The 132,939-nt window shown below is 56.5% G+C and overlaps 4 protein-coding genes, 1 long non-coding RNA gene and 2 other non-coding genes across 21 annotated transcripts, besides 38 other annotated features; 5 read left to right on the top strand and 2 right to left on the bottom strand.

The window, feature by feature from the left end:
- Positions 17,577–18,151: an enhancer, noted in NCBI's record as "OCT4-NANOG hESC enhancer chr11:2244593-2245167 (GRCh37/hg19 assembly coordinates)". NCBI's record gives its function as "activates a minimal SCP1, AML or CMV promoter by ChIP-STARR-seq in naive H9 embryonic stem cells {active_cell/tissue: H9 hESC(naive)}" and the evidence as "EXISTENCE:reporter gene assay evidence [ECO:0000049][PMID:30033119]".
- Positions 26,249–26,809: an enhancer, noted in NCBI's record as "H3K27ac-H3K4me1 hESC enhancer chr11:2235935-2236495 (GRCh37/hg19 assembly coordinates)". NCBI's record gives its function as "activates a minimal SCP1, AML or CMV promoter by ChIP-STARR-seq in naive H9 embryonic stem cells {active_cell/tissue: H9 hESC(naive)}" and the evidence as "EXISTENCE:reporter gene assay evidence [ECO:0000049][PMID:30033119]".
- Positions 28,531–29,101: an enhancer, noted in NCBI's record as "H3K4me1 hESC enhancer chr11:2233643-2234213 (GRCh37/hg19 assembly coordinates)". NCBI's record gives its function as "activates a minimal SCP1, AML or CMV promoter by ChIP-STARR-seq in naive and primed H9 embryonic stem cells {active_cell/tissue: H9 hESC(naive and primed)}" and the evidence as "EXISTENCE:reporter gene assay evidence [ECO:0000049][PMID:30033119]".
- Positions 36,241–36,839: an enhancer, noted in NCBI's record as "H3K4me1 hESC enhancer chr11:2225905-2226503 (GRCh37/hg19 assembly coordinates)". NCBI's record gives its function as "activates a minimal SCP1, AML or CMV promoter by ChIP-STARR-seq in naive H9 embryonic stem cells {active_cell/tissue: H9 hESC(naive)}" and the evidence as "EXISTENCE:reporter gene assay evidence [ECO:0000049][PMID:30033119]".
- Positions 63,832–64,678: an enhancer, noted in NCBI's record as "H3K4me1 hESC enhancer chr11:2198066-2198912 (GRCh37/hg19 assembly coordinates)". NCBI's record gives its function as "activates a minimal SCP1, AML or CMV promoter by ChIP-STARR-seq in naive H9 embryonic stem cells {active_cell/tissue: H9 hESC(naive)}" and the evidence as "EXISTENCE:reporter gene assay evidence [ECO:0000049][PMID:30033119]".
- Positions 68,376–68,451, bottom strand: MIR4686 (microRNA 4686). Its single transcript, NR_039834.1, has one exon. It is a non-coding gene; the product is annotated as a microRNA 4686 (primary transcript).
- TH (tyrosine hydroxylase) lies at positions 69,699–77,585 on the top strand. 6 transcript variants are annotated; one of them, NM_199293.3, is made up of 14 exons: positions 69,699–69,817; positions 70,744–70,824; positions 71,643–71,864; positions 72,849–73,023; positions 73,335–73,423; positions 73,581–73,648; positions 74,029–74,079; positions 74,482–74,627; positions 74,746–74,881; positions 74,965–75,034; positions 75,456–75,512; positions 75,751–75,846; positions 76,149–76,282; positions 77,122–77,585. In NM_199293.3, the coding sequence occupies exons 1-14, from the start codon at positions 69,728–69,730 to the stop codon at positions 77,279–77,281; spliced, it is 1,575 nt and encodes a 524-aa protein (NP_954987.2). In that variant the 5' UTR covers positions 69,699–69,727; the 3' UTR covers positions 77,282–77,585. The 6 variants fall into 6 exon arrangements, with proteins under 6 accessions (NP_954987.2, NP_954986.2, NP_000351.2 ...); NM_199292.3 differs by having other exon boundaries at positions 69,699–69,829; NM_000360.4 differs by lacking the exon at positions 70,744–70,824.
- Positions 79,543–79,557: a nucleotide motif, noted in NCBI's record as "nucleotide motif; B-type repeat motif". NCBI's record gives the evidence for it as "COORDINATES:manual assertion [ECO:0000218][PMID:7035959]".
- Positions 79,543–79,940: a repeat instability region, noted in NCBI's record as "repeat instability region; instability of the VNTR region has been observed in some germline and somatic cells". NCBI's record gives the evidence for it as "EXISTENCE:polymerase chain reaction evidence [ECO:0000082][PMID:10749978]".
- Positions 79,558–79,571: a nucleotide motif, noted in NCBI's record as "nucleotide motif; A-type repeat motif". NCBI's record gives the evidence for it as "COORDINATES:manual assertion [ECO:0000218][PMID:7035959]".
- Positions 79,572–79,586: a nucleotide motif, noted in NCBI's record as "nucleotide motif; B-type repeat motif". NCBI's record gives the evidence for it as "COORDINATES:manual assertion [ECO:0000218][PMID:7035959]".
- Positions 79,587–79,600: a nucleotide motif, noted in NCBI's record as "nucleotide motif; C-type repeat motif". NCBI's record gives the evidence for it as "COORDINATES:manual assertion [ECO:0000218][PMID:7035959]".
- Positions 79,601–79,615: a nucleotide motif, noted in NCBI's record as "nucleotide motif; B-type repeat motif". NCBI's record gives the evidence for it as "COORDINATES:manual assertion [ECO:0000218][PMID:7035959]".
- Positions 79,616–79,629: a nucleotide motif, noted in NCBI's record as "nucleotide motif; A-type repeat motif". NCBI's record gives the evidence for it as "COORDINATES:manual assertion [ECO:0000218][PMID:7035959]".
- Positions 79,630–79,643: a nucleotide motif, noted in NCBI's record as "nucleotide motif; A-type repeat motif". NCBI's record gives the evidence for it as "COORDINATES:manual assertion [ECO:0000218][PMID:7035959]".
- Positions 79,644–79,657: a nucleotide motif, noted in NCBI's record as "nucleotide motif; A-type repeat motif". NCBI's record gives the evidence for it as "COORDINATES:manual assertion [ECO:0000218][PMID:7035959]".
- Positions 79,658–79,672: a nucleotide motif, noted in NCBI's record as "nucleotide motif; B-type repeat motif". NCBI's record gives the evidence for it as "COORDINATES:manual assertion [ECO:0000218][PMID:7035959]".
- Positions 79,673–79,686: a nucleotide motif, noted in NCBI's record as "nucleotide motif; C-type repeat motif". NCBI's record gives the evidence for it as "COORDINATES:manual assertion [ECO:0000218][PMID:7035959]".
- Positions 79,687–79,700: a nucleotide motif, noted in NCBI's record as "nucleotide motif; G-type repeat motif". NCBI's record gives the evidence for it as "COORDINATES:manual assertion [ECO:0000218][PMID:7035959]".
- Positions 79,701–79,714: a nucleotide motif, noted in NCBI's record as "nucleotide motif; A-type repeat motif". NCBI's record gives the evidence for it as "COORDINATES:manual assertion [ECO:0000218][PMID:7035959]".
- Positions 79,715–79,728: a nucleotide motif, noted in NCBI's record as "nucleotide motif; A-type repeat motif". NCBI's record gives the evidence for it as "COORDINATES:manual assertion [ECO:0000218][PMID:7035959]".
- Positions 79,729–79,742: a nucleotide motif, noted in NCBI's record as "nucleotide motif; A-type repeat motif". NCBI's record gives the evidence for it as "COORDINATES:manual assertion [ECO:0000218][PMID:7035959]".
- Positions 79,743–79,756: a nucleotide motif, noted in NCBI's record as "nucleotide motif; A-type repeat motif". NCBI's record gives the evidence for it as "COORDINATES:manual assertion [ECO:0000218][PMID:7035959]".
- Positions 79,757–79,770: a nucleotide motif, noted in NCBI's record as "nucleotide motif; C-type repeat motif". NCBI's record gives the evidence for it as "COORDINATES:manual assertion [ECO:0000218][PMID:7035959]".
- Positions 79,771–79,784: a nucleotide motif, noted in NCBI's record as "nucleotide motif; D-type repeat motif". NCBI's record gives the evidence for it as "COORDINATES:manual assertion [ECO:0000218][PMID:7035959]".
- Positions 79,786–79,799: a nucleotide motif, noted in NCBI's record as "nucleotide motif; A-type repeat motif". NCBI's record gives the evidence for it as "COORDINATES:manual assertion [ECO:0000218][PMID:7035959]".
- Positions 79,800–79,813: a nucleotide motif, noted in NCBI's record as "nucleotide motif; A-type repeat motif". NCBI's record gives the evidence for it as "COORDINATES:manual assertion [ECO:0000218][PMID:7035959]".
- Positions 79,814–79,827: a nucleotide motif, noted in NCBI's record as "nucleotide motif; A-type repeat motif". NCBI's record gives the evidence for it as "COORDINATES:manual assertion [ECO:0000218][PMID:7035959]".
- Positions 79,828–79,841: a nucleotide motif, noted in NCBI's record as "nucleotide motif; C-type repeat motif". NCBI's record gives the evidence for it as "COORDINATES:manual assertion [ECO:0000218][PMID:7035959]".
- Positions 79,842–79,855: a nucleotide motif, noted in NCBI's record as "nucleotide motif; A-type repeat motif". NCBI's record gives the evidence for it as "COORDINATES:manual assertion [ECO:0000218][PMID:7035959]".
- Positions 79,856–79,870: a nucleotide motif, noted in NCBI's record as "nucleotide motif; B-type repeat motif". NCBI's record gives the evidence for it as "COORDINATES:manual assertion [ECO:0000218][PMID:7035959]".
- Positions 79,871–79,884: a nucleotide motif, noted in NCBI's record as "nucleotide motif; A-type repeat motif". NCBI's record gives the evidence for it as "COORDINATES:manual assertion [ECO:0000218][PMID:7035959]".
- Positions 79,885–79,898: a nucleotide motif, noted in NCBI's record as "nucleotide motif; E-type repeat motif". NCBI's record gives the evidence for it as "COORDINATES:manual assertion [ECO:0000218][PMID:7035959]".
- Positions 79,899–79,912: a nucleotide motif, noted in NCBI's record as "nucleotide motif; A-type repeat motif". NCBI's record gives the evidence for it as "COORDINATES:manual assertion [ECO:0000218][PMID:7035959]".
- Positions 79,913–79,926: a nucleotide motif, noted in NCBI's record as "nucleotide motif; A-type repeat motif". NCBI's record gives the evidence for it as "COORDINATES:manual assertion [ECO:0000218][PMID:7035959]".
- Positions 79,927–79,940: a nucleotide motif, noted in NCBI's record as "nucleotide motif; C-type repeat motif". NCBI's record gives the evidence for it as "COORDINATES:manual assertion [ECO:0000218][PMID:7035959]".
- Positions 80,305–81,735, top strand: INS (insulin). Of its 4 annotated transcripts, none has more exons than NM_000207.3 (3): positions 80,305–80,346; positions 80,526–80,729; positions 81,517–81,735. In NM_000207.3, the coding sequence occupies exons 2-3, from the start codon at positions 80,543–80,545 to the stop codon at positions 81,660–81,662; spliced, it is 333 nt and encodes a 110-aa protein (NP_000198.1). In that variant the 5' UTR covers positions 80,305–80,346; positions 80,526–80,542; the 3' UTR covers positions 81,663–81,735. The 4 variants fall into 4 exon arrangements, with proteins under 4 accessions (NP_000198.1, NP_001172026.1, NP_001278826.1 ...); NM_001185097.2 differs by having other exon boundaries at positions 80,305–80,372; NM_001291897.2 differs by having other exon boundaries at positions 80,305–80,406.
- On the top strand, positions 80,305–112,397 carry INS-IGF2 (INS-IGF2 readthrough). 2 transcript variants are annotated; one of them, NR_003512.4, is made up of 7 exons: positions 80,305–80,346; positions 80,526–80,729; positions 92,169–92,388; positions 93,707–93,948; positions 105,985–106,147; positions 107,849–107,997; positions 108,291–112,397. NR_003512.4 is itself a non-coding variant. In NM_001042376.3 (5 exons), exons 2-4 carry the CDS (start codon positions 80,543–80,545, stop codon positions 93,900–93,902), a joined length of 603 nt encoding a protein of 200 aa, NP_001035835.1. In that variant the 5' UTR covers positions 80,305–80,346; positions 80,526–80,542; the 3' UTR covers positions 93,903–93,948; positions 94,769–94,891. The 2 variants fall into 2 exon arrangements, 1 of the variants encoding a protein (NP_001035835.1); NM_001042376.3 differs by lacking the exons at positions 105,985–106,147; positions 107,849–107,997; positions 108,291–112,397 and adding an exon at positions 94,769–94,891.
- Positions 91,948–112,397, top strand: IGF2 (insulin like growth factor 2). 5 transcript variants are annotated; one of them, NM_001007139.6, is made up of 5 exons: positions 91,948–92,388; positions 93,707–93,948; positions 105,985–106,147; positions 107,849–107,997; positions 108,291–112,397. In NM_001007139.6, the coding sequence occupies exons 3-5, from the start codon at positions 105,991–105,993 to the stop codon at positions 108,525–108,527; spliced, it is 543 nt and encodes a 180-aa protein (NP_001007140.2). In that variant the 5' UTR covers positions 91,948–92,388; positions 93,707–93,948; positions 105,985–105,990; the 3' UTR covers positions 108,528–112,397. The 5 variants fall into 5 exon arrangements, with proteins under 5 accessions (NP_001007140.2, NP_001121070.1, NP_001278791.1 ...); NM_001127598.3 differs by lacking the exons at positions 91,948–92,388; positions 93,707–93,948 and adding exons at positions 100,571–100,657; positions 101,215–101,379; NM_001291862.3 differs by lacking the exons at positions 91,948–92,388; positions 93,707–93,948 and adding an exon at positions 100,571–100,657.
- IGF2-AS (IGF2 antisense RNA) lies at positions 92,848–101,002 on the bottom strand. 2 transcript variants are annotated; one of them, NR_028043.2, is made up of 3 exons: positions 100,567–101,002; positions 94,987–95,269; positions 92,848–94,196 (listed from the first exon to the last, which is right to left on the bottom strand). It is a non-coding gene; the product is annotated as an IGF2 antisense RNA (long non-coding RNA). The 2 variants fall into 2 exon arrangements; NR_133657.1 differs by having other exon boundaries at positions 94,987–95,158.
- Positions 103,710–104,331: an enhancer, noted in NCBI's record as "H3K4me1 hESC enhancer chr11:2158413-2159034 (GRCh37/hg19 assembly coordinates)". NCBI's record gives its function as "activates a minimal SCP1, AML or CMV promoter by ChIP-STARR-seq in naive H9 embryonic stem cells {active_cell/tissue: H9 hESC(naive)}" and the evidence as "EXISTENCE:reporter gene assay evidence [ECO:0000049][PMID:30033119]".
- Positions 106,565–107,151: an enhancer, noted in NCBI's record as "H3K4me1 hESC enhancer chr11:2155593-2156179 (GRCh37/hg19 assembly coordinates)". NCBI's record gives its function as "activates a minimal SCP1, AML or CMV promoter by ChIP-STARR-seq in primed H9 embryonic stem cells {active_cell/tissue: H9 hESC(primed)}" and the evidence as "EXISTENCE:reporter gene assay evidence [ECO:0000049][PMID:30033119]".
- Positions 107,305–107,380, top strand: MIR483 (microRNA 483). Its single transcript, NR_030158.1, has one exon. It is a non-coding gene; the product is annotated as a microRNA 483 (primary transcript).
- Positions 113,424–114,248: an enhancer, noted in NCBI's record as "H3K4me1 hESC enhancer chr11:2148496-2149320 (GRCh37/hg19 assembly coordinates)". NCBI's record gives its function as "activates a minimal SCP1, AML or CMV promoter by ChIP-STARR-seq in naive H9 embryonic stem cells {active_cell/tissue: H9 hESC(naive)}" and the evidence as "EXISTENCE:reporter gene assay evidence [ECO:0000049][PMID:30033119]".
- Positions 126,876–127,146: a silencer, noted in NCBI's record as "fragment chr11:2135598-2135868 (GRCh37/hg19 assembly coordinates)". NCBI's record gives its function as "represses an EF-1alpha promoter that drives an FKBP-Casp9 reporter gene in an ReSE screen in phorbol 12-myristate 13-acetate-treated (for megakaryocytic differentiation) K562 erythroleukemia cells {active_cell/tissue: K562(+PMA)}" and the evidence as "EXISTENCE:reporter gene assay evidence [ECO:0000049][PMID:32094911]".

Here is a 132,939-nt window from a genome sequence, read left to right as displayed (position 1 = left end):
TTTTAATACTGATTTTGAGAAATTTGATTATTATCTTCCCTAGTGTAATTTTCTTAGTGATAGTGATTCTTATGCTGGGACTCATTAAAATTTTTAGATTTGTGTGTTTATAGGTTTTCTCAAATTTGGATTTTTTTGCCTATTATGACAGTTTCAATAAAGTTTTACATTTTAGAACAGTTTTAGATTTACAGAATTGTTGCAAAGATAGTACAGGGAATTCCCATAAACCCCACACCCAGTTTGTCCTATTATCACCATCTTACATTGGTATGGAACATTATCATGGTTAATGAACCAATATGTATACATTATTATTAAGTAAAGTCTATAGTTTTTTTCAGATTCCTTCAGTTTTCCCCTAATGTTGCAGGATTCCCATCCGGGATACCATGTTACATTTAGCAGTCATGTTTCCATAGCTTCCTCCTGCTGGTGACGTTTTCTCAGACTTTGCTTTCTTTTGATGACCTTGACAGTTTTTGAGAAATACTAGTCAGGTGTTTTGTAGCATTTTCCTCAATTGGGATTTGTCTGATTTCTCAGGATTAATTTGGGATTATGGGTTTGAGTAAGATGACAGAGGTAATGCCATTCGCATCATATTAAGGCTCTATATTATCAACATGGCTTATTGCTCTTGATGTTGACTTTTATCACCTGGCCCAGGTGCTGTGATATGGTTTGCATCTACATCCTCACCCAAATCTTATGTTGAAACATAATCCCCAGTGTTGGAGGTGGGGTCTGTTGGGAGTTGATTGGCTCCTGCGGGTGTATTTCTCATGAATGGTTTAGCACCGTCCTCTTGGTGCTATCCTTGTGCTAGTGAGTGAATTCTTGCAAGGTCTGGTTGTTTAAAAAAGACCCTCCCTGTCTCTCTTGCTCCTGCTTTTACCATATCATGTACCCACTCCCCCTTCACCTTCCGCCATGATTGGATTGTAAGCTTCCTGAGGACTCCCCAGAAGCTGAGCAGATGTCAGCACCATTTCCTGTAAAACTTGCCAAACCATGAGCCAATTAAACCTCTTTTCTTTATAAATTACTCACCCTCAGGTATTTCATTATAGCAATGCAATAACGGCCTAACACATGCTGTTTGTCAGGTTTCTCCACCATTAAGTGACTCTTTTCTCCCCTTTTAATACTGTCCTCTTTGGAAGGATGTCACTAGCACAGCCCACATTTAAGGAGTGGGGAGTTATGCTCCACCTTGTTAAGGGTGAAGTAGCTACATAAATTGTTTGAAATTCTTCTGCATGGTAGATTTGTCTGTTGTCTTCCATATATTTATTTATTCAATCATTGATTTGTATCAGATTGCACTCCAGAATATTTATTTTATAATTTGGGTTATAATCCATTACTACTTCATTTATTTTGTTTTATTCAAATTGTTCCAGCTTTGGCCACTGGAAGCTCTTTCAGTTGGCTCCTGTATCCCTTTGGCATATCCCCATAATTGTAGGTATTGTCTGCAGTGCTTTCTTACTTTTTGGTACTACAAGATGCTCTAACGTGGTCTTTTTCTTTTCTTTTAACTTTTATTTTAAGTTCAGGGGTACATGTGCAGGATGTGCAGGTTTGTTACATAGGTAAACATGTGTTATGGGGGCTTGTTGTACAGATTATTTCATCAGCCAGGTAATTAAGCCTAGTATCCACCAGTTATTTTTCCTGATCCTCTCCCTCCTCCCCGCCTCCACCCCCTAGTAGGCCCAGTGTGTGTTTCCCCCCCAACCATGTGTCAACGTGTTCTCATCATTCAGCTCCCATTTTTGAGTAAGAACATGCAGTATTTGGTTTTCTGTTCCTGCATTAGTTTGCTAAGGATAATGGCCTCCTCCATCCACATCTCTGCAGAGGACAGGATCTCATTCTTTTTTGTGGCTGTGTCGTACTCCATGGTATGTGTATCTATATATACCACATCTTCTTTTTCTTTTTTTTCTTTTTTTTTTTGAGATGGAGTTTCATTCTGTCACCCAGGCTGGAGTGCAGTGAAGCGATCTTGGCTCACTGCAACCTCCGCCTTCTGGGTTCAAGCGATTCTCCTGCCTCAGCCTCCCGACTAGCTAGGACTACAGGCGTGTGCCACCACGCCCAGCTAATTTTTTGTATTTTCACTAGAGACGGGGTTTCACCGTGTTAGCCAGGCTGGTCCATGTTTTCTTTATCCAGTTTATCACTGATGGGCGTTTAGGCTAATTCCATGTCTTTGCTATTGTGAATAGTGCTGCACTGAACTTACGTGTACATGTGTCATTATGGTAGAACGATTTATATTCCTTTGGGTATATACCTAGTAATGGGATTGCTGAGTCAAATGGTATTTCTGTCTCTAGGTCTTTGAGGAATCACCACACTGTCTTCCACAATTGTTGAAATAATTTACATTCCTACCAACAGTGTAAAAGCATCTAGGGCCATCGTATATATTTCCTGTGCTATTCCTAGAATCAGCTATTTTTTCCAAGATTTCTTTTACTGGAGAGTGGTATTTGATACCAAGATCTGGTGCTCATTGCTACTGGGATTTCTTTGCTTTTAGGCCCTCTCAGCGGACAGAGAAAGGAAATATATGTGTATACATTAGCATGTGTATATGCACACATCATAGTATTTCTAAATGTAACCATCTGTGTCTATATTACGCTAACCATCGGTTGATACTGATGTCTCTAACTGTACTCCTGCCCCACATGGATTTTTCTAGTCTCTCCTTGCTCATCTGTAACCTTCTACTGCAACCATAAGACACTCGGTTCCCACCATTTTACTTCCACTTACTTAACTGTCCAATTCCAGAATACGTATTCTGGAATGATATCTGATATCAGGATGATATCAGAATTGTTAACCCATACAAGCATAAGCAACAACCTTACCAACTAGGGTACAGTGTTTATGTATAGTTATTTTTGCATTGAGTCTTACAGACTCCACTCATTTCCAAAGTTACTTAGGCCAGCACTTTATTCCCAGCTCCCTCAGTGAGGTTGTTTCATACGTAGATAGCACAGTAAGATGACTGCATCGCATTCTGCTTTCCATCCTGGGATCTCCTGACCTGGTAAATTATTATTTTTTAAAATTTGCATGCATTAAGGTTTACTCTTTGTGCTGTAAAGTTTTATAGCTTTTGAGACATGCTTATGCCTTGTAGCCACCACTACAGTACCTTTTAAGGTAGTAAGAATAGTTCTACTGCCCTAAAAAAAAAACCTCCTGTGCTTCACCTACCTCTCTCCTCTACCAGCCCCCTGGCAATGACTGATGCGTCTACTGTCTCTCTCGTTTTGCCTTTTCCAGTGTAGCAGGAGTGGGGACCACGGGCATTTGGGCCACTTCTTCATGTAACTTACTTGTGTCTTCAGGATGTGCTCAGGCCGGATCATGTATATACCTCTCTGTTGGATGACGGAGCACTGCTGTGCATGCCCAACTTTATGGCTACGTGGGTCAGATAATTCCCCAGTTCATGGTGGGCAGCTCAGATCACAGGGTAACTTGGTGGCCCATGGTCAAACATTCAGTTTCTACTAAGGCACGGCAGCAGGCCAAGCCCTGTCTCTCCAAAGGAGAGTGGTTATCTGTGGATGGTGGCAGGGCCTCGCCGCAAAGTCCTAAAGGCCCGTGCTGTGATCCACCTCCGGCACCCCTATCTAACACCACACGCCAGTCACTATTCACCTCCGGCACCCCTATCTAACACCAACCAGTCGCCATTCACCTACGGCACCCCATCTAACACCAACCAGTCACCATTCACCTACGGCACCCCATCTAACACCACATCCCAGACGCCACTGCATCTGCTGGGTCACATGGCCCACAGGGCAGAGCAGCTTGCACGGCAGCCTGGATCTGCCATAGAGCCTTCTCCTGCTCTGGTTTCTACTCAAAACTGGCAGCTTTTCAGGGCACTTGGGCCAGATTAACTACATGAGAAATGTGTTGCTCTAAATTCAAAGAGGGCCGGCGTGGCGGCTCACGCCTGGAATCCCAGCACTGTGGGAGGCTGAGGCAGGTGGATCACCTGAGGTCAGGAGTTCGAGACCAGCCTGGCCAACACGGTGAAATCCCGTCTCTACTAAAAATACAAAAATTAGCTGGGCATGGTGGCGTGCACCTGTAATCCCAGCTACTCGGGAGGCTGAGGCAGGAGAATCGCTTGAACCTTGGGGGGTGGCAGAGGTTGCAGTGAGCTGAGATTGCACCACTGTACACCAGCCTGGGTGACAGAGTGAGACTTTGTCTCAAAAAAAAAAAAAAAAATTCGAAGAGGCCCCATTCAGCATTGTCTCTTAGTTATGACTAAGAAGGGGCAGATGCAACTGCTTATCCTTCCCCTTAGAACGGGTAACTCCACAGGCCACACGCCATTGGACCCCTAGACGTTTCCCTGAGGTAGAAGGCTCTGAATTCCAGTTGGGTTTATTCCCCACCCTCCGACACCAACAAGTCTAGGATGGAGGCTACTTCTTGTGCCTTACGTCCCGTCAGCATGATGTCACCAGTGTAATGGGCCAGTGTGACATCCTGGGGAAGGGAGCGGTGATCGAGACTCCTGAGAATTACCTCTGACACGGGCTGGAGAGGCGAGAGGCCCCTGAGGTGGGGCGGCGAGGGGGCATTGCTGGCCTGGCTTCTGCTGGGCCCTGTGGACAGGGGTGGAGGAGAACGCATTTGCCGGATCAAGAGCTTCGCACCAGGGAGCAGGAGATGTGCTAATTTGCTCAAGCGATGGAACCTCGTCTGGCCCAGCAGCTGCAGCTGGAGTCAAACTTAGGACAGTCCCCTGTCATTCTCCAGGACCCGCCTGTCTCTCCTACGGGCCAAATAGGCGGGTGGAATCGGCTGTGGTGGGGATCACCGCCCCTGCACCTCTCAAGTCCTTGGTGGTGGCACTGATGTCTGCAGTCCCTTCAGGGATGTGGGATGGCTTTTGACTGACGGTTCTAGGTAGAGGCCTTTCTAATGGCTTCCACTTGTCCTTTCCCCCCATAGCAGACACCACACCCCAGGTCAGGGGACGCATGTGGGGACTCTGCTGGCTGCTGAGTGTGTCTGTTCCACTTACACATCTGGAGCTGGGAAGATGACCACAGGATGGGCTGGGTACCCACTGGACCCACAGAGTCAGATCTGAGCTAAAACTCCATTGATCACCTGGATCCCTAAGCCCCTCCCTAACTGGAGGGCCACAGTGTCCTTCCAGCGTCTCCTAGAATCAATGTCAGGACAGAGCCAGTGTCCAATCGTCCCGAAATGTTGCAGTATTTTCTTTTCTCCAATACACAGTCTCTTTCAGGAAGACTGCGGAAAAGATTATCAGGATAAATTCTGGGGACTATACAGGCCCGTGCTGCTGGGGGCGGGGAGGCTGCTTCCACTGGGGCAGGGACGCTGCTGCCTCTGGGGCTGGGAATGACACTTATGCTGGTTGTGGGGAGACTTTTTCTCAAGGGTACCCGCCTTTCTTGCATTCGAGGGTTCTGGGTCCGTAGACTGTCTCAAGTCTGTGAATGACCAAGGCCATGATTCTCTGTGTTTTTATGACTGAACTTAGACTTTTGTCCACTTGGCCTGGAAGTTTACTGCTTGTATCCAGTAGGAATTGAGCAGATTTCCTGTTTATTTCACTGCTAGGAACATGATAAGCAGCCAGTGCCATAGGTCTGCATGGGTCAGACCAGTGACCCAGGTCTGATTGCTGCTTCGCTTCTGCTGTCCATCATGGTAACCACACCCACTTTTTCTTTGGCCCCTGCTACCCCAGGATCCGATTATTCCCCGTTGCATGTAAAGTTTCGCAGTTGATTGACTGCAATTCCCACTGTGAGTCTGGCCTACAGAGAAGAACAATTGCAGAGCTCTTCAAGGAGACTGGGCTCCCTCACAGATCTATGTCTCAGTGTTGTGAGAGGCCTGCATCCTGGGCCCTCCCAGGGTGGGTGAGGAGGTTTTCATTGTCACATTCCCATCTCCCTGAGCCTTTGAACCCCTTCCTCTATGTTAAGCCAAGGGAGCTTGGGTACCTCCAGCTCGCTCACTGCGGGCATCCTTTGATCCATGTTTCAACCGACCAGCCAGTTAGAGCTTTTCCAAGTCCCCTAGCTGCAGCCTGGAGTGCGGCCTCTGCTTGGTGGACACGTCTGCACACCCGGCCCCTCCACCTCCGTGTTCCTCCCCCAGTGCCCACACCCAGTGTCTGCTCCCACTGATGCCCCTGGGTGTCTGTCTGTGTAAATCAGAGAGGTCAAGTGGCTCTTCTGGGGTGTGGCTCGCCTCCTCCTGTGTCACACTGTGGGCCTCACCTTCAGGGGCCTCCTGGGCTGCGAGTCTTGTTATAGGTCCAGAAGCAAAGGGAGGTGGTGGGGGAAGGACCGGAGGAGAATCAGCACTGACTTGCCTGGCAACCGCCTTAGGGGAAGTCCTTACCCTTTCCTCAGGCAACGCAGGTTAATGCCCCAGAGGAGGTGGAAAGGCCAGAGCTGCTGGGGGCGGGGAGGCTGCTTCCACTGGGCCAGGGACGCTGCTGCCTGTGGGGCTGGGAATGTCACTTATGCTGGTTGTGGAGAGACTTTTTCCGTGGTAAAAGAAGGCTCAGTATTTCAGGGTGCAATGTCCCCAGCTTCATCAAGGCCCCCCTCCCAGGTCCCCATTCCAACATATCAATTCTTTCTCAACCAATGCCTTCCCTTTTTTTTTTAAATATCAATTTAATTGGTTTTATTCATTTCAGGCAACTAATTTTACAACAGAAGTAAAGCTTTTAAATACAATTTCTGATATATATCAAGTATGAGAAATTTGGCTAACCAAACTTTAATGCTTTATAAACATGTAAGCAAAACCAAATGTGAGATCAATCCCATTAGGATGTAAATTTATCAACATTTCTAGACAAAATTCCACAGTTAAGAATCACCGTCTTTCCAGTAAATGCCATTTACACACAATGTGAATTTTTAGCTGAATATTCTAAAATTTCTAGATTCTTATTTTGTATTTCTGTGCACAATACAGGATAATCAGAGTTTCTTTTATTTCTCTGTGCTTTCTTTTTTTTTTTTTTTTAATAGAGGAGTTGTTTAAAACACAACATCAGCAACATAAACAACAAAAACCTTTCCTGGGGCTGTGATAAAAACGTTGCATTTATCTGAGCCTACCACAGACACCCAGCAAGGCCGAGAACTGCGTGATGAGGGCTTGCATTTGACTTGCAGCAATTCCGACCCTGTGGCTATAGGACCTAGGTTCTCCCTAGGGACACACCTAGCCGCTGTTAGGTCATTTATGCGGTGCTTGAGCTGAGAATCCAAATACCTGATCTCATTCTTTTCCTTCATCACTTTGTCCTGGAACATTAGGAGTAACCAACAGTTCATTCATTCCTTCGTTTTCCACAAATGCTCCAAAGTATCATATACAGAGCCTCTAAGTTCCTTGCCTCTTAAAAGTGGCTGCTCACTTTGGGAGGCCGAGGTGGGAGGATCGCTTGAGCTCAGGAGTTCGAGACCAGCCTTGGCAAGATAGTGAGACCTCATCTCTACAAAAAATAAAATAAAATAAAATAAAATAATAAAATAAAATAAAATAAAATATAAAATAAAATAAAATATAAAATAAAATAAAATAAAATAAAATAAAATAAAATAAAATAAAATAAAATAAGAAAGGATCACTTGAGCCCAGGAGGTTGAGGCTACAGTGAGCTGTGATTGTGCCACTGTACTCCCACCTGGGTGACAGAGAGAGCCCCTGCCACAATAAAAAATAAATAAATAAGGAAAAAAAATTAAAAAGTGGTTGCTTAGGAGTACTTAATGCATGTATTTTGCGTATCTTTATAAACAATTTATGGAATGACTATCGGTACTCTTGGTACTATTGGAAGTAGAGTCCTTAGCATTTTTAAGTCTAATCAGACTAAAGACCCAATTCCAGAAACTCTAAAACCAATTTAGGGAACTCACTCTTAAAATTCTGTCCCCACTAGAACCATTCCTGGTACGTAGTATGAGTTACCCAGAGAGACAAAACCAGTAGGATGCAGATAGATACAGATATAGATGTAGATATCAAAATTGATAGAGCTATATGAGACAGGATTTATTATGGGAATTGGCTCATGCAATTATGGAGGCTGAGAAGTCCCACAATGTGTTTCCTGCAAGACGGAAAACCAGGGAAGCCAAGAGCATGGCTCAGTCCAAGTGTGCAGGACTCAGGACCAGGAAAGCTGGTGGTGTAACTCAGTCTGCAGATGATGGCCTGAGAACCCGGGGGACACTGGTGCAAGTCCTGGAGTCCAAGGGCTGAAGAACCAGGGGTTCCAATGTCCAAGGGCAGTGGAAGATGGGTGTCTCAGCTCCAGGAAAGATAGGTAGGTAGATAAATAGAGAGAGACTGAGCAAGTAGACCATTGACCTTTCTGCTCTATCTGGGCCCTCAGACAATTAGATAGTGCCCACCCACATCAGGTGAAGATAGATCTTCCTTATTCAGTCCACGGATTCAAACGCCAATCTCTTCTGGAAATGCCCTCACAGGGACACCCATAGATAATGCTTTACCAGTTATCTGGGTATCCCTTCAAGTTGACAACCAAAATTAACCTTTACAAGGTGTTATATATATTTTGTTAAATTTATTCTTAAGAATTATGTTTTTGGGGGTTCTATTGTAAATGGTATCTTTTTTTTTTTATCATTTCAGACTTCAGTTGCTCATTGCTAGTATATAGGAAAGTGATAGACTTTGGTGTATTAATGTGTATCCTGGGTCCTTGCCATAGTTGCTTTTTAGTTCCAGGAGTATTTTGTTGATTTCTTAGAGATTCTCTAGATGTAAAATCATGGCATCTGCAAATATAAACAGTTTTATTTCTCTCTTTCCAATCTATATACCTTTTATTTCACTCTCTTGTCTTATTGAAATAGCCAGGACTTTGAGTCCTGGTGAATCAGGAAGTGTGATGCCTCCACTTCGGTCCACTTGCTCAACATTGCTTTAGCTATTTGGGGTCTTTCATGGTTCTGTAAAAATTTTAGCATTGCTTTTTCTGTTTCTGTGCAAAATGCCACTGCAATTTTGATAGAGTTCGCATTGACTTTTAGATCACTTTGGGTAGTGTGGAAATTTTGACAACATTAATTCCTCTGATCTGTGAACACAGGACATCCTTCCATTTGTTTGTTTTCATCAATTTCTTTCATCCAAGTTTTAGTTTTCAGTGTACATATCTTTCACTTCCTTGATTAAATTTATTCCTCAGTATTTTATCCTTTTTGATGCTATTGTAAGTAAATTGTTTTCTTAATTTCTTTTTTGGATAGTTCATTGTTAGTACATCAATATGCAACCAATTTTTGTATATTGATTTTGTGTCCTAAAAATTTACTAAATTGATTAGTTCTAACTTTTTTTCATGGAGTCATTAGGGTTTTCTATGTATGTAATCATGTCATTGGCAAACAGAGATAATTTTACTTCTTCTTTTCTGATTTGGATGCTTTCTTTTTTTTGCTTTTTTTTCTTACCTAATTTCTCTGGCTAGGACTTCCAGTATTATGTATAACAGAACTGGCAAAAGTGGACATCCTTTTTGTTGTTCCTGATCTTAGGGAGAAAGCTTTTCACTTTTTATTTTTGAGTATGTTGTTAGAGGTGAGATGTCATATATGACCTTTATTGTGTTGAGGTACATTCCTTCTATACCAAATTTATTGATACTTTTTTATCATGAAATGGTATTGAATTTTGACAAATGATTTTTCTGTATCTATTGAGATAATCATATAATTTTTATGTTTTATTCTGTTAATGTGATGTATCACTTTTTTGAGTTGCTTATGTTGAACTATCTTTGCGTCTGAGGGATAAATCCCATTTGATCTTGGCGTGTCACTCTTCTAATATGCTTTTGAATTTGGTTTGCTGCTAGTATTCTGTTGAGGATTTTTGCATTTATGTTTATCAGGGATATTGGTTTGTATTCTTTTCTTGTAGTGTCCTTGTCTTTCACATCAGAGTAATACTTGTTTTATAATATGAATTTGGAAGTATTCCAAAAATTTAGTTTTTTGGAAGAGTTTGAGAACAGTTGTTATTAGTTCTTCTCAAAACGTTTGGTAGAATTTACTAGTGAAGCCGTGAGGTCCTGGGCTTTTCTTTGATATGTGATTTTGATTAGTTATTCAATCTCCTTACTTGGTCTGTTCAGATTTTCTATTTTTTTATGATGCATTCTTAGTTAATTTTATGCTTATAGGAATATATCTGTTTCTTCTAGATTATCCAGTTTGTTAACATATAATTGCTCATAGTGGTCTATTATGATCCTTTGTATTTCTGTAGTATCAGTTGAATGTCTCCTTTTTCATTTTTATTTATTTTAGCTTATCTCTTTTTTTCTTCATCTAGCTAAATGTTTATCAATTTTGGTTATCTTTTCAAAAAACAACTCTTAATTTCATTAATCTTTTCCACCTCTGCTTGTTGTTATTTTCTTCCTTCTGCTAACTTTCAGCTTAGCTTGCTCTTCTTTTTCTAGTTCTTTGAGGTATAAAGTTAAGCTGCTTATTTGAGATCTTTCCTTTTTCTTCATGCAGGCGTTTATCACTATAAAGTTCTCTCTTAGAACTGCTTTTGTGGTATCACATACATTTTGGTATGTTGTGTTTCCATTTTCATTTGTCTGAGATATTTTTGGTGTCCCTTTTGATTTCTTCTTTGACCCATTGGTTGTTCAGGTGTGTGTTGTTTAATTTACATATATTTGTGGATTTTTCTGTTTTTTTCTGTTATTGATTTCTAGTTTGATACCAAACTAGAAATTGGAAATGGTTGGAAAAGACGCTTGATATAATTTCAGTCATTTTAAATTTGGTAAAACTTGTTTTGTGGCCTAACATATGATCTATCCTAGAGAATATTCTGTGAATACTTGAGAAGAATGTATATTCTGCTGCTGTTGAATGGAATGTTCTGTGTATGTCTGTTAGGTCCATTGGTCTAAAGTGTAGTTCAAGTCCAGTGCTTGTTTCCATATTGATTTTTCTGTCTGGGTGATCTATCCATTGTTGAAAGTGGGGTGTTGAGGTCTTCTATTATTATCATTGCATTGCTGTCTATTTCTCCCTTTAGTTAGTTATATATTTAGGTGCTTCAATGTTGGGTGCATATATGTTGAATATTGTTATATTCTCTTGGTAAATTGATCACTTTATCATTATGTAATAATCTTTTTCTCTTGTTAGTTTTTGATATAAAGTCTATTTTGTCTGATATAAGTACAGCTACCCCTGCTCTCTTTTGGTTTCCATTTGTATGAACTATCATTTTTCTTCCCATCACTTTCAGTCTATGTGTATCCTCAAAGTTGAAGTGAATCTCATGTAGGCAGCATATACTTGGGTCATGCTTTTTAAATGCATTCAGCCATTGTGTTTTGTTTTTTAATTTAAAAGATGAGATCTCACTATGTTTCCCAAACTGGACTTGAACTCTTGGGCTCAGTAATCCTCCTGCCTTAGCCTCCTCAGTAGCTGGGACTACAGGAGTGCACCACACTTTGGCTATTCTGTGTCTTTTGATTGTAGAATTTGATCCATTTACATTTAAAGTAATTATTAATAGGTAAAGACTTACTATTGCTGTTTTGTTCATTGTTTTCTGGATATTTTATACACCCTTTGTCGCTTTCTTCCTTTCTTATTGTCTTTCTTCGTGATCTGATGATTTTCTGTAATTGTATGTTTTGATTTTGTGTACCTACTATAGGTTTTTGATTTGTGGTTACCAGGAGAATTGCATTAAACATCATATAACAGTCTATTTTAAGCTGATAATAGCTTAAGTCCCATACAAAAACTACTTCACTCCTCTTCCTTCCCCACATTATATGTTTATGATGAAGTCTGCAGATAAATTAGTAGGGTCTATGGCCTTTCTCACCTTCTCTCAGTTTCTTGCAACCACTTAGCTGTGCCGACCACCTCAGTGTTCTCAGTGGGGTGAGAAACAGTGGGCCTCTTGGGCAGTTTGCCATATGGCTGGGGGAGCCTGGTGCTCACTCACTTTCCTCTGTGGAAAGGTCATGGACCTAATAGATTTATTTTGGCATTGAGCTATGCTGCCTTGAAAAAGGGGTGATGTGGATAAAGTCAAACGGTTCTTTTACCCTCTTCAATGCATTTATTATTAGATTTTTTGCTATAACTGTGCTAGAACTTCTCCACTGGACTCCTGGACTTCCACAAAGATACTGTCATCTATAGGTAGTTGAAACATCAATGCTTTTGTGGAGGGATGATGGTGGAAATCTCCTATTCTGCCATCTTACTGACTTCACTCTTTTTAACTCCAGCTGTTGGTCATAAGATACTTTGGACAAGATCACTAAAATCTTGTCACAGAAACTGGATATACCTATGGTGGCTGCAGCCACTTCTTACATACTTGGAGAGCTAATGTCTTCCCCCTTCAGAAAAGTGGAGTAGAGGAGAAGAGGAGTAGTAGAGGAGTAGTGGAGAAGAGGAAGACAGGGAAGGGGAAGAAGAGAAAGAGCAGAAAGAAGCCAAAGAGAGAAAAATGTTAAATAAATTTTCTGCTTCATTTGATATGGTTATATATTGTTTTCTTTAGTCTGTTGATGTGTGGATTACAGAGATTGCTTTTTGAATGCTGAACCCATCTTGCATATCTAGAATAAATCCCATTTGGATTGTACTTCATAATTCTTTTTATTTATTATTCGATTCACTTTGCTAATTTTAAGAAGGTCTTTGCATTTATATTCATGAGAGATATTGGTCTATAGTTTTCCTTTCCCATAATATCTTTACCTGAGTTTTGTTATTACAGTAATGCTGTCGTCATAGAATGAGTTAGAAAGTGTGTCTGTCACCTTGATTTTTTGGAAGAGATTTTTTGGTGGAGAATTTGGTATGACTTCTTCCTTAAATTTTTAATAGAATTCACTGCTAAAACCATTTGGGCCTGGTAATTTCTTTTTAGGAAGGCTACTATTATTAATTCAATTAATTCAATTTCTTTAATAGATACAGGGATATCCAGGTTATTTATTTCACCTTGTGTAAGTTTTGGTAATTTGTGTCTTTCCAGAAATTGGTCTATTTCATCCATGTGAAATGTGTGGGTATAGAGTTAATTATAGAATTTCTTTATTATGCTTTCACAGTCCATGGGATTAACAGTGATGATACTTTTTCATTTCTGATATTGATTATTTGTGTCTTTTCTTTTTTTCTTGCCTAACCTAGCTAGAGGTTTATGAATTTTATTAATATTTTCAAAGCACCAGCTGTTATTTCTGTTGATTTTTTTCTGTTTTGAATTTCATTCATTTATCCTCTAATTTTTATTAAATTTTTCTTCTGCTTGTTTTAGGCCTAAGGTGGGAGCTTAGGTTACTGATTGCCTTTCTAATTATAGTCAGTTAATGCTATATTCAGCATTGCTTTTGCTGAGTCCTACAAATTTTGATATACTGTATTTTCATTTTCATTTAGTTAAAAATATTTTTTAAATTTCTCTTGAGACTTCTTTTCAGCTTGGATTATTTAGAGGTGTATTGCTTGATTTCTAAATATTTGAGGATTTTCCTGCCAGCTTTTTGTTTTTTATTTCTAGTTTAATTCCACTATGGTCTGGGAACACTTTATATAATTTCTATTATTTTCAATTAAAGTATGTTTTATTCTAGAATGTGGTCTATCACGATGAATGTTCCACATGAGCTAGAGATTAATGTGTATTATTCTGTTGTTGGATGAGGTAGTCTAAAATGTGAATTAGATCAAGTTGGGCTATAACTGCTGTTCAGGTCAACTTTATCCTTGTCTATTTTCTGTCTTCTTGACCTATCAGTTACTGGCCGTAGGGTCTTGAAGTCTCCAGCTGTAACAGTAAATTTGTCTATTTCTCCTTGCAGGTCTATCAGCTTTTGCTGCATGTGTATTGGTGCTCTGTTGTTAGGTACATACACATTAAGGATTGTTGTATCTTCTTGGAAGTCTGGTTCCTTTATCATTATATAGTGACTTTTTAATATAATTTCAATTTTATTTTGGATTTAGGGGTTGCCTGTGCAGGTTTGTTACATGGGTATGTTGCATGAACCTGAGGTTCAAATGGTCTCATCACCTATGTAGCGAGCATAATATCCAATAGGTAGTTTTTAAGGCCTTGCCCCCTTCCTTCTCTCCTTTCTTGGGTAGTCCTCAGTGTCTGTTGTTCCCATCTTTATGTCCATGTGTATCCAATGCGTAGCTCCCACTTATAAGTGAGAACATGCAGTATTTGGTTTTCTGTTAATTCACTTAGGATAATGGCCTCCAGCTGCATCCATGCTGCAAAGGACATGATTTTGTTCTTTTTTATGGCTGTGTAGTATTCCATAGTGTATATGTACCGCATTTTCTTTATCTAATCTACCCTTGATGGGCACTTAGGTTGATTCCATGTCTTTGCTATTGTGAATCATGCTACAGTGAACATATGAATGCGTGTGACTTTTTGGTAGAATGATTAGTTTTTCTTTGGGTATATAACCAGTAATGGGACTGTTGCCTGGGATGGTAGTTCTGTTTTAAGTTATTTAAGAAATCTTCAAACTGCTTTCCACAGTGGCTGAACTAATTTACATTTTGATCAACAGTATATAAGTGTTCCTTTTCTTTGCAGCCTTGCCGTTATCTGTTATTTTTTGACTTTTTAATAATAGCCATTCTGACTGATGTGAGATGGTATCTTATTATGGTTTTGATTTACATTTCTCTGGTAATTAGTGATGGTGAGCATTTTTTCATGTTTCTTGGCCATTTGTATGTCTTCTTTTGAGATGTATTTGTTATTGAATTTTGCCCATTTTTTTTTTTTTTTGAGACGGAGTCTTACTCTGTTGCCCAGGCTGGACTGCAGTGGTGCAATCTCCGCTCACGGCAAGCTCCGCCTCCCGGGTTCATGCCATTCTCCTGCCTCAGCCTCCTGAGTAGCTGGGACTACAGGCGCCTGCCACCATGCCCGGCTAATTTTTTGTATTTTTAGTAGAGATGGGGTTTCACCGTGTTAGCCAGGATGGTCTCGATCTGCTGACCTCGTGATCTGCCCACCTCGGCCTCCCAAATCCTCATGCTAGGATTACAGGCATGAGCCACCGCGCCCAGCCAATTTTGCCCATTTTTTAATGGGGTTATTTGTTTTTCACTCATCAAATTGTTTAAGTTCCTTATAGATTCTGGACATTAGACTTTTGTCAGATACATAGTTTGAGAATATCTCCCCCATTCTGTAGGTTTTCTGTTTATTCTGTTGATAAACAGATAAACAGTGATTACCTTAGCATTTACAATATACATTTTAAATTTACCTAAGTCCATCTCCAAATAACACCATTTCACTTCATTAGTAGCACAGATAAGTCCTGTGTTAGTCCATTTGGCATTGCTATAAAGGAATGCCTGAAACTGGGTAATTGATAAAGTAAAGAGGTTTAATAGTTCTGCAGGCTGTATAAGAAGCATGATGTCATCATCTGCTTCTGGTGAGGCCTCAGGAAGGTTTTACCCTTGGCAGAAGGCAAAGAGGGAGCAGGCATGTCACATGGCAAGAGAGGAAGCAAGAGAGGTGCCAGACCCTTTTAAATAAACAGCTTTCACATAAACTTACTGCTGCAGAGAGGGCACCAAGCCATTGATGAGGGATCCACTCCCATGACCAAAACACCTATCACTGGGCCCAACTTCCAACATTGAGGATCACATTTCAACATGAAATTTGGAGGGAACAAATACCAAACTATATAAAGTCCCGATTCCTCCTCCCATCCCTTATAATGCTTGTCATTTATTTTACTTACCCATATGCTGTAATAACCCAATGCATTCTTACTAATATTATTTGAAACAAATAGTTATCATTACATTGATTTAGAATAAGAAAAGATCTTACTTTTACCTTCATTTATTCCTTCTCTGATGCTCCTTTTCTCTTTATGCAGATTCAAGTTTCTGACCTATAATTTTCCTCTGTCTAAAAAAGAATCTTAACATTTCATTCGGGTGTGGTGGCTCACACCTGTAATCCCAGCATTTCTTGTAGGGCAGATCTGGTGATAAATTCCTTCCATTTTTGTTTGTCTGCAAAAGTCTTTACTTTCTCTTCACCCAGCCTATCACTGTATATAGGCTGGGTGCAATGGCTAACACCCATAATCCCAGCACTTTGGGAGGCAGAGGCAGGAGGATCACTTCATCCCCAGAGTTCAAGACTAGCCAGGGCAACATAGTGAGACCTCATCTCTACAGAAATAAAAAATAAAAACATTGTCAGGTGTGGTGCAGCACATCTATAGTCCTAGCTACTTGGGAGGCTGAAGCAGGAGGATTTCAAAGTCCAGGAGGTCAAGGCTGCAGTGAGCTATGATCACACCACTGCACTCCAGCCTGGGCAACAGAGTGAGACTGATGCTGAAAAAAAATTTTTTTTAATGATAGCCTAAGAGCTGTGAGAATTAATGTGAATTGCAGGACACATGTATCATCAACACTTTGAACATACTTGTGGCCCTTGTTCCTCTCAGGGCTTTAAAAATCATTTTTATATAATTTAAAAATTATATGTAAATATATATGCACACATACACACACATATACACATGTGTATATATACATATATGTGCATATACATACATGTATGTATATACACACACACACATATATATAAAACTGGATATAGAATTCTAGGTTGGTAGTATATGTCTTTCAACACTTTAATTATTTCATCTGATTGTCTTCTTGCTTGCAGTTTTCGGACAAGAGGTCATTGTAATTCTTATCCATATTTCTCTCTAGGTAATGCGGTATTTTTCCTTTTGTGTCTTTCAAGAATTCTTGTTGTCTTAGGTCTTCTCAGATTAAATATAATATGTCTATGTGTAGTTGAGGGTTTTTTAATGTTTAAAAAATTCTGCTTGGTGTTCTCTGAGCTTCCTGGATCTGTGGTTTGATGTCTATCATTAATTTTGCCAAGTTCTAAGCCATTATAACTGCAAACATCTCTTCTGCTCCATTCCTTTTTTCTTCTCTTTCTGGTATTCCAACTACAAGTATGTTACATTTTTTAAATTTCCCTCAGTTTTTGGTTGCTCTGTTCTGGTTTTGTTTTGTTTTTTTCAATTCCTCTTTTTTCCTTTGCATTTCAGTTTGGAAAGTGTCTGTTGATCTGTCTTCAAGCTCCTCAATTCTTTCCTTAGACTTGCTTAGCCTATTGATAATCCCATTGAAGGCGGTCCCTGTTTCTGCTAAAATGTTTTTTATTTCTAGCATTTCCTTTTGATTCTTTCCCAGGATTATCATATCTCCGCTCGATTACCCATCTTTTCTTAGCATTTTGTCGATTTTTTTCATTAGAGCTCTTAGCATGTTAATCATAGTTATATTAAATTATCTATGTGATAATTCTGACATCTGTGTCATATCTCAGTCTGGTTCTGTCACTTGTTTTGTCTTTTGAAGCTGTGCCTTTTCTTATCCTTTGGTGTGCCTTGTAAATTTTTTGTTTATCAGGTAATAGAAACTGAGGTAAAGAGCCCTCTACTGTGAGGGTTTATGTTATTCTGACAGGGAGTCAGGTATGAGGGGGAGAATAGTGTTCTATATTCTCCCAATTAAATGCCTTACAGTGAGCCTGTGCCTCGGGCTGAAACCTTCACAAGTATTTCCCAGTGTCATAGCTTTTGCAACTTGGGAGTGACAGGAGAGCTAGAAGGGGCTGGAGTTGGGGAAATGCCCTTCACCCAGGTGGGATAAGGCTCTGGAAACATCTTTCCCCAGAAGAGTAGTACTTTGTTATGGAAATTGCTCCACAATTACTCTTCACCCCTGCCCCCTACCTGCCTCCTACCAGGCTCTTCTGCGCTCTTCACAGTGAGAAACTGGTTCCTGGAGGTAAAGTCCATGAAAGCGTGGAGCCCCCAAGACTGCACACCCCCAGGATCTCTTACTCTCAGGGTAGCCTGTCTCAGCAGTTGATCAGAACTACCATTTAAACATCTGTGTCTGTTTGTGTCTCCCGTGGCTTCTACTCCAGTAAGCCAGTCTTGGCCACAACTCTCTGGACTTCCCCATTTCCCTGATTTCAGGAGAGTGATTTGCTCTACAATCTCAAGTCTCTGATGGGTCTGAGAAAGTTAGTGATTTTCAGGTTGTTCTGCTTTTTCCGGTGGAAGGATGGGAGCTCTTTACATGTTGAGGGTGAAAATAAAAATCCATTCTTTTTTCAGAATGTTTTTGTCCCTCCCTATTCTTTCCTTCAGGCCCTCTAATTACTTGTATACTAGGCCACCTGAAATTGTCCCATAGCTCAATGATACTCTTATCATTTTAAAACAATTCTTGTTTTTTCATTTCATTTGGAATATTTTCTATTGGTATATCTTTAAGTAATCTCATCCAGTGTATTTTTTATCTCAGACATTGCTGTGTTCATACTGACAGCTCAATTTGGTTCATTCTTACATTTTTCACATCTCTCCACATCTCTGTTTAGCTCTTTGTACATAGGGAATGCAGTTACAATAACTGTTTTAATGTCCTTGCCTGCCAATTCTAACATTCATGTCTGTTCTGGGTTTGTTACAATGGGTTGATTTTTCTCCCCATTATGGGTGTATTTTCTTGCTTCCTTGCAGATCCCACAATTTTTTATTGGTTGCAGATGTTGTGAATTTTGCCGTGTTGGATACTGGATACGTCTGCATTCCTATGAACACGGCTGAGCTTTGTTCTGGGATGCAGTTAAGATACTTTGGAACAACTTGTTCCTTTCATATCTTGCTTTTATGGCTTGTCAGGCAGGCCTGGGACATTACTCCATCCAGGGCTAATTATTCCCCACTGCTGGGGCAAGACCCTTTTATTGGTACACTACCCAATGCCCTGTGAATCATGACATTTTCCAGTCTGGCTGGTGGGAACTGGTTCTTCTCCCAGTTCTGCATAGGTACTGGGTCTTGCAGCCCCGAACCCTTTCAGTTGGTCCTTCCAGGCTTGGGTCATTCCCTCCCAGGCCTGTGATGAATGTATCCTGCTGAATATTTTAGGGGGAACCTTCTGGAGATCTCCAGGGTTCACTCTTTGTACCACTCTCTTCTCTGCCCTGCAAACTCTAGCCACCTTGGTCTCCCCAAACCCCCAATTCTGTTACCTCAACTTGGATTCATTGGGCTCTGCCTCAATTTTCCTCCCTGTATTGCAGTCCAAAAACTCTCTCAGGGCAGCAAGACAAGGCAATTGTAGGGCTCACTTTGTTTTTCTTCTCTTGGGGATCACTGTCCTTCTTTGCCCAATATCCTTTCTTGAAAACCAGTGTTTCTTTTTTTTTTTCTTCTTCAATCTTTTTGCTTATTATTTCAGCTGAGAGGGGAAACCCAGTTCCTGTTACTTCGTCTTTGCCAGAAGTGGGTGAAAAGCCTTGGAGAGTGTCATCAGTTTTGACTTATTTTCTGGCTTTGGAGTAAAGGCAGGTTCAGGGACTTCTACTTGTTCTTTCCTGCCATAATAGGTCTTACCACAAAGGTCAAGGAGCTGATGAAGGAGTCTGCCTGCTTATGGGTCCATGTTGATTATTTGTGTAGGAACTGGGGGCGTAATCTTCAAATGGGTTCATGAACATAGCCCACCCCATGAGATAGACCTGGGCCAGATTTCCACTTATTATCTAACTCCCCTATGCTGCTTCTTTAATGGGGGGCCCATGATGGCACTTGGGTCCCCTAGTACCAGTGTTATGAGTGTTATGCAGACTCCATATGCAACAGCCCTGCAAAGATAGTTGTGTCCCTCAGTTATCAGCTGTGATGATCTGATTCAGTGGCTGTAGGTCCCTTGGGGAAAGGACTGAGGACATACCACAGGTTGCATTTGGTATGCTGTTTCAGGGTCCTGCCTCATGGGGACCCAGCTTCTCTTTCCATTGGTGAGTCTGGGTCTGAGAACTGGCTGAGGTCTGGAAATGGTCAAGGGGTCAGGATTGCATTTGAGAGAATGATCTCAGCCTCAGGCATCCAGTCTTGATCCCTTGTTTCTATATTAAAGGGTCACCTGGTTGGTTGCCCACCTGTCCCCTCTAGGAGCATCATGCTCTATTATCCTTCTCAAAGACCCCTGTGGGTAAGGCCAACTGGTGCCATTTCCTCTTTGCTGCCCGAATTCACTTTCTGTGGCTGCCATAACTAAGTACCATAGACTGGGGGACTTAATAACCAGAAGTTTATCCTCCTCAGTCCTGAAGGCTGGAATCCAAGATCAAGGTGTCACAGGGCTGGTTCCTCCTGAGGCTTCTCCCCTTGGCTGGCAGATGGCTGCCTTCTAGCTGTGTCCTCACAGGGTCCTCCCCCTGTGTGTGTCTGGGTTCTAATCTCCTCTTCTCACAAGTATATCAGTCAGGTTGGATTAAAGCTGCTAGAATTTGGATGTTTGTCCACTCCAAACCTCATGTGGAAATTTGATCCAATGTTGAAAGTGGAGGCCTAATGGGAGGTGTTTGGGTCATGGGAGTAGATCCCTCATGAACAGGTTAATGCCCTCCCTGGTAGAGCGGGGCAAATGAGGTCTCACTTTATTAGTTCCCTCAAGAGCAGGTTGTTAAAAAGAGGCTAGCACCTCCCTCCCATCTCTCTGGCTTGCTCTCTTGCCATACGGTCTCTGCACACACTGGCTCCCCCTCACCTCCACCATGAGTGGAAGCAGCCTGAGGCCCTCACCAGCAGCAGATGCAGGCCCCGTGCTTCCTGTACAGCCTGCAGAACCATGAACCAAATAAACCTCTTTTCTTTATAAATTACCCAGTCTCAGGTGTGCTTTTATAGTAACACAAGTGGACTGAGAAAATTGGTACTGAGAGTGGGGTGTTGCTATAAAGATACCTGAAAATGTGGAAGTGGCTTTGGAACTGAGTAATGGGCAGAGGTTGAATGAGTTTGGAGGGCTCAGAAGAAGACAAGAAGATGAGGGAAAGTTTTAAACTTCTTGGAGACTAGTTAAGTGGTTGTGACTAAAATGCTGATAGACATGCAGGCAATAGAGGCCATGCTGATGAGGTCTCTGATAGAAATGAGGAACTTACTGGGGACTGGAGCGAAGATCACCCTTGTTAACCCCTAGCAAAGGTTGCAACTGCATTGTGTCCGTGCTTTAAGGCTTTGTAGAAGGCTAACCTTAAGAGTGATGACCCAGAATGTTTAGTGGAAGAAATTTCTAAGCAGCAGAGTGTTCCAGAAGTACCATGGCTACTTTTAACAACTTACAATCACTACAACAGCAAAGGAATGATCTAAAGGTAGAATTTCTAATAAAAAGGGAAGTAGAGCATACAAATTTAGACAATTTTCAGCCTGGCCTGTGGTAGAGAAGCAAAGAATGTTTTCAGGAGAGGAATTCAAGGTCCTTTGTGACACCGGTTGCTAGAGGGGTTGGCATGACTGAAAGAGGGTATAATGCTAACAGTCAAAACAATGGGGAAAGGGCCCTGAAGGTATTTTGAAGGACTTTGAGGCCACCCTGCCCATCACAGGCCCAGAGGCCTAGCAGAACAGAGTGGCTTGGAGGGTCAGGTCCAGGGTGCCACTGCTGTGGACCACCTTGGGATGCTGCTTCCCACATCCCAGCCACCCCAGATCCAGCCATGGTCCCAATGGCCTCAGATACCGCTTGGACAGCTGCCCTGCAGAGCACGAGGCATGGGACTTGCTGGCTTCCATGTATTGTTAAGTCTGCAGGAATCCAGAATGCAAAAGTGCTGGAGGTTTGGCCACTTCCATTTAGATTTCAAAGGGTGTATTGGAAAGCCTGGGTGCCCAGGCAGAACCCTGCTGCAGGGATAGAGCCCTTCGGAGATATTCTTCTACTGGAGCTGTGGGAATGGGGCTGCCAGGGGGACCCCAGAATTACAGAGACACCAGCAGTGTGCAATCGCAGCCTGGAAAAGCCCCAGGCATTGGACTCCAACCTGTGAGAGTAGCCACGTGGGCTGGGCTCAGCAAAGCCATGGGGGCAGGGCTGTCCAGAGTCCTGGGAGCCCACCCTTCCTTCCAGCGTGGGATGTGGGACATGGAGTCAAAAGAGATTTGGGAGCTTTAAGATTTAATGTCTGTTCTGCTGGGTTTCAAGCTTGTGTGGGACCTGTCCTGCCTTTCTTTTGGTCAATTTCTTCCTTTTGGAATGGGAATGTTTACCCAATGTCTGTCCCACCATTGTACCTTGGAAGTAAATGACTTGATTTTGATTTTACAGGCTCATACCTGAAAGAAACTTGCCTTGAGTCTTAGATGAGACTTTGCACTTTGGACTTTTAAATGGATGCAGGAAGAAGCTAAAACTTTAGGGGACTCCTGAGATGGGATGATTGTATTTTGCATGTGAGAAGGACATAAATTTGGGGGGACTGGGGAGGAATGCTATAGTTTGGATGTTTGTCCCCCAACCTCATGTTGAAATTTGATGCCCAGTGTTGGAGGTGGGGGCCTGATGTGAGCCGTTGGGGTCATGAGGATGGATTCCTCATGAGTGGATTAATGCCCTCCCTGGAGGAGGGTGAGAACTAAGTTCTTACTTTGAGTTCCCATGAGCACTGATTGTTAAGAAGAGCCCAGCACCTTCCCTCTCTCTTGGTTCCTCTCTCACCATGTGGTCTCTGCACACCGGCTCTCACCCTCCCGCCATGAGTGGATGCAGGCTGAGGCCCCCCCCAGCAGCAGATGCAGGTGCCATGCTTCCTGTACAGCCTGCAGAACCATGAGCCAAATAAATCTCATTTCTTTATCAATTACCCAGTCTCAGGTATTCCTTTATAGCAACACAAACAGAGTAAGACAAAAGCCCACACCCATGACCTCGTTAGGACTCTCACACTGGATCTTGGATTGTGAATTTATAGATCTGAACTTGGGGTTTTCTTCCTTCAGGACCTTCATGGCTCTCAGCAAAAGCTGCCCGTTCCACAGCTCTTTGCTTAAGGTTTCCCCATAGTTCTCAAGTGCTGGGGACATGGCACCAGGTGGTCTGTGATCCCACAGTGTTCTGCTCTAGCCTGCCAGGGGCTCTATCCACTCCTCCCCTGCTCACCCCCATGAGGGGCTCCTCCTTGCCCTGGTCAGTGAGAGAGCTGATCACAGAGCCCACACCTGGGCTCAGCTTCCCAGTGCCATGCCTGGCACCAACTGTCTCAGGCCTGTTCCCCTGAAGAAGAATCTGCAGTGGGGTTTCTCATGCATGGGATTTGTTGGGGGAGGGGTGCCCTCCCAGGAAGAGAAGAGGCTGAGAACACAGGCAAGCAAGAGGGGGTCTCGGCAGCAGACAGCCTCAGGGAGCTCTGGGGCATAAATTGTACTATAGTAGGCTGGGCTTTGAGGTAAGGGGACTGGGTTTCATATTCCTGGGTGGTCACTCCTAGCGTGGGCTGCCCCTGGGCTGGGGCATAGCCTCCTGTTTGCCTGAGAACGAGTCACTGAGGAGGGGCAGCTGTGAGTACTTGCAGCCAACCTCTGTGGCTGGGAATGGTTGCAGAGCCAGTGTAGGAGTCAGGTGGAGCCGAGGGTGTAAGGGCCAGGCGGAGCAGAGGCTGGTATAGGGACCCAGTGGGCACAGGGCATGAGGACCCAGTGAGGCGCTGGCAGCATGCTGCAGGCTGGACAGCTCCAGGCACCTTTCTCATTACCACGTGTCCTCCTCGCACCGGGCATTGTGAAGCTTCCAAGGCTGGGTCCACAGGGCGTTGGAACAGGGGGAGCCCACAGAGAGCCTGCCAGGCATGGGGGCTGTCCTGGGAAGCTGCTCTGGCCCCAAGAGGTGCCTTGGGAAGGCTTGGCCTGGCCACAGTCCTGCAGCACCCCCTGGGCATGGGACGGGGGTGCCCAGCTCAGCCAGGCTCAGAGGTCCTGGCCCCCTACAGCAGGCAGCGGGCAGCATCCACACCTGTAGGTCTCCTTGTCCCAGCAGGTGGGACTCCAGGCACACTCGCTGCAGCAGCGGTGTCTGTCTGAGCCTGCCGGCCTGGGTGGGCACCGCTGAGGACGTTTTTTGGGCGTTGGTGCCAGGGTGTCGGTGCTGGGCGTTGGTAGTGGTGTCCCTGTGGGCAGGCAGCTGTGCTGGGAGGGCGGGTGTTGCTGGGTGCCCATGGGTGTGGCTGTGGCTGTGGGTACGTGTGGCTGTGAGAGGATGGGCACGTCTCTGCGTGCCTGTGTGTGCCCCTGTTTTGTGTGTCTGTGTGTGCCCATACGTCTCTGTGCACCTGCATGTGTCTGAGCATACCTGTGTGTGTCCGTGTGTGGCTGTGCGTCCCTGTTGTTTGTGCATGATGGTGTGTATTTGTGTTTATCTGTGTGTGGCTCTGTGTGTCTGTGTTTTGTCTGTTCATGTCTGTGTGGCTATGTGTACTGTGTGTGGCTGTGTGTATTTGTGTTTATCTGGGTATGGCTATGTGTGCCCATGTGTGGCTGTGTGTGTCTGTGTGTACCTTTGTGTGCCCATGTGTGGCTGTGTGTGCTGTGCATGGCTGTGTATATTTGTGTTTATCTGTGTGTGGCTGTGCAAGTCTCTGTGTGTCTGTGTGTCTGTGTGTGTCTGTGTGGCTGTGTGTCTGTGCGTGTCCGTGTGTGTCTTTGTGGCTGTGTGTCTGTGTGTGTCTTTGTGGCTGTGTGGCTGTGTGTGCTGTGCATAGCTGTGTGTGTTTGTGTTTATCTGTGTGTGGCTGTGCATGTCTGTGCGTGTCTGTGTGTGTGCCTTGCGTGTTTGTGTGTGTACCTGTGTGTGCCTGGTGCCCTCCAGGAGAAAGGGGGCAGGGAGCCCATTGCAAGGATGGGCGGTGTACGACCTGTCTCCCTGAGGATTTCTGAGGGTGTGAGGGTGGGGTAGCCACAAGTGTGTCTATGCCGGGCTCCCTGCTGTTTAGAGGGTGGGGTGATAGGCAGCTGAGAAAGGAGAAGGGAAGAAGCAGCTCTGAGCTCCCTCCTGACCTCAGGAGACCCTGCACCCATTGCTGACCGCCCACGGCACCCTGCTCTCCCAGGGGCCTGGGAGCAGCCCTGGGGCCTGGCTGTGAGCGGGGCCTGAGAGGTGGGGCGCGGCCCTCGGGGCTGCCCATCTGGCCCAGGTTACACCTGGCTGGTGCCTACTTTCCTCAGGTGAGGACCTGCGCATCCCAGGCTCAGGGTCCTCTCTGTGAAGGGGGCACGATGGTGAGACCACCCTGAGCATCCGGTGCGCCCAGTGCATCCCGCAGGGAGGCCCCATCCTCAGCTCCTCTGGGGGTCTGTCCGGAGTGCCTCTTGGTCCAGCTGCATCCATCCAGTCTGCTGGCACTGACTGAGCACCTACTGGACACACTGGGATATAGTGGGGGGATCTGGGCCGGGCAGGGACCCCCACAGGGCTTGTGGGTCAGGGCAGGAGAAGGCCCGGGGCAGTGGGGGCAAGCAGAAGCCAGGCTCCGCGGCCTCTGACACTGAGGGCCCCAGGTGGGCCTCCTGGGTGGCTGCTCTCCTGCACCCTCTGCAGACAGCTACCTCACCCTCACGTCTCCCCAAGCCCTGGTCACACACTTGGCCTGTCCACTTGAGGGCCTCGCGGGCTTCTGAAAACTCACTTGTCTGGGACTTGCTCCCGGTCCCCCCTCACCTACCCCACAGTGGCCGTCCTGGTCCCCCTTCCCCTATCCCCCAGCGCCCGTCCCGGTCCCCCCTCACCTACCCCCCCAGCACCCGTCCCAGTCCCCTTCACCTACTCCCCAGCGGCCTTCCGGGTCCCCTCTCACCTACCCCCGCAGCGCCTGTCCCAGTCCTCCCTCATGTACCCTCCAGCACCCGTCCCGGTCCCCCGTCACCTACCCCTCAGCGCCCGTCCCGGTCCTCCCTCACGTACCCCCCAGTGGCTGTCTCAGTCACCCTCACCTACCCCCCAGCACCCGTGCTCCCTCTGGCTACTCCTGGCTTCCATTCCATGGAATTTAGCACCTCGAGCTTCTGTGTGCTCAGTGACACCTCTGATCTCTGCTTCCTTTCCCCCAGGGTGGATGCTTTGCGGGTTCTAGGACTGGGTCTGTTTTGCTCCTGGCTGTGACCCAGTGCCCAGAGTGGAGCCTGGCTTGTGTATGAAGGGGACAAATGTGTACCCCTGAACGAGGACTGGGGTGTGTGGCCTGGCTGGGGAGGCTGCGGAGCCTTCCTCACAGGAGAGGGTCCAGTAGAGTTAATTTGGGCAAAATGCAGGTGTGCAAAGGCCCTGCGGCTAGTCAGGCATGGACCTGCAGAGGCTGGGGTGGGTGGGCACCACCCAAAGCCTGGGGAGGCAGGTGGGCCGGCCTAGTCCTAGCACAAAGGCTCTGTGTGGGTTCTGCCTGTGACTTTACCAAAGGCCGACGGATAGCCCTGGGGGCCTCTAAGCACGGAGACGTGCCCACTGATGCCCATGTTTGCAGAGGTCAGGCTGACTCCCCAGAGGAGGATGAGCAGAGGCAGAGTGGCAGAGCAGGAGGGTAAAGGGAGACCACGGAGATGTCACTGCCCTCCCGATGGCGTGTCTGAAGGACAGAATGTGGGGGCAGGAAGGAGCAGCTGCCAGCGGGGCAGGTGGCAGGGCAGGTGGCAGGGCAGTAGTACCCAGCATCAAGGTCCGGCCTGGCGAGGAGGCCCAGGCGGTGAGGAGCCCCGGGGCTCGGGCCTGGGGCAGCTGGACCCGTGCTGCCGTCTGTCGTCTGAGAGTGACAGAGGGCAGCTGGCTTCTGGGTTGGAGCACAGGGGAGAGGGAGGCGGCCTAGCGGGAGACGGACTGTGGCCTGCGTGTAGCCGGCAACTGTGGCAGGAAGATGAGAGGAGGCCGTCTGGAGCAGCTCCGGACCCAGTGGAAGAGGCCGTCCCGCAAGGACCTGGGGAGGAGCAGCAGAGCGGGGAAGAAACAGATGAGGGGCTGGGAAGGCAGGAGGAGGTCTCCAGGGCTGGAGGCCAAAGCACTGGGCCCCTTGGCAGTGCGGGAGCTGACTGACCTGGACTGTGGTTAGAAGAGAGGTGGCATGAGGTGACAGGGAAAGGGAGTGGACAGGCCTTCTCTCTTTCCAGACATTTAATGTGAAGTAAAGAGGTTGGCACGAGCTGTGTGGCAGTCTGTGGACTCAAGGGATGAGTATTTAAGATGGGAGAGAACTGAGCCTGTCTAGAAGCCCGTGGAAGAAATGAGTTACAGGCCACAAAAAGACAGGGAGAAACCGCTAACTCGACATGTGGAAGAGGCCAGGCTGCAAAGGATTGTAGGATCCTGTAGGGTTCTACCCTTAGGACATTCTGGAAACAGCAAAACCATGAAGACAAACGTCAGCGGCTGCCAGGGGTTAGGGAGGCAGGAGGAACAAACAGGTGGAGCATGGAGGATTTCGGGGCCGTGGAACCCCTCTATGGGGTGCTGTAACAGTGGATACAGGGTAGTATTAGTCCAAACCCATAGAACTTATAACACCGAGCTCCAAGCCTCATGTAAACTATGGCCTTTGCATAATAATTAAGTATTGATGTATTTCAAAACAACGTGTAGTGCAGGATAAATATATGCATTGTTATTTGTCAATTACATAAACAGAAATGTTTTTTAAAAAGCATCAGCGTGGATAAGCAAAGTGCGATCTTCTCATACGGTGGGGGATCCGGACCCACGCTGTCACGGGGTGGACCTGAGGCAGGGGCTCAGCGGGAAAAGCCAAACACGGAAGGACGGACGCTGTGTGCTGCCACTCACATGAGGCTCCTACAGTCATCAAATCCGCAGAGACGGGAAGTAGAACAGTGGGTGTCAGGGGCTGGGGGAGGGGTGGGGAGTTTGCTTTGAATGGGGACAGAGTCTCATCTCGGGAAGATGAAAGGGTTCCGGAGATGGATGGCAGTGAGGGCTGCACACCAGTGTGAGTGTCCCTAATGCCCCTGAACTGTGCATTGAAAAACAGTGTACATTTAGGACAGTACATTGATGTGATGTGTTTTTTGCCCCAATAAAAAGTATGCGACTTTAAAAAATGTCCAATGGGTTCCTGGCCACAGCGATGCAAGAGGCCAGTAACGGGGAGACTGCAGGCATGGGGGAGGGCTGGGCAGGGGGTAGAGCATCAGGGAACTTTCTGTACTTTCTGCTCCATTTTCTATAAACCTTAAAGTGTGTTCTTTAAAAAAAAAAAAAAAAAAAAAAAAAAGGCTACCAGTTACAAAACAGAAAAAGCCCAGAGGCCAATGAGGGCACCCGGCATAGCCTGCAGGCCAGTTGGCCGGAGGGGCTGGAGGAGGTTGGGATGGGGCTGGCCCCTGCTGCATGCCCTGCCTGCACCCCTCTCCAGGCTGCAGGTGGGGGTCTCCTGGGGTTTGCCTGTTGCCCCTGGGGCTGTGTGCTCCATGCTAGCAGGAGCCAGGGCAGCCTGCCCACTCCTGCGTTCCCCCAGCAGGGCCAGCTTCTGCTGCCTAGCAGGTCTTCAGGACATTGTGAGAAAGAGTGGATGGACTGGACAAACGTGCTCGGAGGAGTGTGTGTGTGGCCACAGTGGCTCCCAGGGAGGGCCATGCTCAACAGGAGCTGGGATGGTGCCACGGGAGGCTCAGGGCCACAAACCTGGAGATCAAGGCACAGATCAAGGCCGTGGCCAGCCCCAGGCAGAGCTGGGAGTGAGCCAGGCCGCCCGACTGGGGTCTGTGGCCTGGCCTCGGCCCCAGCCCGTCTTGGTTTCCCACACTCAGGGACCCACTGTTTGTGTGTCTGTCTCAGTGGGCTGTCATTTTTAAAAGGAGGTGAAGTTCACATACCCAGAATTAGCTATTTTCAGTGCACAATCCAGCGTATCCAGCACGATCTCAGTGCTGTGCGACCCTCACCTCGGTCTAGCTCTGGAGCACGTGCATCCCCCAGGCGGAAACCCTGTCACTGAGCGGTCACTCCCCGTCTCCACCACCCCCCTCCCTGGGCGGCCACCCATCTATTTTTGTCCCTATGGATTTGCCTATTCTGGACATTTCATATAAAGGGAGTCCATCACCACGCGGCGTTGTGTGCCCGGCCTCTTCCACCGAATGTGGCGTTGGTGAGGCCTGTCCATGCTGCAGCCTGCATCTGTCCATCATTCCTCGCATGGCCCAATAATGTTCCATTGTACAGGCAGACCACAGTGGGCTCGTCTTTTTTTTTTTTTTGAGACGGAGTGTCACTCTGTCGCCCAGGCTAGAGTGCAGTGGTGCGATCTCTGCTCACTGCAAGCTCCGCCTCCCGGGTTCACGCCATTCTCCTGCCTCAGCCTCCCCAGTAGCTGGGACTACAGGCGCCTGCCATCGCGCCTGGCTAATTTTTTGTATTTTTAGTAGAGACGGGGTTTCACCGTGTTAGCCAGGATGGTCTCGATCTCCTGACCTCGTGATCCACCCGCCTCGGCCTCCCAAAGTGCTGGGATTATAGGCGTGAGACACCATGCCCGGCCTGGGCTCGTCGTTTTCGTGGTTGGTGCATGCCGGGGTCGTTTCCACCTGTTGCCTCTGGTGAGTGATGCTGCCGGGAACATGGGTGTGCACGTGTCTGCCTGAGTCCCTGCTTTCACTTCTGGGGATAGACCTGGGGTGGGATTGCTGGTCACACGGTAGTGCTGGGGGTAACCGGCCTGCGTGGACCGGCCAGGGCATTTCCCATGGCAGCTGTGCTGCTGACGTCCCACAGCTGTGTGAGGCTTGCTCACGGGGCTCTAACTGCATGCCCACTCCTGGCCCGTGGGTCTGGAGTACACAGAGAGTGGCCGGCTCTCAAGCGTCTGAGCAGCTCCCACAGCCTGGGCGCCTGCCTGGTGTGGAGGGGTCGGGGCAGGTGTCTTGCTGGGGACTCCAGCAGCTTCCTCTGGACTTGTCTCCCGGCTCCAGGGTTGCTGGGAGGCTAGTTCTAAAACAGGGGAGAAGCCGTGTGCTCTCTCTGCCCACTGGGAGCCCCAGTGTAGGACGACTGTGCCCTTGTGGGGTGGGGGGAGCTGGTGCCCACACCACGCCAGGCAGCTCCCCCACCCTGGCCTCAGGCAGAGCTGCCATCCTTCTCCCCTTGGTTTAACCATTAACTGGTCGCCTGCGGTGCACCCGGAGACAATGGCGTGTTTGTTCAGCGCAGTCCGCAGGGGCCTGTGCAGGGTCTGGCACAGTCATCAAAGCTTTGCGATTAAGACTATTAGGGACGGGATTTGTGCAAACAAAGGGACAGGTGCAGGGGCCAGGCCAGCTGCTGGGGCCGGGTGCTCTGCTGGGAGGCCATAAACCTCCCTGGGCCATGGGGCCTCCCTTGCCTGCAGCCCGCTCACTGAGGCTTTGCTGTTTGCCCAGGCACAGAGGCCGGGCTGCACAGGGCAGTGTGTCCCCAGGGCATCCTGCTCCCCCCACCCCTTGGCTCCTGGGCTGCCTGGAACCTGGTTGGCTCAGGAGCTTTTTATCTACAGCTCCTCTGTCTATGTCCCCTTGGCAGGTCCTTTTTAACATGAGTCCTCCTCCAGTGAAGGAAAGGGTCATGCCAGGGCCTGCACCTAGGGCCTCCGTTCTCCAGTGGGTGTCTTTGCATGAAACGGCCTGGGCCCTGGCACTTGCCCCACCAGCGCTGCCTGCAACCTTGTCCCTGTACCTCGGGCCTCCACCACATCCCTGGACCTGCACGAAGGAGCCCTGAGCATGGAAGTCAGGGGAAGGGAGGTCTCGACATGAGCCCAGCCATGGCCAGAGTACTGAGCCCAGGGCCAGCAGCCTCGGCTGGCAGTGCAGGGTGATGGGTCTGTGGGCCGGGCTGCCCAGGGACCTCGGCCCTGGGGTCTGAGGGGCACCAATGCCTTTTGCAGGCCACCATTTCCCTTTCCACTTTCCAAATGTGATTGGACACAGGTGGATGCACCTGCCTGCCCAGCAGACAGCCCGGTTCTGACCCGTGTGGAGCTGCGTGGACTGGGCTCACCTGTGCCTTCTTGCATCAACCAGGTGTGGACCCTGACAAGGTGCCAGCCACTGTCCTCCAGGAGCTACCTCAGGGACACGCAGGGAGGGACTGGACAGACAGATGGAGCGCAGTCCTTGCTGCCCGGCCAAGCCCTTGTGGGCAGGGCAGACTCCTTCAAGATCATCAAATGAAAGCAGGCAAAAACCACGTCCTTTTGTGACCTAAGCTTGGAAGCAATGTTGTCACTTCTGCCTCATCCTATTGGTTAGAAGTGAGCCAGGAGGTCCTGTCCACATCCAAGGTGGGAGTCCCCGCAGGACGGGGCCTGGGAGGTGGGCCCATGGGCTCCAGAGGGGCTGGACCACAGCAAGAAGAACGAGGCCAACCTCCATGGGTAGCGCAGACCGGCTCAGGCCCTGCCCTTCCCGCCGGGGTCCCCTGTGACAGGACGCAAGGGCACAGCTGCGGAGCAGGGTGGGCTGTTAGAGCTGGGCAGAGGCCACAGTGGCCAGAGGGCTGGTGAGAGTGGCTCTCCTGCTGCCCTAGCCACTGGCTGAAGATCTGCCTGGGGAGGAGTGGGTTTGGGCGGCCGGGCCTAGGACCCCTTCATAGCTACCACTAATACTCATTCTCTGCTCCTGAGAAACCTCCTCCAGGGGCCTCTGGGGTCTTGGAGATGAGACAGAGGGACCTCAGGCAGGACAGACAAGAGACCCTGGTCTCGGGTGTCCACAGAGCGGGAGCCAGGCAGGCTGGGCGGAAGTCCTAGGCTTGGACCCTGTTACGGGACTTTCCCTGTCAGAATGGGCTCAGGAGGGAGTGAGTGCGTGGTCCTCAGGTGTGCAAGTGCCAAGGCTGGAGCCCACCCCCTGGGAAGCAGGGCCAGGGTGGCTGGGGCGGACTTGATCCCTGGAGAGGAGCGTGGGCAGCCAGGGCAGGGAGGAGGGCAGGCAGGAGGGAGGTCCAGGCCTGTGGGCCGACAGGGGGTGAGGAGGCAGTCTGGGGACCTGAGAGAAGGCCGAGTGGCTGTGGGGTGGGTGACCTGGGGCCCTGACTCTGCCTTACCCTTGGCCATGGGGCCACATTCATGCTCGGCCCCCGCCCAGCCTGGGCTGGGAAGGCATCAGCCTGGCCATGAGGCAAGGGGCCGGCCATGCCTGGGGCCAGAGGGGGTCCCCCAGCCCTTCGCCTTCTCTCCATCTCCTGAGTAGGGCCCCTGCCCTGCTCTGACAGGGTGGTCACCTTGCCCCGCTCCGTGCCCAGTCCTGAGCTGGCAGTGTCTCCAGCCTTTGCAGCGTGGCCCTGTCTGCCTCTGTGTGTGTCTGGGCTCCTCTCATTTGGCCGCCCTGCCCGTCTACACTGGTGCCCCCCCACCTGCACTGTCCACCGGGCCAGGCTCTGTCTCTGCCACCTGTTGGGTGCTTGCCAGACTCCGCCATCCTCTCCGCTCCCAGCTTGCGGCTTCTGCCTCCACTGGCCTGGGCCTGCCCTGCCGCCGCCTCCTTGTGCCCTGGCTGTCTGCTGCCCCCTCTGCTGCCCATTGGCCAGCCGCTGAGCTCCCTACCAGGAAGAAAAAGGGCCAGGCCATGCCGGACCAGGACTGGGCACAGCCTCCAGCACTCCAGGTGGACAGGCTGAGAAGCGCGGCGAGCGAGGCAGCCTGGGACGGGTGATTTCTGGAACATGGGGCCAGCCAGCCTTGGCGTGAGGTGTGGACAGCTGCCAGCTTCTTCTCAGGGCTGCTCACAGGCAGCGGGGGAGTGACCCCGTTTTCTGCTTGGCACCTGGCTTGCCATCCCGCTCTACCCCAGGGCACTCAGACCTCAAACTCCTCAGCTGCCTGGAACACCAGGGAAGCCCAGGCTATGTGAGCCTGTGCCCAGCAGGCCAGGGGGCACCAGGACATCCCCCTCTTCTCTGATATTCCAAACCTTCCTGCCTTTGAGGAATGCCTCCCGGTCCTTCTGGTTTTCTAGGCCATGGGCTCACCCTGGTCTGCCAGCTCTGGAGCTCTGAGAATATTCCTGCAAAATGCACATCCCAGGCCTGGCCGCAGACTGTGAGTCACAGGTAGGGCCTGGGATCAGCATTTTCATGGATTCTGCAGGCACTGCTGAGAGCAGCTGCCCGGGGTCAAGCCAGGGCGTGGGCTGTCCTCATCAGGCTCCCCTTCTCAGAGGCCGCCCTTCTGGCCTGGCCTGCACCTTTCCCCACTCACTGCCCACCAGCTGCAGACACACTCACTCCTGCCTCAGGGCCTCTGCACGGTGCAGACATTCCTCCCACAGCTTCCCAGGGAGGCTGAAGAGCAAGGAACCTGCCTCTCCTCACGGAGCCCTCTGCTCCCGCCACACGGCTGGATTTTTCTTGGATGCCAGCGTTTGACATCTCTATGTGAGATCTGCTTCTTCCCTGATCGTGACATTCCCTCCACCAGCAGGCAGCCGCATGAGGACCAGCGCCTGCTCACCGCTGTGTCCCTCCTACGTGCGGGGCAGGCACCCAGCAGCAGGTGTTCGGTGCCCACTGGGAGCGTGCCTGGGCCCCTGCTCCTGCTCCTCAGAGGGAACAAACAACTGACCTGCTGATGGAGGCTGTGAACCCACACGGGTTGTCTGCAGACGTAACGGGGCATCTCCTATGACGCTTCTGGAGAGGGCAAGGCTCCACGGCTGAGGGCTTTCTTTGGGTGACAACCATGTGAAATGCCATGACCTTGTGCCACCCCGTGGCAGATGACTCTCTCAGAAGGTGGTGCGTACCCTTTCCCCATTATGGTGTGGACACGCAGATGTGGGGCCTCTCCCACCTCTTACAACTGGGGCAGGCTGACAACCACAGTAGAAGGGACACCCTGGAACTCCCAGACCACATCATAAGAGGCCACGCAGCTTCCTCCTGGAGCTCTCGGGCAGCTGCCCTTGGAGCCTGACTGCCATGCTGTGAGGAAGCCCAGGTGCCACCGAGGCGGCACATGCAGATGTGCAGCCAATGGCCCTGGCAGAACCTGACAAAGTCAGCACCAGCCACCAGACCTGCCAGCAAGGATGCTCTGAGCCGACGTCCACTCCAGCTGTCGTCTGACTGCCCACGAGACACCCTGAGTGAGCACTGCCCAGCTAAGACCCGTCAACTCCAGAACTGTGAGAGGCGATGGTTCCACGACTTCCTGGCTGTAGTCACTGCTGTTGGGCAGCTGTGGGTGACCCTGAAGGGACACTCTGATAAGGGACATCTGCCTGCATGTGTGACCTGAGTCCCAGCCTCAGCTTTCTCATGTGAAAAATCAGGACCACGGTAGACCCTACCTTATAAGGCAGCTGCAAGAGTGAAATACAATGGAAAATGTACACAAGATAGGGTGGCTGTTCGACGCCCTCTTGGTTCTTCAAATCTAAGGCCCATGTCAAGTTTTACCATCATTTTGCCATCATGATGAGAAAAGAAATGAGACCAGCCTGACCAACATGGAGAAACCCCATCTCTACTAAAAATACAAAATTAGCTGGGCATGGTGGCACTCGCCTGTAATCCCAGCTACTGGGGAGGCTGAGGCAGGAGAATCACTCGAACTCAGGAGGTGGAGGTTGCAGTGAGCCGAGATCGCACCATTGCACTCTGGCCTGGGCAACAAGAATGAAACTCTGTCTCACAAAAAAAAAAAAAAAAAAAAAAAAAGAAATGGAACTTAAACAAGGAAATAGTGTTTTCCTTGTTTTGTTTCTTGCTTATTGAAAGCACCTTGCCTGATGGGTTGAGGGAGGGATTTTCATAAATCACTGTTGTATACACACGTAGAGAGAAAATACCAGCAAGTAAGGGTTACTGTCCCCACATTTGAGTCCACTTCCTCCGGGTCAATTTTGTCTAGAGTCATTGCACCGAGGCTGTCCCTCATACACTCTTCCTTTGGGCCATGTACAGGGCTGGGGGACACCCGTTCCCCAAGAGGGGCCTCCACGATTGACCCGGGAACTTTTGCTTGCTCTGCCGGTATCTAGATCTTACCAGCAGGTGCCAGCAAATGATCTCTGGACGGCGCCCCAGACTCACTGTCCTTCCCTAGATGGGCCCTTGAGGCTTGGGATGGAAGTGTAGAGGGGTCACTGCCAGGTGATACAGTCAGGTTCATCCGTGTTGAGCTGGGGCCACCATGTCATGAACCTGGCTGTTGGCAGCATTCACATGAAACCTGCTTTCAGAGACAATAAGTGTAAACAAATGTCTTAGGATCAGTGCATTGTGTCCCGGATAAGCCCCTTCTCCCAATGTCCCTCCACAACACTCACACGAGGAAAGGAGGCTGGGAGGTGGGGAGGCTGGGAGGTGGGGAGGCTGACAGGCTGGGAGGTGGGGAGGCTGAGAGGTAGGGAGGTGGGGAGGCTGGAAGGTAGGGGCGTGGGGAGGCTGGGAGGTAGGGAGGTGAGGAGGCTGGGAGGTAGGGAGGCTGGGAAGTAGGGAGATGGGGAGGCTGGGAGGTAGGGAGGTAAGGAGGCTGGGAGGCAGGGAGGCTGGGAAGTAGGGAGATGGGGAGGCTGGGAGGTAGGGAGGTGGGGAGGCTGAAAGGTGGCAGGCTGGGAAGTGAGGATGCTGGGAGGTGGGGAGGCTGAGAGGTAGGGAGGTGAGGAGGCTGGGAGGTAGGGAGACTGAGAGGTAGGGAGGTGGGGAGGCTGGGAGGTAAGGAGGCAGGGAGGCTGGGAAGTAGGGAGGTGGGGAGGCTGGGAGGTGGGGAGGCTGAGAGGTAGGGAGGTGGGGAGGCTGGGAGGTGGGGAGGCTGAGAGGTAGGGAGGTGGGGAGGCTTGGAGGTAGAAAGGTGGGCAGGCTGGGAGGTGGGGAGGCTGGGAGTTGGGGAGGTTGGAAGGCAGAGGGGCTAGGAAGTGGGGAGGCTGGAAGACTGGGCTGTTGGGAGGTAGGGAGGCTGGAGGCTGGGCAGTAGGGAGGTGGAGAGGCTGGGAGGTGGGGAGGCTGAGAGGTGGGGAGGTGGGGAGGCTTGGAGGTAGAAGGTGGGCAGGCTGGGAGGTGGGGAGCCTGGGAGGTGGGGAGGCTGGAAGGCTGGGAAGTAGGGAGGTTGGAAGGCAGAGGGGCTGGGAAGTGGGGAGGCTGGAAGGCTGGGCTGCTGGGAGGTAGGGAGGCTGGAGGCTGGGAGGGAGGGAGGTGGGGAGGCTGGAGGCTGGGAGGGAGGGAGGTGGGGAGGATGGCTGGCTGGGATGTGAGGAGGTGTGGAGGCTGAGCCTTGGCAGAATGTGGGCTTTTTTCAGCGAATCACTAGCCCCTGAAGACAGCCCAGGTCAGGTGCAGCACCGCCCCAGAGGCCAATTAGTGATTTGTCACCCTCTGCCTTGGGGAACAAGGCTGCCAGGAGTCCTGCCCCCAGCCACAGCATCCAGCTATGCTCCCTGCCCTCTGGCAGGAGGTAGGGAAACCTCTGCTTTCACATCTGTGGGGAGGCCCCCATACTTGGCCCCTGCCCTTCAGGCCCAACCCACCCTGTCATGGAATCCTCTAGAGTCCTTGAAGGGGCAGAGTCCCACCCCCACCAGGAATTCCATCGGTGATCCTAGGAACGGAGTCCCGGAAGGCCTGCTCCTACGGCCCTGGGGGCAGGAATTGAAGCAGGCGCTCCCTTTAGGCAGCGGGACAGGATGGTGCCGTACAGACACTCCAAGTCCCTCTCCGTGTGACTGGATGTCACCACCTTCTGACCCTCAGGCTCCGGAGGGTCCTAGGAGAGGATCCCCGCCCAGGGTTGTGGAGAGGAGCGAACCGGATCCTGGGGTCAGGCTGCGTCCTGGCACCTGGCACACAGTAGGGCTGCCATCAGGCATGTCCACCCATGCTGTGGACCTTTGCTACTGCCAGGGCAGTGGAAGGGGGCACCTAGGCTGTAGCAGGGGAGCTCTCAAGGGCCCCCCCTCTGTGCAGTTCAGCCGAGGCCAGGCCTGTCCCATCAGGGTGAGGCTTCCCTTGGGGTGAGGGGTCCTCCTCACCTCCTGATCGTAAAGGCCCAGGGCTGGGCTAGGGACCCCGGTGTTAAAAGGGCCAGAAAATGCCGTCCAGGCAGATAGTCCCAGGGAGAGGGCCCAGAGCACCTGCCGCCAGGCTAGGGACGCACGAGGGGGCCATGGTGTCACCCAGCACCCAGCACCCCCCAGAAGCTCCTGGATCCCCGTTAAAACTGGGTGATCATTAAGTGGAGTGCGGTTGTGTCACAGCCCCCAGAAGCCCCACCCACCACTCCCCAGCCACCCCTGGGAGCAAGGCCCTCACCCAGAGAGGTGGGGTGTCACCGGCCTGGCCAGAACCTCAGGGTGAGGCAGGGGCCTCGGGTCACTGCAGGGGGCCTCCAGTGGACCCAGGGGTGGGGCTGACCCCAGCCGCTCCCTCTGGAGATAGAGTTCTGGATGTTTCTACCCTTGCTCCGACTGCCAGCCGCCCCTTGGGTGGGGCCCTTTGATGTCCCCGAACTCACAGGTGGGCGGGGCCCCGAGGCCTCCCCTGGCCCTTTGAAGCTGGGAACTCTTGTGGCCCAGTCCCAGCAGACACAGGCTAACACCGCGTTCACCCTGGAGTCCACCGGCTCCCCCAGCCCAGCCCCAGGATCCCAGGCCTGCTCTCCTCAGGGGTCCCTGGAGGGCCAGTTCCCAGCCTGTGGTCCAACATCCTCACCTCCCTGAACCTCCATAGCAATAGCTGCTGGTTTGGCCCCTGGCTGAGCTGTCTCCTGGTCTCCCTTGTCTCCATTAGCACCCTGTTCTTTAGGTAAGGAAACTGAGGCACAGGGGCTTGGGAAGGCAGAAGCCCCACCCACGGGAGTCATCAGGCAGAGGGAGGGAGGTGGGATGGGAGAAATAGGAGGCCACGGGCTTGCAGGGGTCTGTATCCCAGAGTCCCCCTAACCTGAGGGTACCTGCCCCCCAGGCCTCCCGGTGACCTGGCGGAGGGGCCGGCGGCCAGGTCCCAGGCTTGCTGTGCCGGCACCCCACAGAGGCACAGGGGCAGGGACCAGGCCTTATCAGAGCGGCCGCCCGCCACCCGCCTGCAGCTGACAGAGGGATGGGGAGACCAGCCGTAAACCCGTCTGTTCCCCTAAAGGAGAGAGGGAACAAAGGCATAGGCTAATAAAACTCAGATCAAAGCTGACTTATCTCTTCATTTTGCTATTAAAATTTAGAATCAAAAGGGAAGGCGGCCCCTTTATGGTTCAGGATTACAGAGATTTCTGTGCCTGTGGGGCCCTGCAGGGCCCCCGCTGCCCATCCCAGCTTCAGAGCCCTAGCCTCGGGCTGCAAGGGTTCCTGGAGTTGACCTTCCCAAGGGCACTCCTGGGACATGGGCTCCAGGTCCCTCCTGGGCCTCGGGGGGCCACAAGGAGGGAGTGAACAGCTCTACCTAAGGCCCCCTTGAGACACCAAGACACCCCGTGGCTGACCTCCCCACACCGATGGCTCTGCAGGTGAAGGGGTTTCCTGGCCTGCGCCCTGCGCCCTCTTGTCTCTGCAGAAGACCTCCCTCGGTCCCCAGTTCCTGAAACTCCTAGACCCCTCTAGGAGGGAGACAGCCAGAGGGGCAGGGCCTCTGCCAGCTGCACCCAAGTCAAGCCTGGAGGCCACAGGGCTGGGTGGGTGGGTTCCTCTCCTCCATTTCTCGGCTGTCCCAGGTCTCTGGGGTGGGGGGCACCACTCAGCACCGGATGGAGTGGAACCCCTGGAATCTTGGGCAGCCAGGCAGTCACTCCGGCAGGCCCTGCGTCCGCAGCAGAGGCCCCTGTGCACTGCGCAGGTGACACGCGCGGACCTGTCTGCACCTACCCAGGCTTGCTGTGACACACGGTCCAGTCCCGTGTGTGAGCACGTGCCCAAGCTCCCGTCGGCCGGCGCCCCTCCCCCATGCCCAGGGGGGCCCCGCACGCTTCCTGTGCACGCTTCACCTCTTCTCTAACCAACGCCTGAGCTCCCTGCTCCCTGGTAGGAAGCTGGCGGCCCTTCCCTTCCAAACAGGCCTGACAGGTTATGACACTGAAGATTACAAACCTCCCCCAGGGTGGGTGGGGGAGGGGCGAGGAGGGAAGGTAGACTTCGGGGCAGGGGCTTTGAATGGCCTTCAGCCCCTACCCCAGATGTCCCGGTGCCCAGAGGCTGGACCCCGTAACCTTCATCTCCACACTCCAGGGGTGCAGGACATTCCTGGGTGGAGTGTAGGCCCAGGGCCAGGTGAAGGAGCCTTCCCTAGGTGGCTCTTGCAGGCACGGGCCAGGGCGGGGCAGGCGGGGCAGGCAGGGCAGTCCTGCCATGCCCCAGGTGCCCAGGGCTACCCTCTCCACCATGCTCTGAGCCCTGGCATGAGCTGGGTTTGGAGGGAGGGGTTGCCACGTGGATGCAGGTTCCAGGCATGGATGAGGGTGGGGTCTGGCCTCAGCCTCCTTGCTGCCCAGACATTGCATTTTTGGGCAGGGCCTGGCAGACACCTGGGATGAACCAAGCACTAGAGGACCATGTGGTCTAGAACTCATGGGGGTCTTAATGGCCCCCATGGGGGAGGGAGAGGAGGAAGGGTTGAGGGATCCCCTCTGTTTCAGAGGAGTAGAGGACCTTTCTGCTGGGCCTAGAAGACAAGAGTGACTGGACAGCACACAGCTCCTAGCATCCCCTCAGCGGGGTCCTGAGATTCCCCTACAGGGAGACATTGTACAGATGTGTGCACCCATTTATCTACTAAATCTTAATGTGGTATACTGATGCTTGGCAGAGGACTTAGAAGGTACCCAGTTAGCAGTGGGCAGCCCCCCTACCATGGCTAAGCCCCAGGTGGGCCAGGGTTTCAGGGTTACGTTAACTAGCTACCAAGTCTGACATTGGTAAGGATTGGGGTTTCAGAGAACTGGAGGTCTGTTAGGTCTGTTTACAAGAGGGTCAACCCAGGCAAATGTCCAAGCTGGCAGGGACCAGAGTTGAGTCTTTAGACTAAGGATATGGTGTTTGGAATACAGCAAAGGTCTTTCTTCTCAGTTTCCATCCACCCATTTATCCATCATCCCACTTATCCATCTATCCATCTATTCATCCATCCATCCATCCATCCATCCATCCATCCATCCATCCATCCACCTCATCCATCCATCCATCCATCCATCCATCCATCCATCCATCCATCTATCCATCCATCCATCCACCTCATCCATCCATCCATCCATCCATCCATCCACCCATCCACTTATCCATCCATCCATTTTGCCATCCATTCATTCATCCCTTTACCCATCTCTCCCTCTCTTCCTCCCGTCATCCTTTGATCTGTCTGTGCATCTATCTTTAGGCACCTATCTACACATTTATGTATCTATTCATCCATCTATCCATTAACTCTCACCACTTTTATGAGCAGATGGGCATGGGTTAAATCACAACTTATCTCTTATTAGCTTAAGAGCTTTTGGGGTCCAGAGAGTACATGTCTCAGTGTGCCCATAATCATATGGGAGGGGTCCCAGAAGTTCTTTCATGAATAAATCTTCCTAAAGCAGTTGGACTGTTTTATTAATTCAGTTGCTTTGAAAATATCTCTTTTTCACCTTCATAGAGAATTGACCTTTGGTTGTTGGTCGACTCTGAGTCCAGGTTTGTTCTGCAGTTGGGTGGTCCCCGTCCTCTCTTGTGGGGGCTGCTCGAGGGTGAAAAAAGGAACTGGCAGATGACAGGACACCCCCGGGAAGGTGGACAGATGTGGGTGGGCGGCTGGGAGGAAGGGCTGTTGGAATAGGCTGTCTGGGGCCAGGAGGCAGGCAACAAGCCCAGACGCCAGGGCAGTCCTTCCCCAGCTGATGGCCTTGCCCATGCGTCCACCTCTGCAGCCTCCGTGTCTCCTTGGTGAAGTCTGGGAGTGTCTGCTTTGTGGGAAGAGGGTGAGGATCCAACAGGACCGTGGCCCATCGTGGGGGTTCTGTAAAGGGCGTAGGTGTGGCCTTGGTGGAGGTAGTCAAGGCTAAATGAGGGCACAAGTGTGGGCTCTGACCCCATACAGTGAGTATCCTTATAAGAAGAGACCCCACAGCACTTGCTTGCTGTCCATGTGAGCCTGGGGAGGCCCCGACGGGGAGCCAAGAAGCGGGTTCTCACCAGCAACCGCATCTGCTGGCCCCTTGATCTGGGCCGCCCAGACCCCAGAGCTATGGGAAATGAATGCGTAGGGTTTAAGCCCCCAGTCTGTGGCCCTTTGTTCTGGCTGCCTGAGTTGACTGAGCTCTCAGGATAGCGAGCGTCTTTAGTCCCGGAGGCCGCCCACCAGGGCAAGATTGTGCAGGCCACTGCTTTCTCTGCCCTGGCCTGTCCAGAGCCCTGGTCGTTCTGTGCCCGCTCCCTGTCCAGCCCCTGCCTCTGTCTTGCCCTCACCTCCACACCCTGTCTGTCCTGCTCAGCACAGGGGACATTTTCTCCAGGTGGAACGGCCATCCAGTGCTCACCGGTGTGCCCGGGTAGGTGCCAGGGTGGAGGATGGGCTGGGACACGGGTGGGGAGGGGGATCTGGCCTGCCTTAGGATGCAGACTTAGGCCTCTCGGAGGAGCCCCGGTCCTATCCAGCTCAGGAAGGGGGCTGCTGGGCTGAAACAAGCAACTGGGGAGTCTGGGGACCCAGAAACACCTTGGGGCTCTGGGCTCACACCCTGCTAGCTGCAGGGCTGGCCCCGTGAGCCATCAGAGGAGCCAACAGCGCACCTGCGCTGAACGCTGCACCATGAGCTGACCCCGGGCCCCTGCCACCCTGCCGGCCATACCACATTCAGAGTGGGGCAGCATGCAGTAGGCGCTTATAAAGGCCTCGGCCAGAGTGGCCCAGCAACAAGTCTGCAGCAGGGCAGTCATGGGATGGGCCCCAGCTGTGGCCTGGGGGTTCTGTCCAGGGCCCACTGCAGCAACGGGCTGCTCCTGGAGGTGGGGCATTCTCTGTGCTCAGCCTCAGAGGTCCCTGGTGGATGCCAGGTCACCTGACTGTCCAAAAGTTCCAGCAAAAGGGCCCCTGTCTTGGGAAGGCCCAGGCTGAGGAGGGGAGGATGGCCCGACCTTAGGGGACATAGTCAGAGACTATGCTTTCAAGCCTCCATGGCCTCCCTTGCACGGCAGAGAAGTGGGTATAGAAAGTATGGTCAGGGAGCCCAGTGGAGACGGAGCTGGCCAGCCAGGAAGGACCTAGGTATTCTGGGCAGGAGGGTGAGAAGGGCTCCCTCCTCCAGGCCTGCCCAGGCCGCCTCCTGCTCCAGGCTCCGCTAGCTGCCCCGGGCTCCGCTAGCTGCCCTGTTCCCCGCACCACCACGTCCCCTCACGCCTGCGGCAGGGAAACAGGAGATGCTGTGGTTTTGTGACGTCTGCCCTCATGTCCCCAGCTGGAGGCCCTCTGCGGGTCAGCCTGTCTGACTCTCACCCACTCCTGGTTGTCCCTGTCTGCAGGTGCTGGCTGTGCTGGACAAAGGGCTGTGCCTTGGCTGGCAGTCCTCTAGGCCATTGGTCTGTGGCTGTCTGTCTGTGGTGGTCAACCTGCCCAGGGCAGACAGTGAGCTATGCCAGCCAGGCCCTGGCTCCCACTGCTCAGCTCAGAAGGTCCGGGGCTAGGTATGTCTGTGAGGGCTGTGCTGTGCCGACTTCGGACACCCAGGCGCGAGACCCTGCAGGCACAGGTGACTTTTGGTGCTGGAACAGTTGTATTCCCAGCCAGTAGCCAGGCCTAGCGCTAGTTAAAGGAGGGATGCTGGCCCTGTGGAGGCGAGAGGCCCAGCACCAGGTGGCCTCGTCTTGCTGTCCACCAGAACTGGGACGACATGGGGCTGGGCTGGCCTGTGAATGACCACATGGCAGGCCCAGCTCCTAGTTCTGTGGAGCAGGGGCCACGACCCCTTCCCTGCCAGTGGCTGTGAGGACAGGATCCTGGAGGGGGAAGGGATGCACCCGACATCCCTGGGGTGGGTTTTGAGGAGGAGCCCTCCTGATCCCAGGTGAAGATACTGGCCAGGCCTGGTCCCTGGACAGCCCCTAGAAAGGTGCCGCCTGCCAGGTCTCTGGGTCCTTGAGGTGGGCTCAAGGCCACCTCAGCAGACGACTCATGCCATGTCCCCACCCCGACGTGCATGCCAAGTCCAGTGACTGTGGGGACTCCAGGGGCCCCCACTGGCCCCCTCCTCTGTCCCCTGAGCTGGGCTTTGCCCTGGGAGAAAGGAAGCAGCGAGGTCCTGAGTGGGATGGCACAGGGCACGTGGGGTGTGGGTGATGGAGGACGTTGAGCTGGGTGGGGAGGGGTGGGGCATGTGTGCGGCCTGGCCATGTGGATCCTCCCAGGGGAGCTGAAGCCCAGGGGCCAAGATGCCCCGGCAGTTGGTGCCTGGTTAGGGAGCTGGGGTTGCGGACCGGCCCCCGTTTGTCACTTGCTGGCCTCTCCCCTGCTACCCTGCAGGCTGGGCTGTGGTGCCACACGGTGGTCTCTTTCTGGGCTGGGGTGTGATTCTTTCCTTTCTCCTGTGGTGTAAGAGTGCACAGCTGTGCAGGAGGCCGCCGAGGGCGTGTGTGTGACTGTGTGTGCTGCGCGTAGGGCCGTGTGTGCTGGCATCTGCGCACGCGTGTTTGCAGGGCCCGCAAGTGTGTGTGTGCATGTGTGGTGTGTGGCATGCGACGTGCCTGTAGAGAAAGTGTGTCTGGGGGCCCCACGTCCTCAGGCCTGGCGCCCATTGACCCCCGTTAAGCCCAAGCCCCATGGCTAGATTGTAGGCGGGACTGAGTTGCTTCGGAGACCTCTGCACTCGACTGTGGGAGTCTTATGGGGGCCTCCTGGGACGTGAGCAACCCCTGCCCTGCCTGGCAGTGTCAGCACCTCGGGCGGCCCACGCCTGGCCCCGCCACCCTTCCCCTGCCCCACTCCTGTGGCAGTCACGGTTGAGCCGCACCTCCTGCGGTCCTGTCCCTCCCTCGGGGTCCTGGGGACCAGCCTGGTTCCCTGAGAGCAATCTGATGGAGACCCCCTGAGTCCCACCCCAGCTCCCCTTTCCTGACCCCTTCCCAGCCCCTCTCCTCCTTGAGGAACCAGCACCCTCCTCCTGCAGCCCGGCCACCTGGACATGGGACGAGGGCCCCACCGTGTGGCCACCTGGACACCCTGCAGGGCGGCTCCTCGGCCTGACTTCTGCCTTCAGCACCCAGGGCTCCTCCTCCTCTCCGACTGTACATGTGAGATGGGAGACAGAGACACGGGGACGGGGACACAGAGACAGGGAGACAGAGATGCAGAGAGATGGAGGCGGGGAGACAGAGACGCAGAGAGACAGAGACAGAGAGACAGGGAGACAGAGACACAGAGAGACAGAGATGAGGAGACAGAGGCGCAGAGACAGGGACACAGAGATGGGGAGACAGAGATGCAGAGAGACAGAAGAGAGATGGAGGTGGGGAGACAGAGATGCAGAGATGGAGACAGAGACAGGGAGACAGAGACACAGAGAGACAAAGACAGGGAGACAGAGACACAGAGAGACAGAGAGATGGAGAAGGGGAGACAGAGACATAGAGATGAAGACAGAGATGAGGAGACAGAGACACAGAGACAAGGACACAGAGATGGGGAGACAGAGATGCAGAGAGACAGAAGAGAGATGGAGGCGGGGAGACAGAGACACAGAGATGGAGACAGAGAGACAGAAACAGAGAGACAGGGAGACAGAGACACAGAGAGACAGAGGGATGGAGACGGGGAGACAGAGACGCGGAGACGAAGACAGAGATGAGGAGACAGAGACGCAGGGAGACAGAAGAGAGATGGAGGCGGGGAGACAGAGATGCAGAGATGGAGACAGAGACGGGGAGACAGAGACACAGGGAGACAAAGACAGAGAGACAGGGAGACAGAGGGAAGGAGACGGGGAGACAGAGGCACAGAGATGAAGACAGAGACAAGCAGACGGAGATGCAGAGACAGGGACACAGACACGGGGAGATAGACAGACAGAAACAGAGAGACGGGGGAACAGAGACGCAGAGACAGGGAGACACAGATGGGGAGACAGAGATGCAGAAATGGAGAAAGAGATGGAGATACAAAGACAGAATTAGAGAGAGACAGAGATGGGAAGAGAAACAGAGACAGAGACAGAAGCAGAGAAATAGAGACGCAAAGATAGAGACAGATGGGGAAGAGACAGATAGAGATGGAGACAGACAGACAGAGACACAGATAGAGATAGACAGAGATGGGGAGAGAGGCAGGTAGAGACAGAGGCAAACAGAGAAACAGAGACTGATGAGGCCACACACCCATCCTTCTGTTCACCTCAAACCCTCTACCCCTCTCCCTGCTACAGATGGAGACCCCCATGACCTGTGTGGTCCAGAACCCAGGTCTTCACCTCCCCCCAGTGTTCCTGGGCCCACCGGTTTCTCGAGGATAATAGTGAGCATGGCGGTGGCTGGAGCCCAGAGCCAGCTGGGCCACAGCACAGCCCAGGGACGGCCCACCCTCTACCAGGCCAGATTCAGCCCCCTGATGCCAAGACCCCAGATCCAGCCCAGGCCCAAGCTGACCCCTGCCACATCTGCCCCTGTGAGTGGTGCCCACGAGATCTGATGCCCTGACTCACAGGCAGGGGTGGGCACCGGCCCCCCATCTTGGCAGGCCAGGACGCCCTCCTCCCAAGATGCCTCTTCCTCAAGGAGGTGGAAGCAGCCTGGCTCCCCTAGTCTGAAGGCCTGGGCCCCGCTGCCACTCACTGTCCACAGGCTTCCGTTTTCCCACCTGTGGAATGGGGGTGATGGAAATACAGCCCCAGGGCGTCGTGGTGCTGCACAAATTTGCGAGGCCACCAGTGCCCTGCAAAGCTGGGGGGTGCCCCATTGCGAATACCTCAGCGCAACCCTCCCCGGGGGCGGGAAGCGGGGAGCAGCCTTGCTCAGGGCTGGGGTCTGAACTTGGAGCCGCGTGGCCCCCCAGAACAAGCCAGGGCCTGACTGCATGAGTGCTCACTGCATGGCCGGTTTGCTAAGGGTGGGCTGGCCAATTCAGAAGGGAGGAAAGAGCCCTTGGTGGGAGTCAGTGAGGGGCAGAGGTCCTCTCAGGCCTCCAGAGACCTTTCGAGAAGCCCCCTGCTCCTACCTGGGTGTCTGGGAGCTGTGTGGAAGTGTCCCTAGAAAATTCTACCCCTGACTGACCATGTCAGGGACTTGGGGAGCCCAGAGGCATCTGGGAAATTGGGGCCCATGGGCACCCACCTTCAGTGCACCCGATGCCAGCTGGCCCGGGGGCCCCTGAGGTGCCCACAAATGTCCCCACAGACTGCCCTGTCAGGTTTGCCTGCCAGGCCCCTCCCCGGGCAGGGAGGGGGCTTTGTGGACCCCCAGCCTCTTTCCGGCACAGGCGGCCGGGAGCGAGGTTATGCCGCAGATGGCCGCAAGGGGGTGCCAGCCTCAGGGAACACCAGGGAAGGGGCTGGGCCTCAGTCTGCAAGGACAGAGATGGCCCAGCATGCCTGCCACCTGCCACCCACCAAGAAGTGTGCACCCCAGGCAGCAAGAGAGAGGATGACAGCTGCAGAGAAGAGGAGCGGTGGCCAGCGGAGCTTAGCTGGGGCATGGGCTTGAGTGTGGCTGCAGCCATCCCCATCCACGGAGCTAGAGGGTGTGGACAAGTGGGAGTGGGGCAGGCGCCGGAGCCCCTGGGAGCAAGCATGCTGGAGGGTCCCTGGGGTGAGCTCAGGGTGCAGGGGCCAGGGAAGCTGCAGGACCCAGGACCCCACCCCATCCATATCCCAGATCAACATGATCCAGGGAGAAACATACTTGCAACTTCTCAGCCCACAGATGCACGCAGTCACATACAAACGCACACACACTCAGCCCATCTGCAGCAAACTCACGTCCATGCCCTGCAGAAGCACCCGTGCACACCATGGAGACCCTTGTGCCCAGGAAGGGCGCACAGCCTGCTCAGGTTTGTCCCTGTCCCTGCAGGCAGGTCCCAGATCCAGCTGGGCGGCAGGACCAGGACCCAACGCCTCCCCATCTGCTGTCCCCTCCCTCCCTGTCCCCGCTTGCAGCCACCATCACCGCTCTCAGCAGGCTAAGCTGGCCTTCACAGGTGGCCTGGTCTTCCATTGACCCTCGGCATGCACACACGGGTGCACACAGGGCCAGGTTCACACACTCTGACTCTCACATGTGTGCACACAGGGCCGGGCTCACACACTCTGACTCTCACATGTGTGCACACAGGGCCGGGCTCACACACTCTGACTCTCACATGTGTGCACACAGGGCCGGGCTCACACACTCTGACTCTCACATGTGTGCACACAGGGCCAGGTTCACACACTCTGACTCTCACATGTGTGCACACAGGGCCGGGCTCACACACTCTGACTCTCACATGTGTGTGCACACAGGGCCGGGCTCACACGCTCTGACTCTCCCATGTGTGCGCACAAATCGCAGCTGTTTCAACACCAGCACTACTCTGATAAGTCCCCGGGCACAGGCCCCAGCTCCCCACCCCCCGGGTTTGGAGTCTGGGGTCTTGAGGGAGAAGAACGTGGGGCCGAGGGTACAGAGGGCTAGGCCTCGAGTATGGGGTTTCAGGTGGGGTGTCCCTGTGGGTGGATTCCCAGGGGCCTGCCCTCCATGGGGTTCATAGCAGCCCCCAGCGAGGGTGGACCGGACAGTAAACAGGAGCTTCCCTGCAGGCCTGTAGCTGAGGCCCTTCCAAGAACAAGGGTGGGGCTGGGCCCCTGCTGGGCACTGTGCCGAGCTCCCGCCCCGTGCTCCACCCTGTACTCCCTGCTCCAGGCCGGCCCGATGGTGCCTCCATTCCTGCCCCTGCTTTTCCCCTCCCTGTGTCCACTTGGGCCCCTGCTGCCCTCATGGACGGTCTCTCCTTAATTGACCCCCAGCCCGCATCCTGACAGAGCTGTGCCTTCCTCGGTCTCCCCGCTGCTGAGGACAGCACACGGCACACCCTGCCCCTGCCTGGAGCCTCTGCCTACCTCCCAGTGGAGCGGAGCAATGGTGTCACCTGTCACAGTGACACAGACCAGGGCCACTGTGTCGCAGAGCAGAGCAGCTCAGCGGTGCCCGCAGGCAAGGTCAGGATGCACATCCTGGGAGAGAACATCTTGTGCCACAGCCAGCAGGACCGTCTGGGGCTGGTGCACCCACCAGGCCCTGTGACGCCACTGTATCTGCCTGAGCCATCATTGCACCCTGTCACTCCGCTGATTCCCACCGTAGCCCACGGGGTTGGTATAAGGACACATGCCACCCAGGTGGGGACACTGAGGCCCACCGGAGAGTGGCCAAATGAGGCCTCGAGCCTGGGCCTCCTCTTTTTTTTGAGGAGACGGAGTCTCACTCTGTGGCCCAGGCTGGAGTGCGGTGGCACAATCTCGGCTCACTGCAAACTCTGACTCCCTGGTTCAAGCTATTCTCCTGCCTCAGCCTCCTGAGTGGCCGGGATTACAGGCATGCGCCACCAAGCTGGGCCTCGTTTTTACACAGCAACCTCCCCAGGGCCAACCCTGTTCTGGCCTCTGAGCTGCCCCCAGGCAGCCTCTCTCCTGTTTACCTAGACACTGTCAGACCCTGCACCAGTGCCTGATGCCCAGGACAACACTGGCCCCTCAGTGGGCAGGGCTGTAGCCAGCCTTACCCCTGGAAACAGGGGAGAAAGGGAGGGAGGGGGGCCCACATGCAGTGGTCGGCCGCTGTGCACCCCCCTGCAGAGTCAGCTCAAGACACCGGGCTCTGCCTTCTGGGGTTCCCAAGGCTGCTCCCCTGAAGAAGACTGCTCAGTCCCAGCTGCCCCAGACCAGGCCCTTGGTGGGGGGTCCCTGAGCCTCCACTCCCTCCGGGAATGGCTGATCCTCCTTGGAGCCGAGTTTTTGTGCTGTGGGGAGAGCACCCAACCATGGGGGGCACCCTGGTAGCTCACGACATGGACCCCTGCCCACGGGCATGCCCTCGGCCAGCCTGGAGACAGCTGCTCTATTGACTGCCGGGCCAGGAGTGTCCCAGGTTAAGCCAACAAGCCCCCGCTTTCTGAGAGAAAAATCACCTCCTTTGGGTGTGGAATATGGGGGGGCGGGGAGCTGGGAGGTCGGGAGCCCTGGCTGGACCACAGGGCCTATGGCTGGGGACCTCTCGCTGCCGAGGTCACAGTGAACTGAGACCCCCTCGGGTCTCAGCCTGGAGGGGGTGACCCAGGAGGGTGCATTTCTGCTTCCCCCCTGAGAAGTCACACCACACCTAGCAGGGGCCCCTCCAGGGTGTACCCCAGGGGTCTAGGGGATGTTAATGATTGGCCGTCTCGGTTCACAAAGATAGTCATCACCAGCACCATGGAGTGGCCACCGCCCAGCTCTGTCAAACCTGGACTTAGCCTCATGTGCACCTTGATTTAAAGAACAAGAAACCAGCCCTGCCCACGCCCCTGGCTCACTGTGCTTCCCTCCCTCCTTCCCTCCTTCCCCAGACATAGCCACCACTTTGAATCTCGTGTCCCATGGGGTGTCCACACAGGGCACCTGATTTATCCAGGCTCGGGGAGGAGGGGTCACAGATTGTTCCCCAGGGGACTTTACCTAGTCCGTGTGTTTGCTTTAGGAGTTCTGAGGCCATTTGGTTTCTTTATGCATTTCTGTATCTTTTGCATTTTTCTAGTGAGCGTGGGGTTACTCTTTTAATCGTAAATATATATATACCTATTTTTTCAGTTAAAAAACTGTGGTTTCAGGCCAGGTGTGGTGGCTCAAGCCTGTAATCCCAATGCTTTGGGTGGTCAAGGCAGGGGCATCGCTTAAGCCCAGGAGTTTGAGACTAGCCTGGGCAACACAGTGAGACCCCGTCTCTACAAAAAATTGTTTTCAAATTCGCAGGGCATGGTGGCGTGTACCTGTAGTCCCAGCTACTCAGGAGGCTGAGGTCGGAGGATTGATTGAGGCCATGGAGATTGCAGTGAGCCATGATCCTGCCACTGCACTCCAGCCTGGGTGACAGAGAGAGACCTGTCTCAAAACGAAAACAAAAATCTGTGCTTCCTCAATAACAAATTGAAGCCACCAACACCCTCGTCCACCGAAAGGTTAGCATGTGCCTGGTGACAAAGTCAACAGACAAAGGGGACTGGGGAACAGTTCTGTTCCTCTTCCTCAGAGTCCTAGGCCCCAGGCCCCTCCCTGAGACAGCCTCAGGGCCTCCTCCTTCCCCTCCCTCATCCTCCTCCTTCCCTCTCTCTCCTTCCTCCTTTGCTTTCTCCCTCTGCAATCTCAGCCACCTGCATCCGCTTCCTCCACCCCGACCTTCCCGCCAGGCAGGTGCCCTGGGCTTGCTCAGCATGGGCAGCCCCCGGCTCTGCCCCCTGCACACTGGGAGGCTGCTCCACTCTCAGGGGTCTCTGGCTTTCCGTGTCCCTGCAATTAGCCTCCGCGTGCGTGCAAGAAGTCAACACAATTTGGCTCCACGTGGCCCCGGTGCCGATTGTGGACAGATAAAAGACAAACTAACGTCCTGCCCTGAGGATTAAGATGCAGCTGTTTCCCTGGATACCGGATCAGGCGTAATTAGACAAAGGGAGTGCTTTCCAAACCTACTCAGCCGAAGGCCCAGGGGCAGGCAGCCCTCACCCCCAGGCAGCTGGCACGGGCTCGGGCCCTTCCTTCCTCCTTGTTAAAAGCGGATTGATACAGACGCCATGGAAAAGGTTTCTGACACGCAGCGGGATGATGGCAGCAAGGCCACCTGCGGTGACAGCGAAACAAGATGCTCAGAGCCCCATTAGCAGGGCGGCCACGTGTGCGTTCGCCTTCGCCTCTGCCCCTGTTTTCTCCAGTTTTGTTCACTTTGCTGTATCATGGACGATAACACATCTTAGCAAGAAATCAATAAACGGTCCCGAGGCTTTTAATGGAGAAGAAATAAATAGCAACCGCGCTTGGCAGTCTGGAGGAACCAGCGCTTTCTGCCTGGACCCTGAGCCTCAGGCTTCACCGCCAACACGGCCATCCCTGTGGGGCGGGAGCAGCCTGGAACGGGAAGGGTCCACCCTTCTTTCCCGGCTTCCTGCAGAGGGCGGGGAGAGGCTCTGTCACCGTGCCCCTCGGAAGCCGGCCTGGGCTGTGTAACTGGGGACTTGTGGACAACAAGCCAGAGGGGGTCCTGCCAGGCTCTGGATGCCCACTCTGCCCATGAGGAGGGCACAGGCAGCGCAGTGCCGTGGCAGGCAGGCTGCCGACCTTATGCCCCAGGGGCGGCCTTAGTGCTGTGTAGACCCAGAGGGGACACGCCCCAGGGCTCCCTGAGGTGCTGCCTCAGTGGCTGTGCACTCCCAGCACCCGGGGGGTGTGCCCACCAGCTGCCCGGCCCCTGAGTGGGCCTGTGTCCAGTGCCCCCCTGGCCTCCCGGGAGGAGCTGCTTGCTCTGCCCCAGGGTTGCTGAGAGACAGCCTTGCCACTGACCCGGCCGGTCTCTGCCTCCAGCCCAGGCCTCTGTGCACGCTGACTGCGGTGGAAACTCCAGGCCTGGCAAAGAAAAACACGTGAGGCAGCCCGCCATCCAGCAGAAGAGTTCGCTCTGGGGTCTCTTTGTCAACATGCTTTTCTCCCTTTATTTGTGTTATACTTTTTCCAGTTTTTTGTGGTCAAATACACATAACACAAAACTTCTCATCTGAACCACTTCCAGTGCACGGTTCGGCAGCATTAAGCACATTCACGTTGCCGGGCAGCCATCACCACCGTCATCTCCAGAACTCTGTCATCTTCCCAAACCGAACTCTGTCCCCTGAAACACTCACGCCCCATCCCCTCCGCCAGCCCCCCGCAGCCCCATTCTCCTCTCCATCCTGACAGATTTGACGTCTTTAGGGACCACGTGGGAGTGGACTCGGGCAGCATTTGTCCTGTTGTGACTGGCTCCTCTCCCTGATTGTAAGGTTCTCGAGGTTCATCCACGGTGTAGCGGATGTAAGAATGTCCTTCCTGGGCCGGGCGCCGTGGCTCATGCCTGTAATCCCAGCACTTTGGGCGGCCGAGGCGGGTGGATCACAAGGTCAGGAGATCGAGACCATCCTGGCTAACACGGTAAAACCCCGTCTCTACTAAAAATACAAAAAATTAGCCGGGCCTGGTGGTGGGTACCTGTAGTCCCAGCTACTCGGGAGGCTGCGGCAGGAGAATGGCGTGAACACGGGAGGCGGAGCTTGCAGTGAGCCGAGATCGCCCCACTGCACTCCAGCCTGGGTGACAGAGCGAGACTCCGCCTCAAAAAAAAAAAAAAAAAAAAAGAATGTCCTTCCTTTTTGAGGCTGAATCTGAATCGTGCCCCGTTGTATGCGTGGACCACATTTTGCTCTTAGCCGGCGGACACTGGGTTGGTTCCACTTTCCAGCAATAGTGAATAACACTGTTGTGAGCAGTCACACACACGTTCCTGGGTGGACATAGGTTTCATTTCTTCTGGGCATCCACGTAGGAACAGGATTGCGGCAGCCTGTAGTGCCTCTTTAACCCGCGGGGGAGCTGCCAGGGTGCTGTCCGCAGCGGCTGCCCTGCGGCACGACCCACCGCAGGGGCTCTGATTTCTCCACATTCTCGTGAGCACTTGCTATTTTGTGTTCTGCATTGTTTGGGTTTGTTGACGGTGGCCACCCTAACGGGTGTGGAATCCTGTCGCGCCGTGATTTTGATTGGCATTGCCCTAATGATTCGTGGCATTGAGCACCTTTCCCTGCGGCTGCTGTCCTGGATACACCTTCCCTGGAGAGGCGCCCGTCTACGTCCTTCGCCCACTTTTGAATCTGGTGTTTGGCGGTTGTGTTTTAGGGGTTCTCTGTGGGTTCCGGGTACTACTCCCCGATCAGGTGTGTGATTTGCGGCATTTTCTCCTGTTCTGGGAGTTGCCTTTTTACGGTTGATGATGTCCTCTGATGCACAAAGTTGTTTGTTTGTTTGTTTGTTTGTTTTAATTTTCAAGCCCAATTTATCTCTTTGTTGCTTGCACCTTTGGTGTCACATCTGGGAAATCACTGCCAGGTGTGAGGCCATGAAGCTTTTGCCCTGTGTGTTCTCTCTACCGTCTCAGGCCCTACGTCCAGGCCGTTGACCTGTTTGGGGGTAATTTTTGGATGGGAAGGGAGGGTTCCAGCGTCACACTTCTGCATGTGGGCATCCCGGTTTCCCAGCCCCGTCTGTGGAGGAGGCTGTCCTTTCCCCACTGAATGGCCTTGGCACCTGTGCCAAAGATCACGGGACTGCATTTGCCAGGGGGATTGCCAGTCTCTCCTCTACGTATTTGTGAATAGGGATCTATACACATTCCACGAACACACAACAGGGCCACGGGACAGCCCTGTGCCAGGTTCCTACCTCCCCGCCCAGAGGCTGTGTGGATAGAGCACACGTGTGTGGGTATGGCATGTGTAGTATGTGGTGTGTTCATGTGTGTGACATGTGGAGTTGTGTGGGGTGAGTGTGCTGTGTGTATGATGTGTGTTTGTGATGTGTGTGGTATATGGTGTGTGTGGTATGTGTGGAGTGTGTGGGGTGTGTGTGGTTGTGTGTGTGGTGTGTAGCGTGTGGTGTGTATGTGTGTGGTGTGTATGTAGGTAAGTGTGTTGTGTGTGCGGTGTGTATTGTGTGTAGTGTATGTGGTGTGTGGTGTGTGTGGTGTGTGTGTATGATTGGTGTAGTTTGTGTGGCATGTGTGTGGCGTGTATGTAGGTGTGTGTGTTGTGTGGTGTGTGTGGTGTGTATGTGTGGTGTGTGTGTAGTGTCTGGTGTGTGTGTGGTGTGTGGTTTATGTGTGTTGCATGTGGCATGTGGTTTGTGTCTATGTGGTATGTATGTAGGCGTGTGTGGTATGTGCGGTGTGTGTGGTTTGTGTGTGTTGTGTGTGGCGTGTAGCTTGTGTGTATGTGGGGCATGGTATGTATGTAGGTGTGTGTGGTGTTTGTGTGTGGTGTGTGTATGGTGTGTGTGGCATGTAGCTTGTGTGTATGTGGTGTGTGGTGTGTGTGTGTGGTGTGTATGTGGCATGTGGTGTTTGTGTGTGTGGTGTGCATGTGCGTATGTGTGCGTATGTGGCGTGTGGTGTTTGTGTGTATGGTGTGTATATGTGTGGTTTGTGTGTGGTGTGTTTGTATGTGATGTGGTGTGGTGTGTGTGGTGTGCATGTGTGTGGTGTGTATGTGGTGTGTGTGGTTTGTGTGTGTTGTATGTGGCGTGTGGTGTGTGTATGGTGTGGTGTGCATCTGTGTGTGTGTGTGGTGTGTGGTGTGTGGTGTGTATGTGGTGTGTGGTGTGTTTGTGTGTGTGTGTGTCTGTGTGTGTGCACGCACTTAGATATCTTGTGTTCGCAGCTTGTCATGGAGAGCAGTCAGTCCCTGGCTGCCTGGCGCCGCTTCCTTCTCGGGCTGCCATCCTGGGAAGGGCCCCCTTCGCCCGGCCGTGCCTCCTGCTCCTGCCTCTGCTGCCCTTCGAATGCAGCCGCCCTTTTCAGCAGCCTCTCCAGGGAGGCCTGGGTGGGCCGCCCTCATCTTTTGTCTCCTCAGCGGGGGTTGCAGTGGCTTCACCTGGAGGCTCCGAGGGAGCACACGTGCGTCCTCTGGGTGAAGGCTGCCCAAGTGCTTGCGTCTGGGCGCCATCCTGTGGTGCCCACAGGGATATCAGGCTGAGAAGGCCTTTGTGCTGGGGTCCTTTATAAAATAAGCTTACCGGGGCATCTACGGCAGGTCAGAGTCAATATTCAAACGTGTTGTTGTCTAAAAATGCCTGGAAATTTTACTCCTAATGTCAAAGGAGGCCCCTCCCATGGGCTCTGAGACTGGAGCGTGGGGGTTGTGAGCAGAAGGACGCAGAGGAGGGGAAGTGCTAGAGAGTGGGGGGTCCGGCCCACCAGGGGCCCTGCGTTGGCAAGACCTGAGGTCATGCCATCATTTTCAGGCAGTGGGAGCCATTGAAAGTGCTTGAGTAAGAGAGTGGCCAAGGCAACGTGCGTTTGATGAAATCAATGAAGCACCTGTATTGGGAGGTGTTTGCTGGAAAGAGATAGAGTGAGGGTGGCTGGGAAGAACCGTGAGGCCTGTGTACACATTTCAGGGGTCCTCACTAAGCCTGGGTGTCTCATGGAGCTGTGGCAGGCTGCATGGACCGTGGGATTTGTTTGGACTCCCAGCTCTCCGTGGGGATGTGGAGAAGGTGAGAGGCCCTGGGGCTGAGGGGGCAATAGCCTGGATCGGAGAAGGTGGCAAGCAGAGGTCAGATGGGGAGGGACTGGAACGCCCCAAACCACAGCCATTTACACCTGGGTGCCAGGTGGGAGCCAGGAAGAGGGGCCAGGATGTTGGACGCCAGCTCCACCCCGTGACTGCTCCCTGCCCAGGCGGACAGTGGGGAGGGGGCATACAGCACTCTGAGGATCATAAGGGTGGGGACCCCAGGAGCTGAATCTAGAAGGAAAGGGCTCCTTCCAGAGGAGGTCATTTGGAGATCCTGCCATCCCCACCCCCTTCCAAACAGCCAAACCCGCTCTGGCACCACCGCCTTCCCTATGCCCCCACCCCAGCTCCAGCTGAACGCCCTCGCCCAGCTTCCTTGGGAGACTGCCAATCTAGGCTGAGTTTTGCAGCTCCTTCTCTGGAGCGCGAGCCAGGCGCAGGCTCTGACACTGTCAGGGCAGCGGTAATGACATCGGCCTCGAGTCCAGGGCCAGCCCAGGCCCCCTGTGCCCGTAGACGAACCCTCAGAGGATGCAAGCCTGAGGGTCCCCATTCTGGTCCGAATGGGAAGCCACTCCAGAGGCGCGCTGGCGCAGGGGGCGGGGATCCCGAGGTGGCCTGGACAGAGTCAGCCTCCTCATGTCGCCCAGCCCTGGCGCCCAGGCCCTCCCCAAGGAAGGTGGGGTGCATGGCCTGCCTGCTCCCTCCGCAGGGCTCCCTGCGGCATCTCAGTGCTTGTGGAGCTGACAGCTCTCTCTGCCTTCCTAACCCTTGATCCCTTTGATAAACATCAAAACCTCAGCATCAGCATTGCCTGGAGGCCATGCCCTCCATGCTGCCTCCCCTGCACAGGCACTCACAGATACATTCACCCCAATTCAGAAGATTCTGCCCAGCCCACCATCTGTGGTTTGTAAAAGAGAAACAATAGACCATCGGTTGCTATTGCTTCTAAATGCAAAACTGCGCTATGACATTACATGTGCTTTTCTGGGAACACAGTCCCCTACCCCAGTGTGCACGAGAAAGGTGCTGGTGCTTCCCTTCTTTGGGGGAACATTGCTGTTTTTGGGGTAGGTTGTTGGACAAGATCCGGATGGCAGAAACCACAAAGGAGACGGTTGACAAGCGTGGCTCCCCGAAGCCACATCATTGCCAAGCCTTCTTGATGACCACAGTCTCCATAAACACGGTAAAGGGTGGACCAGGCTCTGGGAGATGATACTTCCTGCCGAAAAGGATTCATGTCGGGAATGCGTAAAGAATTCCCACATCTCATCAGGAAAAGTGTAAGCTCCAAAGGGAAGATGAGGGGAGGAAGTGAAGGGATCGTTCGAGAGAGGGAGAAGTAGAGATGCTCGGGAAGCAAGCGGACCTGAGATGCCGCTGAAGTGTCATTCAAGCTTTGTAATGTCGGGCGTGGATGATGACCTGGAAGACAGACGCTGTTGGGTCGCGCTGGCGGAGTGTGACGGGAGAGGTGCTGGGGCATTCCTAAGAACATGAATGTGGGCTCCCAGAGCTCATAAGCTCATGATTTCCCTCCTCCCCAAAGGGGCTCACCCTCCAGTATCCAGGCTGGGGGGCCAGGAGCACACGCACCTTTTTATATTTGTGTTTGTGCACGTGTGTATGTGTGTGTTCAAAGGAGAATCTGTTGCTCATGTAACTAAAATTAAAAATAATATAGATGTAGAGAAATTGGAAGTCTTGTGCTCTGTTGGGGGGAGTGTGTAATGGTCCAACATGGCCCAACAATGCCACCTCTAGGTCTAGCCCCAAAAGAATTGAAAGAAGGCTGGGTGCAGTGACTCATGCCTATAATTCCAACACTTTAGGAGGCCAAGGCAGGAGGATCACCCAGGCCAGGAGTCCAACACCAGCCTGGGCAACATATGGAGATCCCCTATCTCTACAAGAAATTAAAACATTAGCTGGGCGTGGTGGTGCGCACCTGCATTCCCAGCTCCTTGGGAGGCTGAGGTGGGAGGATTGCTTGAGCCCAGGAGTTTGAAGCTGCAGTGAGCTATGATGGTGCCACTGCACTCCTGGGTGACAGAGTGAGGCCCCATCTCTTAAAAAACGTATGTGTGTGTGTATGTGTATACAGAAAGGGGGGTCTCAGCTGGGCGCGGTGGCTCACTCCTGTAATCCCAGCACTTTGGGATGCCGAGGCAGGTGAATCATGAGGTCAGGAGTTCCAGACCAGCCTGGCCAATATGGTGAAACCCTGTCTCTACTAAAAATATAAAAATTAGCCAGGCATGGTGGCGCATGCCTGTAATTCCAGCTACTCGGGAGGCTGAGGCAGGAGAATCGTTTGAACCCGGGAGACAGAGGTTGCAGTGAGTCGAGATCACGCCACTGCACTCCAGCCTGGACAGAGCGAGACTTCATCTCAAAAAAAAAAAAAAAAAAAAAAAAAAAAAAAGAGGGGGAGTCTCAAGGAGATGCTTGTATGCTCACGTTCATAGGTTCAGAACTCACAAGAGCCAAAAAGCGGAAGCAACCCAAGTGTGTGTTGACAGGTGAATGAATGGACAAAAGATGGCCCATCCTAGAGAGGAAGAAAATTCTGACACTGCTGCATAGGGATGACCCCGAGGGCATCGTGCTGAGTGAAATAAGCCTCAGAAGCACAGGTACTGCAGCATCCCACTTAGACACAGTCCCTAAGGCAGTCACAGGCGTAGAGACAGAGAGCCATTGTCGGTACCAGGAGCTGAAGAACGAGTGTTTAATGGGGAACAGAGTTTCAGTTTTAGAAGATGAAAAGAGTCCTGGAGATGGCAGTGGTGACGGTTTTGCAACCATGTGAATGTACTTAATGCCACTGAACTGGACAATGAACAGTGGTTAAAATGGTAAAATTTAGCCAGGCGCAGTGGCTCACGCCTGCAAGCCTAGCACTCTAGGAGGCTGAGGTGCTGGGAGGTGTGAGGGTCACTTGAGTGCCAGGGTTCAAGACCAGCATGGGCAACACAGAGAAACCTCATCTCTACAAAAAAGCCGGATGTGGTGGCACCTGCTTATAGTCCCAGCTACTTGGGGGGCTGAGGTGGGGGGATTGCTTGAACCCAGGTGTTCGAGGCTGCAGTAAGCCAAAATTGTGCCACTGCACTGCAGCCTGGGGGACAGACTGAAACCCTGCCTCAAAAAAAAAAAATCAAAAACGAAAACAAACAAACAAACAAAAAAAACAGGTAAATCTTATATTATGTACATCTTACCACAGCAAAACAATAATCATTTTACAAGCCCAGTAATAGAAAGCAGTCAGAACAGAGGAGGGTGGCGACAGCCTCGGAGGTCCTCGGGGCTCCAAGTGCACCCCGGCCTGCGGGGAGTGGGCAGGGACGGGGGTGGAGAAGGGAGCGGGCTTCGGGGAAAGGGCCGGAGGGAAGCAGCCCCTGCTCCGAGCCGCCTGGGCCCATGCTGGAGAACCCAAGTCCCGGGTCCACTGGCCGTGGCAGGGAGAGCTGGCCCATGGCTTTGCCATGTGGCGGCTGATCCACCCTCTCTTCTCATCTCTGAGCCGGGTGTTCCCAAACTTCCCTCCTGGTCTGTTCATCCACCAGGCTCTGAGGGCCAGCCCTGCCTGGCAAGGGGGGAACCAAGGGGCCAACTTTAGTTTTCCAGAAGCCTCTGTCCAGGGGAGGAGTCGACGTGAACGAATCGGTCACACACACGCAGAAAGGTGCCGCTGCTGGGGACCTGTGGGGCGGGGGCGGGGCAGAAGGAAGGTCCCCTGTTTGGGGGACCCTTTATTAAAAACAGGCGGCAAGCTGAGGCGTCCAGCTGAGTTCATCCCAGGCCCCAAAGTAATCGCACGGCCAATAAGCCCTGCCTAAGATGAGGACGGGTGGGTCTGGACCGAGGCCCTGGCGGGAGGGAGGGTCCTGGGCGTGCCACCAGCTCTCCGGTCGGAAGCTTCTGCATGGGCCGTGCCCTGCGCTGGGAGACTCCTGCCCGGGCAGCCTTGCTCCAAGGTCGGCTCCACAGAGGGTGCCCGCCCTCTCAGCCCTGGCCTGTGGCACCTGCCCACAGCCCTTTCTTCCCTGGATGCAGTTTTTGCCCCCTCTGTGTCCTCGGCTGCACGAGTAGGGGCTTTCTTGGGTTGGCTGCCCGCCTGGCCCGGACTGACCCGGACTGGCTGAGGCTGAGGCTGACAGTGCAGGGAAGGAGCCAGAAGCCACTATGGCTGCTGTGCAGAGACCAAGGTGTCTCCCTACACCTGTGGCCCCCAGGGCCCCAGGGACACAGGGTCCACACCCTGCCCCACCTGCTCCATCTCCGGGACGCCCTCGCTCCCCAATCTGATTGCACAGGGTGGGGGGCCCAGCAGCCTTGGTGACAGTTCTTCATCCCAAGGGCCCGCCCAGTTTCTCCTGGCTCCTGGGGATGGGAGTGGCCTGGGTTGTGGCCCCACCAGCTCTGTGACAGGGCTCTTGATGCTTCTCAGGCCCTAGTTTTCCTGAGACCTGCTGGCCAGGAGCTCAGGCCTCCTGGTTTCTGGTTACTTTTCCTCCCCTAGAAAGCAGCCTTGGCAGACAGAACAGAGGCCCAGAAGATCCCGGGAGGCTCCCCAGGCCCAGAATCTGGGGAACTTGCAAGGATTTGGAATCCTGGCCGGGTGTGGTAGCCGAGCCTGTAATCCCAGAATTTGGGGAGGCTAAGGTGGGAGGATTACTTGAGGCCAGGAGATTGAGACCAGCCTGGGCAACACAGTGAGACCCCCTCTCTACAAAAAAATTTTTAAAAATAGCCAGGCGTGCTGGTGTGCCCCTGCAGCTCCAGCTACTTGGGAGGCTGAAATGGGAGGATGGCTTGAGCCCGGGAGGTCAAGGCTTCAGTGAGCCATGATCAAGCCACTGCACTTCAGCCTGGGTGACAAAGACCCTGTCTCTCAAAATAAACATTTAAAAAATAGAAGTTAAATCCTCTTTTGGAGACTGTGGGGTGAGGGGAGTGTGGCCACACCACAGCCCTTCCACCTCCCCATTGTGTGCCCCGAACTGTGCTGTGCTGGCCACTGGCCTCACCCTCCCTGAAGCATGGCAGGTCCCCCACCCCCAAGGCCATGCTGGGGTGGGGACAGGGGCCATGTGCTTCCCACTTGGAGGGGGCTGTTCCAGACACCTCCCTGGCCGCCCCTGGCAGGGTCTCGGCTGTACTGGATGTGAGGACCGTGGGCCTCCCTTCCCCCAGACTATGAGAGCCTCCAAAATTGGGACCGTGCTGTTTCCCTTTCCGTGCTGTTTCCCAAAGGGCACCCAGGAAATGCTTGCTGCGTGAATCAGTGAATGAGTGAGTTCATTCACCTGGGGGCTGGGTGGGGACGATGGAGCCTTCCAGCCTCCTGGGACCTGCCCTCAGTGTGGAAAGTGAGGAGGCATCTGTCTTCCTGAGGAAAACCTGGGCTTAGTCCTCCCTCTGGCCCAGGAGGGGACCGGACCCCACAGCTGGAGGGAGCCGGCTTAGCTGACAGCGAGTGTATTAAAAACAAGCTTTGGAGCAAAGCGGACAAGCTCAGGTGTTGGTAGAGTTCATCCCAGGCCCCAAAGTAATCACATGGCAAACAAGCCCTGTCTAAATATCACGGCGGCTGGGGCAGCGGCACGCAGCGGCCTGGAAATGTCAGCCGGGGGTGGGGGCTCCTCCGAGCCCCGGGATTAGCAGAGGTACCTGAAGTGAATGCGCCCACCTCCTCCTTCCTGCTCCTGCTCAGGACCTGGGCTGGGCCAGCCCGGGGCACCTGGGGAGGGGCTCAGAGGGTCTCACTGGGGCCAGGGGCTCTTCTTTCAGCCCCAGCCCGGGCTGGTTCCCATGGGGTAGCAGGCTGAGGAGAGTGGGGAGACTGAGCTTGGCCGGAGTGGGGCGGACGCACTTCCAGGCCCAAACCAGCAGCCCACGGGTGGGGGCAGAGAAAGCTGCCCCCCTGCAGGCCCAGTGAGTCCTCGAGAGAGGGGGCCACCCGGCCATGGGGGGGTGGTGATGTTGGTTCGGGGAACCTAGGGCATCTGGACCAGCCCCTGGACAAGGCGGTCACAGCAGCCACTGCCTGAGCAGGCCACCTGCGGGCTTCCCTCCAGGTCTGCCCATCGGCTCAGGGCTTCCAGAGCCCAAGGGAGCAACACGTTTCTCCTGAGCACGGGTGGAGGGAAAATAAGGATGTTTACGATCGAGTTGCCCATGGAAGCGTTACCAAGCCCCCTGGAGACTCATCTCACCGCAGTGGGACCTTTGCATTCTCTCAGGCGGTGGGGGTCTCTGCCGTGTTGTCCGTAAAGTGTCAGCGTGGGGCCAACTGGGGACCTCAGCAGCCACGTCCAACCCTCATCTGAAACAAGAACTAGAGGCCTGGGCTGCTCCTCCCTTCCCGCCCTCAGGAGCACAGGGTGGCAGGAGGTGAACTCCATGGGCGAGGGGCTCTTGCTCTTGCAGGCCCCCAAAGTCAGGCAGGTGCAGAAGGGAAGGACAGGATTCAGGGACAGGAGACACACAGGGGGTCCCCTCTGTTCCAGGATGCTCCCAAATCTGAGCCCAGCTGCCCCCAGGGTGGAGGGTGTGTGGACAGCCGGCCAAGAGGGGCGGGGCCACAGAAGGCCCTGGCGAGGCCGTGGGGCCAAGCAGAGGAGCCTACAGTGGCTGGCCAGACGGGTCCTAGGTGATGCAAGGGGTCCTCCGCACCCCTGTTCTGTTTCCCCGGCTCTGACCCAGTGTGCGGCCTCTCCTCCATGTCTGTATGTGGCTGCCTCCAAGGCCCCTCTCCTCAGGCCCTGTATGTCCAAGCTGGGCCTCCTTCCTCTGATCGCCCTTGGGAGAGGTGGCATTGAGGTCACCTCCTCCCCTCCCAGAGTCTGCATCTTGTGGGCAAATGCCCCAGTGCCTCCCACCATCCTCCATGCATGCAGCTGCCTGCCCAGGTCCCCTGTGAACGCAGCCCAGGGCCGTGCAGGCCACAGGCGGGGCTCCTCTCCCCAGGTGGGGCCTCCAAGTCTACACGTGTGGCTGGGAAGGGGAGTCACAGCACAGATGGAATGAAGCACATGAGCCCTGGGTGTGGACCTGCCTCAGCTCAGAGCAGCGGTGGGACCACATCTTCTCCCTGCCACAGGCCAGGTGACTAGCACCCAAGCCCGTGGCACTGGCACTGCTGGGGGGCCAGGGCGGGCTGTGGCCTTGCAATGAGATGTGATTTGCTGTCAAAGCACAGCTGCCGCCTCGGTGAGTGACTAATGAGAACTGAATGCCGCTCTTATTGCTTTTCACTCGACTAATTTGTCAGAGGCTGTCAAGAGCCAGGGGGAGGGGGCAGAGGGTGGGGACCGGAGGTCTGATTGAGTCACCGGCATGGGGGCGAGGCTGGGTGCCCGGAGGGGTCTGCAAGAAACCAGGAGCACCTGGCAGGAACTCAGGGCCGGTGGGGACCTTGGCCATGATGTCGTGTGAGAGTCCGGAGGGACACAGGAGCTGGGGTCACCCTGTTTGTTCCATATCAATGGCTGGTCAGCTCTTCTAAGCCCCTACTGTACACACACATGCACATGCATACATAGGACACACACACACACTTACACAAACACACGCATGCATGCATGTGGACATAAAATCATACACTCACATGAATAATTTTAGAAGCATGTACAACACATGTACACGCAGAGAAGCACTCCCACACATGCTTCCTGGCACACACACACACGCGCACACACACACACCCTTGAATGCACACTCTGTCTCCCACACAGACACAGACCAGCGAAAACTCCAGGCCAAGCTCTGGTGCGTGGGTTCCCAAGCCTGGCTGCACACACAACCAGGGTGCTCTCGGCAATTCCAGCATCTCCATACCCCTGGAGCCTCTTGTCCTGGTGTGGGCTTCCTGGTGATGTGGGCCAGCCAGGTATGGGTGGAACCGTCCTACTCCCCCTCCAGCCCCAAGCCTGAGCCAGCCTGAGTCTGGCATGGAGCTCCTGGAGCCAGGTGAGCAGTGAGGGGCGCTGGGAGCTGGGGAGATGCCCTGTGGGTAGGAGATGCGCACCCCGCCCACCCGGATGCCCTTCCTTCCAGCTGAATGCCTGGCTGCCAGGGACCACGGTGACTTCTCTTGCTTGGCTCTGTAACCTGCCCCCTTCGTACCCTTTCCCTCCCTCTGCCTCCACCTCTGCCCGACTCGGTCCCACAGGACCCTCTGGCCACTGGATCCCCTTCCCTGGAAGCACCCCTCACTGCTCACCTGGCTCCAGGAGCTCCATGCCAGACTCAGGCTGGCTCAGGCTTAGGGCTGGAGGGGGAGTAGGACGGTTCCACCCATACCTGGCTGGCCCACATCACCAGGAAGCCCACACCAGGACAAGAGGCTCCAGGGGTATGGAGATGCTGGAATTGCCGAGAGCACCCTGGTTGTGTGTGCAGCCAGGCTTGGGAACCCACGCACCAGAGCTTGGCCTGGAGTTTTCGCTGGTCTGTGTCTGTGGGCCTTTGGGGGTCCCACACACACAAGGGGCTCAAGGCTGACCCCTCCTCCCACAAGGGCCTGCAACTGCTAATCCCTGATGCCCCCCACTGTGTGGATGGCAAAACTGAGTCCAGGGCCCAAGGGGCTGAGTCAGGACCCTCTTTTCGGCCCCCTACATGGTGGGTCTCAACACTGAGGCAGTCCCTACAGGCAACAAGGATGGAAGGACAGCACTGGCTGTCCAGGCTGGAGGGACTCAGAGAGGAGGCCACTGGGGGACTGCCTGGAGGAGGAGGGCAGCCCGGGCCTGAGGGCCTGGCAGGATTTGGTGGGGAAGGGAAAGTGGAGCCCCAGGTGGGCAGCAGCAGTAGCAGAAGGGGGGCAGGGAGCCGTCTGTGGGGGACAGGGAGGGTCCGGCTGCCTGTCCAGGGTGTGGAGGAGGAGAGGCAGCCCACAGGCTCAGAGCCCGAAGGAGGCGTGGTGCCTGCTCTGCCGGCCTCGCTCTGGGCCTGACTTCCAAACACCCAATTATCCCTAAGTGCATCCGATCGACTGGCAGGGCGGCTGTTCCGGGGCCCACCTCGTCCATGCGCTCCGCCCGCCCTGCTGTGGGGCTCCATCTGATGGCCTCATTAGGGCTAATTGCTCTGGCATTTGGGTCTGACAGGGACGGCGGATTCTGTCCTGTGTTGGGGCGTCTTGGTTCTTCCAGCTTGGGGGATGGAGGGGAGCTGCTTCCTTACACGGCAGAGAAAGGCCCTGCACCCCAGGCGGGGCAAGATGGCGTGAGGGGAGGACGCAGGACTCACTGTCCCCTGCCTTCTTGGGACAATGGGAACTGAGGGACAGCCCAGGGTGGCATGACACCCCAAATCCTCAGGAGGTCCCCCACTGTCTCCCAAATGTGAGTGGGGGTCTGGGAGGCTGCAGGCCGGTGTCCCTGGGAGCCAGGCTCTAGAGGGGGCATCTCTGGGGACCCTGGGGACCCCGGGCTATAAAGAGAACTGCGGAGTAGACATGGGCGGGGGGGCAGTGTGTGCTCCAGCATGTGTGTGTGTGTGTGCATGTACACGTGTGCACCTGTATCGCCTGTGTGTGTGCATGTGATGTGTACACGTGTCATGCATGCACGCACATGTGTAGTGTGTGCTCGTGTGTGGTGTGTGCCTGTGTCATGTATGAGCACACTTGTATATGTTGTGTGTACTGTGTCATATATGAGTGTGTTTGCCTGTGTAGTGCATGCACATCCGTGTGTGCATCTGGTGTGTCCGTGGGTCATTACGAGTGCATCGTATGTGTATCGTGTACATGAGTACACTTGTATGTGTGGTGTGTACAGGTGCCATGTAAGTGTGCTTGTACATATATGCATGCATGTGTCATATGCATCTGTGTGTGCATGTGTGTGGTGCACACATGTGTTATGTCTGAGTGTGCCTGTATGTGTGCTATGTACACGTCATGTGTGAGTGTGCTTGCATGTGCAGTGTGTGGATGCTGCTTGTACCTGTGGTGTGTACCTGTGTCATGGGTGCTCACACGTGCATGGAGTGTTGTGTGTGTGCTTGTGTGCCCCATGTGTGCATGTGTGTGTGCCTCACACAGATGCCTGCATTTGCCTAGGCACTTGCAAGAGGACACCATGCTGGCTCTCAAAGATCACAGGGCCACCTGAGCCCTGTGCACACCACAGCCAGGCCATGGCTAGACCCTGCAGAGCCACAGGGCGATGCCTGTCAGCCAGGGGACCCAGAACACCTCCTGGGCTCCTCCCCAGCACATGGCTGGGCTCCTCCAGCAGGCCTGGATTTGGGAAGGGCCCGTGGTGGGCAAGGCTGGTGCTGGGGAGCAGGCCTGGTGGCCTCAGAGACTCGCCCTGTGGGCGGAGCAGCCTCACAGCCAGGTCGAAGTCAGCACTCTGACCCTGCCCCACGCGGGGAGTGGGCACCAGTCCCAGGGCACAGACGTGCTGGGTGATTAATCTGGGTGATTAAGCCTCGGGCTGAGAGGCTGTTGAGAGAGAACACGCTCCATTGTGGAGCTGGCTCAGCATTCCTTACGGCCATGGTGGCAGGGGCTGTAACCACAGGGACGGCGGAAGTGGTGGAGGGTGGTGGGGTATGGAGGGAAGCCCAGAGGGCTCCGTGCAGGAAGGTGGAGCCTGGTGCAATGGAGGGGACAGCAAGGGCTCCTCAGACCTCTGCGGGGCCCCCACTCCCCTGGTCACCTGTTTTGTCTCTGATCTGGCCTGGGTCGGCCCTCACTCCTGGCCCCACCTCATAGCCCCCCCTGGTGGGGCTCCGCTCCAGCCCTTCTCCTTCCCAGGGGCCAGTATGCTGGCCCCAGGGGTCTCTTGGGGCGTGACCTCGGCCTCCAGAGAACCCTGTCCCAGCTCTGCCCTTCCCTCTGGGGTCTCTGTAGATGGGACGCTGGTCACAGCAGCCTGTCTGATTTGTTCCCTGTGGCCTAGGTTCCTGAGCCCCACAGTGCCAGGGGATGGATGCCACCGGATCTTTGAAAGACCAGTGTCAGGCCGGGCGCAGTGGCTCACGCCTGTAATCCCAGCACTTTGGGAGGCCGAGGTGGGCGGATCACGAAGTCAGGAGATCGAGACCATCCTGGCTAACACAGTGAAACCCCGTCTCCACTAAAAATACAAAAAGTTAGCTGGGCGTGGTGGTGGGCGCCTGTAGTCCCAGCTACTTGGGAGGCTGAGGCAGGAGAATGGCGTGAACCGGGGAGGCGGAGCTTGCAGTGAGCCGAGATCGCGCCATTGCACTCCAGCCTGGGTGACAGAGCGAGACTCGGTCTCAAAAAAAAAGAAAAAAAGGAAAGACCAGTGTCTTGGGAGTTGGGAAACCTGGGCTGGAGACTCACTGCATGACCCCTGAGAAGTTGCACCTCAGAACCTCAGTCCTCGCATCTGCAGAATGGGTCTGTGAACACCTCAGCTGCCCGAACGTGGATGCCGCAGGCTGACCCAGCACTGAGCTCTACCAAGACCAGGGGCCAGCCGTGTGCTCCCTCCAGGCCTGTGCCCAGCGTGGAGAGGCCTCGTCCCGTGGGCGCTGGAGTGGAGCCTTCCTGGTGTTTGTGGACATCTCTGGAGAGGGCCAGAGGCAGGTGGGTGACACGGGGCATGGCTCAATCATGGGTGGTCCAGACTGGAGAGGTACCCTCGGGCTGGGAGCGGGGAGGCTGGCCAGGGTAGACTTTTGGGGCCTCCATGGATACCCTCACCATCTGGAATCGGAGAGGGGCACGGCACAAAGGAGGGCGGGGCCAGGGCCAGGACTGGAGTCGGGGGCACCTCTGTGCCAACAGGGGCCTTGGATCTGGGGTACAGCATGGTTCCCCGGCCCTGAAGGGGCTGGCGTGTGGGACAGGCTTCCCAGGAATGGATAGGCAGGGATGGATGCTGCCTGATTGGGGCGGGAGGCTGGAGGCAGGGCAGGTGCAGGCACCTGAGGGCAGCACTCACCTCCACAGGGGTCCAGGGGCCTCCCCAGCCTCAGCACCTGGCCTGGGCTCCTGCCTCCAGAGAGCCTGGCCCCAAGGAAGAGTCTAGTAAGCTTAGTTCCCATCGGGCTTCCATGAAAGCACAACTGGCCCGGCAGGAAACCGAATTAAAAAGCAATATTTGTATCAGTGGAAGACATTTGCTGAAAGGTTAAATCCACATCCGGCAGTGTGGGCCATGAGCCTCCGGCGTGGTGTTCATCAGGCATGTCTCTCCTCCTGGCCTGGGCACCTGAGCACTGGGGCCGCCCTGGGCAGAGCTGGGGCGGGGTGCTGGGGGGCCTGGAGCTGCCTCACCGAGGGATCCTCAGCAGCCGACCCTGGGGGAGGCAAATGAGACTCTTTCTGGGGACCTTGAGGGGAGCTCGGGGGAGCCATGCAGAGCTTCACCAGGCCTGGACACTGGGCATGGAGGCTGGGCCACCCAAGGGCCATCACCAGGGACTCAGGTGGGTGGGCCTCAGCCCTGGGTGACAGAAGCTCACGGGCCGCAGGGCGAGGCCAGAGGCTGAGCCTTCAGGCTGAGGTCTTGGAGGCAAATCCCTCCAACGCCCTTCTGAGCAGGCACCCAGACCTACTGTGGGCAGGACCCACAGGAGGTGGAGGCCTTTGGGGAACACTGTGGAGGGGCATAGCATCTCCGAGAGAGGACAGGGTCTGCACTGGGTGCTGAGAGACAGCAGGGGCCGAGCGGTAGGCTTCCCTGCCCCCAGGGATGTTCCAGAGGAGCGCAAGGGAGGGGCATTAATATCGTGGCAAGAAAGGGCAGGCATTGCAGAGTGAGCAGCGACGGAACTGGGTTTTGTGGGATGCATAGGAGTTCACCCGGATAAGAGGTGGGTGAGGAATGACACTGCAAACCGGGGATCACGGAGCCCCAAATCCTTCTGGGCCAGGAAGTGGGAAGGGTTGGGGGGTCTTCCCTTTGCTTTGACTGAGCACTCAGCCTGCCTGCAGAGGGCAGCGAGGAGCCACGGAGGGGTGTGGGACAGGGATGCCATGGCTGAAGCAGTTTTAGGAAAGGTCCCAGGGGCTATTGTTGAAGAGAGAACGGGGAGCGGGGAGTCCCACAGCTGACAGGAGCAGAGTGGGCCCTGAGAGATGCCAGCTCTGGCTGCCACAGTGACCAGCCGGGGTAGGCCTTCGAGAAGTCAGGGAGCGTCTAGGGCTTCTGGCTCCTGCTGGGCCCAGGGTGTCATCTTGGGCTGCCAACACCAGAAAGCCCAGCAGATACAGGAAGCCCCAAGCCCTGTCGGAAACGGTTCTTCTCCAGGAGGGACAGCGGTGGCAGCGTTCAGCCGCAGGCCATGCACTCTGGGGCCACGTCCTTCCCTCTGTACAGTCCAGCATTGTCAAGGCAGGCTCTGGCCATCTCTGCTGACCCCAGAGGGATGGGGAGGCCTCCCCTTCCACCAGAAGGGCCAGAAGCCACCCTGGGCAGGGGCATCACTCTCCCTGGGTGGGGCAGCGGCTGGGAGCAGGAGGTGCCAGTGGGCGTGGGCTGGATGCGGGTGCCTGCGGGGCGGACATGGAACTTGGGGGAGGCTCTAGGCTGGGGTTGTCCTCAAGGGAGTTCTCAGGTCACCCCAGGGTCACCCTCAACCCGGGGCCTGGTGGGGTAGAGGAGAAACTGCAAAGGTCTCTCCAAGGGGAAGGCATCAGGGCCCTCAGCACTGAGGGACGTGCGTGCTCTTTAAAGAAGGGGCCACAGGACCCCGAGGGAAGCCAGGAGCTAGCAGTGGGCCATAGAGGGGCTGAGTGGGGTGGGTGGAAGCCGTCCCTGGCCCTGGTCGCCCTGGCAACCCTGGTGGGGACTGTGATGCAGGAGGTGGCAGCCATTTGGAAACGCGTGGCGTCTCCTTAGAGATGTCTTCTTCAGCCTCCCAGGGTCCTCCACACTGGACAGGTGGGCCCTCCTGGGACATTCTGGACCCCACGGGGCGAGCTTGGGAAGCCGCTGCAAGGGCCACACCTGCAGGGCCCGGGGGCTGTGGGCAGATGGCACTCCTAGGAACCACGTCTATGAGACACACGGCCTGGAATCTTCTGGAGAAGCAAACAAATTGCCTCCTGACATCTGAGGCTGGAGGCTGGATTCCCCGTCTTGGGGCTTTCTGGGTCGGTCTGCCACGAGGTTCTGGTGTTCATTAAAAGTGTGCCCCTGGGCTGCCAGAAAGCCCCTCCCTGTGTGCTCTCTTGAGGGCTGTGGGGCCAAGGGGACCCTGGCTGTCTCAGCCCCCCGCAGAGCACGAGCCCCTGGTCCCCGCAAGCCCGCGGGCTGAGGATGATTCAGACAGGGCTGGGGAGTGAAGGCAATTAGATTCCACGGACGAGCCCTTTCTCCTGCGCCTCCCTCCTTCCTCACCCACCCCCGCCTCCATCAGGCACAGCAGGCAGGGGTGGGGGATGTAAGGAGGGGAAGGTGGGGGACCCAGAGGGGGCTTTGACGTCAGCTCAGCTTATAAGAGGCTGCTGGGCCAGGGCTGTGGAGACGGAGCCCGGACCTCCACACTGAGCCATGCCCACCCCCGACGCCACCACGCCACAGGCCAAGGGCTTCCGCAGGGCCGTGTCTGAGCTGGACGCCAAGCAGGCAGAGGCCATCATGGTAAGAGGGCAGGTAGGTGCCCGGCGGCCGCAGTGGACCGGAGCCCAGGGCTGGTGCCAGCTGCCTCTGCTACTCCCCAGCCTGGCTGGCAGCCCCAGGCTCAGGGTCCATGCAAACCCCTGGGACGCGGCGTGGATGTGGAGGCCTGGGCACAGCGGCATCCCCTGTGCCTGGTGTTTGAGTCCCTGTTGGGGGAGGGTGAGGTGATGCCTGTCCCTGTGTGTGCCCCTCTTAGGCCGACCTCTCTCGGGGGTCGTGTGGGTCTCTGTGTCTTGTTTCATCTTGAATCTTAACGATCGGAATGTGGAAACAAATCCATCCAAAAAATCCAAGATGGCCAGAGGTCCCCGGCTGCTGCACCCAGCCCCCACCCTACTCCCACCTGCCCCTGCCTCCCTCTGCCCCAGCTGCCCTAGTCAGCACCCCAACCAGCCTGCCTGCTTGGGGAGGCAGCCCCAAGGCCCTTCCCAGGCTCTAGCAGCAGCTCATGGTGGGGGGTCCTGGGCAAATAGGGGGCAAAATTCAAAGGGTATCTGGGCTCTGGGGTGATTCCCATTGGCCTGTTCCTCCCTTATTTCCCTCATTCATTCATTCATTCATTCATTCATTCACCATGGAGTCTGTGTTCCCTGTGACCTGCACTCGGAAGCCCTGTGTACAGGGGACTGTGTGGGCCAGGCTGGATAATCGGGAGCTTTTCAGCCCACAGGAGGGGTCTTCGGTGCCTCCTTGGGCACTCAGAACCTTGGGCTCCCTGGCACATTTAAAATGGGTTTTTATTTATGGACCTTGATTGAAATGTGGTGTGAGTTGTAGCAGTGTCATTTCCAGGTACCTTCTCAGGGACACAGGGCGCCCTCCCCCGTCCTCCCCCGCCCTCCCCTACCCTCCCCCACCAGGCTCCCCATCAGGCATCCCCTCCCCAGGGCGCCCCGGGGCCCAGCCTCACAGGCTCTCCGTGGCCTGGAACTGCAGCCCCAGCTGCATCCTACACCCCCACCCCAAGGGTAAGTAAGAGGGGACTCTGGGAGGGGCTTCTGCTGCTCCCCTTCATGTTCCACAACCCTGGAAGCTCAGGATGAAGCTGATTCTTCTCTTACAAGGGGCCCAGAGCCTTCTTGGGAGTTCAGCTCCAAGGGATGAGCCCCAGGTGTCTGCCAAGTCCCCCTCTGTCCAGGCCTGGGACGGCTCTGGGATCGAGGGGTCAGAGGCGCTGAGCCCAGGGAGAGACACCTGCGCCCAGAGCTATGACAAAGGGTGGAGGGATGACAAGGCAGCCAGGAGCGGGCGCCTGCGGGGTGGCACAGAGGGGCAGGGCCCGAGGACAGGTGTCCTGATGGGAGTGTGAGAAAGGGTCCCCTGTGCGGCAGCCAGGAGGGTAGGGGGGTTGTTCACTGGGGCCCTGTGGGGGCAGCTCCTTCCTGAGCTGCCGTTCCCTCCCCGGCAGCCGATGCCACTGTCCATCAAGACATCGCCCTCTTCCCATCACTAATCCAGTTAGCGCCTGGCCTGGGGATGAGTGACACAGCGTCTCTGTCTGTCTGCTCGCCACAGAGTGGGGAGCAGGCGAGCACCTTCCCAGCCCCCACTCCTCCCCCACCACCACTGCTTCTGACTGGGCTGCCCCCATCGGGAAGGGCGTGCAATGCCCGCAGGCACCTCGGCTAGCATCTGCCCCAGCAGGCACACAGTAGGCGCTCAAAAACGTGCTCTCATCCCCTGCCTCTGTGTGCCATCAGCGCTGCCCGACTGTGGGACCAGCTGTGGGTGGAGGTCCCCGGGTCTCAGCAGGTGGAGGAGGCATGGGTGCCCCTTGTCCCCACAGTCCCCGCGGTTCATTGGGCGCAGGCAGAGCCTCATCGAGGACGCCCGCAAGGAGCGGGAGGCGGCGGTGGCAGCAGCGGCCGCTGCAGTCCCCTCGGAGCCCGGGGACCCCCTGGAGGCTGTGGCCTTTGAGGAGAAGGAGGGGAAGGCCGTGCTAAACCTGCTCTTCTCCCCGAGGGCCACCAAGCCCTCGGCGCTGTCCCGAGCTGTGAAGGTGTTTGAGGTGAGCTGGTGGCCTTCGTGTCCCTGGGGCAAGTTCACCTGTGGGTGGGGCTGTGTGGGCTGAGTTCCTGACCCCTCTATAGCAGAGGTGCAGCTGCCCAGGCCCCCGAGGCCGGCACAGGATGCAGCAGGGGAGTCTCAGGCCTCAGCTCAGCCCCCATGGCATCTAGCCACACCCCCGTGTTTTTGAGGGATCCTGAGCCCACCCCTAGGGCTGAGGCTACCAAGCCCCACTGTGCCTCTTGCCTTGCCCATCCCCTGGATCCCCCTCACCCACCATTTCCCACGTGGGGGGCTCCCAGCAGGGCAGCACAAGAGGCAGGGGCAGGGCAGTGTGCCCTCTCCCACCCACCCAGCACAGTGGCTCAGGTGACCACTGATTGCATTAGTCACTCCGGCCCCACTGTGCCCCGGGAGGCAGGTGACCCAGCTCCCGGAAGAAGCTCCCAAATGACATTAAAGCCAGACTCCCCGCCCCCCAGCTCCCAGAGCCAGTTTTGTGGCCCGAGGGCCACTGCGACCCACCGCCCTTGTTGCTAGGCAACAGGAGGTGGGGGTGGAGCGGACCCTTCTGGCCAGTGTCCTGGACGCTCAGGGGCCAGTGAGACTCAGGGCCCATCCTACAAACCTGGATGAGGCCACCAGGGTTGGGGGCACCTTCTGACCAGTGGCTGAGGAGCCGGACTGTGTGGCATGGCCTTGGGACACACACACCGAGCCGCCCAGAACCAGGTTAAGCCTCAAGCGGTGACAACTCCTGGTTAGGCACGTAACACAAAATCCAACTTGCCAGTGGCAAACCCTGGCCTGGTGGCCGACAGCTGACCTGAGCCTGGAAGAACGGGATCTGTGTGCTGCTAGCACAAAAGTCAAGGGCAGGGCCTGGCCAGCCAGCCAGATGTGCCTCCTCCCCGCCCACCCCACCCTCTCTCTCCATCTCTGTCTCTTTCTCCTTCTCTCTCTCTTCCTGCTTTTGCTCCCTAAGACGTTTGAAGCCAAAATCCACCATCTAGAGACCCGGCCCGCCCAGAGGCCGCGAGCTGGGGGCCCCCACCTGGAGTACTTCGTGCGCCTCGAGGTGCGCCGAGGGGACCTGGCCGCCCTGCTCAGTGGTGTGCGCCAGGTGTCAGAGGACGTGCGCAGCCCCGCGGGGCCCAAGGGTGAGGCGGTTTTCTGTCCTTGAGGGCCACCAAATGACCTTGAGAGGCTGGGGTGCAGGGGCTCCTGCAGGGGGACCCTACAGTGACCACGTGGTGGTGGCCTGGTTCCCTCTCTGCGGGCTCCACTCCGCACCCCGTTTTGCTACACATCCGTGTCCGGGCCTGGGGCCACTCCAGGATCCCCCCGCAGCTCTCACAGCCCCGGCTGCCTCTGCCCCCCGGAAGTCTTGTAGGGGAGGCTGCTTCAAGGTGGGTGACACAGCCCCACGGCTCCGAGCTCACCAAGATCTCTTCCTCCATCACCCATAAAGTCCCCTGGTTCCCAAGAAAAGTGTCAGAGCTGGACAAGTGTCATCACCTGGTCACCAAGTTCGACCCTGACCTGGACTTGGACCACCCGGTGAGTGGTGCGCCCCTCACTCAGGCCTCCTGCCCCTGATCACATCCCCTACCCTTAGCCCAACCCTGGACAGGAGTCTGTCGGCTCCAGGAGCCTCCGTGGCCTGTGCCCCCACCCCAGCACAGCCTCCTGACCCGTGCATCCCCTCTGCCCTCAGGGCTTCTCGGACCAGGTGTACCGCCAGCGCAGGAAGCTGATTGCTGAGATCGCCTTCCAGTACAGGCAGTGAGGGGCCCCTGCGCTCGGGACCCAGACTCCGTCCTGCAGGCTGACGCTGGACCTGGGGGGTGGGAGGGAAGGACAAAGGGGAGGACCCATCTTGTCACCAGCATCAGTGCCTCCTGCCAGGCAGCTCTGCTCCAGGGCTTTCCATGTCCCCAAATCCCAGTGGGGAAACTGAGGCCCAGGGGGGCTAGAGCAACCTGCCGAGGCCACATAGCCGGCTCACGGCACAGTCAGCTGGGGTGCACCCTCCTGTCCATCCTCCAACCCAAAGGCCTCGCTGCACTAGGCGGGTGTGGACCTGTGCCCAGTGAAGCTCCCTCCCTCCCTCCTGCCCTTCTCACTCCCCGAGGGGACCTGCTGACCACTGGCCCCCTCCCCAGCGGCGACCCGATTCCCCGTGTGGAGTACACCGCCGAGGAGATTGCCACCTGGTGAGACCTCCGTGCAGCTAGGGGCTGGGGAGGAGCCCGGGGGATGCCTCCTGGAATCCTGGCGTGTGAGGGCCGCCTCCAGGGACCTTGGCACAACAGGAGAGACTAAGGCCGGGAAGAAGAGGGACTTGCAGGGCTCAGAATGTTGGGTTGGGAGGAAGAGGCTACCCATCCTGTCGGGCCATCCCCAGTGTGCTGAGGGACCGCCCCTCATGGCCCCCTATCCCCTGGGATTCCCTAAAGCCACCAGCAAAAGCCCCTCCCGGGGGCCTGGGTCTTCAGGGGTCCCCAAGAGGCCTGCGTTGGTAGGGGCTCAGGCAGGCAGAGGCACCCACAGTTCAGGAGGGGGGTTTCGGGCACTGGGGTGGGGCATTAGAGGGCCCTGAGCCTGGCTGCCCGCAGGAAGGAGGTCTACACCACGCTGAAGGGCCTCTACGCCACGCACGCCTGCGGGGAGCACCTGGAGGCCTTTGCTTTGCTGGAGCGCTTCAGCGGCTACCGGGAAGACAATATCCCCCAGCTGGAGGACGTCTCCCGCTTCCTGAAGGGTGTGCCCAGACGGGAGGGGCGCAGAGCCGGGGGGCCGGGGATGGTCAGCCAAGCGCCCCACCCCAGCGCGGCTCCAGCCCGTCCCGGCTCGGCAGTGACCCGCGTGGCCCCTTGCAGAGCGCACGGGCTTCCAGCTGCGGCCTGTGGCCGGCCTGCTGTCCGCCCGGGACTTCCTGGCCAGCCTGGCCTTCCGCGTGTTCCAGTGCACCCAGTATATCCGCCACGCGTCCTCGCCCATGCACTCCCCTGAGCCGTGAGTGCGCGCCCTGGCCGCCAGCCCGAGGGTGGGGGGTGCGACGGGCGGCCCCTCAGCCCCCTTCTCCCTCCTACGCGCAGGGACTGCTGCCACGAGCTGCTGGGGCACGTGCCCATGCTGGCCGACCGCACCTTCGCGCAGTTCTCGCAGGTACGCCGCGGCCTCGGAGGGAGCCGGGGTCACCCAGGGGCTGGCTTGGCGCCGGGGGCGGGCGGGGATCGATGTGCGGGTGGGTGAAGTGTGCTGCCTGCTCCCGGGCCCCGCCAAGGAGGCTCGGCGCCCCGAGGGTCGCGCGGCATAGGGCGGGGCTGGAGCGGAGCCTCCCACGGCCTGTGCTGCCACCTGCCGGCTACCTGGGAACGGCGCCCACGGGCTTAGGAATGTGGTCAAGGAGGGCTGCCTGGAGGAGGAGGCCCGGTGGAGGTGCGGATCCTGGGCGGCCAGGGAAGGTCTCTGCCGCCAGGGAAGTGTCCCAGAGACCCCTGGAGGGGCTGCTGACACCCCCGGTGCCCCCACCTCGAGCATGACCCAGGGCTGCCTCTCCCCATCCTTCATCCTCCCTGCTCCACAGGACATTGGCCTGGCGTCCCTGGGGGCCTCGGATGAGGAAATTGAGAAGCTGTCCACGGTGGGTTGACCCCTCCCTGCAGGGCCTGGGGTGTGGGTTTGGGGGTCTGAATCCAGGCCTCACCCTCTTGCCGTCCAGGCTGAGGCCTCTCCTTCCACCCACGAATTGTGACCCTCACCCTGGCCTGCCTGCATCCTGGCCTGGCCTCCCTGGGGGTGGTATCCTGGTCACGGGTGACCAGGGGCTGCCCGGTGGGCGGCAGCTGTCTCTGGGCTGATGCTGCCCGGCTTCCCCGCAGCTGTACTGGTTCACGGTGGAGTTCGGGCTGTGTAAGCAGAACGGGGAGGTGAAGGCCTATGGTGCCGGGCTGCTGTCCTCCTACGGGGAGCTCCTGGTGAGAGTCTCTCCTTGCTGCAGCCCCCAGCAGAGGGGCAGGGCTGGGGGACGGTGCAGGGAGGGGACAGGCTCCCAGTGGGAGGAAACTGAGGCCTGGACCTCCAGGACTCAGGCTCTGTTTGGGAGAAGGCTTGTCTCTGCCCAGTCCTCACCCCACATTATCCCAGGCCTCCGAAGGCCCGGCGGGGGAGATGGGGGTGACTCTACCCAAGGAACCCACCCAGCGTCAGGCCACGGTGCCCCAGTTCCCTCGGGGACCTGGGTGCAGTGGAGTCAGTGATGCCATTGGCCTCCTGCCAGCACTGCCTGTCTGAGGAGCCTGAGATTCGGGCCTTCGACCCTGAGGCTGCGGCCGTGCAGCCCTACCAAGACCAGACGTACCAGTCAGTCTACTTCGTGTCTGAGAGCTTCAGTGACGCCAAGGACAAGCTCAGGTGGGCTAGGCTGCTAGGGCAAGCCCCCCATGGTGCCCCCAAACTGGGCCAGCCAGGCCTTCCTTCTGGCCTTGAGCAGGGCTGGACCTGTGAGCCCAGGTCACAGATGAGAAAACCGACCCCTGGTTGCAGCAGCCCCCACACAGCAGGGACACCATCCGTGAGAAGGACCCCAGCGTCTGGGGAGGGGCAGACCTACAGGACTGGGGGCTGCTGGGTGGCCGGGTCAAGGCCAGTCTTGGAGGTGCTGACAGAGCCTGAGCTTTGTGAGGACGTCCTGTGGAACCTGTCCCGGCCCCCTGCCCTGGGATGGGGAGAAGTCAGGGGGATAGACAGAGTCAAGGTGGGGGACAGGGCGGGAGTGGGGTCCCCAGGGCTGGGGGCCTTTGGTGCAGTGACCAGAGTGTCAGGAGAGGGGAGCAAAGCCCTCTAGCCTCATCCTCATAAAAGGTCTCATCATTTTCCCTCCAGCCTCTTATGCACTGGGGAAACTGAGGCCAGGGGCTATGTGTCCAGCGGACAGGGGTGCTGAATTCCACCCACAGGCTTAGGGATATGGTCAAGGAAAGCTTCCTGGAGGAGGCCCAGTGGAGGTTCAGGGAGGGATGGGGTGCCCGGCAGTCTCTAGTGGAAAAGGCGCCTAGCCTATCTCCCCCATGAACCCCCTCACCCAGCCCTGGAAGAGGCCTCAGTGTCCCGCCTGTGACCAGTTGGCTCAGAAAAGCCCTGGGAGCTCTGAGCCACTGTGAAGGTGGAAACGCGGCCCCTGGCCTCCCCTCTCCTGGAGGCTGCAGACTCTGCCCGCCAGTTGACGAGGGCTCTGCCGCTCTCCTCCCCAGGAGCTATGCCTCACGCATCCAGCGCCCCTTCTCCGTGAAGTTCGACCCGTACACGCTGGCCATCGACGTGCTGGACAGCCCCCAGGCCGTGCGGCGCTCCCTGGAGGGTGTCCAGGATGAGCTGGACACCCTTGCCCATGCGCTGAGTGCCATTGGCTAGGTGCACGGCGTCCCTGAGGGCCCTTCCCAACCTCCCCTGGTCCTGCACTGTCCCGGAGCTCAGGCCCTGGTGAGGGGCTGGGTCCCGGGTGCCCCCCATGCCCTCCCTGCTGCCAGGCTCCCACTGCCCCTGCACCTGCTTCTCAGCGCAACAGCTGTGTGTGCCCGTGGTGAGGTTGTGCTGCCTGTGGTGAGGTCCTGTCCTGGCTCCCAGGGTCCTGGGGGCTGCTGCACTGCCCTCCGCCCTTCCCTGACACTGTCTGCTGCCCCAATCACCGTCACAATAAAAGAAACTGTGGTCTCTACACCTGCCTGGCCCCACATCTGTGCCACAGAGACAGACCCTGGGATCCTCAGACTCCCACACCCCCACCCCAGCCTCACTCAGAGGTTTCGCCCTGGCCTCCTTCCTCCTCTGGGAGATGGCTGGCCGCCCTGGCCAGGCAGCTGGCCCCTCCGGGCCTGGTTTCCCCGCTCACCCTGAGGCCCCGCCCAGCTCTGAGCCCCAAGCAGCTCCAGAGGCTCGGGCACCCTGGCCGAGCTGCCCCATCTCCGTGGGGTGCCCTCCCAAGGTGGGGAGCCACGTGACAGTGGGAGGGCCTCTCTCAGGCCTGGCAGGGAGCAGGGGTCACAAACTGTGCTGGCTGGGGGTGGTCTCAGAGGTGGGCCTGCAGGCCTAACCCTCCCTGCTGACAGGGCTCCCAGCCCTTGAGAGAAACAGGGATGGAGGAACAGCTGCCCTGATGCCCTCACCCACCCGGAGCAGGCCCTGCGAACCAAGGGGAACCTCAGTGTGGCCCCCAGCATGTGTGCTGATGGGGAGGGTCTGGCTGAGCTGGTGCCCAGGCAGATGGTCTGGGCCTGTCTCCCCAGCGAGGCAGGATGGGGGCTGGATTTCAGACTCTGTAAGATGCCCCTGGCTTACTCGAGGGGCCTGGACATTGCCCTCCAGAGAGAGCACCCAACACCCTCCAGGCTTGACCGGCCAGGGTGTCCCCTTCCTACCTTGGAGAGAGCAGCCCCAGGGCATCCTGCAGGGGGTGCTGGGACACCAGCTGGCCTTCAAGGTCTCTGCCTCCCTCCAGCCACCCCACTACACGCTGCTGGGATCCTGGATCTCAGCTCCCCGGCCGACAACACTGGCAAACTCCTACTCATCCACGAAGGCCCTCCTGGGCATGGTGGTCCTTCCCAGCCTGGCAGTCTGTTCCTCACACACCTTGTTAGTGCCCAGCCCCTGAGGTTGCAGCTGGGGGTGTCTCTGAAGGGCTGTGAGCCCCCAGGAAGCCCTGGGGAAGTGCCTGCCTTGCCTCCCCCCGGCCCTGCCAGCGCCTGGCTCTGCCCTCCTACCTGGGCTCCCCCCATCCAGCCTCCCTCCCTACACACTCCTCTCAAGGAGGCACCCATGTCCTCTCCAGCTGCCGGGCCTCAGAGCACTGTGGCGTCCTGGGGCAGCCACCGCATGTCCTGCTGTGGCATGGCTCAGGGTGGAAAGGGCGGAAGGGAGGGGTCCTGCAGATAGCTGGTGCCCACTACCAAACCCGCTCGGGGCAGGAGAGCCAAAGGCTGGGTGTGTGCAGAGCGGCCCCGAGAGGTTCCGAGGCTGAGGCCAGGGTGGGACATAGGGATGCGAGGGGCCGGGGCACAGGATACTCCAACCTGCCTGCCCCCATGGTCTCATCCTCCTGCTTCTGGGACCTCCTGATCCTGCCCCTGGTGCTAAGAGGCAGGTAGGGGCTGCAGGCAGCAGGGCTCGGAGCCCATGCCCCCTCACCATGGGTCAGGCTGGACCTCCAGGTGCCTGTTCTGGGGAGCTGGGAGGGCCGGAGGGGTGTACCCCAGGGGCTCAGCCCAGATGACACTATGGGGGTGATGGTGTCATGGGACCTGGCCAGGAGAGGGGAGATGGGCTCCCAGAAGAGGAGTGGGGGCTGAGAGGGTGCCTGGGGGGCCAGGACGGAGCTGGGCCAGTGCACAGCTTCCCACACCTGCCCACCCCCAGAGTCCTGCCGCCACCCCCAGATCACACGGAAGATGAGGTCCGAGTGGCCTGCTGAGGACTTGCTGCTTGTCCCCAGGTCCCCAGGTCATGCCCTCCTTCTGCCACCCTGGGGAGCTGAGGGCCTCAGCTGGGGCTGCTGTCCTAAGGCAGGGTGGGAACTAGGCAGCCAGCAGGGAGGGGACCCCTCCCTCACTCCCACTCTCCCACCCCCACCACCTTGGCCCATCCATGGCGGCATCTTGGGCCATCCGGGACTGGGGACAGGGGTCCTGGGGACAGGGGTGTGGGGACAGGGGTCCTGGGGACAGGGGTCTGGGGACAGGGGTCCTGGGGACAGGGGTGTGGGGACAGGGGTGTGGGGACAGGGGTGTGGGGACAGGGGTCCTGGGGACAGGGGTCTGGGGACAGGGGTCTGAGGACAGGGGTGTGGGGACAGGGGTGTGGGGACAGGGGTGTGGGGACAGGGGTGTGGGGACAGGGGTCTGGGGACAGGGGTCCGGGGGACAGGGGTGTGGGGACAGGGGTGTGGGGACAGGGGTGTGGGGACAGGGGTCTGGGGACAGGGGTGTGGGGACAGGGGTCCTGGGGACAGGGGTGTGGGGATAGGGGTGTGGGGACAGGGGTGTGGGGACAGGGGTGTGGGGACAGGGGTCTGGGGACAGCAGCGCAAAGAGCCCCGCCCTGCAGCCTCCAGCTCTCCTGGTCTAATGTGGAAAGTGGCCCAGGTGAGGGCTTTGCTCTCCTGGAGACATTTGCCCCCAGCTGTGAGCAGGGACAGGTCTGGCCACCGGGCCCCTGGTTAAGACTCTAATGACCCGCTGGTCCTGAGGAAGAGGTGCTGACGACCAAGGAGATCTTCCCACAGACCCAGCACCAGGGAAATGGTCCGGAAATTGCAGCCTCAGCCCCCAGCCATCTGCCGACCCCCCCACCCCAGGCCCTAATGGGCCAGGCGGCAGGGGTTGAGAGGTAGGGGAGATGGGCTCTGAGACTATAAAGCCAGCGGGGGCCCAGCAGCCCTCAGCCCTCCAGGACAGGCTGCATCAGAAGAGGCCATCAAGCAGGTCTGTTCCAAGGGCCTTTGCGTCAGGTGGGCTCAGGATTCCAGGGTGGCTGGACCCCAGGCCCCAGCTCTGCAGCAGGGAGGACGTGGCTGGGCTCGTGAAGCATGTGGGGGTGAGCCCAGGGGCCCCAAGGCAGGGCACCTGGCCTTCAGCCTGCCTCAGCCCTGCCTGTCTCCCAGATCACTGTCCTTCTGCCATGGCCCTGTGGATGCGCCTCCTGCCCCTGCTGGCGCTGCTGGCCCTCTGGGGACCTGACCCAGCCGCAGCCTTTGTGAACCAACACCTGTGCGGCTCACACCTGGTGGAAGCTCTCTACCTAGTGTGCGGGGAACGAGGCTTCTTCTACACACCCAAGACCCGCCGGGAGGCAGAGGACCTGCAGGGTGAGCCAACTGCCCATTGCTGCCCCTGGCCGCCCCCAGCCACCCCCTGCTCCTGGCGCTCCCACCCAGCATGGGCAGAAGGGGGCAGGAGGCTGCCACCCAGCAGGGGGTCAGGTGCACTTTTTTAAAAAGAAGTTCTCTTGGTCACGTCCTAAAAGTGACCAGCTCCCTGTGGCCCAGTCAGAATCTCAGCCTGAGGACGGTGTTGGCTTCGGCAGCCCCGAGATACATCAGAGGGTGGGCACGCTCCTCCCTCCACTCGCCCCTCAAACAAATGCCCCGCAGCCCATTTCTCCACCCTCATTTGATGACCGCAGATTCAAGTGTTTTGTTAAGTAAAGTCCTGGGTGACCTGGGGTCACAGGGTGCCCCACGCTGCCTGCCTCTGGGCGAACACCCCATCACGCCCGGAGGAGGGCGTGGCTGCCTGCCTGAGTGGGCCAGACCCCTGTCGCCAGGCCTCACGGCAGCTCCATAGTCAGGAGATGGGGAAGATGCTGGGGACAGGCCCTGGGGAGAAGTACTGGGATCACCTGTTCAGGCTCCCACTGTGACGCTGCCCCGGGGCGGGGGAAGGAGGTGGGACATGTGGGCGTTGGGGCCTGTAGGTCCACACCCAGTGTGGGTGACCCTCCCTCTAACCTGGGTCCAGCCCGGCTGGAGATGGGTGGGAGTGCGACCTAGGGCTGGCGGGCAGGCGGGCACTGTGTCTCCCTGACTGTGTCCTCCTGTGTCCCTCTGCCTCGCCGCTGTTCCGGAACCTGCTCTGCGCGGCACGTCCTGGCAGTGGGGCAGGTGGAGCTGGGCGGGGGCCCTGGTGCAGGCAGCCTGCAGCCCTTGGCCCTGGAGGGGTCCCTGCAGAAGCGTGGCATTGTGGAACAATGCTGTACCAGCATCTGCTCCCTCTACCAGCTGGAGAACTACTGCAACTAGACGCAGCCCGCAGGCAGCCCCACACCCGCCGCCTCCTGCACCGAGAGAGATGGAATAAAGCCCTTGAACCAGCCCTGCTGTGCCGTCTGTGTGTCTTGGGGGCCCTGGGCCAAGCCCCACTTCCCGGCACTGTTGTGAGCCCCTCCCAGCTCTCTCCACGCTCTCTGGGTGCCCACAGGTGCCAACGCCGGCCAGGCCCAGCATGCAGTGGCTCTCCCCAAAGCGGCCATGCCTGTCGGCTGCCTGCTGCCCCCACCCTGTGGCTCAGGGTCCAGTATGGGAGCTGCGGGGGTCTCTGAGGGGCCAGGGGTGGTGGGGCCACTGAGAAGTGACTTCTTGTTCAGTAGCTCTGGACTCTTGGAGTCCCCAGAGACCTTGTTCAGGAAAGGGAATGAGAACATTCCAGCAATTTTCCCCCCACCTAGCCCTCCCAGGTTCTATTTTTAGAGTTATTTCTGATGGAGTCCCTGTGGAGGGAGGAGGCTGGGCTGAGGGAGGGGGTCCTGCAGGGCGGGGGGCTGGGAAGGTGGGGAGAGGCTGCCGAGAGCCACCCGCTATCCCCAGCTCTGGGCAGCCCCGGGACAGTCACACACCCTGGCCTCGCGGCCCAAGCTGGCAGCCGTCTGCAGCCACAGCTTATGCCAGCCCAGGTCCAGCCAGACACCTGAGGGACCCACTGGTGCCTTGGAGGAAGCAGGAGAGGTCAGATGGCACCATGAGCTGGGGCAGGTGCAGGGACCGTGGCAGCACCTGGCAGGGCCTCAGAACCCATGCCTTGGGCACCCCGGCCATGAGGCCCTGAGGATTGCAGCCCAGGAGAAGCAGGGAACCGCCAGGGCCACAGGGGCAGAGACCAGGGCCAGGGTCCCCCTGCAGCCCCTTAGCCCACCCCCTCCCAGTAAGCAGGGCTGCTTGGCTGGCTTCCTTTGCTACAGACCTGCTGCTCACCCAGAAGGGCCCACGGGCCCTGGTGACAAGGTCGTTGTGGCTCCAGGTCCTTGGGGGTCCTGACACAGAGCCTCTTCTGCAGCACCCCTGAGGACAGGGTGGCTCCGCTGGGCACCCAGCCTAGTGGGCAGACGAGAACCTAGGGGCTGCCTGGGCCTACTGTGGCCTGGGAGGTCAGCGGGTGACCCTAGCTACCCTGTGGCTGGGCCAGTCTGCCTGCCACCCAGGCCAAACCAATCTGCACCTTTCCTGAGAGCTCCACCCAGGGCTGGGCTGGGGATGGCTGGGCCTGGGGCTGGCATGGGCTGTGGCTGCAGACCACTGCCAGCTTGGGCCTCGAGGCCAGGAGCTCACCCTCCAGCTGGGGACCTGGCCACTGGGGCAGCCCTGTTCCTGAAGCTCTGAGCTCACCCCTTCCCCATGACCACATCAGCCCCCCTCCACCCAGAGATGTCACAGCCCCCAGCTAGCCCCGCCTCCAGAGTGGGGGCCAAGGCTGGGCAGGCGGGTGGACGGCCGGACACTGGCCCCGGAAGAGGAGGGAGGCGGTGGCTGGGATCGGCAGCAGCCGTCCATGGGAACACCCAGCCGGCCCCACTCGCACGGGTAGAGACAGGGGCGCCCTGCTGGAGCTGAGGTATGTGAGCTCGCGCGGGGCTGGGCCAAAGCGGGGCCCGGTGGGCCGGCTGGGAGGCTGCCCACCAGTCAGCCATCGGCCAAGCTGTTGCCCTGGCTGACCCTGATGGCCAACAAGGCCGTAGGGAGTGATGGGCAGAGGCCCCTTCTGGGAGGGGAGGGTCAGTGCTCTGTGGGGGACCGTGTGTTGGAGTGGAGGGCAGCAGGAGGAGCCCTTTGGTGTCCAGGGACTCCTGGAGCTGCCCCAGCCTTCCAGGACTTGCAGGGCAGCTGGCACTGGCTGGTGCTGGGGGCTGAGGAGTGTCTTTTGAGGGGCCAAATTTTCTGTGACTTCTGTCCTGGGGGACCTCTGACCTGAGGCCTCAGGAGAGGGCAAGGCCGCCCACCCAAAAGAGATGCAGCCATGGTTCGCGGTGCCCTCGGCTGCCCTGGGCCAGAGCTGGGGCTAGCTTTCACCTTGTTGAGACCCAGGACTCTGTCCCCCAAGCCTGTCTTCGCCAGCGCCTTGACCCCACCCCTCATATACTGTGTCCTGGAAAACGTGGACACGGGAGACCGCAGCCAGGGCGAGGTATCGCCCCTCCATCCCCCCAGGCCCAATGAGAAGCAGTTGGCCAAGGTGATCCAGGTGGCAGAGGCAGCATCAGACCCAGTCTCCTGTCAGGCACCACCTTGGGTGCCGGTCCCCAGATGCCCTGGCGGGGAGTGTGCATGCTCCCGGAGCCCCCAGGTCACCCCATGTGAGCCAGGCCCACAGAGCTTGGCTCTGCAATGCCTGCTGGGCTGCTGCCCATGCTCCACCCCTTCTGGGAAGCTAAAAGACAGCCCTTCAGTGTCCAGAGACCTGCCTGGCCTTGGAGCCTCGGTTTCACATGCCCACCGGGCTGGCAGGGGCACTCAGCTGCCTCCAGCCCCGGCGGTCACCCTGGCATTGGGTCCATCTAACTGCTCCCCAGTCACAAGGCAGCTGCTCCCCAAGTCTCCCCAAACCTGCTGGCCCCTCTAGAAGCCTCTGTCCATTCCTGGAGGACCGAGGGCAGCCTGCATGCCATCCCGCACACAGCCTTCTGTCTGGGCGTCCTGCCTTCACACATGCTGCACAGGGAGGAAACTCTTATACCACATTCCTTAAGCAGAGACTGAAGCCTGGAGCCAGGCACATGGCACGTGCTCCCACCCACCCAGGACACACTGCGGTGTGGCTGCCTCCAGGCTGGCCCCCTAGATTGCGTCTGCTCCTGGCATGGATAACTGGCGCCTTTGCCTGGCCGTTGGGGCAGTGTTTGCCTTCCCCTGTCGGCAGCAAATATTTACTGTCCTCCGTCTCCAGGACTCTCCAGGCCTGAGCAGACCCCGGGGGGATGAGTGTGGACTCAGCGGTGCTGAGGGTAGCCCCCTGCCCTTCGGGTCCTGGTGCCCAGCAGGGGTCCAGCCCAGGGAAGAGACTGAGGCCAGGACAGGCAGTGTTTAAGCCTGAGTTTCTGGGAAAGGTAGCCCTGGGCAGAACTTGGGCCGAACGTTGGCCAGTGTCTCTCTCCAGCCAGGCTGTGAGGTAGCTGTTTCCAGGATGGGCACCTTTCCACACCCAGCAATGTGGCCAGGAGCCGCCATTCACGGGTGCGACCAGCAGATGGCATCAGAGCCTCACTTTTGATGCACTCCGGCCACCAGCCACGGGTCCAGGTTCTGGCCACCACCCAGGGTCTGAGCAGCTGCATCCTGCCCCTGCCGGGCACTCCCGGGGGCTGTGGGGCCTGTGGGGGCCCTGCCAGACACTCTTGGGGGCTGTGGGGGGCCCTGCCAGGCACTCCCAGGGACTATGGGGGCTGTGGGGGGCCCTGCTGGGCACTCTGAAGGGCATGGGGCTTAGGAATGAGAGGAGCTGTCTGATGATGATGGTGGGGGCATTGCAGAGGCCCCCGGCCTGCTCAGGTCCAGTCTCGGCCCCTAAGTCAAGCCTCAGGCCAGCCTCTCACCAGCCTGGGTTTCTCAGAGGGCCGGGACAAATGTTCTGGGTCTCTAATATTCCAAGAAAGCCTCTGGCTGGACTCTGAGCCCCACCTGCGAGCCCCTAGAATCACAGAGAGCTAGGGTGAGAAGACCAGGGGGACTCCGTCCCACCCTCGTCGTGGCTGAGCCCACTGTGGCCGGTGGTGGACCAGGCTGTGGCCTTTGCTGAGGGTCCCCAGGGCCCCTGGGGGCTACTGAGGCTGGAGGCCAGCGGTGGCCAGGAGGGTCCCTCCCTCAGCCACTCAAGCCAGAAGGTCGAGTCCTGGTTTCTATGTGAGGAGGGGGCTTCAGGGGCTGGGACCTGGGGGCACCGAAGGCCTGGAGCTGGGGTCCAGGCGGCTGAGGGTTAGTGCGTTCCCACGCTCCCCTCCGCCAGCGCCGTGAGGAGAGGGAGGTCCACTCTGGAAAGAATGTTTGAGGGCAGGGGTAGACAGGGTCTGGGAACGCGGAGATGACACACTGGGGTGCCGCCTCCGCACCCTCCGCCCTTCCTCCCACTATTGTTTCTGGCCTCGGCCGCAGGAACAGCAAGGCAGATTCCTTCGAAAGTGGGGCCGGCCGGAGGCGGCACCCCATCGTCCCTCTCGCGGCCCAGCCGTGCTGTGCTGGCGCCAAGCTCCCCGCCGGCCTCCCACGCGCTCCTCCGCGTCCTCAGCTCACTCCTCTGCTCCCAGGTGGCCCCAGTCCTCACCCCACCTCGCTTGGACTCCCCACTTCCTGCCCATCTGCCGCTGTTGGGAGACCCTCTCCCTGACCCCAGGGACTGCTGAGGCAGCCTCCAAGCCTCCCAGTGTCCCCGAGGCTGCCCCTAGAAGCTGGCTTGGGGCTGTACCAAAAGGTCACCCCACAGTCCCCACTCCAAGGCAGGTTGATAGCAGGGATCTCAGGGTGCCCATGGATCAAGGACTAAGTCAGAGTCGGGGTCCCTCAGGCCGAGGGTAACGTAGGTGGTGCCTGCCAGGCTCTCCTCGCCCAGGGGGGCTGAGAATGTCTAAACCCGGGTGGCTGTGACCCCTAGGCAGAGCCAGCCCAGCCCTTGCCAGGGATGGAGACCGGCCTCGAGGAGGCCAAGCCCTGGGGGTCCACAGGCCTGTGGGCTTCGGGGAGGCTCTGCTCCCTGTGGCCCTGTGTGGCCCAGGCTGCTGAGTCATCAGAACCTCGGGGGCGCCGCGGGCCCCACATTCCGCCCAGGCCTCTCTCTGACCCCCTTCCCAGCCCATCTGTGTTTTTGGAAAACAGAGCCAGAGCCCCCCGCGGCCCTGCCAGCTTGCGGCTGCTCACGCTGGGACTCAAATCGCACCCTTCTGTCTTCAAAGTCCACCTTCACTTCAAAGCTCGGTCCCACCCCAGCCCGGCCTCCACAGGGCCACCACCTGCCCACATCCAGGCCCGCTGCTGCCCAGTTTCGGAGGGACCTTGGGCATCCCCTGATCCTCTCTAGAGCGCGGGGTTCCTGGCATGGGCCCGTTACACATGGGTGGCTCGGTGGGTGGTGAGGACGGGGCTGGGAGAAGATCCTGGGGACCCCATGGTGGAGGCAATGAGGCACCCAAACCCCAACTCCAGCGATGGCTGCTTCCACGGGGCCCTCCGAGCCCTGACCTTCAAGGTGCAAGAAAAGCTTTCAGGGGCAGGGGTGAGTGGAAGGTGGGCTTCCTCCCTTGCCACCTGGGGGGCGGGCCCAGGACAGATGCTCCGTGAGAGCACTTCCCAACCTAGGCCCAGCTGTGGGGAAGGAGGGAGCAGGCGGCTGGGCTCCAGGCAGGGGGAAGAGTTGCCTGAGAACTCAGGGAGAGAGGGAGGGCTGGGGCACCCCATGCCAGCTCCAGCTGCAGCACCAGAGCTCAGAGCAGAGGAGGCAGGAGCCAGCAGGCTGGGAGGCTTCCTGGAGGAGGTGTCCCAGGCCCCTGCCAGCACTGCAGCCTTGAGCACGAGGCCACGCTGGGCTCCTGCTTCCAGGGCCGCAGACCCAGCCCAGCACTGCCCATGCTGCCCTTGCCAGGGACCCTTACAGAGCTAGCACCTGGGTCCCTCCCCCTGGCTGGGCATGGGCTGGTCTCGACAACAAAGAAGGGGTAGCTGTGGCCTCAAGGTCTACAACAGGTTGTGATCTGTGGGTGCCAAGAAGTCATGGGCCCTCAGCATCCTCAGGGCCAGTGAGTGTCCACCTGGGCCAGTGTGGGGCTGAAGGGTGAGAGCTGAGAGGCGGGGCTGACATCCTGGCTCTGCTGCCAGTGGCTGTGTGGCCTTGGGAAAGTCACTTAGCATCTCTGGGCCTTGGTTTCCTCATCCATCAGAAGGGAACCAAAGAAGGCCCTGCCTGCCTCAGCTGCTGGATGGTGTAGCTCAGTGTTGTCTGTGAGAGGCAGGCCCTTCGGCAGCCGCGCCTCTGGCTTCAGTACACCCGTGAGCTGCTTTCTGTGCCCAGGCCTTCAAATCACGGGGACAGCCCCGTGGGTGTGGTTCAGGTCTGGGCACCACAGGCAAGGGGAAGCTGACATGTCCTCCGTGGGAAGTGGCAGTCCCCATGGCTACCGGGCATGCACAGGGCGTGTGGAAGGGACCTTGGAGGGAGGAGCAGCTCCTCGAGGGAGGAGCCCGGGGCTGGGGTACGGAGGCCTCTGCACATCTTAGAGTAAAACAAGCAGGAGAGGCTGGGTGCGGTGGCTCATGCCTATAATCCCAGCACTTTAGGAGGCTGAGGCGGGCAGATCACCTGAGGTCGGGAGTTCAAGACCAGCCTGACCAACAGGGAGAAACCCCATCTTTACTAAAACTACAAAATTAGCTGGGTGTGGTGGCACATGCCTGTAATCCCAGATATTCGGGAGGCTGAGGCAGGAGAATCGCTTGAACCTGGGAAGCAGAGGTTGCGCTGAGCCGAGATGGCACCATTGCACTCCAGCCTGGGCAACGAGAGCGAAACTCCGTCTCAAAAAAACAAAAACAAAAAAATCAAAACAATCAAAAAAACAAGCAGGAGGGGCTCTGAGGTGCCTGCAACACCCAGGTACAATCCGTGGCCCTGAGGCCCATCACAGGGAAGGGGTCTTTGCAGCTCTTTCAACCCCCAGCCCAGCATCCAAGGAAGCCCAGGGCAGGGAGAAACCTCAGCTGCACCATCAGAGCTCAGAACAGAGAAGGCAGAAATTAGCAGGGAGTGGGGCTGGGGAGGCTTCCTGGAAGACGTGTCTCCCGCCTTGCTGGCACTGAGGCCTTGAGGATGGGTCCATACTGGGCCCCCACTGCCAGGGATGCAGATCCGGCCCACTGCTGAAATCTGTGCTCCTGGAGCCTCCCTCCTGTTCATGGGCCACAGGCTGTGAAAACCCCAGAGTCCTCCCAGGCAGCAAGTTTTGTTTTGTTTTTTGTTTGTTTGCTTGTTTGTTTTTTGAGAGTCTTGCTCTGTCATCCAGGCTGGAGTCCAATGGTGCGATCTCAGCTCACTGCAACCCCTGCCAGCCAGCAAGTTTTGCTGGAGCAGGTGGAGGAGTCTTTGCAGCGAGCTCCCGAGCTGCCTAGGCCTGCCGAAGAGTTGCTGAGCACATGACCACCAAAAAAGGTTTCGGCACCTGTGGACCTGTGGGTAGGGGAGGCAGGGGCAAATGTCACTTTACGTCAGGGGGAGGATAAAATCGAACGTTTATTAACATTGATTTTGTGCCAGAGGTGGCTACCCAGACCCATCCACTGTAGCCGTGAGGTTGGAAGGGAGAGGGGAGGCATGAACTGGTTTGTCCAAGGTCGTTGGCAGAGCGCGGCTGTGAACTGGGTTAGCCCCCAGGCCCCTCCTGCCCATCCGTCCTCCAAGCACTGATGTGCGAGTGGCACAGTGGTCCCCTTGGCCCTGCCAGCCCCTCGGGCTGTGGCCCTATAGCCTTTGAAGGACGGCCTCACTTCCCCAGCAGAGGCAGCCTGGCCTTCCAGTACCTCGATGGTGTAGGGCTCTGGGGCCACAGTCTGGTGTTTTCAGGACTAGGTTGTGGGTTACTTCCTCCTCTTCTCTCAATTCCCAAGGTTTGTTAAGCGGCCCTGTAGCTACGGTCATGGCAATATGGATTTACTGGCGGTGCTTTCTGAAGCTGTGGATGCAATTCTCACAAGTGGCCACATGGTGTCAGGCTCGGGCCAGATTAGGAAATCTCCGCTTTACAGGTGGAGCCGGGTGGGGCTGGGGAAGCGAGTTAAGAACGAAATTCAGCCCATCTGGGCTCATCCTAGGGACGCTGTCTCTGAAAGGGGGTCTCAACGTTCTGCCCCGGGCCTCTCAGTAATAGATCTCATTTTATGTTCATGCTAATGTGGTGGTTTCCTCTCTTAGAACAAAACGGATGCTTCAGAAAGGTGTTCCAGACCTATCCTGTGGCTTAGGCCCTAAGCTTTAGGATGCTCACCAGGCCACAGCCCCCTCGGGTTAGGAGACACCCGAAGGGAGGAATTCCCTCAGCGCCCCCTCTCAGTCCTGTAATGCCGGGACAGAAGCAGATAAGAGCCCCGGTTCCAAACACAAAGGTGCAGGACCCATGGCACCCTGACACTGTAGGGAGGCGTCCTGACTTTGCCCCCAGAGTCCCCCTCCAGAGTGCCCCAAATTGCGGCGCCCAAGACCTTTGGGTTATGCCACTGTAATTCTAGAAATGGCCGCCAGGTGTCAGCATAAGGCCACTTAAGAGGCTAAATGGCGAAAGCTTGGTGTAGCAGATTTCTGGGGGTTCCCAAGACTCTCATGCATGAACAGGGGTGGGCTGAGCCTCTCCCAGGCCTAAGAGGCAGTGGAGCAAGGAGGTTTTTCTATGTCGTGTCCCTCAATCCTGCACCCCAGTTTTTGTCCATTTTGCGGTCCCTCTCACCTGTCTCCATAAAGCATGTGTCCCCCAGACCCTTGCGTGGAAAATCTGTGGAATGTAGTGCTGTGGGGCCACAGCCCTCACACCCCAACTCACTGATCCCCAATGCCTCTAGTCCTGCCTCGGTGGCACCATGGCTTAGCTGCTCCCCGGGGGCCCTTTCTATCCTGACCGCTTCTCCCTGCTCTCCTTCTCCTGTTTACACACCCTGGGTTCCAAGATCCTGATGGGATAAAATAGCCTTGGAGACTAGAGTGAGCTCCTCCTGGGCCCATCCAGAGATGGAATTCCAGTCCAGGGCAGAGTTTGGATTCAAGACACCATTGTGGGCCTGGGAGGCTCCAGGTTTCCAGGAGTTTGACCTGTGGGCTGCTTCCCTTTCAGCCCCATAGCTGCCCACCTCCTCAACCTGGGGACTGTTCATTTGGGGGGGCATCCCATGGAATCACTTCATCTGGCTGGGTGTCAGCCCGTCACTCTCTCTAGGTCCATCTGCAGCTTGGAAAGTCCCAGCCAAGTGTCTCCAGAGGGCTCTGGCAGTCGCTGTTTGCAACATTTGGGCATCTTGCAGCAGACACTGGGACCAGCACATGCTACGGGGTCTCTAAGCCATAGAGCCCCGGAGCAAGGGCTGCTTCATGCTGACCTCCTTGTATCTTTGTTTTGTTTCTTTCCCTGAGTCTTTGTTTTGTGCCTTCTCTTCCTGCAGGCTTGAGGAAGAGGTGTCAAATTCCCAGTAAGACTTGATCTAATCCAATGGGTGATTCTATCTGAGCCCTCCCTGAGCTGCTGCCAGCTCTGAGTCTGTGCTTTAGCTGGAAAGACTGTGAACCCATTCAGTGCTCTGGACCTGACAGGGCCATTAACATCCCTCCCCACCCAAAAGCCGAGTGAAAAATCCCATTTTCCCTCCTCCCATGGGAGGGCATGGCTCTGGGGCATCTACGTCTTATTTGAGACATCCCCCAACACATGCCAGATTTGAATCCCCTTCAAGTCTAACTCTCTTCCCTGCTGAAATCCTTGTTGTCCCCACTAGATGTCCTATTCCTCCAGCTAATGAAGGGATTTAAGACGAGGGCTTGAAAGAAAAAGGGAGAGGGGACAATTAAATCCCAACACAGGCTAGTAAAACTAATCACACTGAAGGTGGTTGGGGTGCGTGGGTGTTGGAGGGGGGGACTGGTGGCTCTCTGGAAAGTACACGTCTTTGCCTCTTCCTGAGTCTTTGCTAGCTTGGGGAAGAGGTTAGAAATTTCCAGTGTGATTTAGTCCAATCTGGTGGATGCTTCTATATGAACCCTCACCCAGCTGCTGTCAGCTTTGAGTCTGTGCTTTAATTAGAAAGGCTGCGAACCTGTCCAATCGCCCAATCCAGAAATGCCTGCAAGTGCCCCCTGCAGCAGTGTCATTAGAGCTTAGTACCACACAGGGAGTGTCTGAGGTCAGATCAGACGTGACCAGTGAAGTGAAAAACCCCCCAGCTGAGTACCTTGCTCATGGAAGATGGAAGGACATAACTGCACAGTACATAACTGTACCGGGAGCACCTAAAATCCAATTTTTCTGCTGATTCTTGAACCCTGCTTTGTCCCCCTTATTCCCCCCCCCCCCGCCATTTTACCAGTGCCACGTCCACCAACATTCCAGGGTGTCAAGTAACTGCCAAGTGTCACTCTAAGTAAAGCTACACCCACTCCCCACCACCTCCACATAGCCCCCACCTCCTAGCTGGCAGGGAGCTTCTGGCTTATGCCCACGCCCACAGGCGCCTTTCTGCCAGGTCAGGGGTGGGCCAAACCTCCACCCGCTAATGTACCATGCCCTGGTGCTGGAAAGTGCCTGAGCCAGCTGCCCCAGCGGCCTCAGCACTACCAAGTTGGCACAAAGCTCCCCAAATTCGGAGGGGCTCAGGGAAACGAGTGGAGGGGATGAGGAGGTGAGGGGTAAACCCATCATTTCAGTTGGCATTTGAGCAGGTGCCATGCTCAGCGGAGATGAGGCTCTCCCATCTGTAGGGGCCGTATTAACATGCACACTCTAAAAGTGCCCTTCGTTTCTCCAGCCTCAGCTTTGTCCCTCTCCTCCTCCACGTCAACCTGGCCAGAGGGTCTGGACGCCACAGCCAGGGCACCCCCTGCTTTGGTGGTGACTGCTAATATTGGCCAGGCCGGCGGATCATCGTCCAGGCAGTTTCGGCAGAGAGCCTTGGGCACCAGTGACTCCCCGGTCCTCTTTATCCACTGTCCAGGAGCTGCGGGGACTGCGCAGGGACTAGAGTACAGGTAACTGGGCTCCCATCCCTTGAGTGTGAGAGAAAAGCTGCACTTTAAGTGTTCAGGCGTGGGTGGGCCGGGAGCTTGGGGCAGCTGCCAGGATCCTGGTTTCTGAAGGAGGGGAAGAACTTCTGCTGCTGGAGGGTGCAGGGAAGCCTCCTGAGAGCAGCCTCAACTTCAGGGATGGGGTGTGCAGGAAAGGCCATTGTGGAGAGGGTTCTCCTTTAGGGCTGCACAAAGCCACTGAGGCTTTTGCAAGGAAAATAGGTTTTCCTTGACTAATTCACCAAGCAAAATGGGAGGGGTAGGGGAGGAGGGCTAGGCCGCTCTTCCCAGCGGGAACACACAGCTGTCTTCACAAGTGTGAAAGGAAGAGTCTTTCTGTGTGAAAAGTTTCCTCCCGTTGCATCCCCCATCCCATTCCCAGAGACAAACAGGAGACTTTGCAGAGGAGCCAGGGGCCCGAGATTCTGGCGCAGAGATTTTATTTATACATATATACACCATTTTACAGGTAAAGCTTCCTTCCCTCCTGCCTCCCTATGCCTCCTGACCACCAGCAAGAAATTGGACAGGAGACTGAGGAGAAATGCCGGGAGAGGCAACAACCGCCCTCCATGTCCCCCCTAGGTTTAGCTTCTCTCCTCCTGATGGCGCACCTGGTCCCCCTTGCTGCTCTCCCAGCCTCCCTGGCACAGAGAGGCGCCCTGGGGCCAAGGCAGTTTCCCTGGGAATGCTCATTCATGCATGAAGTTTTTCTCTGTTGCACCCTGGACCCAGACTCCTCGATCCACCCAGGGTGGTGTCTGTGGGGAGGGGGTTCATTTCCCCAGGAAGCACAGCCACGCCGTCCCTCACTGGCCTCGTCAAGCAGAGCTGTGTGTCCAGTGGCTTTTGCTGGGGCCCCCTCCTTATCTCCTTCCAAGGTGGGGGTGTTTGGAGGTGGAGGAGGCTTTCATATTCCGTGCCATGACCCCTCAAGGCGGGCCATTCGTGTGCACCCTCCACCCCCAGTGCCAGGCAGAAGCCCATCCTCACCCAGGAACAGGGCAGCCTGTCCAACAGAAGGGTCTCGGCCTCTCCATCAGCACCGGGAAGCCCTTTCTAGGCAAACTTCTCACCACTTCTTCCCTCCCTTATACTTTGAAAGAGGGAGCTCTAGGCAGGGGAGGGGCTAGAGGGGGAAGCCGCTGCCCAGATCCTGACAAGGTGACCTGAAGGAACCCGGGGAGGGGGATGGGACAGGGCTCAGGCTTGGGGTGTATGGGGAGGGGGGCTTTGCTTTTAAAAGAGGTCATCTCAGCAATATCTTTTTGTTTTTCCCCAGGGGCCGAAGAGTCACCACCGAGCTTGTGTGGGAGGAGGTGGATTCCAGCCCCCAGCCCCAGGGCTCTGAATCGCTGCCAGCTCAGCCCCCTGCCCAGCCTGCCCCACAGCCTGAGCCCCAGCAGGCCAGAGAGCCCAGTCCTGAGGTGAGCTGCTGTGGCCTGTGGCCCAGGCGACCCCAGCGCTCCCAGAACTGAGGCTGGCAGCCAGCCCCAGCCTCAGCCCCAACTGCGAGGCAGAGAGGTGAGTGTCTCAGGCACCCTGAGGCCTGGCAGAGAGGGCCACAGGCTCTGCGCGGGAGTCTTCGAACTGGGATCTCCCCCTTCTGCAAGCAGCTTTGGCTCAGAGAGGCTGGCGTGGATTCAGTCACACAGCTGGGATCTGGAGTTCCGTGGTTGGCTCCAGGTGCTTCCGTCTAGGGGCCAGAGCAGGTGTGGGCAGAGCAGGTTCCCCGCAGTCTCCACGGCACCGAGGTCCTGGCAGGGGAGCTCCTGGGAGACGAAAGAGGGCAAAGAAGGGGAGAGGGGCAGGGAGAGAGCGGGCAGCCAAAGGGGAGAAGATGGGGGGCAGAAAGTGGGTAGAGAGGGAAAAAGGGAAAATATCATTGGGGAAGAACCTAAAAACCCAAGGAAAGCTGGGCTCTGCTGGGGGCTGTGAGACCCCCGGGTTCTCCCCGCCCCAGGCTGCTGGCCATGGGGTCTTGCACCAATGGCCTGACCTTTCTGTCGGTCTGTATTTATCAAAGTGGGTGACAGTCTCAGGCCTCCTGGCTGTTCAGAATTGAGGTAATAACCAGAGGCCTTCTGAGCAAAGGGCCTAAGGGGCTCCGGCGTCAGGATCCCATTGTGGTCAGGAGCCTGCGGGGCTTCCCGTGTGCAAGAGGGGTGAAAGGTGGCTAGAAAGGCCCAGCCAGTGGCCTCTGCCTCAGCCAGAGGGAGCTCTGTAGTGGGGGCAGCACCCATTCACTGGTCAGGCACTGGGGTGACAGGGGAGGCTCCAGGACTTGGGGAGCGTTGGAGCTGGAGGCACATGGATTGGAGTCCCTGTACCTGCCCCACGACAGGGCCTGCAGGGAGGGATCCAGCAGGTGACTCTTCAGGCTGATTTGCCCATCCCAGATAGAAGCCGGGAGTGTTCTTTCAAAGGTGTCTTTACCTTAGACACTCAATAAAATGGTAACACAGTGGCGCCGCCTCAGTCCTTTGGAGTGTGCACCGTCTGAACCCCTCTCCCAGGGCCCTCTCCCAAGCACCCCAACCTGGACCCATATCCCCCACGTACTTTTGGCTTTGGGCAGATTGAGCAGCCTTGGGGTGGTCTGTGCTGTCTGGTGTGGAGGGTTGCAGTTCGGGTCCTTAGTCCTACTTCCCAGGCCGGCCGGGCTGACGCCAGCGAGTGTGTCCTTCCCCAGCGAGGGGAGTGAGCGCAAGGTCAGCGCCTCGTCTGCGGCGCCCTGCAGGGGGTGACGGAGGGGCGCTCTGAGGACCCTTGGAGAAAGGAGCTGGGTTTGTAAAATGCTGGGCTTGGTCCCACGGACGGCGGAGCGGTGAGCTCAGAGCCAGAGCTGGGGAGGAAATGGGAATGAGAAAGGCCCACTTCAGGGCTGGTGAGCGAGGGGATGGGGAGCAGCCACAGGCCGAGGCTGGGGCATGGGCCAGGCTCCATGGGGTGAGTCTGAGTCCTTGAGGGGATGTTCATCCTCTGTGGAATGTGGGTTTGCCAGTGGAGAGGAGACCAGCGTTGCCCTGGTGAGGTGCTGGTTCAGGGCTGGGGGGCGGACGCTGCTTGGGGCTAAAGTTCCTGCCGGCCAAGCTCTGGGTGGGAGGAGACCCTGGCCCCCTCCCAACACCCTTGGACTGCTGGCGGGACCCTTCCTACCTCCGGGGGCTGGAAGTAGTGGGGGAGGAGCCAGTCTTGAGGAAGAACCCCGATGCTGGTCTTGACTAGAGGGGAGCCGGTGTGCTTTTCGAGCCTCAGGGTGACCCGCGTCTGCCCCAGCCTCCAGCCTGCCCTGGTCACTTCTGACTAAATAAGGAGAGCACTCAGCAGGCAGCCCCACGAGGGAGGGGGAACATGTGTGCACCCCCACTCCCCCACCTGCTCCTCCCTCCCTACAGGGCCACTACACCCTGCTGTGGGCACCCCAAGGTGACCCTCAGCCTTCTTCCTACCTTAAAAAGTCCAGGCATGCATTTTCAAGCATGAGCGGTGGCCCCCTGGGGGAAGGCACCTCGGCAGGGCAGAACAAAGGGAAGGGACCCCCAAACAGGTCACTGGTGTAATTGTCCCCAGCACCCCCAAAGAGGAGGAGAACCCACAACTCGGAACTGGGGCTCACCCCCGATGCCCAACCTGTCCCCAGCCTGGGAAGCAGGCGTGGAGGAGAAGGTGGGGGGAGCCTAGAGCTGGCCCTGGGGGCCCTGGTTTTGTCCATGACGGGAGCCTCGGCAACCTAGTCCGCTCTCCCGGGGACCAGGTTTGCAGACAGGCACCTTTCAAATGCTCCTCACCCCCAAATTTACAAGTCACCCTGCAGAGGAAAACATCAACACAGCCAGGGGTTCTCTGCTGGAGGCTCCCCCTTCTATAGGCACAGCCGGAGAGGCCAGAGAGCTGGGGACACGGGGAGGCTGCAGAAGGCTGGTGGGAAGGGGGGCAGTGATGGGTGGGGAGAGATGGGCCAGATGTTCTTGGAATGGGACATGGGGGTGATTGATGCAGACAGAAATTTGAAGGGGACATTCCCACGTGTCTTGTTCTGTGGGTGGAAAATGGGCTGTTTTTCATGGTGGGGGCGGGTTCTCCCTGTCTTGCCAAGCTAATGTGAAAGAGATGCCTCATCCTGCCCAGCTCCCCACACCTGTCCAAGGCCATTAACTTCTGCCTCCCCAGTGTCAGGCTTTGAGATGCCCCCCTTCTAGCCGGGGTCCTCCTATGGGGTGACAATGGGGACAAGCAATGCCCACTGTAGTTGCCCCAGGATCCCCCACCATTCTGCTGGTCCCCAGCGGTGCCCCCTCTCTGGCAGTACCCCCACCCACCCCACAGGTCCCCTTAGGGCCACTGCCCCATCGCCCGACATTGCCCAACGCCAAGGGGTGACCTTGTTCCTGCCGACAGGGCCGTTGGGCGCCTGCATGCGGGTTTAATATTTGCCTATAAGGAACTGGGCTTTCCCCAGCCGGAGTGGACAGACTTTCCCTGAAAATTCGCTTGGAGAGAACGAAAAGAGACCCCTGGCACCCCAGCGGCGTGCAGCCCTGCACCCCCCTCCTCCCGGGCCCCGTGTTTCTCATTTTCCTCCCCACTTCCTCTGCTCTTCAGTGTTACCCAAACAAAACTGGTTTCACCCTTGTTTGGTGCTGGCGAAGGCCCGAACGGCGCGCGCAAAGCTCCGGGGCAGGCCGGAGGTGGCCACCGGGGGTGCTCCGGGCCCCCAAGCCAAGCCGGGGACTAGCCTGCCCCCGGTGGCGGCTCGGCCGCGGCTTCGCCTAGGCTCGCAGCGCGGAGGCGAGTGGGGCGCAGTGGCGAGGGGGAGCCTGCGGACCTCCCACGCGGGGACCGAGCAGGTATCTGGGAGTCCCGGGAGCGCCCGGGAAGCAGCGTCCTGGTCGCTCCCTCGCGGCCCTTGGGTTTCTTCCTTACACCCGGACGCCCGCTAAGCTCGGGCTGCCGCCACAAACGCGCTCTCCGTGTGGAGAAGGCAAAGAAAAAAAAAAATAAAAGCAAAAGGAAGAAAAACCCCAAAGAACGAAAAGCAGAATTTCAGCCGGCCGTGCGCGCCAGGGCGCTCCGCGCTACCTGCCCGCGCCGCCCGCGCTCGGGTTCCCGGGGAGGGCGCCAGTGCTCCGCGCGCGCCCCAGCCAAGGTGAATCCCCGGCAGCGCCTTCCTTCCGCTGCCCGGGAAGCTTGAGCTCAACAATTAGCCCTTGATCCTCGGGGGATTCCAATCCACGGAACAACTTCCCTGCTTTCCCCGAACTCGGACATTTTACTTTTTCTGGGATCCTCTAAATTTAAGCATTGCTTCCCAAGTCTTCTAAATATACTCACCATTTCGACGGGTCACAATAATTTTCTTGGACGTTAATTTCCGGGGACGTCAAAACACATCAGTCCCGGCGGGCTTTTCCAGACTTACACTATGTGGCCTGGGGCCCCAGATGTGCTTTCTCCCAGGCTCTGGACAGTTTTATACACCCCCTCCAGGTCCCACAGATTTACAGGCCACTAACCCGGCTTCCCTAATTTTAAAGACGAAGCCCTTGGTCCGTGGTGGTCGCGCTGACCAATTTGCCTGGCTCCCCAGGATGTGGACAGTGCCTTTTCCACATTTAGGCATTGTTTCCAAAACAAGTGGAACTTTCCCGCATAATTTTGAATATTAACTCCAGGGTCTCCTAAGCTTACTGTTTCCGGCACACGTCCGCCCCATTCCGCGCCCCCCCACCCCACCCCCGCGCCCCTTCCCGTTCACCTCAGCATGGGACATTTGCTGTTGGGTCCCGCAAATCTATTCACACTAACCTGGGTTCCCTAAACTTTACACGTTGAATCCCAAGTCCCTCATGACACTCAGCAGGGCTGGAAGGTTGGAACCCTCAGAGTATGAAAATTGCTTCCCATACCTTCCCCCAAATTCGGTCATTACACCCAGAGCATGTTGAATCCTTTTCTGAATCATAAACGACCTGCCCTCTGATTGCCTGAGTTTCATAAAATGGAGGGATTTCCCCAGTGATTCCCCAAAGCTATTGAGAATGTTGTGGGTGTGTGAGTCACAAAGCTTTGGGGCATTAACGTCTATGGCTCTATATGCTGCCTGGCCACGAATCAGGTCCCTTAAGATGTAGACAGTGCCACCCAGGTCCCTGGAGCACACTGAGCAGTTACCAGGAGGTGCTCAAGTGTGACCCAGGATTCTCCAGGTCCCCCCAAATCACACAGGGTCTCCCGGGTCCCTCTGGGCTACACCAAGCACAAAAGGACCCCTTGGGCAGAGCCTACTTTTATTTCTGTTATGCCAGGTGTTGCTAACGGCCCCAGTTCCCAAACATTCCGAGCACTTTCTCTGCATCACAACATATTGACTATTAAACAATTCTCTGGGTCCCAGGAGCTTCATAACAAGAATCTTGCTTTTCTAAAATTCAGGCATTGGTCTGAAACCCCAACGGCCAGGATCACACTGGACCCTTTTCCTGGTCCCCCATACTTGGATGTTCTGGACGCTGCCCTCCAGGCCCTCTAGGAACATTCAGCATTGCCCTCGGATCACAGGACAGCACTGATTTCTTGGGCTCCAAACAACCCACTGAGTCATCTCAAAGTTAAGCAATATTTCCTTCAAGCACACTGCACACTCCCTATCACAAAATCTGAAAATTCCTAAGTCCTAAGACCTAGGAATTCTGAATCCCCTTTCTTTAAAATGTACATATGGACCCCCAAGTCCTCCAAGGACTCTGAGCAACTTCCCTAGATCTTTAGATTCAAAAACGATTTTCCTGGAGCCCCCAAATTGCGGTATTGTCTCCCAGCCTTCCAAAGCAAATTGAGATTTTTTTCCCTTCACAAAACAATTGAGGTTTTTTTTTTTTTAATACTGATTTATGAGTCTCCTGACTTTATGGTCCCTGCCCTGGGTCCCCCTACATTTAGAAAATGTTCCATGGACCCCCAAAGCACACTAAAAAATGTCCCTGGGTCCCAAGAAATCCCAGGCATGGAAAAACCTGCGACCTATAAGTTTCCTAGCTACTAACTAGGTTTCCAGAAATTTAGATATCAAATCTCCATTGGGTAATTTCCATGTGTCCCAAAAACTTGAAATGTGTTTCACTGGGGCTCCCCCAAATGCAGACGACATCCAGGAAAATATATAGTCTTTTTCTTATTTACCAAAAATAAGCTAATGGAAATCATTTAAAAATTAGCATAGAAAAATAATACTGATTTTTTATTTTTTTATTTTTTATTTTGCTTTCCCCAAATGTACTGATCACACTCCAGGCTCCCCCAAAATCTAGACAGTGCTTTCTTCCATCTCTGAAGGGTGTTAAAACCTTTCCCTGAAGCCACAGTAATTATGAAGGTTATTTTTTCCCCGGCTGCTGCCAGCGTCCAGGCCACTAACTTATATTCTTAAGATGTGAAAATTAATCTCAGCTTCCCCCTAACACACCAAGAATGTGTTTGGATCCCCAAAATGTGTTCCTTGCTTTCATCTGCCAATTTTACGTAATATGGCTCTACGGCAAAATTCCCAATTTCATATGGAGAATTTTCTTTAACTACCCCTCCTCACAAATTGGTCCCCCAAGCTAGCTGGCCCCTATTTGAGACCTCTTTCTCTATGTTCCCAATTGCATGGAGCAACTTCTCTCATCCCCCAAACCTGTAATCTATTTTTCTGGAGTCTCGAGTTTAGTCATTAATCACGGTTCCCACATTAACGGAGTCCCCGGGGTCCCCTCCTCCAGGACACCCATTCGCTAAGCCCGCAAGGCAGAAAGAACTCTGCCTTGCGTTCCCCAAAATTTGGGCATTGTTCCCGGCTCGCCGGCCACCCACTGCAGCTTCCCCAACCCCGCGCACAGCGGGCACTGGTTTCGGGCCTCTCTGTCTCCTACGAAGTCCCCAGAGCAACTCGGATTTGGGAAATTTCTCTCTAGCGTTGCCCAAACACACTTGGGTCGGCCGCGCGCCCTCAGGACGTGGACAGGGAGGGCTTCCCCGTGTCCAGGAAAGCGACCGGGCATTGCCCCCAGTCTCCCCCAAATTTGGGCATTGTCCCCGGGTCTTCCAACGGACTGGGCGTTGCTCCCGGACACTGAGGACTGGCCCCGGGGTCTCGCTCACCTTCAGCAGCGTCCACCGCCTGCCACAGAGCGTTCGATCGCTCGCTGCCTGAGCTCCTGGTGCGCCCGCGGACGCAGCCTCCAGCTTCGCGGTGAGCTCCCCGCCGCGCCGATCCCCTCCGCCTCTGCGCCCCTGACCGGCTCTCGGCCCGCATCTGCTGCTGTCCCGCCGGTGCTGGCGCTCGTCTCCGGCTGCCGCCGGGGAGGCCGGCGTGGGGCGCGGGACACGGCTGCGGACTTGCGGCTGGCGGCTGCGCTCGCTCCTGCTGGGCGCCCCGAAATCCGCGCCACTTTCGTTTGCTCATTGCAAAGATCTCATTTGTGGGGAAAGCGGCTGGAGGGTCCCAAAGTGGGGCGGGCAGGGGGCTGGGGCGAGGGACGCGGAGGAGAGGCGCTCCCGCCGGGCGGTAAAGTGCCTCTAGCCCGCGGGCCTAGGACTCCGCCGGGAGGCGCGCGCGGAGCGCGGGCGAAGTGATTGATGGCGGAGCGAGGGGGGCGAGGGGGGCCAGGGGGGCGCGAGATTCCGCCGGCGGCCCCTTCCCCTTGGCTAGGCTTAGGCGGCGGGGGGCTGGCGGGGTGCGGGATTTTGTGCGTGGTTTTTGACTTGGTAAAAATCACAGTGCTTTCTTACATCGTTCAAACTCTCCAGGAGATGGTTTCCCCAGACCCCCAAATTATCGTGGTGGCCCCCGAGACCGAACTCGCGTCTATGCAAGTCCAACGCACTGAGGACGGGGTAACCATTATCCAGATATTTTGGGTGGGCCGCAAAGGCGAGCTACTTAGACGCACCCCGGTGAGCTCGGCCATGCAGGTAGGATTTGAGCTGTGTTTCCCGCCCTGATCCTCTCTCCTCTGGCGGCCGGAGCCTCCGTAGGCTCCAAGCCTGGCCCAGATTCGGCCCGGCGCAGCCGGCCTTCCGCGCGTCCCGCACCTGGCGGGGGCTCCGGGGCTCCGGCGCGGCACCGGGGGGCGCTCGGGATCTGGCTGAGGCTCCAAGCGCCGCGTGGCCGGCTCCTCCTGCTGGGGCAGGTGGCGGCTGCGCGCCCCGCCCGAGCCCAGGGGCCCCCTCAGCCGCAACAACCAGCAAGGACCCCCCGACTCAGCCCCAAGCCACCTGCATCTGCACTCAGACGGGGCGCACCCGCAGTGCAGCCTCCTGGTGGGGCGCTGGGAGCCCGCCTGCCCCTGCCTGCCCGGAGACCCCAGCTCACGAGCACAGGCCGCCCGGGCACCCCAGAAACCCGGGATGGGGCCCCTGAATTCTCTAGAACGGGCATTCAGCATGGCCTTGGCGCTCTGCGGCTCCCTGCCCCCCACCCAGCCTCGCCCCCGCGCACCCCCCAGCCCCTGCGACCGCCGCCCCCCCCCCGGGGCCCCAGGGCCCCCAGCCCGCACCCCCCGCCCCGCTCTTGGCTCGGGTTGCGGGGGCGGGCCGGGGGCGGGGCGAGGGCTCCGCGGGCGCCCATTGGCGCGGGCGCGAGGCCAGCGAGGCCCGCGCGGGCCCTGGGCCGCGGGCTGGCGCGACTATAAGAGCCGGGCGTGGGCGCCCGCAGTTCGCCTGCTCTCCGGCGGAGCTGCGTGAGGCCCGGCCGGCCCCGGCCCCCCCCTTCCGGCCGCCCCCGCCTCCTGGCCCACGCCTGCCCGCGCTCTGCCCACCAGCGCCTCCATCGGGCAAGGCGGCCCCGCGTCGACGCCGCCCGCTGCCTCGCTGCTGACTCCCGTCCCGGGCGCCGTCCGCGGGGTCGCGCTCCGCCGGGCCTGCGGATTCCCCGCCGCCTCCTCTTCATCTACCTCAACTCCCCCCATCCCCGCTTCGCCCGAGGAGGCGGTTCCCCCCGCAGGCAGTCCGGCTCGCAGGCCGCCGGCGTTGTCACCCCCCCCCGCGCTCCCCCTCCAGCCCTCCCCCCGGCGCGCAGCCTCGGGCCGCTCCCCTTTCCGCGCTGCGTCCCGGAGCGGCCCCGGTGCCGCCACCGCCTGTCCCCCTCCCGAGGCCCGGGCTCGCGACGGCAGAGGGCTCCGTCGGCCCAAACCGAGCTGGGCGCCCGCGGTCCGGGTGCAGCCTCCACTCCGCCCCCCAGTCACCGCCTCCCCCGGCCCCTCGACGTGGCGCCCTTCCCTCCGCTTCTCTGTGCTCCCCGCGCCCCTCTTGGCGTCTGGCCCCGGCCCCCGCTCTTTCTCCCGCAACCTTCCCTTCGCTCCCTCCCGTCCCCCCCAGCTCCTAGCCTCCGACTCCCTCCCCCCCTCACGCCCGCCCTCTCGCCTTCGCCGAACCAAAGTGGATTAATTACACGCTTTCTGTTTCTCTCCGTGCTGTTCTCTCCCGCTGTGCGCCTGCCCGCCTCTCGCTGTCCTCTCTCCCCCTCGCCCTCTCTTCGGCCCCCCCCTTTCACGTTCACTCTGTCTCTCCCACTATCTCTGCCCCCCTCTATCCTTGATACAACAGCTGACCTCATTTCCCGATACCTTTTCCCCCCCGAAAAGTACAACATCTGGCCCGCCCCAGCCCGAAGACAGCCCGTCCTCCCTGGACAATCAGACGAATTCTCCCCCCCCCCCCAAAAAAAAGCCATCCCCCCGCTCTGCCCCGTCGCACATTCGGCCCCCGCGACTCGGCCAGAGCGGCGCTGGCAGAGGAGTGTCCGGCAGGAGGGCCAACGCCCGCTGTTCGGTTTGCGACACGCAGCAGGGAGGTGGGCGGCAGCGTCGCCGGCTTCCAGGTAAGCGGCGTGTGCGGGCCGGGCCGGGGCCGGGGCTGGGGCGGCGCGGGCTTGCGCCGGACGCCCGGCCCTTCCTCCGCCCGCTCCCGGCCCGGGGCCTGCGGGGCTCGGCGGGGCGGCTGAGCCCGGGGGGGAGGAGGAGGAGGAGGAGGAGGACGGACGGCTGCGGGTCCCGTTCCCTGCGCGGAGCCCCGCGCTCACCCTGGCGGCGGAGCTGGGGGTGGGGTGGGGGCGTCGGGAAGGGCCGAGGGAGGTGTGAGGTGTCTGCAGGGGCGACTTCCCGGTCGGTCTGTGGGTGCAGGGGGTGCCGCCTCACATGTGTGATTCGTGCCTTGCGGGCCCTGGCCTCCGGGGTGCTGGGTAACGAGGAGGGGCGCGGAGCCGCAGAAGCCCACCCTGGTATGTTGACGCGGTGCCAGCGAGACCGCGAGAGGAAGACGGGGGTGGGCGGGGCCAGGATGGAGAGGGGCCGAGTTGGCAGGAGTCATGGCAGACGCCACATTCGCGACATCTCCCCCACACCCCCTCTGGCTCTGTCCGCAACATTTCCAAACAGGAGTCCCGGGAGAGGGGGAGAGGGGCTGCTGGTCTGAGGCTAAGAAGGGCAGAGCCTTCGACCCGGAGAGAGGCCGCGGCCCCTGCCCAGTGGGCAGCGTGGAAGTTTCCATACAAGGAGGTGGGAAGGAGACCCCCCCCCCCTTCACTGCCCTGTGCAGAGATGAGCCGGGGGTGCAGGATGGGAGCCCATGGCACTTCGCTACGGGATGGTCCAGGGCTCCCGGTTGGGGGTGCAGGAGAGAAGAGACTGGCTGGGAGGAGGGAGAGGGCGGGAGCAAAGGCGCGGGGGAGTGGTCAGCAGGGAGAGGGGTGGGGGGTAGGGTGGAGCCCGGGCTGGGAGGAGTCGGCTCACACATAAAAGCTGAGGCACTGACCAGCCTGCAAACTGGACATTAGCTTCTCCTGTGAAAGAGACTTCCAGCTTCCTCCTCCTCCTCTTCCTCCTCCTCCTCCTGCCCCAGCGAGCCTTCTGCTGAGCTGTAGGTAACCAGGGCTGTGGAGTGAGGACCCCCGCTGCCATCCCACTCCAGCCTGAGGCAGGGCAGCAGGGGGCACGGCCCACGCCTGGGCCTCGGGCCCTGCAGCCGCCAGCCCGCTGCCTCTCGGACAGCACCCCCCTCCCCTCTTTTCCTCTGCCCCTGCCCCCACCTGGTCTCTGCTCCCTCACCTGCTCCTTCCCTTTCTGTTCCTTCCCTTCGGCCCCCTCCTTGCCCAGCTCAGGACTTTTCCTGGGCCCTCACCTGCTCCGCACCGCTGCATGCTTCCTGTCCTGCTTTCTGCCGGTCCCCTGACCCGGACCTCCAAGTTCAGAGTGGTGGGGCTTGTTGCGGAAGCGCGGCGAGGGCTAGAGTGGCCAGCTGGCGGAGTGTGCTCTTAGAATTTGGAAGGGGGTGGCAGAGGGGGCGGTGAGAGGACTGGCCAGGGTCCAGTCAAGGAGATGACCAAGGAGGCTTTCAGATCCTCGGCGCAGCTGCCCACTAGTCTTTAGAGAGGGCATGCAAAGTTGTGCTTCTGTCCCACTGCCTGCTCAGTCGCTCACATAATTTATTGCATCAAAAACTCCCCTGGGTCTGCGGAGCGAAGGCTGGGGCTGCCCGCCTGGAGGGTTCCACCTTCTGCAGGGGCAGGGCCAACTTGCTGTGGTGGCTCCCGGCCTCCCACCCCCGAGTGGGTTAACCCGGCCCTGTGGCCCTGCAGCCTGTGGAGGGGGTGTGTCCTAAGACTGGCCTCCCCTTCCAGATTGTAGTCTGGGGAACCTGGTGTCGGACTTCCCAGGTGGCCTGAGCTGGTCTCTCCAGCTCCCACGGGGAGAGTTTGGTAGCGCAAATAGGGAGATGTTCTGGAGGCCCCTGGCCTTACTGGTTCGATTTGAGGCCTGGAAAGGAGGCTCTGGGCGTGTGTGTGTGTGTTTGGGGGTACCCAAGGCAGACTGGAGTTGGAGAACTGGGTGACTGGGAAAACAAGGTTTCTAGAGCATGGGTGGCGTGGTTGTGTTAACCATTGGAGTCCTTGACCCAGGCCTGGCTCAGCTGCAGACTGGAAAGGTGGAAAAGCCAGGGGGAGGGGCGGGGCTGGCCCAGCAGGACTGGCCTGCTGCTTTGAGGGCGATGGTCCTCCTGGACCCCCCCTGCTCAGCTGGGGGTTGTGGGGAGGAAGGGACTGGTCCTCCTGGATGCACATGCTCTGTAGGGGTGGGGCTGTCTGCCATCTTGGCTGGCGCTGGAGGCCTGAGAAGTGGCGATGTGACGCTGGGCTGGCCCTGCCCCCATGGTGTCATAGGACGGAGGCCAGGTCGGGTGTCCAGCCTGGGCCCCTGCAGCTGTGGATGCCGCTGAGCTCCTGCAATAATGACCGTGGAGATGGTCACCCCTCGTGTAAAATTACTAGTGCTTCTTGCAAATGGAAGGAACTGGGCCTTTTCTGTGTGCTTCTGGACGCTTCATTCTGCACATGGCCCTGCGCCCTCACCTCGGCATTATGACCTGTGTGTTACTTTTGTAATAAAAATAATGTTTATAGGAAAGCCGTGCTTTCAATTTTCAACTGAATTTGTAGGTTGGCAAATTTGGTTTGGGAGGGGCACCTCTGGCCTGGGGCTTGGCCTGGCTGCCCCGCTCACGCCACTTCTCTCCCGCCCCCAGACACCAATGGGAATCCCAATGGGGAAGTCGATGCTGGTGCTTCTCACCTTCTTGGCCTTCGCCTCGTGCTGCATTGCTGCTTACCGCCCCAGTGAGACCCTGTGCGGCGGGGAGCTGGTGGACACCCTCCAGTTCGTCTGTGGGGACCGCGGCTTCTACTTCAGTAAGTAGCTGGGAGGGGCTTCCTCAGACCTGGTCAGGCCCCTAGAGTGACCGGTGAGGACGCCCAACCTCAAGCCAGGGGAGCACACTCCTAGGTCAGCAGCCCAGCCGCTTGCTCTGAGACTTTGACCTTCCCGCCGCGTTTCTGAGCACGTGCGGTGTCCCAGGGCATCCACACCAGCTGCCTTTCCCATCACACGCCTCCTTCGAAGGGTGGGCCAGAGGTGCCCCCTAGACGTCAGGGGCACTCACAGGGGTCTCCCTGGGCATCAGAATTTCTGTTGGGGGCCGTGAGGCTCCTGCTCCTGAGGCACCGCACGCCTAGTGCAGGGCTTCAGGCTCTGGAGGAAGAGCCTGCCTTTCTTCCTGCACCTTTTGGACATTCTGACAAGGGACGTGCGTTCGGTGAATGATCAGAATTAAAATCAATAAAGTGATTTATATAATTAAAATCAATAAGACAAGTGCAGTTGGTGGGTGGCAGGGGTGAGCGGTGCATGCGCCTCCTTGGGCCCCAAGGCTGCCGTGGGGGGTGCCCACCTGCTGACCTCAAGGACGCTTCAGCCTTTCCTCATGTTTCTCTCTTGGTTCTCCAGCCTGGGGGCTGGCAGGTGGGTGCATGGCCCATTGTCCTTGAGACCCCACCCCCAGATAGGGGGGCTGGGTGGATGCAGAGGCAGGCATGGTGCCTGGGCATGCCTGATGGGGCAGGGGAGGGGCCGCTCCTTACTGGCAGAGGCCGCACGGCTTATTCCACCTGACACTCACCACGTGACATCTTTACCACCACTGCTTACTCACGCTGTGAAATGGGCTCACAGGATGCAAATGCACTTCAAAGCTTCTCTCTGAAAAGTTCCTGCTGCTTGACTCTGGAAGCCCCTGCCCGCCCTGGCCTCTCCTGTGCCCTCTCTCTTGCCTGCCCCATTTGGGGGTAGGAAGTGGCACTGCAGGGCCTGGTGCCAGCCAGTCCTTGCCCAGGGAGAAGCTTCCCTGCACCAGGCTTTCCTGAGAGGAGGGGAGGGCCAAGCCCCCACTTGGGGGACCCCCGTGATGGGGCTCCTGCTCCCTCCTCCGGCTGATGGCACCTGCCCTTTGGCACCCCAAGGTGGAGCCCCCAGCGACCTTCCCCTTCCAGCTGAGCATTGCTGTGGGGGAGAGGGGGAAGACGGGAGGAAAGAAGGGAGTGGTTCCATCACGCCTCCTCACTCCTCTCCTCCCGTCTTCTCCTCTCCTGCCCTTGTCTCCCTGTCTCAGCAGCTCCAGGGGTGGTGTGGGCCCCTCCAGCCTCCTAGGTGGTGCCAGGCCAGAGTCCAAGCTCAGGGACAGCAGTCCCTCCTGTGGGGGCCCCTGAACTGGGCTCACATCCCACACATTTTCCAAACCACTCCCATTGTGAGCCTTTGGTCCTGGTGGTGTCCCTCTGGTTGTGGGACCAAGAGCTTGTGCCCATTTTTCATCTGAGGAAGGAGGCAGCAGAGGCCACGGGCTGGTCTGGGTCCCACTCACCTCCCCTCTCACCTCTCTTCTTCCTGGGACGCCTCTGCCTGCCAGCTCTCACTTCCCTCCCCTGACCCGCAGGGTGGCTGCGTCCTTCCAGGGCCTGGCCTGAGGGCAGGGGTGGTTTGCTCCCCCTTCAGCCTCCGGGGGCTGGGGTCAGTGCGGTGCTAACACGGCTCTCTCTGTGCTGTGGGACTTCCAGGCAGGCCCGCAAGCCGTGTGAGCCGTCGCAGCCGTGGCATCGTTGAGGAGTGCTGTTTCCGCAGCTGTGACCTGGCCCTCCTGGAGACGTACTGTGCTACCCCCGCCAAGTCCGAGAGGGACGTGTCGACCCCTCCGACCGTGCTTCCGGTGAGGGTCCTGGGCCCCTTTCCCACTCTCTAGAGACAGAGAAATAGGGCTTCGGGCGCCCAGCGTTTCCTGTGGCCTCTGGGACCTCTTGGCCAGGGACAAGGACCCGTGACTTCCTTGCTTGCTGTGTGGCCCGGGAGCAGCTCAGACGCTGGCTCCTTCTGTCCCTCTGCCCGTGGACATTAGCTCAAGTCACTGATCAGTCACAGGGGTGGCCTGTCAGGTCAGGCGGGCGGCTCAGGCGGAAGAGCGTGGAGAGCAGGCACCTGCTGACCAGCCCCTTCCCCTCCCAGGACAACTTCCCCAGATACCCCGTGGGCAAGTTCTTCCAATATGACACCTGGAAGCAGTCCACCCAGCGCCTGCGCAGGGGCCTGCCTGCCCTCCTGCGTGCCCGCCGGGGTCACGTGCTCGCCAAGGAGCTCGAGGCGTTCAGGGAGGCCAAACGTCACCGTCCCCTGATTGCTCTACCCACCCAAGACCCCGCCCACGGGGGCGCCCCCCCAGAGATGGCCAGCAATCGGAAGTGAGCAAAACTGCCGCAAGTCTGCAGCCCGGCGCCACCATCCTGCAGCCTCCTCCTGACCACGGACGTTTCCATCAGGTTCCATCCCGAAAATCTCTCGGTTCCACGTCCCCCTGGGGCTTCTCCTGACCCAGTCCCCGTGCCCCGCCTCCCCGAAACAGGCTACTCTCCTCGGCCCCCTCCATCGGGCTGAGGAAGCACAGCAGCATCTTCAAACATGTACAAAATCGATTGGCTTTAAACACCCTTCACATACCCTCCCCCCAAATTATCCCCAATTATCCCCACACATAAAAAATCAAAACATTAAACTAACCCCCTTCCCCCCCCCCCACAACAACCCTCTTAAAACTAATTGGCTTTTTAGAAACACCCCACAAAAGCTCAGAAATTGGCTTTAAAAAAAACAACCACCAAAAAAAATCAATTGGCTAAAAAAAAAAAGTATTAAAAACGAATTGGCTGAGAAACAATTGGCAAAATAAAGGAATTTGGCACTCCCCACCCCCCTCTTTCTCTTCTCCCTTGGACTTTGAGTCAAATTGGCCTGGACTTGAGTCCCTGAACCAGCAAAGAGAAAAGAAGGACCCCAGAAATCACAGGTGGGCACGTCGCTGCTACCGCCATCTCCCTTCTCACGGGAATTTTCAGGGTAAACTGGCCATCCGAAAATAGCAACAACCCAGACTGGCTCCTCACTCCCTTTTCCATCACTAAAAATCACAGAGCAGTCAGAGGGACCCAGTAAGACCAAAGGAGGGGAGGACAGAGCATGAAAACCAAAATCCATGCAAATGAAATGTAATTGGCACGACCCTCACCCCCAAATCTTACATCTCAATTCCCATCCTAAAAAGCACTCATACTTTATGCATCCCCGCAGCTACACACACACAACACACAGCACACGCATGAACACAGCACACACACGAGCACAGCACACACACAAACGCACAGCACACACAGCACACAGATGAGCACACAGCACACACACAAACGCACAGCACACACACGCACACACATGCACACACAGCACACAAACGCACGGCACACACACGCACACACATGCACACACAGCACACACACAAACGCACAGCACACACAAACGCACAGCACACACGCACACACAGCACACACACGAGCACACAGCACACAAACGCACAGCACACGCACACACATGCACACACAGCACACACACTAGCACACAGCACACACACAAAGACACAGCACACACATGCACACACAGCACACACACGCGAACACAGCACACACGAACACAGCACACACAGCACACACACAAACACAGCACACACATGCACACAGCACACGCACACACAGCACACACATGAACACAGCACACAGCACACACATGCACACACAGCACACACGCATGCACAGCACACATGAACACAGCACACACACAAACACACAGCACACACATGCACACACAGCACACACACTCATGCGCAGCACATACATGAACACAGCTCACAGCACACAAACACGCAGCACACACGTTGCACACGCAAGCACCCACCTGCACACACACATGCGCACACACACGCACACCCCCACAAAATTGGATGAAAACAATAAGCATATCTAAGCAACTACGATATCTGTATGGATCAGGCCAAAGTCCCGCTAAGATTCTCCAATGTTTTCATGGTCTGAGCCCCGCTCCTGTTCCCATCTCCACTGCCCCTCGGCCCTGTCTGTGCCCTGCCTCTCAGAGGAGGGGGCTCAGATGGTGCGGCCTGAGTGTGCGGCCGGCGGCATTTGGGATACACCCGTAGGGTGGGCGGGGTGTGTCCCAGGCCTAATTCCATCTTTCCACCATGACAGAGATGCCCTTGTGAGGCTGGCCTCCTTGGCGCCTGTCCCCACGGCCCCCGCAGCGTGAGCCACGATGCTCCCCATACCCCACCCATTCCCGATACACCTTACTTACTGTGTGTTGGCCCAGCCAGAGTGAGGAAGGAGTTTGGCCACATTGGAGATGGCGGTAGCTGAGCAGACATGCCCCCACGAGTAGCCTGACTCCCTGGTGTGCTCCTGGAAGGAAGATCTTGGGGACCCCCCCACCGGAGCACACCTAGGGATCATCTTTGCCCGTCTCCTGGGGACCCCCCAAGAAATGTGGAGTCCTCGGGGGCCGTGCACTGATGCGGGGAGTGTGGGAAGTCTGGCGGTTGGAGGGGTGGGTGGGGGGCAGTGGGGGCTGGGCGGGGGGAGTTCTGGGGTAGGAAGTGGTCCCGGGAGATTTTGGATGGAAAAGTCAGGAGGATTGACAGCAGACTTGCAGAATTACATAGAGAAATTAGGAACCCCCAAATTTCATGTCAATTGATCTATTCCCCCTCTTTGTTTCTTGGGGCATTTTTCCTTTTTTTTTTTTTTTTGTTTTTTTTTTACCCCTCCTTAGCTTTATGCGCTCAGAAACCAAATTAAACCCCCCCCCCATGTAACAGGGGGGCAGTGACAAAAGCAAGAACGCACGAAGCCAGCCTGGAGACCACCACGTCCTGCCCCCCGCCATTTATCGCCCTGATTGGATTTTGTTTTTCATCTGTCCCTGTTGCTTGGGTTGAGTTGAGGGTGGAGCCTCCTGGGGGGCACTGGCCACTGAGCCCCCTTGGAGAAGTCAGAGGGGAGTGGAGAAGGCCACTGTCCGGCCTGGCTTCTGGGGACAGTGGCTGGTCCCCAGAAGTCCTGAGGGCGGAGGGGGGGGTTGGGCAGGGTCTCCTCAGGTGTCAGGAGGGTGCTCGGAGGCCACAGGAGGGGGCTCCTGGCTGGCCTGAGGCTGGCCGGAGGGGAAGGGGCTAGCAGGTGTGTAAACAGAGGGTTCCATCAGGCTGGGGCAGGGTGGCCGCCTTCCGCACACTTGAGGAACCCTCCCCTCTCCCTCGGTGACATCTTGCCCGCCCCTCAGCACCCTGCCTTGTCTCCAGGAGGTCCGAAGCTCTGTGGGACCTCTTGGGGGCAAGGTGGGGTGAGGCCGGGGAGTAGGGAGGTCAGGCGGGTCTGAGCCCACAGAGCAGGAGAGCTGCCAGGTCTGCCCATCGACCAGGTTGCTTGGGCCCCGGAGCCCACGGGTCTGGTGATGCCATAGCAGCCACCACCGCGGCGCCTAGGGCTGCGGCAGGGACTCGGCCTCTGGGAGGTTTACCTCGCCCCCACTTGTGCCCCCAGCTCAGCCCCCCTGCACGCAGCCCGACTAGCAGTCTAGAGGCCTGAGGCTTCTGGGTCCTGGTGACGGGGCTGGCATGACCCCGGGGGTCGTCCATGCCAGTCCGCCTCAGTCGCAGAGGGTCCCTCGGCAAGCGCCCTGTGAGTGGGCCATTCGGAACATTGGACAGAAGCCCAAAGAGCCAAATTGTCACAATTGTGGAACCCACATTGGCCTGAGATCCAAAACGCTTCGAGGCACCCCAAATTACCTGCCCATTCGTCAGGACACCCACCCACCCAGTGTTATATTCTGCCTCGCCGGAGTGGGTGTTCCCGGGGGCACTTGCCGACCAGCCCCTTGCGTCCCCAGGTTTGCAGCTCTCCCCTGGGCCACTAACCATCCTGGCCCGGGCTGCCTGTCTGACCTCCGTGCCTAGTCGTGGCTCTCCATCTTGTCTCCTCCCCGTGTCCCCAATGTCTTCAGTGGGGGGCCCCCTCTTGGGTCCCCTCCTCTGCCATCACCTGAAGACCCCCACGCCAAACACTGAATGTCACCTGTGCCTGCCGCCTCGGTCCACCTTGCGGCCCGTGTTTGACTCAACTCAACTCCTTTAACGCTAATATTTCCGGCAAAATCCCATGCTTGGGTTTTGTCTTTAACCTTGTAACGCTTGCAATCCCAATAAAGCATTAAAAGTCATGATCTTCTGAGTGTTCCACTCTCTGACTTGGGTACTGGACTGCCAGAGGGAGGGAAGGGGCTGAGCACCTGGAAGCAGGCAGAGGGGGATAGAAGAGGGAAGGGGAAGGAAGGCCTTAGGGGTGTGGACACCTCTCTCCGTCCCCTGATCACATACATGGAGAAATGAGAGAGCTGGAAGCCAGACTCTCAGACTCACTGTCGTGCACCTGAAGCCAGGGGGTCTGGGACAGTGTCAGGCACCAAGTTCTCAAAGATGGGGGTGCCACGAAGGGTAGGAGCCTGGGGGGCTTTTTCAGAGAAAAAGCAAAGTACCATCAGTACCAACTCCAGGGAATGCCTCCCCCACCAACAGCCTTAGAGGACTGGGGCTGGGCAACCTCTAAAAGGTTCTGGAAACCGTATCTGTGGCTGGAGATGGGGGCTCAGGGCCACTCTCACCCAGGGACTCAGCCCCCTTCCAAGGTTGAGGCTGCCCAGATGTCATTAGTACCACTGCCTCCTGCCAGGGCTCAGCCTGTACCCACCTGTCCCAAGGGTGCTGGCCTCTAGCTTTCAAGGGTCCCTGAGCATGGGAGGAGGGGTAGGCTGGGCTGCTGGGAGCCTGGCCCAGCCTCTTCTCTCCATCCCCCTCCAGGAACTTTCCAGCAGCCTTGGGCAGTGGATCTGCCTGTGCCCCGCCTGCTGTGGGGATGGAGGGACAGGGGCGCCACAGAAGGAGCCCAGAAGTGTGCCCAGGGCCCTGCAGCCTTCAGTGCTGGGCAGGCGGTGGGGAGGGGCCTGACTGGGTTGGGGGCGTGCTTGCATCCTGGCCCCCAGGGTCTGCCCCTGGTCAAGCCCTGTCCCTTGATGGCTGCCTCTGTCCCTAGCATTTCTCCTGTGCCGGGCACTGGAGGGTGCTGGGCTGTCACCCAAGCCTCTGAGGCCTGGGGACACGTCTACACGGACAGTGTCACTGCCCACACCATCTGAGAACCACTCCAAGGGAAGGGAGAGGGTGGGCGGTGGTTTGGGGAGTTGCCTGGAGGAGGAGGGATTAGCCTTGAAGATGAGGAGGGCTGGGGGTTGGAGAAGAGCAGATTGGATATGGGGGGCACCATGCCCTTCCTGAGCTGGTCCCTGGCTCTGCACCTCAGTGCTAGGTCTAAGCTGGAGGGTCCAGGGCCCAGGTGGCATTGCTGACCCCCAGGGGGTCGGGGCTGCTCTGAGGCCCTTCTGTAGATGTAGATGGAAGCCTAGTCCTGTCCACCTTCCTGAGGCCAGGTGGAGTTGCTTTCCCTGCAAGCCCAGGCAGCTCTGCCCTGTGCCCCTCCCCCAGCCCTGCAGTCCCCCAGGCCCACGCAGGGCCGGCCTCATGGTCTCGCTTCCTCTCTGGGTCTGCTTCAGGGCCCAGCCTCCAGCCCCATGAGCCTGGGCCCTCCTGCTCCTGTCCCCACTGGCCCCAGGTCACTTCCACACTGGCTCTCCCCGCACCCTGGGCCTGCTCAGCCACTCTTGCCCACAGCCAGGAGCTTCTGTGCAGCTTCTTTCCTTTCACTTGCAGCCTGCCTGCCCTCTGCTTCCCCGGACCCCTTGTGACCTTCCCTGACCTCTCTGCAGAACTGGGCAAAGCCACTCACCCTGGTTCCCCCGGGTTTAGCCTGGTCTCTTGACACCCACTCAGGGCTGCCCAGCCTTCATCCTGCTTCACTGGGCCCAGCCTCATTCCAGGGCTTCTGAGACTGCAGGGCCCTCTCTTCTCCCCTCTCCCTGCTTTGCAAATTCTCAGTTCATCCTGGCAGCTCCAACTCTCCATCCCTCCACCCATCCATCCCCCCATCCCTCCACCCATCCATCCCCCCACCCATCCCTCCACCCATCCATCCCCCCATCCATCCACCCATCCCTCCACCCATCCCTCCACTCATCCATCCACTCATCCCTCCACCCATCCCTCCACCCATCCATCCACCCATCCATCCAACCATCCCTCCACCCATCCCTCCACTCATCCATCCACTCATCCCTCCACCCATCCCCTACCCATCCAGCCACCCATCCATCCACCCATCCCTCCACCCATCCATCCACCCATCCCTCCACCCATCCATCCAACCATCCAACCACCCATCCCTCCACCCATCCATCCACCCATCCCTCCACCCATCCACTTACCCACTCATTCACCAACTCATCCATCCACTGGTCCATCTGCCCACCAAACCATCCACTCACCATCCACCCATTCACCTATTTATCCATCCCATCCACCCACTTACCACTCACTCACCCACTCATCCATCCATTTACTCACCCCTCCATCCACCCACCCACTCATCCATCTATTCTTCCACCCACTCACCCACTCACTCACCCACGCACCCATTCACCCATCTATTCATCCACCCACCCAACCATCCACTCACCCACCCATCCACCTATTCATCCATCCCATCCACAAACACCCCACCTACTACTCACTCACCCACTCATTCATCCATTTACTTACCCCTCCACCCATCCACCCATTCATCCATCTATTCATCCATCCCATCTACCCACTCACCCACTTACCCAGTCTCACCCACTCATCCATCCACCCATCTATTCGTCCACCCAACAGTCCACCCACCCACCCATCCACTCACCCATCCATCCACCTATTCATCCATCCCACCCACCCACTCACCCACTTATCCACTCACTCACGCACTCATCCATCCATCCACTCACCCTCCCATCTACCCATCCACTCATCTATCCATCTACCCACTCGCCCACTCATCATCCACCCACTCACCCACTTACCCACAAACTCACCCACTCATCCATCCATCCACTCACCCTCCCATCCACCCACCCAGTCATCTATCCATCTACCCATTCACCCACTTACCCACTCACTCACCCACTCATCCATCCATCCACGCACCCTCCATCCACCCACCCACTCATCTATCTACTCACCTGTCCATCCACCCACTTAACTCTCACTCACCCACTCATCCATCCATCCACTCACCCTCCATCCACTCACCCAGTCATCTATCTATTCATCTGTCCATCCACCCACTCACCCACTTACCTCTCACTCGCCCACTCATCCATCCATCCACTCACCCTCCATCCACCCACCCACTCATCTATCTATTCATCTATCCATCTACCCACTCACCCACTTACCCACTCACCCACTCATCCATCCATCCACTCACCCTCCATCCACCCACCCAGTCATCTATCTATTCATCTATCCATCTATCCACTCACCCACTTACCTCTCACTCGCCCACTCATCCATCCAACCACTCACCCTCCATCCACCCACCCAGTCATCTATCCATCTATCCATCTACCCATTCACCCACTTACCCGCTCACCCACTCATCCATCCATCCACTCACCCTCCATCCACCCACCCAGTCATCTATCTATTCATCTATTCATCTATCCATCTACCCACTCACCCACTCACCCACTCATCCATCCATCCACTCACCCTCCATCCATCCACCCACTCATCTATCTATCCATCTATCCATCTACCCACTCACCCACTTACCCGCTCACCCACTCATCCATCCATCCACTCGCCCTCCATCCACCCCCCAGTCATCTGTCTACTCATCTGTCCATCTACCCACTTAACTCTCACTCACCCACTCATCCATCCATCCACTCGCCCTCCATCCACCCCCCAGTCATCTGTCTACTCATCTGTCCATCTACCCACTTACCTCTCACTCGCCCACTCATCCATCCATCCACTCACCCTCCATCCACCCACCCACTCATCTATCTATTCATCTATCCATCTACCCACTCACCCACTTACCTCTCACTTGCCCACTCATCCATCCATCCACTCACCCTCCATCCACCCACCCAGTCATCTATCTATTCATCTATCCATCTATCCACTCACCCACTTACCTCTCACTCGCCCACTCATCCATCCAACCACTCACCCTCCATCCACCCACCCAGTCATCTATCCATCTATCCGTCTACCCATTCACCCACTTACCCACTCACCCACTCATCCATCCATCCACTCACCCTCCATCCACCCACCCAGTCATCTATCTATTCATCTATTCATCTATCCATCTACCCACTCACCCACTCATCCATCTATCCACTCGCCCTCCATCCACCCCCAGTCATCTGTCTACTCATCTGTCCATCTACCCACTTGACTCTCACTCACCCACTCATCCATCCATCCACTCACTCCTCCATCCACCCACCCACTCATCCACGTATACAAACACATGGACAGGCACTACCCACATGCTGGACTTTCAGCCAAGAGATAAGCTCAGCGTCATGGAGGGAAGAAAGCGAAAGGTGTTCGGTGCTCTTTTAAGCAAGACAGGCCTCATGGAGAAGTTGGCGTGGGGGCAGAGACTGGACGGAGCTGAGGCCTCATGGAGAAGTTGGCGTGGGGGCAGAGACTGGAAGGAGCTGAGGAAGGAGTATGAAGCATCCAGAAAGAGCGTTCTTCCTCACAGGGATAAAACATGAGTGGTCTGGGAGTGTTTGAGCCACAGCAGGAAGTCGGGGGTTTGGGTTGGTGGGAGCTGCAGCAGGAAGAGGTGGAGGGCCTGTGTAGGGGGCTGAGGTCAGAGCTGTAATGGGGGGCAGATGGCCTGGGCTGCATAGGCCATGCCGTTTGTTCAACAGACACCATGGGACCCTGAGGCCATGGGGTGAATTGTGGCCCTCAGAAAGGTCTGTCCCGTCATGTGCAGTGACTCGAACCTGTAATCCCAGCTACCCAGGAGGCTGAGCCAGGAGGATCACTTGAGCCCAGGAGTCCAAGGTTATAGTGAGCTGCGATGGCACCTGTGAACAGACACTGCACTCCAGCCTAACCTAACCCTAACCCTAACCCAACCTCCACGCAGCACCCACGTGGCCTCGTGGCACAGCTCGGTTCATAGTCCAGCAGTGGTACCTTATTTCCTTGGTGACAAGCAACACCCTCATGATGACCCATGAGGCCACCTGACCCACACTACCCATCACCACCACCGCTATGACACCTGCCCAGCCACAGTGGTCCCAGGTTGGGTTGCCCCTGCCTAGACCCCTTCCCCTGCAGACCTTTGCCCAGGTCATCTTGGCGTGGTTGCACCCTCGGCATGGAGTCTGCCTTGGAATTCCTCTGCACAATGGCAGCCCGTGTGGACCTGTCCCACAAACGCTCTGAGAATGAAGAGGACACACTTCCAATGGCACCTGCTGTGGCCAGCTTCACTCCTCCAGGATGTCCTGCAGACCCCTCACCCAGCATGCGTCTGCCGGTCCACCACTGCCCTCCACCACACCTCACATTGAGTTAGTTGAGGAGATCCACGGACTCCACCAGGCCCTGGCCCCTGCTGCTGTCCAGCCTCCTGTAGAGCCAGCCCCTCTGGCCATGCTCCATATGGGACCAGAGCAGTGGGGCCAGAGTCTGCCTCTCTCCACTTAGAGCCCTCCGTGAATCCCGTGGGCCACTGGCAAATCCAGGCCCTGGCCAGGCTTTCCAGCACCTGGCCCCATCCCTGGTCCTCCCACCCACCCCTCCACTCCCAGTCCCAGGCTGCACCTGCTGCCCTCTTGCCCAGGCCCTCTGGTATCACCCTTGTCCTGGTAACTCACGCACGCCCTCTGCTGTACTGTGCCATCCTGACCCCCAGGAGTCTGGCCTCCCTGGTCTCCCTTCCTGTTTGTTCTGGCATTGAGCCCCCCACCATCCGCCAGAGACACTGCTAACCATGGTCCCAAGACGCCTGCTGGCAAGTCCTCTCCAGGATCCCTGGGGCTCTGTCTGGGGCTCCCAGACCAGAGGGGTCAGACAGAAGGCCCTGGAGGGTGCCTCGAGGGACTCTGGCACCCCACCAATGGCTAACTCCCTGCTCCCCGGGTTAGCTTGTCCCCTGCCCCTGTGTTAGCTTCCCCCTTGCCCCCTACCCCTGGGTTAGCTTGCCCCCTGCCCCTGGGTTAGCTTGTCCCCTGCCCCCCGGGTTAGCTTGTCCCCTGCCCCCCGGGTTAGATTGGCCCCTGCCCCTGGGTTAGCTTGGCCCCTGCCCCCCGGGTTAGCTTGGCCCCTGCCCCTGGGTTAGCTTGGCCCCTGCCCCCTGCCCCCCAGGTTAGCTTGCCCCCTGCCCCCCGGGTTAGCTTGCCGGGGAGACCCAGCTGCCAGGCATCCTTGCTGAGGTTGCCCACCGGCCCGCTCAGCAGGCCTCATCCTGGAGGAACCTGTCCCTCTGGGTCTGGCCCCCAGGGTCCCCGCTCTTCCCAGCTCCCACACAGGTGCGGCCAGGCCAGGGCTGGCACCCACAGGCTGACAGCCCCACCCCTCAAGCCTGGTCTCCACCTTCTCAGCTGGGCCCCTGGCCCTGCCCACTCCCCTCTGGCCCAGGCCGGGGCTGCAGCCCCAGGCTCAGAGTGTAGTCTCCAGCCTGTCCCCCGGCTCCCAGCCCCAGCCAGCCCAGGCCTCAGCCGGCCTGAAACCAAAGAGAAAATGCCTGTTTATGCCAGTCATGCCGAAAGCAAAACAGTTTGTGGTTTGTGACCCAAATTTTTTGCCTTTTTTTTTCAGAACATAACAAAGCCCAAGACAACTCCCTCCCCGCTCCCAGCCCTCCCCCCAAGGCAGACAGAAATGATCTGTTTACACTGGCCGCGGCACATTCCGGCCGCCAGCCCGGCCCTCTCCCCAGTGCCGTGCCCTCCGTGCTGGGCTCCTCCTCGGTGGAAGGGGCTGCTGAGGCCGGGGAGAGGGGACCGCACCACAGACCTGGAGCGAGGGTGGGGCTTGCTTCCTCTGGGGGATGGCTGAATGAGATGTGTCTTGGGGGTTGGGGGTACCGGGGTGCATGTCCATCTGGGAGTTGGAGTGGGGACTCCATGCTGCCTGCACAGGCTACACAGGGAAGGATGGCAGGAGAGCGGCCGCCTGCAGCCGCTCCCTCCAGGGAACCCCTCTCCAAGTCTGCCTTTCAGTACCCCCTTCACATAGACAGGTGCTTAGACCCTCAGGGTGACAGGACCTATTACCTACCCACCCCCTCTACTGCACTCCATCCTCTCGCCTCCTCCCTCCTTGATTGTCCAAAGCCTGAGACCCCCTGACTCAGCTCGGCCGTGGAGCACACAGAGATGGGGATGCCTCTGCCCTTGAAAGCCTGCAGCCCCAGAGTGGCGGTGTCAGTGGGGTGGTGGGTGTGGAGGAGGGTGGCCCCAGACTGCATTGAGGGAGGGGGGTGCAGGCACATGTTGGAGCCCAGTGGTAGGGGGCAGGTGGGACCCCAAGGTGCCATGACTGGAAGCAAGAACAGGCCCCTCCCCATCTTCAGACTGTTCCCACGTGCCTGGCTCTCCCAGGGGACAGAAAAGTGGTGCAAACCTTCACCTTCCCCAGGCCTCCTCGGAGTCCTCCTCGGAGTCCTCGGAGAGCCAGAATTGCCCCTCTCTCCTTCCAGCCTCCTCCACTGCCCTCTCCTGATCGCCTCCTCCCAGTCTTCATTCTTTGTTCGCGCACTTGGCTATGCCTGCTCCTGGTGCTGGGGAGCCAGGGCTTCAGAAGAAGGAATTCCTGGGCCAAGGGGACCTGGTGGTGTGAGCGGGGTGAGGCAAAGGCACCTGGAGGTCTGGGGCTGAGAAAGACCATGCAGACAGGGGTGCTCCTCCCGCGGGGTCGGACAGGAGCGTGGGCATTGGCAGGACGTGGGTGGGAAGGGCGTTCTAGGCACAGGGAACCGCATGTGCAGGCACAGGTGTGCACACATGGAGGGAGATGGCTGCAGCTCAAAGGGCCTCGGTGCTGAGCCAAGAAGCTGAACTTGACCTTCAGTGAGCTCTGGGAGGCGGGGAGGGGCTTTTAAGGGGAGAGTGAGCCACTCTAGCCATCAATTCTGGAGAGATGGTCTAAGTGTGGGAACTCCTGGAGCCTGAGAGGGTTTGGAGGTGCACTAGCGGGTGGGGTGGGTGGGGTGGAAGGGGTGGTGCTGGGCCGGGCGCAGGGAGGCACCCCAGCTGGGAGGAGCTCGGTGTGGCCCAGCAGCATCGCACGCATGCACGGATGGGGTCATTTCCACCCTGCCCCCAGCCCCACCAAATGCAGACCCTGGCTCCTCAGCTGGGGGGAGTATGGGGAGCAGGGAGCTCCTCCTGCCTCAGGCCCTGGGGGCAACCCAGGTCTGCCCACTCTCAGGCTGGCTGGCTCCCCCGCCTGGCTGGGAGCATCACTTCGGGAAGGTCTGGCCGAGTACCTCTGCTTCCCTTCCCCTGCCTTGTCGTCCCTGGCCTCCCGTCTATCAGGAACAGATGTGCCTCTGAGCAGGAATCCTAGCTATTTGGTTTAGCCAGCCACTCTCGGGAATTTCTGATAAGGCAAATTGGTTCTCTGCAGAGTCGGTGGAGGTAGTGGGGGAGAAGACAAGCAGTGCCCACCCCCACCTTTCTCCTGCCGAGGACGGGGCCTAGGATACGCCCCAGCCTGGTCCCTGGCCCCAGCTCAGCAGCACTGTGGGGAGGAAGACTTTCGAGGCCTCTCCTGATGCTCCGTGGCGCTGCAGTGGCTGAGGGCTGGCCGGCCCCAGCAGGTGGGAGCGGGCTGAGACCACAGGGGTTTCCCCCACCCCTGGACCTGGGCTCAGAGCTTTGTGGGAGGGAAAGAAATCTACACTGGAGCCCTCTGTGGTGTTGAAGCAAGCAGCCGCAACCCTCCCCAGCACCCAGCCCTCAGCGGCCACATGTCCCATGTTCCGGGCTCTGTGCGGGACCTTCCACGACACTCTGGTCCTTCCTGCCTTCATCATCTGTTCAATACACATATGCCAGGCCCTGTACAAAGCCCTAGAATCATGAAGATGGATAAAGTTCCATTCCTGCCCTCAAAACAACTCTAGGAAGTGGCACATCAACATAAATGTAACAAACAGCAGGGCTGAGGAGGGGCCCGGCTAGCACCTTGTAAATTATTCACTCAGATCTTCCCTGGATCCCAGAACATCGTCTTATCTTGTTCTATTCTGTCCATGGTTTTAGCCTGTGGAGGCCATTTAAAGTATCAGTTTGGTCTTCCAGCCACTTAGCTTATATTTCTCAGCCTTGGACCTTCAATGTGGGCTCCATGAATGGATGGGTGGGTTGGTGGATGGATAAGCAGATGGGCAGATGGGTAGATGTATGGATAGGTAGATGATGGAGTGGGTGGGTGATGGATGGGTGAATAGATGTGTGTGTGGGTGAATGGATGTATGGATGGATAAATGGATGTGTGGATAGGTGCAAGTCAGCTGTAGGTCAACAAGTGTCTACCTGGATTCTCTTCTGACATGATCCTTGTGAGGGAAGAGAGCAAAGAGACTGTAATCCATTGTATGTCTGTGCTTATAGAGATTCTATGTGTTGATTCAGGTTGAATATATCCTGTTTTTAGGATCCAACACATCATAGAGATTAAAAGATATTTGTCGATTAAATGAAATTTATTGGGAATGATATTAAAAGGAATTTTAAAAATGAAATGTAAAGGTCTTGTTTAAGTGAACATATACCTGGAAATTGTCTCAAGAGGACCTAGAAAAATCTGAACATATCGGCCGGGCTCAGTGGCTCACGCCTGTAATCCCAGCACTTTGGGAGGTCAAGGCAGGCGGATCATGAGGTCAGGAGTTCGAGACCAACCTGATCAACTTGGTGAAACCCTGTCTCTACTAAAAATATAAAAATTAGCCGGATGTGGTGGCGCACGCCTGTAATCCCAGCTACTCAGGAAGCTGAGGCAGGAGGATCGCTTGAACCCGGGAGGCGGAGGTTGCAGTGAGCTGAGATCATACCACTGCACTCCAGCCTGGGTGACAGAGCGAGACTCTGTCTCAAAAAAAAAAAAAAAAAGAAAAAGAAAAATCTGAAAATCTGAACATACCAATTACCAGGTTGTCAACTGAGGGTTACAAGATGCTACCCCAGAAAAAGGCACAGGGCCCAGAGTGTTCCACGGGAAAGTTTTTTAAACACTCAAGATCATGCCTGTACTATACAAAATGTTTCAAGTGTAGAAGATGGACACGGTTTCTATTCATTTTTGGTGTTAGCATAACCCTGATTAACAAAACTCAAACACAATGGCACAAAAAAGGAAAAACCACAGTCCAAGGTCACATGTAAAGAAAGATGCAAAAATTGTCAATAAGAGAATTAGCAAATTAAATCCAGCAGTGTATTAAATTAAAGTAATAACACACCATGACCAAGTAGAGTTTGTTTCCAGGAACGCAAGGATGACTCAACATGAAGAAATCCATTAATATCATGATGCTAATAAGCCAAAGGAAGAAAAACCATATGATAATATTGAGAAGTGCCAAAAACGTATGTAATAAAATCTAAAATGCACTACCAGTTATAAACCGTGTTGAGCAGGCTAGGACTAAAAAGAAACTTCCTCAACATAAGAGAAGATACCTAGTCCTCAGTTTCCTGCTATCTCCTCACCCACTGAGAGGACTTTTCACGACAACCACCAACCTTCTTGTAGCCAAATTCAGGGCACCCTTTTTTTTTTATTAGACTTGACCACTCAGCAGCCTTTTCCTGCTCACCCGCTTGCTCTCACTCCCCACTCGGAAACTTCTCTTGGTTCTCCTTCTAGTATGGAGTAGCAAACTTTAACAAACCAGCACTCCTGCACATAACAACTGTAAACCCCGAATCACAAACAAACAGAAACTACCAAGGACTCTAGAAAGTTAGCAAAAGCAGGTAGATTTTGATGGGGTAGTCAGGGTATGGTGTGGGTATCTATAATTCCAATAGAATGCCTGCCATGTTCAACACCTGTGAAAAAAAGAGGGGATTAAAAGAAGTCCTGCCATTATTATGGCCAGAGGAAGCAGGAAAGGAGCTGGAGGCAATCAAAGTCGCTGGAGAGTGAGATGAGACTCTCAAAAAAGGCTAGAGAAGGGCCTTTTATGTGTCAAATCTGCCCTGGTTTCTGGTATGGGGCAGAAAGCAATCTGAACTGAGACTGGGACTCCTGTCACCTCAGGTGAGACTCTTTGCAACTGGCAGCTAATCAAGTTAATTGCCTGCTAAAACAAATGCATCAGTGCTCTCCAGACAAATACAGGACATTTCAGAGTCTCCAACAACATAATATTCACAAAGTCCAGGAGGCCATCCCAAACTGTATGACATATGTCAGGGCCAGAAACCGGTATTTTCTTCTCAAGGGAAGACAATTGACTGAGGCCAGCCATGATGTTGGAATCATCAAACAAGGCCTCTATTATAACTATGCCCATGAAGATAAAGAAAAATACACTTTCAGTGAATGAAATGACAGGAAATTTCAGCAGACCAGTAGAAAATATTTAAAAATATCTAAATTGATGTTTTGAACTGAAAAATACACTCTCTGAAATTAGTAAAAAACAAAATACTGGATGAAAGGATCAGTAGTGTAGAGAGGACAGAAGAAAGTCTGTGAACTTGAAGACAGAGCAATAGAAGTTATTCAACTCAATACGAAAATGAGAGAGAGAGAAAAGGCTTTAAAAACATGAAAAGAGACTCAAGTACATGTGAATAGTGTTAAAAACTTAACAGATGGCCAGGTGCAGTGGCTCACACCTGTATTCCCAGCACTTCGGGTGGCTGAGGCAGGCAGATCACTTGAGGTCAGGAGTTCAAGAGCAGCCTGGCCAACATGGTGAAACCCCATCTCTACCAAAACTACAAAAATTAGCCAGGCATGGTGGCACGTGCCTGTAATCCCAGCTACTCGGGAGGCTGAGGCAGGAGAAGCACTTGAACCCAGGAGGTGGAGGTTGCAGGGAGCCAAGATCACACTACTGCACTCCAGCCTGGGTGACAGAGTGAGACTCCATCTCAAAAGAAAAAAAAACCCCAAAAATTAATATATAGGAAATTGGAGTTCCAGAAGGGGAGGAGAGAGCAAATGGAGCAGAAAAAAAAATATTAAAGAAATAATGATGAAAAAGTTCTCAAATTGATTTTAAAAACATAAACTTATGGATTCAAGAAGTTCATCAAAATCTGAATAGGATCAATTTGAAGAAACAAAATCTGAATAGGATCAGTTTGAAGAAAATCATGCCTAGGCTCATCAAAGTCAAATGGATAAAAATGAAAATTAAAAAAGAAAATCTTGAAAGAAGAGAACAAGGCACCACATAGCAGGGAATGGTGAATTGAATTGCCACAGACTTCTGGTCAGAAACCATGGGGGCTGGAAGACAATGGAATAACATTCCTTAAACCCTGAAATGTGCTATCCCTTTGGCTCCTGTGGCCACTTGGTCCAGTTTTACTGTCCCGTCATTTTGTTTTCCTTGTTGCTCTCCCTTCCATTAAGCACTGGCCTCATCCTGGCCTGGGCTTCCTCTATCCTTCCCTTCCTCCAACTTCACCCCCTGGATGAACTCTTCCACACCACAGCTTTGATGATGGCATATGTCCTGAAGACTCCCAAACGTGGAACTCTTGTTTCGCCCTCTTGAGATTGGGCACGTAGATCCAATGCCTGCTCAGTTTATCCACTAGCATGTGAAGCTCTTCCTCCCATCTCAAGGAATAACCATCCCAGCCCCTCAGTTGTTGACACCAGAATTCTGGGTGTTAGCAGTCCCCATCTCTCTTACCTTCCATCACATCTAATGAACCTGCTATCTGGCAAGTCTTAGTCCTTACAAGCCAGCCTTCACTCCAGAAGTTTCCACAGACAGGGTGTCACCCTGTGCTACCTGCTGTACATCTGTTCTATCACTTCATCCTCAAAAGTAGAGCTATTCTCCGCATTTTAATTGATGGCCAACTGAGAAAGACAGGGACCTGTTGATGGTCGTTCCATTGTTCTTGAGTGCCCCAGGTTAGCCACTGTGCTGGGCATTGGCCACGTAGCAGACGGGCAACTGCAGACTCACAGCTGGAGGCACAGACAGCCAACAAGGAGTCCATTGCCCTGATGGCATGATGTCAGGCTGCGGAGAATAGCAGGGCCGTGGGGTTGCTCACCCCAGTGCCCCCAAGTCCTCCTGTGGTCAGGCAGTACCCACGCCATCTTGCCTCCCAAGGCTGAGGCCAGAGATGTTTGTGGGCCTGTGTCTTCCAGGCAGTTCCCGGCCTCAGCACAGTCATCTCTTCCTTCCTCTACCAGGTACAGCTCTGGGTGCAGGTGAAATGGAAGCAGCCTCACCCTCCTCCTGCCCAACCCTGGCCAGCTCAGAAAGCCACTCAGAGAGGCAGCCCTAGGGTTTGCCTCCACTCCTCACTGCTGACCTGAGGCCAAGGGCAAGCTGTTCTGAGGCTTAGGACCCTCTGGCACCAGCTCTAGACCCCACCTGGGGTCTCCCTACTGCCCCAGGTCAGGCCTGAGGGCTTGCTTGAGGGTACAGTTTTGAACTACGCAGGTGGAGGACCCAGCCTGCTGCCCAGCTCTCCTGCCTCCCCAGACTCTGGGTGTGAAGGTAGGGCTTTCGCATCACATTTCTCCCGCTCATGGGGCTGGGCGTACCGAGAGCCCTCTGTGTGTGTCTCCCTAAATGCTCCCCATGTGTCAGGGGCAGGCTCTGTGCTTACCAGCCCCACCCGCCAGGTAAGAAGACTGAGACCGCAGCCGGCGAGTGAGGGGCAGGCCGGGGTTACTCAGGGTGCGACCAGGAGGCTGCCCTGTGTGTGTCCCCTCTGGGCCATTGCTCTGGCCCTGGTGCCCCTCCCTTCCCCTCTACGCCTCCTCCACCAGGCATCTCCCCCACTCAGGCCCAGGAAACACCACCTGGAGCTTGGAAGATCCCTCAAGGAAGGAGGGCGGCTTGGAGGAGGGAGGCCAGTATCCTGTGTGCGGCCTCCCTTCTCTGTCTCCCAGAACAGGCCAGTCTCCGCCGCTGAACCCACCACTGGGCAGTGGCGAGGAAGGGCTTCTGTGGTGCCCCAGCAGGACCCCATCAGGTGTGGCTGGCTCAGGGCTGAGTCGTCTCTTCTTTCAGCTGGGCAAGATCCTCCCACTAGGGCCCAGTTCCTGTCTGAACGCTGGGTCCAGGCCAGGGCCCGTGTGCCCAGGGGTGTCTGGGTCAGGCCCTCCATGCATCCCTGTCCTGGGAATGCCGGGGCATGAGTCGGGGAATCAGCTGGCACTGTCTCAGAGCACGAGCACTTCCAGGCGCTCAGGGCAGACGGCAAGCCCAGCTTGGGCGAGGCCTTCCCCTGAGCGCCTCTGGGCCTGGGGGGCTCCCTTGTGGAAAACATGGGAGAGGAAGCCTGAGGGGGTCGGCTCCTTACTCCTGGTCTTTCCCGCTCACCCAGCGCTCCCCGGAAACTCCTTCCTGCAGCACTGGGATCTGACATCCCGGCACGTTCTGGAAAGTTCCTCACTGAACGTTGTGCATGAGAAGAAACTTGGGGCAGGGCCCGTCCAGCTAGGAGGCGTGCACCCGCCACTCTCTGCTTGTGATTAGCAAGGAGGCGAGGGCTGTGCTCTCTGCGGTTCACCAGGGGGTCAAGAGAATTCCCAGATCCAGAGGAATCCCACTGCTGCCAGGCCTGAGACAGAGGGCCCTACGGGATGGCTGCAAGCTCGTGGGATGGACTGCAGGAGGCCGTCCTGGCCTGGGCGAGTAGGAGATAAACCACTGCCAGATAGGAGACCGTGCTGGGTCGGGGGATCTGCCTCTGCCAAGTTCGCAGCCTGGTGGGGGAAGCCAAGGAACATACGGGATAGTAAGGAATGGGCAGAGGGAGCCCCAGGAAGTGAATTTCTCTAGTCTGGGCTGGTCGGTGAGGGCTCCCTGGAACCTTGAGGAGAAGCTCCAGGAGAATCTAATGGGGAGGGTGAGGTGGTGGAGGGTGGAGGGGGCAGGGGAGAGGGCAGGTCTATGAACGGGGCTGGGAACCATCCCACCAAAGCCTCCTGACAGGGTGGTGTGGCTGAGTTTGGGGCAGGAGGTGGGACTGAGCCCAGGTCTCCCAGCCCATGGGACGTGGGCCAGCTGCCAGTCTCACTTAAGAATGTCCTTGATGAAGCATTAAACTTTATTAATTCTATTAAATCTTGACCCTGGAGTGTGTCTTTTTAATATTCGCGGAGGCACGCTCAAAGCACTCCCACTGTAGCCGGAAGCATGCCAGCGTCCCCAGGAAAAGCTCCTGCACAGTGGTTTGAGTTGCAGGCTCAATGGGCTGCGTGCACCGCTTTTACTGAACCGGCGACCGGCTGGATGTTTCCTCAGAGAAGAACAAAAAGATCCACTTAGAGAAAAACAACTCCTGGATTTTGCTGTTGGTGACCACCTTGGAGCTTTCATGCAAACAGCAGAATTTTGAGAAACTTACAACTGCCCCCTTGAACCAGACGGTTTTCCAATCCTTAAAGACCTTCCTGAGGAGCCTGGTGGGGACAGTCACAAATGTAGTTTTCCATAACAATAAAGAATGGCATCCACTCCTGGAAGAGCTGCCTGATTGTGAGATTGATATTTTCCAAACGATCAATGCGGAACGTTACAGAGGCACACACAGGAAAAGATCCTTGAGGCCGAGGCGGGCGGATCGCTTGAGCCCAGGAGTTCAAGACCAGCCTGAGCAACATGGTGAAACCCTGTCTCTACAAAAAATGTTAAAATTAGCTGGGTGTGGTGGTGCATGCCTATGGTCCCAGCTACTGGGGAGGCTGATGTGGGAGGATCCCCTGAGCCTGGGGAGGCTGAGGCTGCAGTGAGCCATGATCATGCAACTGTAATCCAGCCTGGATGACAGAGCAAGACCCTGTCTCAAAAATAAAAATAAAAACAAAAAAGAGGAAAAGATCCTTGGAAAGTGCAAGATACACCAGTTGACTCGTTCCATAATACACCTTTTATTTTGGAACAATTTCAAGATGACAGACGAGTTGCAAGGATTGTACACACAGCCCCCCTCGCCCAATCCCCCTTTGTTAAGGTCACACCTGACTGTGGTATGGTTGTGACAATTAAGAGTGTGACATTGCTTCTCGACTTATTAATGTAACCCAGGCTTCATCTGGAGTTCACCAATGTTTCTGTTCACATCCTCTTTCTGTTCCAGGATCCCATTGAGGGTCCACGGTGCATTTGTTTATTTTGTTTTTTTTTTTGTTTTGTTTTGAGACGGAGTTTCTTTTTTTCTTTTTTTTTTTTTGAGGCGGAGTCTCACTCTGTCACCCAGGCTGGAGTACAGTGGCACGATCCCGGCTCACTGCAAGCTCCGCCTCCTGGGTTCATGCCATTCTCCTGCCTCAGCCTCCCGAGTAGCTGGGACTACAGGCGCCCACCACCACGCCCGGCTAATTTTCTGTATTTTTAGTAGAGACGGGATTTCACCATGTTAGCCAGGATGGTCTCAATCTCCTGACCTCGTGATCCACCCACCTTGGCCTCCCAAAGTGCTGAGATTACAGGCGTGAGCCACCGTGCCTGGCCACATTGAGATGGAGTTTCACTCTTGTCGCCCAGGCTGGAGTATAGTGGTGCAATCTTGGCTGACTGCAACCTCCACCTCCCAGGTTCAAGTGATTCTCCTGCCTCAGCCTCCTTAGTAACTGGGATTACAGGTGCCTGCCTCCATGTCCAGCTAATTTTCATATTTTTAGTAGAGACAGGGTTTCACTATGTTGGCCAGGCTGGTCTCGAACTCCTGACCTCAGGTGATCTGCCTGCCTCGGCCTCCCAAAGTGCTGGGATTCCAGGCGTGCACTACCACGCCCAGCCCCGGTGCATTTGGTTATGATGCCTCTGTCGTTTCCTAAACTGAGGGACTGTAACATCACGGAGTCTCTAAAGGTCATGGGTTTCAGATTCTGCATTGCAGCTAAGCTTGAAGAAATGACACTTGTCAAGTTTTGGTGTAGTAGCAAAAAGAAAATCTACAAGCGCATAAGGCCATTAAAGTACCAGCGCCCCCCACCCCCCACTCCCAACCACGTATGTTCGTAGATGTCCTCATCTACATTCTTCCCATGCGCTGGCCAAAGCCTGCAGAGGCGTGATGGGAATCCGCTGCCTTCCAGCAAGCCACAGAGATTCGCAAAGTGCAAAGACATCTCACTCTTCTCACGGAACTTGCTTTGTTTTGAAAAGCCTAGTTGTCTTTTGTAAACAAATATTTTATGTTAATGTGTAGTAGTGAGTTTATTATTGCTGTTGTGATTTTACTGTTTTGTGTTCATTTGTTTCATATGGTTTTGAGTCAGGGTCTTGCTCTGTGGCCCAGGCCGGAGTGCAGTGGCACAATCCAGGCTCACTGCAGCCTCGACCTTCCAGGCCCAAGTGATCCTTCTGCCTCAGCCTCCCGAGTAGCTGGTGTGTGCCACTATACCTGGCTTTTTTTTTTAATTAAGGATATTTTAATGGCCTTATGTGCTTGTAGATTTTCTTTTTGATTACTCCTCCTTGTAATTCCAGCACTTTGGGAGGCCAAGGTGGGAGGATCACTTGAGCCCATGAGTTCAAGACCAGCCTGGGTAACATAGCAACATAGCCCAGGCTGGTCTTGAACTCCTGGGCTCAAGTGATCCTCCCGCCTTGGCCTCCCAAAGTGCTGGAATTACAGGCATGAGCCACCATGCCCAGCCTCTGTTGTGACTTTTAAATTAATTCATTTAACCTATTTTTAAAATTTCTAATATTTTAAATATTGAAATATTTCAATGTCTTAGTTGTAACTTCTAAGACAGTAAATATCAGCAGGGGTGACCCCGTATCAACCCACTCTCTTTAAGGACTTGTTCATAACTTTGGGGAATGCAAGAGGCCCTGAGGCCGGAACATTTGAGAACCGAGGTCGAAGAGCCCAGGCTTAGGGGCCAGTAGCTGTGCTTATAATTAGCAGAGGGGCAAGTGTTTTGACTGTTTCAAATCCTGGAGTGTTGCCTCGCTTTTCTGTTCCTCAGTGTCCCCCTGTGCAAAAGCGAGCACCTGAGCACGGGGCTCCCACCGGATGCGCGTGTAAACAGCCTGGCTCGGGTTTGTTCTCCACAAAGGGAGCTGCTGAGAGTGGCATTAAAAAGTGATGGACAGACGGTCCTTGGACAAGAGTAAAACTGGGTTAGGACTACAGAAAAATCACATGGAAAGCACAGTGAGTTCCCATGGACCTCCTGCCTCATGCGTCCACCACAGTTTCCCCTGTTATTCACATGTTGCAATATGTGGGCCTTCTCTTAGAATTGACCAGCCAGCACCAGCACACACTGAGGTCCAGGCTCACTCTAGGGGTTGTGCATTCTATGAGTTTGGACGCAAGTTATCATGCCCTATATCCACCATCAGACTATCAGACAGAGTAGTTTCACTGCCCCCACAGTCATGGTTCTGCACCTCTTCCTCCCTCTCTTCCTGCAAACGCTGGCAGCCACCGGTCTTTTCACTGTCTCCATAGCTTTGCCTTTTCGAGGACGTCATAGAGGTGGAATCCTACGGGCGTAGCCTTTGCAGAGTGGCTTCTCTCACTTAGTATCATGCATTTGGTGCTCCTCCATGTCTTCTTGCGGCTCACAGCTAACTTCTTTTTAGCACCGAATAACATTCCTCGGCATAGAGGTACCGCTGTGTGTTTACCCACTCACGCACTGAAAGATCTCAGTTGCTTCCAAGTTTTTGGTGATTATGAATAAAACTGCTATAAATACTTGTGAGCAGGTTTTTATGTGGATGTAAGTGTTCTCTTTGATTGAATTTTATTACAAATTACTAACACATTATCTCAAGACAATGCCTGAGGCAGCTCCTCTGTGCTCCTCTGCTGGAAGGGCTTCTGAGATCCTACGCTGTGGTTTTAAATTGTAGCGTTCTTTTTTTCTGGAGTTTTAATGTTCTTTGTGTAGGTTGCTGGTTCCACTTCCAGACTTCCACTTCTCCTCCCCAGCCTATATCTCCATCTTTGCATCAGTACCGTGAGGTTTTAATTATTGTTACTCTAGAACATGTTCTAACTTCTGGCAGGCTAAACTTTTCTGCTTTAAGCCCCTTCTATTTTAAAACATTTCTTTAAAACTTGCCTCACATCTTCCTTTCTGAACCTGGCTCACAGAGACCCCTTCCCCAACTCAATGCCACCAGAGTGAGCTTCTGCAGGCCTCAGCGCCCCAGCTGGGCTGTGGCAGCCCTTTGAAGGCCCTTGACCTGCCCAGCATGGCTGCCAGCTCCTGCCCACTCCCATTGTACCCCATGAGAAGCCCAGCTAGTTTGTGTGCTCTGGGCTGGGTCTTGGCAGCCTGGGTGGAGCAGCTGAGCCCACCGTGGCAGAGAAGGGTGTGTGCTGGGAGCCCACCCTCCTCTGACCTGCACGGCTCCACTGGTCAAGCGCGAAGCCCAGGGGTTCCTGGCGGGGGAGTTGCAGCCTGGCCGTTTCCTGGAGGGCTGGGACTGCCCAGCCCAGCCGAGGGCCTGGCTGCAGCGCCACCTTCTAGGCAGCCCGCATGCTGAGGCCCCAGCCCTCCCCTCATGTTCAGGGAAGACCAGCTGCTTCCTGTTTGTGTGAAGAATTCGGCTGTTTTCCCGAGTGGTGGGTGAGGGTCCAAGCACCCAGTGGGACGGTCGCTCCTCGTTTCTGTGGGGCCTGCTGTTCTGAGGAGAAACTTAATCACTTTGTTTTCTTGGTTTAGGTTTTGCTTTTTAATAATAAAAAAAAAAAAAGACCCAGCTTGTCTGCAGCCCCAGGGCCCTGTGACGTTCCTGGCATAACAGGCGTTACTTTTACACGGGCTGCTGCAGTGGGCGGCTGGCCGGGAGCTCCCGGGGAGGGCAGTGGGTCTCATGGACTCGGCCCTGCCCAGCTGGGCGTGGGCACCGCTGCCCGAAAGTGGGGGGGTCTGAAGGAGCCGACCCCTGCGTCCCGTGCTGGCTCAGCCGGGCTCCCTGAGGGCCCTGACCCTCTCCCAGCCATGGGTCAGTGCTGGGGAGAAGGTTCTCAGATGCCGGGGAGGCCTGGGAAGGAGAAGAGCCTGCAGGCTCCCTCAGCAAGGGCTGGCAGGTCTGGGAACCGCCAGGCCACCTGACTTCCAGGGCAGCCCCTCCGGGAGTCAACACCCGCCCCCTCTCCCAGAAACCCAAGCCAGGAAAGATGGGGGACAGAGCCCTGGCACCCCCACTCTTTCTGGCACTCTCCCCTCAGAGGCCTCAGCTGCTGGACAAGGTCCTGGGCTCCCTGGGTTGCCCTCTTGGCCCAGGCTGGGGATGGAGAACAACGTACAGTCGGTGCCCTGGTGTCCCCCAGGGCCTCAGGATGCCTCCCCCACCCTCCACCAGCTGTTCTGCCTCCCAGCCGGGCCCTTCCCTATCCCACCCAAAACGCTGGCTCTACCCTTCCTGCCCTGTGGCTGGGGAATCTGCAGAGTCATGGGGCCAGGGAAGGGGACAGTAAGGAGGGACCCCTCGTCTATCTCAGCACTGGAGGGGTTCAGGGTCCAGGGCTACCCCAGAAACAGTCACTGTCTCACTGAAGAGCTCCAGGCACACCTTGCCCCTGGCGCTCAGGGTGGCCTGAGCTGAGCCTATTGTGGGGAAGGAGGAGGGGGCTGGAGGTGTTGGCTGGG

Source organism: Homo sapiens, chromosome 11 (genome assembly GCF_000001405.40).
Source record: "Homo sapiens chromosome 11, GRCh38.p14 Primary Assembly".
Classification (NCBI taxonomy): Eukaryota; Metazoa; Chordata; class Mammalia; order Primates; family Hominidae; genus Homo; species Homo sapiens.
The sequence above is the reverse complement of the archived record's forward strand: the minus strand, read 5'-3'. Positions and strand labels throughout refer to the sequence as shown.

Excerpts from the sequence above, each read along its gene's own strand:
- TH (NM_199292.3), top strand. The coding sequence starts at position 69,728 with ATGCCCACCCCCGACGCCACCACGCCACAGGCCAAGGGCTTCCGCAGG. Across the intron at positions 69,830-70,743 it reads CCATCATGGTAAGAGGGCAG|GGCGCCCCGGGGCCCAGCCT; the intron begins GTAGGTGCCCGG and ends TCCCCTCCCCAG. Across the intron at positions 75,513-75,750 it reads AAATTGAGAAGCTGTCCACG|CTGTACTGGTTCACGGTGGA; the intron begins GTGGGTTGACCC and ends GCTTCCCCGCAG.
- INS (NM_000207.3), top strand. The coding sequence starts at position 80,543 with ATGGCCCTGTGGATGCGCCTCCTGCCCCTGCTGGCGCTGCTGGCCCTC. Across the intron at positions 80,730-81,516 it reads GGAGGCAGAGGACCTGCAGG|TGGGGCAGGTGGAGCTGGGC; the intron begins GTGAGCCAACTG and ends ACGTCCTGGCAG.
- INS-IGF2 (NM_001042376.3), top strand. The coding sequence starts at position 80,543 with ATGGCCCTGTGGATGCGCCTCCTGCCCCTGCTGGCGCTGCTGGCCCTC. Across the intron at positions 80,730-92,168 it reads GGAGGCAGAGGACCTGCAGG|CCTCAGCTTTGTCCCTCTCC; the intron begins GTGAGCCAACTG and ends TCGTTTCTCCAG. Across the intron at positions 92,389-93,706 it reads GCGCAGGGACTAGAGTACAG|GGGCCGAAGAGTCACCACCG; the intron begins GTAACTGGGCTC and ends GTTTTTCCCCAG.
- IGF2 (NM_001127598.3), top strand. The coding sequence starts at position 101,218 with ATGGTTTCCCCAGACCCCCAAATTATCGTGGTGGCCCCCGAGACCGAA. Across the intron at positions 101,380-105,984 it reads CGGTGAGCTCGGCCATGCAG|ACACCAATGGGAATCCCAAT; the intron begins GTAGGATTTGAG and ends TCCCGCCCCCAG. Across the intron at positions 107,998-108,290 it reads CCCCTCCGACCGTGCTTCCG|GACAACTTCCCCAGATACCC; the intron begins GTGAGGGTCCTG and ends TTCCCCTCCCAG.